Source organism: Ranitomeya imitator, chromosome 2 (assembly GCF_032444005.1).
Source record: "Ranitomeya imitator isolate aRanImi1 chromosome 2, aRanImi1.pri, whole genome shotgun sequence".
Lineage (NCBI taxonomy): Eukaryota > Metazoa > Chordata > Amphibia > Anura > Dendrobatidae > Ranitomeya > Ranitomeya imitator.
The window spans coordinates 645,007,939-645,152,117 of NC_091283.1; the positions used below are offsets into that span (position 1 = coordinate 645,007,939).

Genomic DNA, 144,179 nt, shown 5'->3' on the forward strand with positions numbered 1-144,179 from the left:
CCGTTTACTTGCAGAGCAAGCTCAATCCATGTGCTAACGTCCCTGTGACGCTAACAGGGTATAGTACTTAGCATTGTTAGTGCAGTACCTCTCTGTGAAGTAACCGAGCTTGGTACTCAGTGTTCTGATCACTCTGTGTGGCGCTAGCACAGTGTGTTTAAGGTATCGCTCACTGTTTTGTTCCATCATTGTTCACACTAGCAGCAGGTTCATCTCTGCACGGTGGACCCCGGATTGCGATTGCATTTTATTTTATATTTTATTTAGTGCAATCCGCCAACCCTAACAGTAGGTGGCAGTGTTGTACAGATTACATTATGTATAGCTGCTAGCGTTCTAGTCACCAGTAGGTGGCAGTGTTGTACAGATTACATGGCCATACTGCTGATGGCTTCTGGGCATTGGATATAACTGCTGATTCACTATTATGCAAATTGCCACTTCAGAGAAAAAGAGGACTTGAACTCTATAGCACCATCTGTTGGAAGTATCAATCCTACAAGTCACAATCAACTCTTTAACAAGTCTTGCAATATGACTTAGGATAAAAGCCAAATCAGTATCTCAATTTGCAGACATGGTGTTTCGGGCTGTCCTCAGTGGAAAGAATGAGAACTGATTTGGCTAGGTGAGAGGCTCTGGACTGAGGTCTAAGGGGTAAGGTTTCTCCTTGTGGAGAGTGACATACCAGCTCTGGCTTGTCAAGGTAAGGAGGTTTATTCGCCGTGCAATGCTCCTCTGGGAAATAGCTACTTCCAACTGGGTGGCGCTATAGAGTTCAAGTCCTCTTTGAAGAGGCAATTTGCATATAAAATTTCCCAGAGGAGCATTGCACGGCGAATAAGCCTCTTTACCTTGAAAAGCCAGAGCTGGTATGTCACTCTCCACAAGGAGAAACCTTACCCCTTAGATTCAATATTAGTATTGCATTATACACTGCTCAAAAAAATAAAGGGAACACTAAAATCCCACATCCTAGATATCACTGAATGAAATATTCCAGTTGTAAATCTTTATTCATTACACAGTGGAATGTGTTGAGAACAATAAAACCTAAAAATTATCAATGTAAATCACAACTAATATCCCACGGAGGTCTGGAGTTGGAATGATGCTCAAAATCAAAGTGGAAAATGAAGTTACAGGCTGATCCAACTTCAGTGGAAATACCTCAAGACAATGAAATGATGCTCAGTAGTGTGTGTGGTCTCCAGGTGCCTGTATGATCTCCCTAAAATGCCTGGGCATACTCCTGATGAGGCAGTGGATGGTCTCCTGAGGGATCTCCTCCCAGACCTGGACTAAAGCATGCACCAACTCCTGGACAGTCTGTGGTGCAACGTGACGCTGGTGGATGGTGCGAGATATGTCCCAGATGTGTTCAGTCGGATTCAGGTCTGGGGAATGGGCGGGCCAGTCCATAGCCTCAATGCCTTCATCTTGAGGGATCTGCTGACACACTCCAGCCACATGAGGTCTGGCATTGTCCTGCATTAGGAGGAACCCAAGGCCAACCGCCCCAGCATATGGTCTCACAAGGGGTCTGAGGATCTGATCTCGGTACCTAATGGCAGTCAGGCTACCTCTGGCGAGCACATGGAGGGCTGTGTGGCCCTCCAAAGAAATGCCACCACACACCATTACTGACACACTGCCAAACCGGTCATGCTGAATGATGTTGCAGGCAGCAGATCGCTCTCCAAGGCGTCTCCAGACTCTGTCACGTCTGTCACATGTGCTCAGTATGAACCTACTTTGATCTGTGAAGAGCACAGGGCACCAGTGGCGAATATGCCAATCCTAGTGTTCTGTGGCAAATGCCAATTGTCCTGCATGGTGTTGGGCTGTGAGCACAACCCCCATCTGTGGACGTCGGGCACTCAGACAATCCTCATGGAGTCGGTTTCTAACCATTTATGCAGACACATGCACATTTGTTGCCTGCTAGAGGTCATTTTGCAGGGCTCTGGCAGTGCTCCTCCTGTTCCTCCTTCCACAAAGGCTGAGATAGCGGTCTTGCTGCTGGGTTATTGCCCTCCTACGGCCCCGTCCATGTCTCCTGGTGTACTGGCCTGTCTCCTGGTAGCGCCTCCAGCCTCTGGACACTACGCTGACAGACACAGCAAACCTTCTTGCCACAGCTCGCATTGATGTGCCATCCTGGAAGAGCTGCACTACCTGAGCCACTTGTGTGGGTTGTAGAGTCCTTCTCATGCTACCAAGAGTGTGAAAGCACAACCAATATTCAAAAGTGACCAAAATATCAGCCAGAAAGCATTGGTACTGAGATGTAGTCTGTGGTCCCCACCTGCAGAACCACTCCTTTATTGAGTGTGTCTTGATAATTGCTAATAATTTCCATCTGTTGTCTATTCCATTTGCACAACAGCATGTGAAATTGATTCAGTGTTGCTTCCTGAGTGGACAGTTTGATTTCACAGAAGTTTGATTTACTTGGAGTTATATTCTGTCGTGTGTTCCCTTTATTTTTTTGAGCAGTGCAAATTCCTTTCCTTTGTGGTGGAGTGCCATCTACTGGCTTTCACATTATTATTTTTCTTTTTCTGGACTAATAAATATCTTTGTACATTTTTAACATTTGTATTTAATAAATATTTACTCATTTTATTGTTCATCACACATTGTTTTTCTTTTTCTTGCAGAACCTTATTTCGCTGCAGCATTAGATGGTGTACTACATGATTAATAGATCGTCACTGATTATATATACTTTTTGTACCCTGACCAATTGTTTCTATTGGTGTCTGTTCTGTTCACCAGTTTGTGGCATTGGGTGTTATGGCTGGCAATCAGGCAACACAGCGTGCAGTAATCAGCGCACATACAGAGATCTGGCAATAACCAAAAACAATAGGACGAGCTCTGAGACGTGGAATCTCTGTAGACTGCAGTACCTGATCTATCCTCACACAACTATAAGCAGCAGTGGATTGCGCCTAACAACTACCTATGCAACTCGGCACTGCCTGAGGAGCTGACTAGCCTGAAGATAGAAATACAAGCCTGACTTACCTCAGAGAAATACCCCAAAGGAATAGGCAGCCCCCCACATATAATGACTGTTAGCAAGATGAAAAGACAAACGTAGGAATGAAATAGATTCAGCAAAGTGAGGCCCGATATTCTAGACAGAGCGAGGATAGCAAAGAGAACTATGCAGTCTACAAAAAACCCTAAAACGAAAACCACGCAAAGGGGCAAAAGACCCACCGTGCCGAACTAACAGCACGGCGGTGCACCCCTCTGCTTCTCAGAGCTTCCAGCAAAAGACAATAGCAAGCTGGACAGAAAAAACAGAAAACAAACTAGAAGCACTTATCTAGCAGAGCAGCAGGCCCAAGGAAAGATGCAGTAGCTCAGATCCAACACTGGAACATTGACAAGGAGCAAGGAAGACAGACTCAGGTGGAGCTAAATAGCAAGGCAGCCAACGAGCTCACCAAAACACCTGAGGGAGGAAGCCCAGAGACTGCAATACCACTTGTGACCACAGAAGTGAACTCAGCCACAGAATTCACAACAGTACCCCCCCCTTGAGGAGGGGTCACCGAACCCTCACCAGAACCCCCAGGCCGACCAGGATGAGCCACATGAAAGGCACGAACAAGATCTGGGGCATGGACATCAGAGGCAAAAACCCAGGAATTATCTTCCTGAGCATAACCCTTCCATTTGACCAGATACTGGAGTTTCCGTCTAGAGACACAAGAATCCAAAATCTTCTCCACAATATACTCCAATTCCCCCTCCACCAAAACAGGGGCAGGAGGCTCCACAGATGGAACCATAGGTGCCACGTATCTCCTCAACAACGACCTATGGAATACATTATGTATGGAAAAGGAGTCTGGGAGGGTCAGACGAAAAGACACCGGATTGAGAATCTCAGAAATCCTATACGGACCAATAAAACGAGGTTTAAATTTAGGAGAGGAAACCTTCATAGGAATATGACGAGAAGATAACCAAACCAGATCCCCAACACGAAGTCGGGGTCCCACACGGCGTCTGCGATTAGCGAAAAGCTGAGCCTTCTCCTGGGACAAGGTCAAATTGTCCACCACCTGAGTCCAGATCTGCTGCAACCTGTCCACCACAGAATCCACACCAGGACAGTCCGAAGACTCAACCTGTCCTGAAGAGAAACGAGGATGGAACCCAGAATTGCAGAAAAATGGAGAGACCAAGGTAGCCGAGCTGGCCCGATTATTAAGGGCGAACTCAGCCAACGGCAAAAATGACACCCAATCATCCTGGTCAGCGGAAACAAAACATCTCAGATATGTTTCCAAGGTCTGATTGGTTCGTTCGGTCTGGCCATTAGTCTGAGGATGGAAGGCCGAGGAGAAAGATAGGTCAATGCCCATCCTACCACAAAAGGCTCGCCAGAACCTCGAGACAAACTGGGAACCTCTGTCAGAAACAATATTCTCAGGAATGCCATGTAAACGAACCACATGCTGGAAGAACAAAGGCACCAAATCAGAGGAGGAAGGCAATTTAACCAAGGGCACCAGATGGACCATTTTAGAAAAGCGATCACAGACCACCCAAATGACCGACATTTTTTGAGAAACGGGAAGGTCAGAAATGAAATCCATCGAAATATGTGTCCAAGGCCTCTTCGGGACCGGCAAGGGCAAAAGCAACCCACTGGCACGTGAACAGCAGGGCTTAGCCCTAGCACAAATTCCACAGGACTGCACAAAAGCACGCACATCCCGTGACAGAGATGGCCACCAGAAGGATCTAGCAACCAACTCCCTGGTACCAAAGATTCCTGGATGACCGGCCAGCACCGAACAATGAAGTTCAGAGATAACTTTACTAGTCCACCTATCAGGGACGAACAGTTTCTCGGCCGGACAACGATCAGGTTTATTAGCCTGAAATTTCTGCAACACTCTCCGCAAATCAGGGGAGATGGCAGACACAATGACTCCTTCCTTGAGGATACTCGCCGGCTCAGATAGCCCCGGAGAGTCGGGAACAAAACTCCTAGACAGAGCATCCGCCTTCACATTTTTAGAGCCCGGAAGGTATGAAATCACAAAATCAAAACGAGCAAAAAATAACGACCAACGGGCCTGTCTAGGATTCAAGCGCTTGGCAGACTCAAGATAAGTAAGGTTCTTATGATCAGTCAAAACCACCACGCGATGCTTAGCACCCTCAAGCCAATGACGCCACTCCTCGAATGCCCACTTCATGGCCAGCAACTCTCGGTTGCCCACATCATAATTACGCTCAGCAGCAGAAAATTTCCTGGAAAAGAAAGCACATGGTTTGAACACTGAGCAACCAGAACCTCTCTGTGACAAAACCGCCCCTGCACCAATCTCAGAAGCATCAACCTCGACCTGGAACGGAAGAGAAACATCAGGTTGACACAACACAGGGGCACAGCAAAAACGACGCTTCAACTCCTGAAAAGCTTCCACGGCAGCAGAAGACCAATTAACCAAATCAGCACCCTTCTTGGTCAAATCGGTCAATGGTCTGGCAATGCTAGAAAAATTACAGATGAAGCGACGATAAAAATTAGCAAAGCCCAGGAATTTCTGCAGACTTTTTAGAGATGTCGGCTGAGTCCAATCCTGGATGGCCTGAACCTTAACCGGATCCATCTCGATAGTAGAAGGGGAAAAGATGAACCCCAAAAATGAAACTTTCTGCACACCGAAGAGACACTTTGATCCCTTCACGAACAAGGAATTAGCACGCAGTACCTGGAAAACCATTCTGACTTGCTTCACATGAGACTCCCAATCATCTGAGAAGATCAAAATGTCATCCAAGTAAACAATCAAGAATTTATCCAGATACTCACGGAAAATGTCATGCATAAAAGACTGAAAAACAGATGGAGCATTGGCAAGTCCGAACGGCATCACCAGATACTCAAAATGACCCTCGGGCGTATTAAATGCCGTTTTCCATTCATCTCCCTGCCTGATTCTCACCAGATTATACGCACCACGAAGATCTATCTTGGTGAACCAACTAGCCCCCTTAATCCGAGCAAACAAGTCAGAAATCAATGGCAAGGGATACTGAAACTTAACAGTGATCTTATTAAGAAGGCGGTAATCAATACACGGTCTTAGCGAACCATCCTTCTTGGCTACAAAAAAGAACCCTGCTCCCAATGGTGACGACGATGGGCGAATATGTCCCTTCTCCAGGGACTCCTTCACATAACTGCGCATAGCGGTGTGTTCAGGTACGGACAAATTAAATAAACGACCCTTAGGGAATTTACTACCAGGAATCAAATCGATAGCACAATCACAATTCCTATGCGGAGGTAGGGCATCAGACTTGGACTCTTCAAATACATCCTGAAAGTCCGACAAGAACTCTGGGATGTCAGAAGGAATGGATGACGAAATAGACAAAAATGGAACATCACCATGTACTCCCTGACAACCCCAGCTGGTTACCGACATAGAGTTCCAATCCAATACTGGATTATGGGTTTGTAGCCATGGCAACCCCAACACGACCACATCATGCAAATTATGCAGTACCAGAAAGCGAATAACTTCCTGATGTGCAGGAGCCATGCACATGGTCAGCTGGGCCCAGTACTGAGGCTTATTCTTGGCCAAAGGTGTAGCATCAATTCCTCTCAACGGAATAGGACACCGCAAAGGCTCCAAGAAAAATCCACAACGTTTAGCATAATCCAAATCCATCAGATTCAGGGCAGCGCCTGAATCCACAAATGCCATGACAGAATACGATGACAAAGAGCACATTAAGGTAATGGACAAAAGGAATTTGGACTGTACAGTACCAATAACGGCAGAGCTATCGAACCGCCTAGTGCGTTTAGGACAATTAGAAATAGCATGAGTAGAATCACCACAATAGAAACACAGTCTGTTCAGACGTCTGTGTTCTTGCCGTTCTACTTTAGTCATAGTCCTGTCGCACTGCATAGGCTCAGGTTTACTCTCAGACAATACCGCCAGATGGTGCACAGATTTACGCTCGCGCAAGCGACGACCGATCTGAATGGCCAAGGACATAGACTCATTCAAACCAGCAGGCATAGGAAATCCCACCATTACATCCTTAAGAGCTTCAGAGAGACCCTTTCTGAACAAAGCCGCTAGTGCAGATTCATTCCACAGAGTGAGTACTGACCACTTTCTAAATTTCTGACAATATACTTCTACATCATCCTGACCCTGGCATAAAGCCAGCAGATTTTTCTCAGCCTGATCCACTGAATTAGGCTCATCGTAAAGCAATCCCAGCGCCTGGAAAAATGCATCAACATTACTCAATGCAGAATCTCCTGGTGCAAGAGAAAACGCCCAGTCCTGTGGGTCGCCGCGCAAAAAAGAAATAATAATCAAAACCTGTTGAATAGGATTACCAGAAGAATGAGGTTTCAAGGCCAAAAATAGCTTACAATTATTTCTGAAGCTCAGGAACTTAGTTCTGTCACCAAAAAACAAATCAGGAATCGGAATTCTTGGTTCTAGCATCGATTTCTGATCAATAGTATCTTGAATCTTTTGTACATTTACAACGAGATTATCCATTGAGGAGCACAGAGCCTGAATATCCATGTCCACAGCTGTGTCCTGAAGCACTCTAATGTCTAGGGGAAAAAAAAGACTGAAGACAGAGCTAAGAAAAAAAAATGATGTCAGGATTTCTTTTTTCCCTCTATTGGGAATCATTGGTGTGGCTCCTTGTACTGTTATGGCTGGCAATCAGGCAACACAGCGTGCAGTAATCAGCGCACATACAGATATCTGGCAATAACCAAAAACAATAGGACGAGCTCTGAGACGTGGAATCTCTGTAGACTGCAGTACCTGATCTATCCTCACACAACTATAAGCAGCAGTGGATTGCGCCTATAACTACCTATGCAACTCGGCACTGCCTGAGGAGCTGACTAGCCTGAAGATAGAAATACAAGCCTGACTTACCTCAGAGAAATACCCCAAAGGAATAGGCAGCCCCCCACATATAATGACTGTTAGCAAGATGAAAAGACAAACGTAGGAATGAAATAGATTCAGCAAAGTGAGGCCCGATATTCTAGACAGAGCGAGGATAGCAAAGAGAACTATGCAGTCTACAAAAAACCCTAAAACGAAAACCACGCAAAGGGGCAAAAGACCCACCGTGCCGAACTAACAGCACGGCGGTGCACCCCTTTGCTTCTCAGAGCTTCCAGCAAAAGTTAATAGCAAGCTGGACAGAAAAAACAGAAAACAAACTAGAAGCACTTATCTAGCAGAGCAGCAGGCCCAAGGAAAGATGCAGTAGCTCAGATCCAACACTGGAACATTGACAAGGAGCAAGGAAGACAGACTCAGGTGGAGCTAAATAGCAAGGCAGCCAACGAGCTCACCAAAACACCTGAGGGAGGAAGCCCAGAGACTGCAATACCACTTGTGACCACAGAAGTGAACTCAGCCACAGAATTCACAACAATTGGGGTCAGGACAAGGTATTTTGGTGCCCTAGGCAGATGAGGGGAATGGCACCCTCCAAGGAAAGGAATGGGTCAGAAAGTTAACAGGACCCAAAAGGCATCTCCTCCAGATGCATCGGGTAACAAGCTCTGACGACCACATCCACTGTTAGGGCTAGCGGAACGCACCGAGAAAATAGAGATGTTTATTATAAATGGTGCGTTCGCAGCCCGGGGTCCACCGTGCAGGAGGAACCTGCTGCTAGGGAATGGTGGCACTGTTTGGCGGTATAGACTAGCTCTGTTACTCCACAGAGCAGCCGTGAGAGGAAAGCACTGCGCCCTGTTAGCGTCACAGGAGCACAAGCTTACTGCCAAGCTGATAGCAGTCAGTGGTTATGTATTCTAGGGGCTTATTTCAGCCGGGTCCCTGAACACACTCATACAATCTCTTCACCGGAGGTGCCGGTATTCTAGGGGCTTATTTCAGCCGGGTCCCTGAACACACTCATACAATCTCCTCACCGGAGGTGCCGGTATTCTAGGGGCTTATTTCAGCCGGGTCCCTGAAAACACTCATGCATAACCACACTGGCGCAAAGCACATATATGAATTGATACTAGCGCATGGCCGTGCGGCCATGCGAGCCTTATATAGCTTCAGCAAGTAAAAGACCTTCCTAGAAGGACCAATGAGAGACTGCCATACCTGAGCATGTGACCCTAAATCTCCACTGAGAGATCTTGCCTTGGGCTTGCTCAGTGTGTGCAAAGCAGAACTTAGTCCTAGCACTTAAAGGACCTTCCCGAAAGGACCAATGGACTTAGCTGCAGTATCTGACCATGTGACCCTCGATCTCCACTGAGAGATCTTACTCAGGGCATGCTCAGAACGAGAAAAGCAGGACTTAGTCCCAGAAGCGTCTGCTCGCCGCTGCCCAGCACTGACTTCAATGGCAGAAGCAGGAAAAGCAGCAGTAACGCTTTGTACAGAGTGGGACTGAGCAAGACACTGGGACCAACGTCTCCGCTGAGCAGGCTCCACTGTGGCAGGAGAAGAATGGGAGACTGCAGCGGAGATGGCCCGAGATTCCCCCTGTGCAGAAGCGGGAACTCGACCCCTAACATTCACTAGAATGGTTTCCTTTTTCACCAATAATACCAGAAAAAACATAAGAGTGGAGTACTTTTGGGGTGAGGTTTAATGGGGGTGCAATTTTTCAGCTAGATATTGGAATCGCTCATTGCTTGTGGACCATTTAGATAATAGCAATATTCATTCTTGACATCCTATATTTTAAATGTCAAACTCAAGGAAGGACAGTTATGGAGTCTAATATAGCTGAACTATAATGGGAGCCATTTGGTTTTAATCACAGACTCTGGGATTTTATTAATACCCTAATGGAAACCAAACAGACCCCATTATAAAGGGAAACATCTCATGGCACTTGACAGCTTGTGACAAAACTGATGATGGTTGTTTTCCAGAATTCCTGTACTGATTGAGGTTCAGGTGACATACAGTGGGGCAAAAAAGTATTTAGTCAGTCAGCAATAGTGCAAGTTCCACCACTTAAAAAGATGAGAGGCGTCTGTAATTTACATCATAGGTAGACCTCAACTATGGGAGACAAACTGAGAAAAAAAAATCCAGAAAATCACATTGTCTGTTTTTTTAACATTTTATTTGCATATTATGGTGGAAAATAAGTATTTGGTCAGAAACAAACAATCAAGATTTCTGGCTCTCACAGACCTGTAACTTCTTCTTTAAGAGTCTCCTCTTTCCTCCACTCATTACCTGTAGTAATGGCACCTGTTTAAACTTGTTATCAGTATAAAAAGACACCTGTGCACACCCTCAAACAGTCTGACTCCAAACTCCACTATGGTGAAGACCAAAGAGCTGTCAAAGGACACCAGAAACAAAATTGTAGCCCTGCACCAGGCTGGGAAGACTGAATCTGAAATAGCCAACCAGCTTGGAGTGAAGAAATCAACAGTGGGAGCAATAATTAGAAAATGGAAGACATACAAGACCACTGATAATCTCCCTCGATCTGGGGCTCCACGCAAAATCCCACCCCGTGGGGTCAGAATGATCACAAGAACGGTGAGCAAAAATCCTAGAACCACGCGGGGGGACCTAGTGAATGAACTGCAGAGAGCTGGGACCAATGTAACAAGGCCTACCATAAGTAACACACTATGCCACCATGGACTCAGATCCTGCAGTGCCAGACGTGTCCCACTGCTTAAGCCAGTACATGTCCGGGCCCATCTGAAGTTTGCTAGACAGCATTTGGATGATCCAGAGGAGTTTGGGAGAATGTCCTATGGTCTGATGAAACCAAACTGGAACTGTTTGGTAGAAACACAACTTGTCGTGTTTGGAGGAAAAAGAATACTGAGTTGCATCCATCAAACACCATACCTACTGTAAAGCATGGTGGTGGAAACATCATGTTTTGGGGCTGTTTCTCTGCAAAGGGGCCTGGACGACTGATCCGGGTACATGAAAGAATGAATGGGGCCATGTATCGTGAGATTTTGAGTGCAAACCTCCTTCCATCAGCAAGGGCATTGAAGATGAAACGTGGCTGGGTCTTTCAACATGACAATGATCCAAAGCACACCGCCAGGGCAACGAAGGAGTGGCTTCGTAAGAAGCATTTCAAGGTCCTGGAGTGGCCTAGCCAGTCTCCAGATCTCAACCCTATAGAAAACCTTTGGAGGGAGTTGAAAGTCCGTGTTGCCAAGCGAAAAGCCAAAAACATCACTGCTCTAGAGGAGATCTGCATGGAGGAATGGGCCAACATACCAACAACAGTGTGTGGCAACCTTGTGAAGACTTACAGAAAACGTTTGACCTCTGTCATTGCCAACAAAGGATATATTACAAAGTATTGAGATGAAATTTTGTTTCTGACCAAATACTTATTTTCCACCATAATATGCAAATAAAATGTTAAAAAAACAGACAATGTGATTTTCTGGATTTTTTTTTCTCAGTTTGTCTCCATAGTTGAGGTCTACCTATGATGTAAATTACAGACGCCTCTCATCTTTTTAAGTGGTGGAACTTGCACTATTGCTGACTGACTAAATACTTTTTTGCCCCACTGTAGTCATGTACTGATGATGTTTCTGGTGATGTATTCCTGTACTGTTGGTGGTTCTGGTGGAGTATTCAGAACCACCATAAGTACGTAACTACAAGAACAAAGCACGTCAATCAATTGTAGTGTCAGGTCAGCCACAGATACAATTGTATCACATGAGCCTACAACTCCTGGTATGTCCTTAACAATGGTAAGGAGATACTGGGAGTTGTTGTTGCCAGCTATACAGGAACCACTGTACTGATGAGACCCAGGCATTTCCACAAATTTATTATTCATTATGCTTTGTATATATAGCACTATCCCATCATGCAGCACTTTATGTACATTTTTATTGCTGTCCTCAATGGGACTGACAGACAATCTAGATTCCTTATCAGTATGTCTTTGGAGAGTGGGAATAAACTGAAGAACCCGGAGGAAACCCACGCAAAGATGGGAAGAACATACTGTACAAACTCTTTGCAGATTTTGTTCTTAGTGGGATTGAACTCAGGAACACAGCCCCCCTGTAGCACTATATTCCCCACTGTCTTCATTCAGTATAATGTCCACCACAGCCCCAATGCAGTAGAATATTCACCACAGCCCCAATACACAGTATGATGTCCACCACAGCTGCTTCTATGCAGTACGATGTTCACTATAGCCACCCACACAGTGTGATGGCCCCCACACTCCCCATACAGTATTATGGCCCCCACAGTCACCTATACATTATGATGTCCACCACCGCCCTGCATACGCTATGATCTTCATAGCCCCAATTTAATGTCCCGTGCAGCCCCCATACATTATGGTCACCATAGCCCCCAATATAAGATCCCCAACAACCTCCAATACAGTATGGCCACCTCACCCCTCCTTAAAAGGTCCCTAACAGTCCCAATACAGTGTGGTCCGCTCAGACCCCAATATATGTCCCCTAACAGCCCACAATACAGTATGGTCACCACAGCCCCCAATATAAAGTCTCCAATAGCTTCCTATACAATATGCTCATTACAGCCCTCAGTATAATGCTCCCCATATAATATGGTGTCCCCACAGCCCCTTATAATGTCCCCAATGTAATATGATGTTCCCACAGCCCCCATAGAAAGGCCAAATAATATAAGAAAAATTAAAAAAAAAAAAAACCTCATACTCATCTAATCCAGGCTCCCTGACCATCGCAGCCTCCATCTCATCTTGTATCATGACTAGCAGTAGGCACTGGGTGGCGCTATGTAGTGATGCCATCGCACCGCCTGACGTTCCCTGCATGGTGCCGCTGCACGCCAGCAGTAGCCTGTGTCCGGCTGGCGTTAGGATCTGATTAGCGCTCACATTAATGTTGTTTGTAGGTTAACCCCTTTACCCCCAAGGGTGGTTTGAACGTTAATGACCGGGCCAATTTTTACAATTCTGACCACTGTCCCTTTATGAGGTTATAACTCTGGAACCCTTCAACGGATCCCAGTGATTCTGACATTGTTCTCTCGTGACATATTGTACTTCATGATAGTGGCAAAAATTCTATGATAGTACCTGCGTTTATTTGTGAAAAAAAAGGAAATTTGGCGAAAATTATGAAAATTTCGCAATTTTCCAAATTTGAATTTTTATGCAATTAAATCACAGAGATATGTCACACAAAATACTTAATAAGTAACATTTCTCACATGTCTACTTTATATCAGCACAATTTTGGAACCAACATTTTTTTTGTTAGGGAGTTATAAGGGTTAAAAGTTGACCAGCAATTTCTCATTTTTACAACACCATTTTTTTTTAGGGACCACATCTCATTTGAAGTCATTTTGAGGGGTCTATATGATAGAAAATACCCAAGTGTGACACCATTCTAAAAACTGCACCCCTCATGGTGCTCAAAACCATATTCAAGAAGTTTATTAACCCTTCTGGTGCTTCACAGGAATTTTTGGAATGTTTAAATAAAAATGAACATTTAACCTTTTTCACAAAAAATGTATTTCAGCTCCAATTTGTTTTATTTTACCAAGGGTAACAGGAGAAAATGGACCCCAAAAGTTGTTGTACAATTTGTCCTGAGTACGGTGATACCCCATATGTGGGGGTAAACCACTGTTTGGGCACATGGGAGAGCTCGGAAGGGAAGGAGCGCCGTTTGACTTTTCAATGCAAAATTGACAGGAATTGAGATGGGACGCCATGTTGCGTTTGGAGAGCCACTGATGTGCCTAAACATTGAAACCCCCCACAAGTGACACCATTTTGGAAAGTAGACCCCCTAAGGAACTTATTTAGATGGGTTTTGAGCGCTTTGACCCACCAAGGTCTTCACAGAAGTTTATAATGCAGAGCCGTAAAAATAAAACAAAAATTTTTCCCACAAAAATTATTTTTTTATCCCCAAGTTTTGTATTTTCCTGAGGGTAACAGGAGAAATTGGACCCCAAAATTTGTTGCCCAATTTGTCCTGAGTGCGCTGATACTCCATAAGTGGGGGGGAACTACTGTTTGGGAGCATGGCAGGGCTCGGAAGGGAAGGAGCTCCATTTGGAATGCAGACTTAGATGGAATGGTCTGCAGGTGTCACATTGCGTTTGCAGAGCCCCTAATGTACCTGAACAGTAGAAACCCCGCACAAGTGACACCATATTGGAAACTAGACCCCCCAGGGAACTCATCTAGATGTGTTGTGAGAACTTTGAACCCCCAAGTGTTTCACTACAGTTTGTAACGCAGAGCCGTGAAAATAAAAAATCTTTTTTTTTCCCACAAAAATTATTTTTTAGCCCCCAGTTTTGTATTTTCCCAAGGGTAACAGGAGAAATTAGACCCCAAAAGTTGTTGTCCTGTTTGTCCTGAGTACGCTGATACCCCATATGTTGGGGTAAACCCTTGTTTGGGCACACGGGAGAGCTCGGAAGAGAAGAAGCACTGTTTTACTTTTTCAACGCAGAATTGGCTGGAATTGAGATCGGACGCCATGTCGTGTTTGGAGAGCCCCTGATGTGCCTAAACAGTGGAAACCCCCCCAATTATAACTGAAACCCTAATCCAAACATACCCCTAACCCTAATCCCAACGGTAACCCTAACCACACCTCTAACCCTGACACACCCCTAACCCCAACCCTATTCCCAACTGTAAATGTAATCTAAACCCCAACCCTAACTTTAGCCCCAACCCTAACTGTAGCCCCAACCCTAACCCTAGCCCTAGCCCTAACCCTAACCCTAACCGTAGCCCTAACCCTAGCCCTATAACCTAGCCCTAACCCTAGCCCTAAGGGGAAAATGGAAATAAATACATTTTTTTTAATTTTTCCCTAACTAAGGGGGTGATGAAGGGGGGTTTGATTTACTTTTATAGTGGGTTTTTAGCGGATTTTTATGATTGGCAGCCGTCACACACTGAAAGACGCTTTTTATTGCAAAAAATATTTTTTGCGTTACCACATTTTGAGAGCTATAATTTTTCCATATTTTGGTCCACAGAGTCATGTGAGGTCTTGTTTTTTGTGGGACGAGTTGACGTTTTTATTGGTAACATTTTTGGGCACGTGACATTTTTTGATCGCTTTTTATTCCAATTTTTGTGAGGAAGAATGACCAAAAACCAGCTATTCATGAATTTCTTTTGGGGGAGGCGTTTATACCGTTCCGCATTTAGTAAAATAGATAAAGCAGTTTTATTCTTCGGGTCAGTACGATTACAGCGATACCTCATTTATATCATTTTTTTATGTTTTGGCGCTTTTATGCGATAAAAACTATTTTACAGAAAAAATAATTATTTTTGCATCGTTTTATTCTCAGGACTATAACTTTTTTATTTTTTTGCTGATGATGCTGTTTGGTGGCTCGTTTTTTGCGGGACAAGATGACGTTTTCAGCGGTACCAAGGTTATTGATATCTGTCGTTTTGATCGCGTGTTATTCCACTTTTTGTTCGTCGGTATGATAATAAAACGTTTTTTGCGGGGTTTTTTTTTTCTTACGGTGTTTACTGAAGGGGTTAACTAGTGGGCCAGTTTTATAGGTCGGGTCGTTACGGACGCGGCGATACTAAATATATGTACTTTTATTGTTTTTTTTTTTTTATTTAGATGAAGAAATGTATTTATGGGAATAATATTTTTTTTTTTTCATTATTTAGGAATATTTTTTTAATTTTTTTTTTTTACACATTTGGAAAAATTTTTTTTTACTTTTTTATTTTGTCCCGGGGGGGACATCACAGATCGATGATCTGACAGTTTGCACAGCACTCTGTCAGATCACCGATCTGACATGCAGCACTGCAGGCTTCACAGTGCCTGCTCTGAGCAGGCTCTGTGAAGCCACCTCCCTCCCTGCAGGACCCGGATCCGTGGCCATCTTGGATCCGGGGCTGGAGCAGGCAGGGAGGGAGGTAAGAGACATCGCGTTGCTGCGGGGGGGGGCTCAGGGAAGCCCGCAGGGAGCCCCCTCCCTGCGCGATGCTTCCCTGTACCGCCGGCACATCGCGATCATCTTTGATCGCGGTGTGCCGGGGGTTAATGTGCCGGGGGTGGTCCGTGACCGCTCCTGGCACATAGTGCCGGATGTCAGCTGCGATAGGTAGCTGACACCCGGCCGCGATCGGCGGCGCTCCCCCAGTGAGCGCTGCCGATTGCATATGACGTACTATCTCGTCGGTGGTCATAGGGGCCCACCCCACCTCGACGGGATAGTACGTCTAATGTCAGAAAGGGGTTAAAGATTAGTGATGAGCGATTATACTCGTTGCTCGGGGGGTCTCTGAGTATTTGTTAGTGCTTAGAGATTTAGTTTTTGTTGATGCAGCTGCATGATTTACGGCTGCTAGACAGACTGAATATATGTGGGGATTCTCTAACAACCAGGCAACCCCCACATGTACTCAGGCTGGCAAGCAGCCGTAAATCATGCAGCTGAGGCCAACAAAAACTAAATCTCCGAGCAGTCACAAATACTTGGAGATCACACGAGCGTGCTTGGGGAAACCCCGAGCAATGAGTATATTCGCTCATCACTATTAAAGATGCAAATTCAATTGAGTGCAAAGAGGGAATGACAGCCGCTGCGGCCTGCTCGCCTGTGCCTGCACCCTGGCCATCTGTGTGCTGAATGCCAGCGGCCGGAGGAAGGTGCCAGGTGAACGCCTGCACAACACTGCCAGTGATTTTTTTTTTTTACCTGCCAGTCAGTTGAGTCTTATGCAGCTGTCTACCCTCCCCATCGTCATTGCCCTGGGTGACAACGTTGTAAGGATTACATTGCATATACTTGCTGATGTTCTGCTCACCAGTAGGTGGCAGTGTTGTACAGATTACATTGAATATAACTGCAAATGTTTTGTTCACCAGTAGGTGGCAGCGTTGTGCAATGGATGAGGTGACCTTGATCGAAGTACCGCTCCGTGACGTCACATCCGGGGAAGATGGAGGCGTGCTTGTGACTAGAGTGCCGTTTCCTCTCAGCTCCCAGACTGACCGACTATGGCGCTGTCTCTCTGGAGTCGGATGGCCGGGCACTGTCGCCTCCTGCTGACAGGTGGGTATCACCGGTACATACATTTCACCCTGTGCATTTTCAGCCTTGTACATGGGGATATACGCGGCTGTCGGTAAAGCTGGTTTGTCACTAGAGGCCTACCTGTGCCGTGCTGCGTGTCCTCAGAACGCTGCCCCAGCTCCCCTGGCGGCCATTTTCTCGGAGACAGATGTAACGTTGTCGGTATGTAGTGTAGCTCTGACATAATGGCGCCTGTGTATGGGACGTCACATTGTGTGGCACGTTATGTGGTATATCCTGCCTTGGTACTGATAATGCTGATAGCACATTATATGAAGGGTTAGGGGACATTTTACATCTCTGCATAAAGGAAGATATGAGCTGTGACTAATGGTGTGCTGTGTGTTAGATTGTCAGTAGTTCTCAAAGGGTATGGACAAGAGTCAGGGGGGTATGAGGGTGGGAAAGCTGACAAACTGTGCTCTTCTATGCCACAGAAGTCCAGGATAAGCCCAGCAGCCACATATAGCACCGAGCACAGGGCGGGCACTCCTGATTAGCCACATATAGCATGGAGCACTGGCGGGCACTTCTGATTAGCCGCATATAGCGTGGAGCACAGGGCGGGCACTTCTGATTAGCCGCATATAGCGTGGAGCACAGGGCGGGCACTTCTGATTAGCCGCATATAGCGTGGAGCACAGGGCGGGCACTTCTGATTAGCCGCATATAGCGTGGAGCACAGGGCGGGCACTTCTGATTAGCCGCATATGGCACGGAGCACAGGGCCGGCACTTCTGATTAGCCACATATAGCGTGGAGCACAGGGCCGGCACTTCTGAATAGCCACATATAGCACGGGGCACTGGCAAACATTTCTGAGTAGCTACACAACACGGGGCACTGGCGGGCACTTCTGGAAAGCCACACGCAATACAGGGAAGAAGCTATGGGCATATGGTGGGTCACCGCCCCAGTTGTGGGCAGCGTTGCACAGTCTTGTCCCAGATCACGTCAGCGCCGGCTGTGGGCTCCTGCTCTCGCGACCTTCAGGCATGCATACAGTGATCTATCCCTATTTGTGATTCTGTCACAAGAGCCCAGATCTGAGACTAATCTTATACCAGACACTGGTGACATGACCTGAAGTTTCTTCTTTCAATAGTTAATGAGGTTCTGCAGCAGGTTAGGTGTGTGATAAACATATGTTTCCATAGATCCTCATACCAATTGTGTGATTGTTAGTGGTAGGTCCCCTTCATCTGGAGTTGGGGGCCCTGTCAGATAGGCACTAGTATATGTGGTGCGGCGGAGTAGACAGTGTCATGTTTAAAATACCAGCGTGGAGAAGAAGGTCTAACGTGTAATACAGGGGTGGGCCACATCGGCTGCTCTCACAGGTCATGGGCAGGGTTGGCTTTGGCACCACTATCCCTTTAATGTACTTTTTCTTGAGAGCCCCCCCATTTTGTGTTACTGATCACACATTTCTGTGGCTGACTAGTGATTTGTGCAGTATGTGTATCTTTTGTGTTGCACTAATTGATCCTGTGTTGTTTCCTTCCCCCTCTACAGGTTGTGTGTCGAGTCCATATAAGAGTGGTACGGCTGGACTCCGCTCCTATGAGCCTCCCCCAGACTTTAGCAGTGAGTACAGTGTACTAAGGACTGTGTGAAGCTGAGCCTGCTCTATACATGGCAGGTGCCAGCTGTGTTGTGCAGCAGTGATCCGAGCCAATTCATTGATGCGGTTCTGTCCCTGTGTGGAGTATAGGCGCTCTCCATATAAATACACACATGACAGATGTAGTAATTCACAGACTTGCTTGTTTCCATGTTCTCAGGTATCAGTATGAAGGAACGACCCAAACTGCGCTTTATGAATAAAGTCCCAGATATCGTTAAAGTCGTGAAGGTTCCAAGGAGTTTAAAGGACATTCGTGGTCCAGCCTTGGTGGGGAGGGAGTTCAAGGAAGGACAGTATGGCATTTTGGTGAGAAAATCTTATCTGTATTTCAAAGTAATGAATAATCTTAATCTATGACCAGCTCTTATGTTGGTAACATGAATTATTGCTCTGCTCTGTGTTTCTTGTTTAAAGGGGTTGACAGAGGATCATGTGACCAAGATCTGTCCGTCATCCGCCTTCTCACTTGTCCATGAGACTTCAGTTGATAAGCAGTGTGTATTTCATACTGTATGTCGGTAGCTGTTACGGGATATGGGCAAGTGTTAAAGAAGTATGGAAGGTCCTGGATGCTGACAAAACTCTGACTTCTGTAGTCCAAGACGAGCCCAGTGGGCTCTTCTGAGTAGCCACTCAGTACAGGGCACCAGCAGGCTGGGAAGAGCCTATATACCAGGACAGGACTTTGAGTCATTAGACCGGTTGACACCTTCTTGTCTTGCTTGCAGATCTCTTCACACTGACCACGGGTTCCTGATGGTGCAAAGTTGAGGCTTCAGTATAGTAATACCCTGTAATATTGTGAATACCACCAAACCCTGATATAAAAAAAAAATAAATGTAAACTTTGGGTCTGTTCCTGCTGTGGCTGAATCTTAGAGTTTTGTAATAAAACCATAAATATTGTATTTTTTTCTGACTGTAAGACACACTTTTCTTCCTCCAAAAATGTGGAGGAAAATTTGAGTACCTGTTTGGCTGTGGTGGGGGAGCAGCAGAGTAGCGGGTCACAGGAGGCAGGAGCTGTCTGCTGCAGCTAACTCCTGTGCCCGCTACTAAAGAGAACCGAATATTCACTGCATTCCACACCCATGGGCAATTTAGGGCAGTGAATATTCATTTCTTTTTAATAGTGGACACGCTGTTAGCCACAGCCGCTGGCTTCTTGAAGCTTCCAGGCTTTTGCGTGTGCCCGCTACTTAAGGCAATGAATATTCACTGCTCTCCACTCCCATAGGCGTGGAATGCAACGAATAGTCATTCCCTTTAGTAGCTGCACAGGTGAACGCCCTGCAGCTGCGGTTAACAATGTGCTCGCTATTAAAGAGCAATGAATACTCACTGCTCTCCATGCACATAGTCTCGGCGTGGGGAGCAGTGACTACTCCGGCAGCTGTCCTCGGCTTGTAAGCAGCGCATGATGTCCCTGCCAATCGCTGCTTACAAGCATAAATTAGCTGCTGGCATCTGAACAAGACGCTGCGAGGGAGCGCAGGAAGGAAAGTATAATGGTTTTTGTTTTTTTATGTTTTTCTGATGGAGGTCATGCATAAAAGGATGGGGCCAATCATACCAGAACACGGAGATGGGGGTCCTGCATACCAGGCTAGAGATGAGGGTGACCGTGCCTACCAGGCAGAGGATGAGGGGGGCCGTGCACACCAGGATGGGGATGAGGGGGGGAGGGCCGTGCACACCAGGATGGGGATGTGGGGGGGGGAGGGCTGTGCACACCAGGATGGGGAGGGGGGGGCGTGCACGCCCGGCTGGAGGGTATTAACTACAGAATTGACCACATTTTTTGCTTCAATTTTTTTCTTATTTCCGTCTCTAAAACCTAGGAGCGTCTTATAGTCTGAAAAATGCGGTAATGGCTGTTTCATGTGGTCCACATGACATCATTGATTTGCGCTCCTCTATTGTGAATCTTAAAGCTCTCATACTAGGTCTTTACGGTGACCTCCGGACATACTACTCTCTGCTACTAACCTGGATACTTATTTTTAACAATTGTGTTGATTTTGGTCTGTTTTTTTACTTTTGTACAGGCTTTGGGAGGAGGATACTTACATTGGGGTCACTTTGAAATGATGCGTTTGACTTTAAATCGTAAATTTGACCCCCGCACAACTTTCAGCAGCTGGTTGATAGAAGCTCCTCACAAACCCATCACACGCAAAGGACTTGGCCAACGCATGGGGGGTGGAAAAGGTGCAGTGGACCATTATGTCACCCCAGTGAAAGCAGAGCAGCTCATTTTGGAGGTGGGAGGACGCTGTGAATTTGCGGAGGTTTTGCCTGTACTAACGCAAGTAGCCAAGAAGCTTCCATTCAAAGCGATGGCCGTTAGCCGTGAATCCTTGAAACAGCTGCAGGAAGAACTGGAGGAGCGGCAGAGAAACAACCAGAACCCATGGACTTTTGAGCGTCTGGTGACTCGTAACATGATGGGTTGTCGGAAATATCTTAGTCCTTATGACCTGCATTACAAGGGCCGATATTGGGGCAAGTTCTTGCTGAAGGACCGTGTGTAAGAGGATGGTTCACATCATACCAGTTCTGTGGGCCACAGCATTTTTTTTAAAGAAATGTTCTAAACCAGAAAGAAAAGCTGCGTAAAACCCTGCCATAGTTTCTCATGTTATCATGCCATCCTAAAATAAATTTCTTTTCTCCAATATCCAATGGTGCCTGCCTTGTTTAACACATTGTATATACTGAGAAGAACTGATATTGTTTTGAAGACACAAAGGGCAGTGACACAAAATATTGATTTGTTTTTTGTTCTTTCACTTAATTGATAAAAATAAAGTAGCAAAATACACTCTATTTCAAGGGTGTTTTAAAGCATTCTTAATTTGCAGCATTTTCTCCACCTGCTTATTTTGGTTTGCATTAAAGGAATTTCTTTTGTTTTTCTTTGTTTTTGTTTTTAAAGATTATTCTTTGTCTAATAAAATTGCTTGCCAGGCCGTACTGTTACACTGCGGTATGTCCTTACAAATGCCTTTGCTTTTTGGGAAATGGTGTCATATGCCCTGCTTCTTGAAGGTTTAGTATAGGTTTTCTCCAGGATAAGCTGCCACCTTCGGATTGTATACGAAAATGTAGTGTGTCCACTTTCGTAACCTAGAGAGCCGCTTTGGACATATCTTATTTAAAGTTTGGCTGGTTCTGCCCTTGTTCAGGCTTATTCACACATGGGAAACATTGGCCATGTTTGAATCCTGTGTTCTATGTAAGAAAGTTCAGTTTTTCATCATTCACTTAGCGCCCATTGGGCTCACAGGCTTCTACAGATATAGTCCTTGTAGGGACAAGGAATGTTTCTCTGTGCAGTATTGGCATCTTTTATCTTAATATGTTTCTGTATGTGTGTCCTACCTCTTTCTGAATAGCAGATTTTGACATGGCAGGAAAACTAAGAGACCCCAAGAAAGACTAAATCATTCCTCCTTATATCCTAAAATAGGTACAGCTCAGTCACCCCTGTTCTGAGCTTACCAGGTAGAACCTGTATGTATGCTGCTCTAATAAAATGAAAGCATCAAATTGAAAATCTTTACCGATACATTTTGTTCTTAAGAGAGCTGGATTCCAGAACGCGCACCTCTCTCCCCCCCTCCCAAAAAAAAAAAAAAAATTACAGCAGAATCTAATTTGGGTGAACATCATGATAATTTGACTTGATTCAGTGTGTTTGGCACCCACGTGTCTGTATGTACTCCCGACCATTTGTGGGAGAGTAAAGTGCTCCCTGTGTGAATTGGCAACCGCATAAGGACAAGATCCATGTATTGCTCACCTTCAATCATAGGGCTGGACAGGCAGAAGATTGCTGTAGGCTACAAAATGGAGGATTCTTCTGATCAGCTGCCGCACTGTCCATCACCAGGCAGGAGCTGCATCGCTGTACTGAGCAAGCACACTTTTGGAGGAGGTATATGATGGTTGTTTTCCCCGATCAGCTGCTGCACCAACCACTTGCTCCACATCCTCCTTGGCAGGAGTGGGAGAAACCTTTCAGAAGGAAAAAGAAGAGGGCAGATATGTTCTGGACGCTGCGATGGAGACCAGTCTATTCACCAGTTCCATTAATGATGCAATTAAACGTATCCTCTTACAAATAGGCTTGTCTCCTCCATTGCGGCCCCCCAGAATATATCTGCCCCCTTCTTTTTCCTCCCATTAATTTCTGGACATTTTCATGGTGTGATGATGTATGGCGTCCTTGTCGGTCTCCTCCCAGTCCTAGATCAGGGCATTGGTGAGATCCTGGACAGTCAGTGATGCTACTTGGTTGTGTCAGATGCTCCGATACAAAATGTCACAGAGGTTATCGACTGATTTCTTATCTGATGAATGTAAACAGCATCAATGCCTTTTATCATAAAAAAATGGGTACACTCTCTGGCCTCATAAGGCCTGGCATTGGCCAGGACATCGTCTGTTACATGGAAGCTTTGTACAGCCCTTCAGAGAGATGATTCTTGAGACCACCACAGACCCAACAACAAATGGTCATGCTGAATGTTGTTGCAGTTTAGCGTTCACTATGGTGTCTCCAGACTTTCACATGCCCGGTATAAATCTGCCCTCATCTGTGAAGGGAATAAAGTGCCAATGGTTGACCTGCCAATTCTGGTGTTCTCTGACGAATGCCTATTGAGTTGCACAGTGATGACTGTAAGTACAAGTCCCACTACACGACGTCAGACCCTCACGCCACCCTCCTGGAATTTATTCTGACAGATTAGTCAGAAACACACACAAGTAGGCCTAGGGTTCTAGCAGTACTATTTTTCTGCGCATGAAGGAGCAGATATAGGTTAAGCTGCATAGTTGATACTCTTCTCCAGGTCTCCTAGAGTGATGGCTCCTGTCCTGGCATCTGCTCCATGCTTTTGAGATTGAAAGACAAAGCAAATGTTGTCATGGCATATGCCATCCTGAAGAAGCTGGACAACCTGTGCCACCTAAATGGGTTACAGGTAGCACCTTGTACTACTAGTAATGACAAGAAAACTAGTAAAACCCCTAACGGTAGAAGAAATGGTTAGAAACGATAAGGAAAGTAATTGTCCGTGGCCACACTTGCAAAACCATTCACTTTTTGGGGGTTGTCTTTTTGTTGCCTCCCCATTTGCATAAAAGCAGGTAACACACTCATGTTTCATACCTAGACTGATATCCGTGAAGTGTAATTGTTTTGGCATTGTTCTGTGATGTGTGAATGTTTACTTAATTAGTGTAATTTGTTCATTCACTGATCTAATTATAATTGCAGTATCTCAAGCCTACGTCCTCCACATTTCCTGCACTGGTCCTATGTGAATGTCTAGCAGAAAGGAACCAGAGTTAGGGGAGATTCAAGCATCTGAATTTCACGGTCCAGATCCTTAGGCTGCCATCACACTAGCAGTATTTGGTCAGTATTTTACATCAGTATTTGTAAGCCAAAACCAGGAGTGGAACAAATAGAGGAAAAGTATAATAGAAACACTTCACCACTTCTGTATTTATCACCCACTCCTGGTTTTGGCTTACAAATACTGATGTAAAATACTGACCAAACACTGCTAGTGTGACGGCAGCCTTACTGTGATATGTGAACAGGCCACGGGTCTCCAGACCCAAACTGCAGCTCTATAGGCATATACATATATCATGGCTGAAAGTGTTGGCACCCTTGAAATTGTTCCAGAACATGAAGTATTTCTCCCAGAAAGTTATAGCAAATACACGTGTTTGGTTATACAAATGTTTATTTCCTATGTGTGCATTGGAACAACAGAAAAAAACTGAGAAAGGCAAATTGGACATAATTTTAAACAAGCCCCAAAAATGGACTGGACAAAATTGTTGGCTCCCTCATCATATTAATATTTGGTTGTATACCCTTTGGAAGAAATAACTGCAGTTAATCACTTCCTGTAATGATTAACAAGCTTCCATTTCATATTTGAAGGGTGCCTTCTCCCAACACCAATTTTAAGATCTCTTTACAGGTGTCCAATGGATTTAGATCTGGACTTATTGCTGGCCACTTCAGAACTTTCCAACACATTGTTTCCATCCATTTCTGGGTTAAAGTATGTCTGTGGTCATTGTCCTGCTGGAAGACCCATGACCTAGGACCAAACCCAGCTTTCTGGTGACTTGCACACAGTAAAGGCACCCAGTGCCAGAGGCAGTAAATAAACAAACATCTTTGAATCTTTGCCATGTTTGACTGTAGGTACTGTGTTCTTTTCTTTGTAGGCCTTATTCTGTTTTTGGTGGACAGTACAATGATGCGCTTTACCAAAATTCCTATTTCTCTATCCCCATGATGGCACCACGGAGAGAGGGGTCCGCCCCCAGGGACAGGAAACCTACAGATGAAAAAGGGCGTACCTCTCTCCCACATCAGTTGGTTTCCTGTCCCTGACGGGGAACCTACAGCACGTACCTGAAGGATTCTTCGTGGGATTCCAGGGAGCTGGCCGGTCGGTTCCTGACAGGGGGCGCCCTGTCACGGCTGGGTCCAGCAGGTTTTCTCCCCCCTTTTCTTCCGACCCTGAAGCACCACCGCTGGGGTCGGCGGGCCCTATGGGTGAGTGTAGCAGGGGGAGGCAGTGAAGAGGATCGAGCCTGCCTTCCCCGTGGGGGAAAAAAAAAAAAAAGGGAGGAAAGAGGCAGGTGATGGCGGTCACCGATACAGCCTCTGTACCGCTAATCGGTACATGGAGGTAGCGGCGGCTACGCTACCATGGCGGGCGCTAGAGCGCGCAAAAGCGCTCATGACACCGCTGGACACCGCCGCCCAAACCGGAAGTGCGGGGGCAGCAGGACGGGGGCGGAACGATAGAACGCGCGCACAGGCGTCCCCGATAATATCCTCCCTATAGGGCGCCTGTGCCGTGAACCGGAAGTGACGCGCGCGCATGCGCAGATGGCCGCTTCTGCCGGCGGCAAGTTTAAAAACAGCGTTTCCTGAGGGGGAAGCCTGGAAAACCCTCTCTTTACTGAAAACGCAGAGCGGACCCACTATGAGTGGTAAAGAGCAGCAAGAGGTACAGGAGTGCACAATCGTCACCTGAGCAAGTACTGCGGTACCCGCGCTCACAGCATCAGCGCAAGGAAAACGCTTCCAGCAGCGCAGCAGCAGCGGACGCTCAGGGTCACAACGCAGCCGAGTCTCTGGGAAAAATACGCGGCCGGCGACAAATCCAGTGGATACAGTCCCGAGGCCAGAGACGGTATCTCTTAGTCGTAAGGGGTGAGTGATCTACGTGAAAGTAATAATGTAATACGAGACTACTTTTTCTCCTAGGGAAGAAAATGCACAGGCAAATCAAAGCACAAAGTGTGTGCGATATGTTCGGAAGAACTTCCTTCCTCATGGGAAAAAAAGCTATGCGGGTCCTGCATAGAAAAAACCATTCAGGAGGAATCTCCGGCGTTCGCATCAGAGCTGAAAACACTAATAAAAAATCAAGTGGAGAGTGCCCTCAAAGGCATTAAAATTCCGAGGCAGAAACATAGATCAAGTCATAAGTCTCCCGAGTCTAGTATAGACGAATCAGAAAATGAAACATCTGACTTTAACGATTCATCGACATCCGAGACCTCTTCACTATCGTCAGAGGGGGGACGCAGTTGTTTCCCCATCGAAGAGACAGACGCACTGGTAAAGGCCATCAGAACAACCATGGGTCTGGTAGACGAACGTCCTAAAAGAACAGCACAGGACATAATGTTCAGCGGACTAGAACAAAAGAAAAGAAGAGTATTTCCAATAAACGAGAAAATTCATTCTTTGATCAAGAAAGAATGGAAGAAACCGGATAAAAAAGTTCTCTTGACTCCCAAGAGAAAGTACCCGTTCGACGACCCAGCCTGCTCATCCTGGAGCAAGGCACCCAAACTGGATATGGCCATAGCAAAGGCCTCTAAAAAATTCACCCTGCCCTTCGAGGACATGGGCACTCTAAAGGATCCGATGGACAAAAAAGCAGACACTTTCTTAAAAAACTCCTGGGAAGCAGCAGGAGGTGGTCTAAAACCAGCCATCGCAGCCACCTGCACGGCCCATGCTTTAATGGTGTGGCTTGAGCATTTGGATTCCCAACTAAAGGAGAAAGTTTCAAGAGAAACAATACAAAAGTCAGTGTCCATGATGAAAGGGGCGGCAGCCTTTTTCGCAGACGCTTCGGTGGACTCAGCGAGATTAGCAGCCAGGTCGGCTTCTTTCTCAAACGCCGCAAGACGTGCCCTGTGGCTAAAGTGCTGGCCGGGGGACCTGCAAACAAAGACCAAGCTATGCTCAATACCTTGCGAAGGGGAATTTCTGTTTGGATCAACATTGGACGACTGTTGTGAATTCTGTGGCAGAGCTCCCTCCTGTGGTCACAAGTGGTACTGCGGCTTCTGAGTTTCCTTCCTCAGGTGAGTGGTGAAGTCGTTAGGTGCTGCTCTATTTAACTCCACCTAGTGCTTTGCTCCTGGCCTCCAGTCAATGTTCTAGTATTGGTCTTGCTTCCTGCTGAATCGTTCCTGTGGCCTGTCTTCCTGCATAAGCTAAGTTTTGCTTGTGTTATTTTTGTTTGCTATTTTTTCTGTCCAGCTTGCTTAATTGGTTTTTCTTGCTTGCTGGAAGCTCTGGGACGCAGAGGGAGCACCTCCGTACCGTTAGTCGGTGCGGATGGTCTTTTTGCCCCTCTGCGTGGTTGTTTGTAGGGTTTTGTGTTGACCGCAAAGCAATCTTTTCTATCCTTGGTCTGTTCAGTAAGTTGGGCCTCACTTTGCTAAATGTATTTCATCTCTGCGTTTGTATTTTCATCTCAACTCACAGTCATTATATGTGGGGGGCTGCCTTTTCCTTTGGGGTATTTCTCTGAGGCAAGGTTGGCTTATTTTTCCTTCTTAGGCCTAGCTAGTTTCTCAGGCTGTGCCGAGTTGCATAGGGAGCGTTAGGCGCAATCCACGGCTGCCTCTAGTGTGGTTGGATAGGATTAGGAATTGCGGTCAGCAGAGTTCCCACGTCTCAGAGCTCGTCCTATGTCTTTTGGTTATTGTCATGTCACTTTGTGTGCTCTGAACTTCAAGGTCCATTGTGGTTCTGAATTACCTATTCATAACAGTACTGGAGGCCCAAAGTACTAATGCTTCTCAATAGAGGGAAAAAAGAAGTTCTGAGACCATTTTTTTTTCTTTGCACTGTGTTTTGCCTTTTTTTTCCCCTAGACATTTGGGTGGTTCAGGACACAGGTGTAGTGATGGACATTAAAGGTCTGTCTTCTTGTGTGGATAATCTCACTGCAAGAGTACAAAAAATTCAAGACATTATGGTTCAGAAATCTATGTTAGAACCTAGAATTCCTATTCCTGATTTGTTTTCTGGAGATAGAACTAAGTTTCTGAATTTCAAAAATAATTGCAAACTGTTTCTGGCTTTGAAACCTCGCTCCTCTGGTGACCCAGTTCAACAAGTTAGGATTATTATTTCTTTATTACGTGGCGACCTTCAAGACTGGGCATTTTCCCTTGCGCCAGGAGATCCTGCATTATGTAATATTGATGCGTTTTTCCTGGCGCTCGGATTGCTGTACGATGAACCTAATTCGGTGGATCAGGCAGAGAAAAATTTGCTGGCTCTGTGTCAGGGTCAGGATGAGATAGAGATTTATTGTCAGAAGTTTAGAAAGTGGTCCGTGCTCACTCAATGGAATGAAGGTGCGCCGGCAGCTATTTTCAGAAAGGGTCTCTCTGAAGCCCTTAAGGATGTCATGGTGGGATTTCCTATGCCTGCTGGTCTGAATGAGTCTATGTCTTTGGCCATTCAGATCGGTCGACGCTTGTGTGAGCGTAAATCTGTGCACCATTTGGCGGTATTATCCGAGCATAAACCTGAGCCTATGCAGTGCGATAGGACTTTGACCAGAGTTGAACGGCAAGAACACAGACGTCAGAATGGGCTGTGTTTCTACTGTGGTGATTCCACTCATGCTATCTCCGATTGTCCTAAGCGCACTAAGCGGTTCACTAGGTCTGCCACCATTGGTACGGTACAGTCAAAATTTCTTTTGTCCGTTACTTTGATCTGCTCTTTGTCATCTTATTCTGTCATGGCATTTGTGGATTCAGGCGCTGCCCTGAATTTGATGGACTTGGAGTATGCTAGGCGTTGTGGGTTTTTCTTGGAGCCCTTGCAGTGTCCTATTCCATTGAGAGGAATTGATGCTACGCCTTTGGCCAAGAATAAGCCTCAGTACTGGACCCAGCTGACCATGTGCATGGCTCCTGCGCATCAGGAGGATATTCGCTTTCTGGTGTTCCATAATCTGCATGATGTGGTCGTGTTGGGGTTGCCATGGCTACAAGTCCATAACCCAGTATTAGATTGGAAATCAATGTCTGTGTCCAGCTGGGGTTGTCAGGGGGTACATGGTGATTTCCCATTTCTGTCTATTTCGTCATCCACCCCTTCTGAGGTCCCAGAGTTCTTGTCTGATTACCGGGATGTATTTGATGAGCCCAAGTCCAATGCCCTACCTCCGCATAGGGATTGTGATTGTGCTATCGATTTGATTCCTGGTAGTAAGTTTCCTAAGGGTCGACTGTTTAATTTATCTGTGCCTGAGCACGCCGCTATGCGGAGTTACGTGAAGGAGTCCTTGGAGAAGGGTCATATTCGCCCGTCATCGTCGCCATTGGGAGCGGGGTTCTTTTTTGTGGCCAAGAAGGATGGTTCGCTGAGACCTTGTATAGATTACCGCCTTCTAAATAAAATCACGGTCAAATTTCAGTACCCCTTGCCGCTATTATCTGATTTGTTTGCTCGGATCAAGGGGGCTAGTTGGTTCACCAAGATAGATCTTCGTGGTGCGTGTAATCTTGTGCGTATTAAGCGGGGCGATGAATGGAAAACAGCATTTAATACGCCCGAGGGCCATTTTGAGTACCTAGTTATGCCATTCGGACTTGCCAATGCTCCATCGGTGTTTCAGTCCTTTATGCATGACATCTTCCGAGAGTACCTGGATAAATTCCTGATTGTATACTTGGATGATATTTTGGTCTTCTCGGATGATTGGGAGTCTCATGTAAAGCAGGTCAGAATGGTGTTCCAGGTCCTGCGTGCTAATTCTTTGTTTGTGAAGGGATCAAAGTGTCTCTTTGGTGTTCAGAAGGTTTCATTTTTGGGGTTCATTTTTTCCCCTTCTACTATCGAGATGGACCCTGTTAAGGTCCAGGCCATCTATGATTGGACTCAGCCGACATCTCTGAAGAGTCTGCAAAAGTTCCTGGACTTTGCTAATTTTTATCGTCGTTTCATCTATAATTTTTCTAGTATTGCTAAACCATTGACCGATTTGACCAAGAAGGGTGCTGATGTGGTCAATTGGTCTTCTGCTGCTGTGGAAGCTTTTCAAGAGTTAAAGCGTCGTTTTTCTTCTGCCCCTGTGTTGTGTCAACCAGATGTTTCGCTTCCGTTCCAGGTCGAGGTTGATGCTTCTGAAATTGGAGCGGGGGGCTGTTTTGTCGCAAAGAGGTTCTGATTGCTCGGTGATGAAACCATGCGCCTTCTTTTCCAGGAAGTTTTCGCCTGCTGAGCGAAATTATGATGTTGGCAATCGAGAGTTGCTGGCCATGAAGTGGGCATTCGAGGAGTGGCGTCATTGGCTTGAAGGAGCTAAGCATCGCGTGGTGGTCTTGACTGATCACAAGAATTTAACTTATCTCGAGTCTGCCAAACGGTTGAATCCTAGACAGGCTCGTTGGTTGCTGTTTTTCTCCCGTTTTGACTTTGTGGTTTCGTACCTTCCGGGCTCTAAAAATGTGAAGGCGGATGCCCTGTCTAGGAGTTTTGTGCCCGACTCTCCGGGTTTGTCTGAGCCGGCGGGTATTCTCAAAGAGGGAGTAATTTTGTCTGCCATCTCCCCTGATTTGCGGCGGGTGCTGCAAAAATTTCAGGCTAATAAACCTGATCGTTGCCCAGCGGAGAAACTGTTTGTCCCTGATAGGTGGACGAATAAAGTTATCTCTGAGGTTCATTGTTCGGTGTTGGCTGGTCATCCTGGAATCTTTGGTACCAGAGAATTAGTGGCTAGATCCTTTTGGTGGCCATCTCTGTCGCGGGATGTGCGTTCTTTTGTGCAGTCCTGTGGGATTTGTGCTCGGGCTAAGCCCTGCTGTTCTCGTGCCAGTGGGTTGCTTTTGCCCTTGCCGGTCCCGAAGAGGCCTTGGACACATATCTCTATGGATTTTATTTCGGATCTCCCCGTTTCTCAAAAAATGTCGGTCATTTGGGTGGTTTGTGATCGCTTCTCTAAGATGGTCCATTTGGTACCCTTGTCTAAATTACCTTCCTCCTCTGATTTGGTGCCATTGTTCTTCCAGCATGTGGTTCGTTTACATGGCATTCCAGAGAACATCGTTTCTGACAGAGGTTCCCAGTTTGTTTCGAGGTTTTGGCGAGCCTTTTGTGCTAGGATGGGCATTGATTTGTCTTTTTCCTCGGCTTTCCATCCTCAGACAAATGGCCAGACCGAACGAACCAATCAGACCTTGGAAACATATCTGAGATGCTTTGTTTCTGCTGATCAGGATGATTGGGTGTCCTTCTTGCCTTTGGCGGAGTTCACCCTTAATAATCGGGCCAGCTCGGCTACCTTGGTTTCGCCGTTTTTCTGCAATTCTGAGTTCCATCCTCGTTTCTCTTCAGGGCAGGTTGAGTCTTCGGACTGTCCTGGTGTGGATACTGTGGTGGACAGGTTACAGCAGATTTGGACTCATGTAGTGGACAATTTGACCTTGTCCCAGGAGAAGGCTCAACGTTTTGCCAATCGCAGACGCTGTGTGGGTCCCCGACTTCGTGTTGGGGATTTGGTTTGGTTGTCATCTCGTCATATTCCTATGAAGGTTTCCTCTCCTAAGTTTAAGCCTCGTTTCATTAGTCCATATAGGATTTCTGAGGTTCTTAATCCTGTGTCTTTTCGTTTGACCCTTCCAGATTCTTTTTTCATCCATAACGTATTCCATAGGTCATTGTTGCGGAGATACATGGCACCTATGGTTCCATCTGTTGATCCTCCTGCCCTGGTTTTGGTGGAGGGGGAGTTGGAGTATATTGTAGAGAAGATTTTGGATTCTCGTGTTTCGAGACGGAAACTCCAGTATCTGATTAAGTGGAAGGGTTATGGTCAGGAAGATAATTCCTGGGTCTTTGCCTCTGATGTTCATGCTGCCGATCTTGTTCGTGCCTTTCATATGGCTCATCCTGGTCGGCCTGGGGGCTCTGGTGAGGGTTCGGTGACCCCTCCTCAAGGGGGGGGTACTGTTGTGAATTCTGTGGCAGAGCTCCCTCCTGTGGTCACAAGTGGTACTGCGGCTTCTGAGTTTACTTCCTCAGGTGATGTGGTGAAGTCGTTAGGTGCTGCTCTATTTAACTCCACCTAGTGCTTTGCTCCTGGCCTCCAGTCAATGTTCTAGTATTGGTCTTGCTTCCTCCTGGATCGTTCCTGTGGCCTGTCTTCCTGCATAAGCTAAGTTTTGCTTGTGTTATTTTTGTTTGTTATTTTTTCTGTCCAGCTTGCTTAATTGGTTTTTCTTGCTTGCTGGAAGCTCTGGGACGCAGAGGGAGCACCTCCGTACCGTTAGTCGGTGCGGAGGGTCTTTTTGCCCCTCTGCGTGGTTGTTTGTAGGGTTTTGTGTTGACCGCAAAGCAATCTTTTCTATCCTCGGTCTGTTCAGTAAGTTGGGCCTCACTTTGCTAAATGTATTTCATCTCTGCGTTTGTATTTTCATCTCAACTCACAGTCATTATATGTGGGGGGCTGCCTTTTCCTTTGGGGTATTTCTCTGAGGCAAGGTTGGCTTATTTTTCCTTCTTAGGCCTAGCTAGTTTCTCAGGCTGTGCCGAGTTGCATAGGGAGCGTTAGGCGCAATCCACGGCTGCCTCTAGTGTGGTTGGATAGGATTAGGAATTGCGGTCAGCAGAGTTCCCACGTCTCAGAACTATGTCTTTTGGTTATTGTCAGGTCACTTTGTGTGCTCTGAACTTCAAGGTCCATTGTGGTTCTGAATTACCTATTCATAACAGACGACATCCTCGACAAAGCGGGAGATAAAAAGAAATCTTTCCCCGGGTTCCCCAACCAGTCATATAGGCGCTCCTTTCGGAACAGAAAGTTCATGCGGAGAAGACCCCCAAAAGGAAATAAAGATGGATGGGAAGACAGAAGAAACAAAAACAGGGGCTTCTTGTTCAACAAACCCCCCCCCCCCTCCAGATAATAAAAAATCTCAATGAAGGTACTCCCCAGGTCGGAGGGAGACTAGCCGAGTTTCTTCCAGCCTGGGAAAGAATTTCAAACAGTCCTTGGATTCTAGGTATTATACGAGAAGGCCTCAAATTCAAATTTCGTATCCCTCCCGGCATCTCCTTCATGATAACGCCTCAAAAACAATCACACGAACAGTCAGCTCTCCAGAAAGAGATTCTGAACCTAATTCAGAAAGGTGTATTGCAAGAAGTCTCATAACAGGAAAGAGGCAGGGGTTTCTATTCTCCTCTCTTCCTCCGCAAGAAACCGGACGGATCGTACAGAACGATCATAAATCTCAAAAAATTAAACAGTTTCCTGGAGATACAACATTTCAAAATGGAGACAATAAAATCTTGCGTGAGAATACTCTTTCCCTTGTGTTTCATGACTGTTCTAGATTTACGAGACGCATATTACCATGTGCCCATCCACAGAGATTATCAAAAATATCTCAGACTGGCAGTGAATATCCAGGGGGAAGTAAAACACTTCCAATTCCGGGCTCTCCCCTTCGGGATAGCCATCGCTCCTCGGGTATTCACGAAAATAATGTCAGAGGTAATGGCCCACATACGGGAACAGAATATCCTAATAGTTCCCTATCTAGACGACCTCCTCGTGGTAGGGAACTCATTTCAACACTGCGAACAACAGTTGAATCTGGTCATGGCTTCACTGTCGAGTCTAGGGTGGCTGCTAAACATACCCAAGTCCAAAATGGTGCCGTCCCAGGTACAAGAGTACTTAGGGATAGTCCTAGACTCGATCACGCAGACATGCTATCTTCCTCAGGAGAAGATTCAAAAAATGACACAGGCAGTGTTACAGCTAACGGTATCCCCAGTCACTACTCTGAGGAAAGCAATGTCCCTGCTGGGCTCTATGACTGCCTGTATCCCGGCAGTACAGTGGGCACAATGTCATTCCCGGGATCTACAATGGGAGACTTTAAATTCAGGCATATCTCTGCACGGAAATTTAGATGGGCAGTTAAGTATATCACCAAATACGATACACTCCCTAGTATGGTGGACAGACCCAGGGAATTTAACCAAAGGGGTTCCTTGGGCGCTACCGACAGAAAAGATTCTAACGACAGATGCAAGCCCCTGGGGTCGGGGAGCACATATAGGCGATCAAATGGCACAGGGGAATTGGAACAAAAGTCAACAGCTAGACTCTTCCAACATGAAAGAACTGTTAGCGGTAAAACTGGCCCTAACACACTTTCTATATCTCCTTCACGGCCATCATGTAAAAGTCTTCAGACAACCAGGTAGTGGTTGCATATCTAAACCACCAAGGGGGAACCAGGTGTCGAGCACTGATGGAGGTAACTCAATCCATCTTCCATATAGCGGAACACAGTCTAAAATCCTTGACAGATCTCCACTTAAAGGGCTCAGAAAACCAAACTGCAGACTTCCTGAGCAGAACATGCTTAAAGCAGGGGGAGTGGGAGCTAAACCAGACGGTCTTCGATCAAATCGTGAATCTCTGGGGCCTACCAGAAATAGACCTATTCGCGAACAGCCAGAACCGCAAAGTAAAAACATTCTGCTCAATCGACCCCCGGGGGAACCCTGTAGCTCTAGACACACTGACAATTCCTTAGAACTATCACCTTGCCTATGCGTTCCCCCCAATGTCACTCATCCCCTTAGTGTTGAGGAAAATTCGGGAGGAGGGAGCTACAGTGATAGTAATAGCGCCATTCTGGCCCCGCAGAATATGGTTTTCTTGGCTAAGAAAAATGTCCATATCAAGTCCATGGGTTCTACCAGACACTCCGAAGCTTCTGTCCCAGGGTCCAGTATTTCACCCCAATGTAAAGAATTTACACATCACAGCATGGCTTTTGAAAGGAGGTTGCTAAGGGATAAAGGGTTCTCTCCTAACTTGGTGTCCACTCTCCTACAGAGTAGAAAACCCGTAACCACTAAAATATATGGGAAAGTTTGGAAAAAATTTATGTCGGTATCAGGGGCAGACCCGTCCGGGGAAATTCCTATAGGGAAAAGTCTCCTATAGGGAGTTTTTACAGAAAGGTCGGGAAAGAGGTTTGGCTACAAGTACTCTAAAGGTTCAGGTAGCAGCCTTGGGAGCACTGTATAATTATGATTTGGCCAGAAATCGGTGGGTCATGCGATTTATTAAAGCCTCATCTAGGTCCAGACCCATTCCCCTTCACAACTCTCCTCCATGGGATCTAAACCTCATACTAAACGCTCTAACCAAACCTCCCTTTGAGCCCCTGACAGAAGTTCCGTTAAAGATCTTATCTTTAAAAACCACACTCCTAGTGGCCTTAACCTCGGCTCGTCGTGTCAGCGATATACAAGCGTTATCTTCATGCCCGCCCTTTACTCAGATACTTGATGACAGAGTCATTTTAAAAACTGACCCGGCTTACCTCCCTAAAATAGCGTCACAGTTTCATAAAACGCAAGAAATTTCTTTACCCTCCTTTTGTCCCAACCCTAAAAATGAGGGGGAAAAAACACTACATACTCTAGACGTAAAAAGATGTCTGGTCCAATATCTATCAGCCACTAGGGAGTGCAGGAAGGATAGGGCTCTGTTTGTCTGCTTCCAGGGTCCACGCAAGGGACAAAAAGCATCAAAAGCCACGTTGGCACGATGGGACAGCCATCCCAGAGAACATAAAAGCTCATTCGACCAGAGCAGTGGCATCATCCTGGGCGGAGAGAGCTGGCGCTTCAATACAACAGATATGTAGAGCAGCCACTTGGTCTTCCCAGTCTACATTTTTCAAGCATTACCGCTTAGACTTGACCTCCTCTGATCCTACCTTTGGGCGAAGGGTTCTAGAGGCAGTGGTCCCTCCCTAAGAGTTCTATCTATTCAAATCTCTCCGTGGTGCCATCATGGGGATAGAGAAAATGGTAGTTACCTGCCGATAACGGTATTTCTCTGATCCCATGATGGCACCCGTATATTCCCTCCCTTTTCACACACAGGTGTGCACTTGGTAATGTACTAGTAATTAATTTTAGTCACGGTGCCTCTGTTAAGTTAAATAGGTTAAGTTTAATTTGTGCAAATATTGAGTTGCAGCTGAAGTTCTGTATAAGGCTCTGTAATCCAACTGATGTGGGAGAGAGGTACGCCCTTTTTCATCTGTAGGTTTCCTGTCCCTGGGGGCGGACCCCTCTCTCCGTGGTGCCATCATGGGATCAGAGAAATACCGTTATCGGCAAGTAACTACCATTTTCTTGGTTTAGTTTGTCCACAAGACACTTTCCCAGAATGATTTTGGCTTACTCACTTTCTGGCAAACTTCACTCTACATTTTTTATGTCTGTGTCAGCAGTGGGGTCGTCTCCTGCCATAGCGTTTCATTCAATTGTCGACAGATAGTCCACTCTGACAATGATGCACCTTGAGCTTGCAGGATGGCTTGAATTTCTGTGGAACTTGATTGGGGCTGCTTATCCACCATCCAGACTATCCTGCGTGACAACCTTTAATCCATTTTTCTCTGCTGTCCACGTCCAGGGAGATTAGCTACAGTTCCATGGGTTGTAAACTTCTTGATTATGTTGCGCACCATGGACAAAGGAACAGCACGATCTCTGGAGATGGACTTGTAACCTTCAGATTGTCGATATACGAGTATTTCAACAAGTTTGGTTTCTCAGACAGTCCTCTTCACTTTAATTTCTCTATGCTTAGTATGAAACACCCAGGTCCATAATGTAAAGATTATTGAGTCTGCCTCTCACCTTTTTATCTGGTTTCAGTTGTGCTGATTATATTACCCACACCTGTTACTTGCTGCAGGTGAGTTTAAATGAGCATCACATGCTTGAAACAAAGTTATTTACACAAAGTTTTGGAAAGGTGCCAATAATTTTTTTCTGGGCCATTTAGGGGTTTTATTTCTCTCTTTTTTTTGTCTTGTAATGCAAACAAAGGAAATAAACGTGTATAACAATATATGTGTCATTCCAATACTTTTTTTGAGAGAAATGCCTAATTTTCTCAAACAATTTCAAGTGTGCCAATCAGTAGTGTAGCTACCGTTGGGGTTAGAGGGGGCCATCGCCCCGGGCCCTGCGCTCTGAGGGGGCCCACCCGGAGCTACGCTACTGAAATTATCGGCGTGTGCATAGTGCGCCGATACAGTTACATTCTGCGGCAGAGCAGGGAGAATTGATCTCCCTGCACTGCCGCCCAGCTGCTATGGGGCCCCTGAGCAGGCAGGAGGGCCTGGTCCCAGCAATGGGCCCCCTGCTTGTCATCGCAGGTTCAGCTGTGTCGGCATCTAGCTGATACAGCTGACCGCATTGATGAGAGTAGGAGTGTTACGCTCCCTCTCCCATCATCTCCCTCTCAGCGTCAGACACTGACAGTGATGACATCACTACTCGGCGCCCACTGTCCGGAGATGTGCAGGCGCTCGGAGCAGCGGAGGAAGAGGTGAGCATCTATTTTTAGGGGGGCTGCCTTATTCTACAGAGTCTACCTATGGGGGGAGGTCTGCCTATGGGGGAGTCTGCCTTATACTACAGTCTGCCTATGGGGGCAGGGCCGGCTCCAGGATTTTGTGGGCCCCGGGCAAAAGAGTCTCAGTGGGCCCACATACCACGATTCATGATGCACAGATACGGCGGAGAAATAAAGATATACTACATAGGGCCTAGCCTTCCCCCTCATCCTTTACATAGGCAGATATGCACACACACAATACGCAGACATACACACACATCTACAGTGCGCAGACATGTGCACTTACACACACACACTACGCAGACATGCACACACACAACACGTAGACATGTACACACAATATGCAGACATGCACACACACAATACGCAGACATGCACACACACACAATACGCAGACATGCACACACACACAATACGCAGACATGCACACACACACACAATACGCAGACATGCACACATACACACAATACGCAGACATGCACACACATACAATACACAGACATGCACGCATACAATACGCAGATATGCACGCATAAAATACGCAGATATTTACATACATATATTTGAAGACAAATTCACAAAAATACATAAATATGTACAGTCAAACACACTGATATACACAGATCTGCGCATCATACAGGCATACACAGACATACAGACAGACACGAGCCTCACTCACCTCTCCCAGGCTTGTCACCCATCAGGCTCCTCTGGCATGTGGCTGAGGAGGGAGCGCTGCTTGATCGATGGCCGTCACTTAAACAGACATGGCCACCCACAGTGCACGCTGCAGCTGTGTCTGCTGCTAATGATGCGGTCAGGCAGACACTGTGCCTTTAACTTTGCTTGTGTGTCCGCCCGGCCGCGTCATTACAAGCAGAGACATCGCTGCAGAGTGCACTGTGTGCGGCCATGTTTATTTAAGTGACGGCTGAGCTCAAATAGTGCTGAAGCTGCTGTGGGAGCGGCCCGGGCCCCCTGGTATCCCGGCCACGAGTGGGCCCCCCATTTGTTCAGGGCCCCGGCATTTGCCCCGGTACGCCGGGTGCTGACGCCGGCCCTGTATGGGGGGTCTGTCTTATACTACAGTCTGCCTATGGGGGACTGCATTATTACAGAGTCTGCCTTATACTACAGAGTCTGCCTATGGGGGGGTCCACCTTATACTACAGTCTGCCTATGGGGGCTGACTTATTACAGAGTCTGCCTTATACCGCAGAGTTGGCCTATGGAGGGTCTGCCTTATACCACAGAGTCCGCCTATGGGGGGCTGCCTTATTACAGAGTCTGCCTATGGGGGTTTGCCTTATACTACAGAGTCAGCCTATGGGGAGGCTGCCTTATACTACAGAGTCCGCCTATGGGGGCTGCCTTATTTCAGAGTCTGCCTACGGGGGTCTGCTTTATTACAGAGTCTGCCTATGGGCGCCCCCCGAGGAAGCACAATTGCGAAATGCACATTGGAATCCTTCTCCCACGTCCATTCCAGGTCGGTTTATGTTTATGGCATTCTATTGTAGCTGTTTATACCTGTTACTTCAGCACATATTTGTACAATGCCCTTATAGCAGACTGTGGCATATTTTATGTCTGATATAGCAGTGATTTTTTTTATTCTTTGTATTTAGGGATTTCTCTATTATAATTATTATGCACTTGGCACTTTATGGGATGTGATTGGGGTCCCTTATATTTATTAATTTTTTGCTGCTATATATACATATATCTTGCTTGCTGCTATACGTCATATGCACTTCTTGCCAATTTTGTACTAAATTCATATAGGCAATATTATTCATTATTGTAGTTTGCCTACACTGTGTTGATACATTTCAACCTTCTGCTTTGGACGTGGCACTCAGGAGTAAATTTTTTGCCCCTTTTTTTGATTATATGTTTGTGCATCATGACTTTTTCTACAAAAAAATTTATGTATTTGTCTAAATAAAAACTTGTTGTGATTTTTAACTTAATATTGCTCTGTGGTCCATATATTTGCTTGTTTGATGAGCTTGACTATGGGGGCTGCCTTATGCTATAGAGTCTGCCTATGGGGGTGTATTATACAATATAGAGTAGGCCTATGGGGAGTGCGTTATAATATATGGAGTCCTATGGGGAGTGCATTCTACTATATTGAGGACTATCTGGTGCATTATACTGTATGGAGGCTATCTAGGGGGCCATCATACAGTGTGGAGATTACAGTGAGGAGGGCATCTTACAGTGTTGGAGCCATCAAACAGTTTGGGGGCTACTAAGAGGTCAGTATACTGTGTGGGTGGTACTATACAGTGAGGGGGCATTATACTGTGTACAAGCGAGCATCATACTGTGTATAGGGGAGCTGTACAGGGGGAGACTCGGGACATTATTAAATGTAAAGTGGGCACTTATTATTACAGGGGAACTCAGGTTGACTATCAAAGGGGCACACACTGGGCATTATTACTTTCTAGGGGGCAAAATATGGGCACTGTTTTCTAGGGTACTTGTGCCCGGTATTACTATATTATAGAGGGGTGTTTTAGAATTTAGAAGGCACAGAGAACCACACAGCAGGAGCAGTAATAGGGACACATATGGCAGCAGCGGCTCAGTATTGGGGCATCAGGTGCAGCAATAGGGACACATACGGCAGCAGCGGCTCAGTATTGGGGTATCAGGGGCAGTAATAGGGACACATATGGCAGCAGCGGCTCAGTATTGGTATCAGGTGCAGTAATAGGGACACATACGGTAGCAGCGGCTCAGTATTGGGGTATCAGGTGCAGCAATAGGGACACATACGGCAGCTGCGGCTCAATATTGGGGTATCAGGTGCAGCAATAGGGACACACAGCAGCAGAGGCTCAGTATTGGGGTATCAGGTGTAGTAATAGGGACACATACGGCAGCAGCGGCTCAGTATTGGGGTATCAGGGGCAGTAATAGGGACACATACGCCAGCAGCGGCTCAGTATTGGGGTATCAGTTGCAGTAATAGGGACACATACCCCAATACTGAGCCGCTGCTGGCGTATGTGTCCCTAGTACTGCCCCTGATACCCCAATACTGAGCCGCTGCTGGCGTATGTGTCCCTATTACTGCACCTGATACCTCAATACTGAGCCGCTGCTGGCGTATGTGTCCCTATTACTGCCCCTGATACCCCAATACTGAGCAGCTGCTGCCGTATCAGGGGCAGTAATAGGGACACATACGGCAGCAGTGGCTCAGTATTGGGGTATCAGGTGCAGTAATAGGGACACATACGGCAGCAGCGGCTCAGTATTGGGGTATCAGGGGCAGTAATAGGGACACATACGGCAGCAGCGGCTCAGTATTGGGGTATCAGGTGCAGTAATAGGGACACATACGGCAGCAGCGGCTCAGTATTGGGGTATCAGGTGCAGTAATAGGGTCACATACGGCAGCAGAGGCTCGTTATTGGGGTATCGGGTGCAGTAATAGGGACACATACAGCAGCAGTGGAGTGGCTCAGTATTGGGGTATCAGGTGCAGTAATAGGGACACATACGGCAGCAGCGGCTCAGTATTGGGGTATCAGGTGCAGTAATAGGGACACATACGGCAGCAGTGGCTCAGTATTGGGGTATCAGGTGCAGTAATAGGGTCACATACGGCAGCAGAGGCTCGTTATTGGGGTATCAGGTGCAGTAATAGGGACACATATGGCAGCAGCGGCTCAGTATTGGGATATCAGGTGCAGTAATAGGGACACATACGGCAGCAGCGGCTCAGTATTGGGGTATCAGGGGCAGTAATAGGGACACATGGTAGCAGCGGCTCAGTATTGGGGTATCAGGGGCAGTAATAGGGACACATGGTAGCAGCGGCTCAGTATTGGGATATCAGGGGCAGTAATAGGGACACATGGTAGCAGCGGCTCAGTATTGGGGTATCAGCAGGATGAGGAGTTTGTGCAGGTTGGGAATAGATGGTGATGGCTGGAATATGAGAAGTGAAATGTGTCTTTGTTGTATTCTCTGCAGACGAGTCGTGGCTGGAAGAAGTTGTCATGTCGGTCTGGGCCAGATGGAAAAGATGTGAAAAATGAACGATCCCATCAGAAAGAACGTCAGCGGTAAGTCATTATCTGTAACTGTGCTGTGATCTCTCATACGTTCTGTAGGGCTGGTATTTACCACTGACCATATGGCGGTAATATTCATGTTGCTCTTTATATAGAGATTAATTTCAGTAACAGCACGGTCATCTGCTGAGGTTCTCCTCCACTATTAGGGTGCGTCACCCAGTTGTAATCAAGGTTACCTGGTTAGGGGCCCAATGAGAAGTTTCGCCCCCACTGAACCAAAACCCTAGCTACGCCTCTGGTGCCAACACTATCAGCCATGACTGTAGGAGGCATTGAGTTCAGGCCAGGAGACTCGTTGCCAGTCAGCACATTTTTTTCCGTACTTCACACCATGAAAAACAGATGTGTGAATCCGGCTCTACGATCAGGAGCTATAAGACAATCCAAGGCTGATTAATCTGTCTTTAGCACACTGATGAAGAGTCTTCTAGAGTAAAATGCGCAAAGTGTCTTAAGAAATGAATGGTCTTAATGAATTTGGCACATCTTTCAGTTTCCCTGCGACAGTGAAAGAAATGTACTGCAATATATTTTTTTTGCTATAATTTACGCCAACTTCTGGCATAAATTTTATATTGAATTTGTTGGGCAATTCAAGGCCACACCCCTCAGACTAAGTCCCACCCACTTTTCAAAAAGTTGGCAGAAACGGTATAAGAATGACTTTGTATAGTGTTGATGCTGCTTAATATAATAACTCGCCACACACAGCACACTGATGCTTTCACAAATTCTTTATTAATCAATATCCAGCACAGTCTCTTTAAATTCAGTATCCGACATCTTAATCTTGATAACATGTCCCTGCAGGTTTGGGCAGCATGCATCACCCGTCAGGTTCCCTTTAAAGAACAACTAGTAGAAGTTAAAATGCAGCTTTAGAAGTCAATAGAGAAAAAGCTGTAATTCCACTCAAGCTCTTAGAAGAGCAAAGTATTTTTACTTAAAAGGGAATCTGTTAGCAGGTTCAATCTGAGAGCAATGTAGGGGCAGAGACCCTGATGCCAGGGATGTGTAACTTGCTCACAGCTTGCTACATCTGCAGCAGCGAAAATGGGGATTCGAACAAAGCGGCATCATGTAGTCCAGCAAGTGACCCACCACTGGAATCCGGGTTTCTCCCCCTACATCATGCTGCTCTGAGATTCCATAGCAATAACTTGGTGATAGATTCCCTTTAACACCATTATATATAGGTGTCAAGAGTCAAAACCAGGTCAAAAGTGGGCATTATATTCTCACTGCTCCCTTAAGTATATAGTTTTGTCTGTTTATGTTTAAATAAAGGTCCAGAGATGGGGTCCTTTTTATTTAGTGCTAATGTTTATGTTCTTTACCAAGGGGGAGTGGCTATTCAGAGCCTAAATACAATCTTGTCTGCCACACTTCCTTGGTAAAGACCAATAAAATGTGCACTAAATAAAAACGCTCATATCTTTGGAACCGTATGATGGATTTAAAAATAAGAAATACGCAGAACTAAGGAGAGCAGCTGGAATAAATAAGGGAAAACGGCCCATTTTTAACCTGGTGATAGGTGTTCTTTAACCTGTAAAGGAACACTTTAACCAACCAAAGTCCATGTAACATAGATTTTCACCGTTTACAGTATCGGCAATGCAGCTGTAGCGACGTCCGCTAGCCCATAATACATAGTCCCAGAGGTGACAATCAGAAATAACTTAATATGTACACATCTACATAAATAGTTAACAGCGATACGTTCTACCCCAGCGCCCTCACCTCAGCCAAAGATTCCTCCGATTGTGGAAGCTGCGATAATGATGAGGATCACACAGCAAATCAGAATCATGATCTTCTTCTGCAGCATGGGAAACGTCAGAAAAGGCAAAGCTCAGAATAAAGGGACAGCGAAGTTTATGTCCGCGGTGGCATGACACTCGTCCACACAGGCAGTTTCAGGTTTTAGCGTCCCCACGCGGACAGCGCACTGACCTATGCGAATCAGTTTGCTAGTTCATGCGAATGATTTCCTACACATGAACCGATATTACAGACCCGTAAATTACCACCGTTTATATATATATATATATATATATATATATATATATATATATATATATATATATATATATAAACTTGAAAACCTGAAAATTGCTGTGTGGACGAAAACATGAAGAATAACTAATTAAAGGGGGTGTCCATTTTGATTTCCATGGCAAAAATGAAAGGGATTGTACCAACTTTGGTAGTAACTTTCCAATCACTGGGGTTTGACCACTGGGATTCAAAGAACCATGATTTGCTAGAGCTCCATGTCCTGGAGTGGTGTTCCATCATGAACACCTTGCTCTATTAATTCTTAGTGGGAGTGCAGAAGAGCAGCCAAAAAAGCTATGCTCAGCGGTCTCCGGCAATCCCTTGGAGAATGAACAGAGGTGCGCCTTATTGACCATGGCTCCATTCTCGCAGAGCTCTTCAGAGCCCTGGTTCTCGGGACCGGTGGGGGTCACAGATCGGGAAGTTGCTCCCTATTCTATATATGGGGGATAACTTCCAAACTCGGCACAACCCCTTTAACAACATGCTATAATCTCCTGTGAGGGTTTGTCTATAGTAGTTTATTGTATCGGAGCAGGCCCAGATAATTTAATCACTGCCATGTTAGTGAAAGACACACAAGATTAACATCCCCTTTAAAGAGAACATAGGTTTTAACACCCACATACTGAGCTGAGAAAAAAAGGTAATCTTTTTTTCTCCAGAACAATGCCACTTTTGCACATGAGGTATGCATAATATTGTAACTGTCAGACTGTAACACCAGGTACAACCTATAGGCAAGAGTGGCGCTCTTTCTGAAAATAAGCAGAGCCTATTCCTAGTCTACAAAGACAGGATTACACACGATGTAAGAGGAGGGGAGAGGTCTTGTTCCTTCATTTAGTATATGTTTTTATATTCTACAATATATACAAATGTACAAAAACGTGACGAGCATGGGCTGTACTGATGGGGGAAGGGAGAAATAGACGACAGATAAATAAGCTTCTCTTAATAGATATAGTCAAAAATGGGTTAAAGCGTGTCCGGTATGAATGTGTGCTTACATGACTGCCTAATCTATTGCCCAGACTTTCCTGACTACTAAAATAAGGTTCTACTTGCCTTCAAGACATCTTTTTGCCCTTAAACTATAAATCACCAGAGGGTGACACTTGAGCCAAGATAGAGCTTTTCCCTACCCATCACCAGATATATACAGTATCCCTGCACAGTGAACACTTTGTAAGTCAGGGTGCGTTAGGCGGGACTACATAGAAACATGTTATGTAGCCAAAGACAATAGTATGACTCTTCATAGGTGCAATTTGGTTTCATAAATCACAGATATGTTGCTGGTTCATTTTACAAGGTAGTTCTGGAGGCACAACAGGACCTTATTGGCGATCATAAGATGCAATGTTTGAGAGTCACATATAGCTGTGTCACTGTACTAATGTAGATGTATGGCTGTTACATTTAAAGAAAGCTTGTCACTTGCCCCCAAAAGTTGAGTTAAATTCCTAGTGACACTCCCTGAACTCTTTTCCGTTTTGCAAGGAGTCACTCCATTGCAGAGCTATTCATATCTATTCTGGATGGCAGTATGTGAAATCTCTCGTTTGCAGTCCAACTTTGCATTTCTTCAGAGTCTTCTCTGTGCTTTCACCTCTCCCTCTCAGATGCTGCCAATCACAGCTTAGCAGCCTTTGAGGCTGGTAGACTGCTACCTCAGCAAGTTAAACTGTGATGAGTAGTGGCTGGGAGGGAATAGTTAAAGCTCACGCCCCCAGAGAAGACTCTGAAGAAATGCAAAGTTGGACAACAAACCAGAGATTTCACATGCTGCGCTCTACAAGAAACAAGCCTGAATATCTCTGCAATGGAGTGACAGCACAAAACGGAAAAGAGAAGCAGAATCTGAGGAGCTCAGGGATTTTTGTAAGGTATTTAACTCAGTTTCTTTGAGCAAGCGACATATCTTCTTTAAACCTTCTGCTTATGGATTAAGAGAGTAAAACTAACAGACATTAGGAAGATCTTTCCCGGTAATAGACTTCTTTAATGTAGGAGAAGCCCAGTGTCATGCAGCGCCCCTCAGACCCTGCATCAGGCATGGACAGTGCAGACTAGGTGCTCCTTTCAAGTCGTCTTTATTTAAATACAAGGTGGCACTGTCTGTTGTTGCTGAGACATTCTACGCCTTATGTAATTGCCTCAGTATATGAAAACACAGAACCGACCTTGTTTATGTGTAATCTATTGTGTCCTTTGTTATCCATTGACACAGCTTAACTACGACTTACGGTATATCTGTGATTATTATTACACATAATACTTCACAATCACCAGCAGGGCTGTGAGGGTATAAAAACTCAGTTATTTCTCATTGTAGGACACACTTACACCTCAAACAGCACACCAGTGGCCACAATATTCCAGTCACGTGCCTACAGTACACAAATACGGCTTTGCTTTATGTGTATCTTATTTCCATTTAATTACTGGACGGGAAGGTCAAGTAGGAGTTCGGGCTTCATCAACTTACCAATAATGCCGGTTATGTCAATAACACCCCATGTACGAGAGCAGAATGTACCACATACCACATCTCCCTGCGTGATGTGAAAGATTAGGAATGTTCCCAATAACTGCTTTTATTGTCTGTTACCCTCTAACCCACCAAACCTAAAATACAGGTTATACTAGTCTAAAAATGTACTTAACATTCCTTCATATTTCCAATAAAATACTTAAGTCACAAACAAATCAGAAAGATTGTACACTGTTTGTTATATTACTAGGAATAATTATACTTCTTCCCTTACTAATGCCTGACAACAATACTGTGAACATGTCTTGTTTGCTTGTCAGGTTTTTTACATGTGAGATAAGAAGGAGACAGCTACATTTAATGTGGTCTCAAAGCGTTGTCGTCTTTATCCGTTCTTCTAAAAAAACAGGAGCTTCACTAGTGGTCATAACTGGTCATTTCCTCAAGGGGTTACAAAAATGGCCACTATGACATATTACAAGCTGCAACCCATCCTAGACACGTATCAGGATGGGATGCTGACTGAATAAAAACAGTTTGAGTCGTGTCTAAACTGTCAGAGGAGCAGCATCATGAGCTTATCGACTCACTCAGCTGTGGAGCAGAAATCTAAAAAGAGAAAAGATAATCTTGGAGGACTGACACTGGAGAAAAATAGCCTGTTCTGCAGGACAAGTTTACGTTCTATCTTGCTACAGTTCTGCTTCATGGCTGAGAGAGCAGACCAGGTCGCGATGCTGCTCCTGTGACAGTTGAGACATGTATTTAACTGTGGTGCTTCAGACTAGCCCATTCTGATATGTGACAAGGATGGGTTGCAGTTTGAAATATGTCACAGTGGCCATTTTTATTACATTCTGAGAGAAACCCATTTAATGTTTAAGAACAAGTAGGAAAAAGTTCTAAGCCGCGCTACTAGCATCAATAAATAATACATGAACCATTAATGAATGTTTCACAAATCTTCTCATTTGAATGGTTATTCCCATTTATGCCCTTCATGGCCGACTTAGGAATAATTGCTTCAAAGTCTACTCCACCAGAGTTACAGAGCTGCCAACTTCACTTTTTTTTTTTTTTTTTAAGACTGCTTATCAAAAAATCACAGACAGACAATATTTTTTACGGAAACATTGGAAAACAATAATAAATCATTACGATTATAAGTGATCCATGTCTACAGCCCAAAATTCTGATCTGTAGATATCAGCTGCATTCACTATATACTGTTAAAATGATGAAAAGTACAGCCAAAATAATGTGTATAAGTTTTTACAGCTTCAAAATAATCACGGATGCCTTCAATTTTTATGGACAGGGCAAAAAAGCTCCCTATTTATACGGACTGCCCTAGAATTTCTGGACGGCCACAACCCAGCAGAGGTGGCTCTACAGTCTTTGTGTAGCTCCAATAGAAATTAACAAGTGTGCTTAGCTTATAGGAAAGCAAATATCCTTTTTGCAGTCCACTTTCATCTTCCATAATCCACCCATTACCACTCATTATATAACACCCATCATGTTCCACTTTCTTATCTATTTTGCCAGTGGTGCCGGCAAACACCATAATGAGGTCACTCTTGGACATTTGAAGTCATCAGTGGAATAAAAGACGTTTATCACAGCCATTTCCCTAACTGCGAAGGATTGTCAAAATTAATATATTTCATTGCCTTTATTGAGTGTAATGAGAAAGACGCGTTTTGTGTTTAGGTTAGAACTTTCGACTTCTTAAAGTATGTATACCATGAGTGATGTATTTTTCTGACCCAGAAACACGTGATTCTGATTACACCCAATAAATAGAATTACATTTTAGTTTTGATGATCCCTCACTACTTGGAAGAACTGATGAAGCTCTTGAATTTTTCATTGATGACTTCTGTGAGAACTGATCGCCCTTCACAACATTTCGAGGCTCTAACAGAGAACTTAAATAGGTGAGTGTATTTCCTTGCCCCAACCTTTTTATACAAATTTTAAAAAGAACGCAAGTGATGATTCGAGATGTAAATTTACAAAGTGACTTTTCTTTTTTGTCTGTTAGTATTCGTTGTCTTTTTATGTACCAAATCCTTCAAAATGGCGAATCTTGGTTGTCAAATTTTGCACAAAATCCAAGATACGCTTGACCTTTTGTGAGTGCAAATGTAACATGATCCTTTAAAATTATTAACATTAGCGCAAAAAATAAAATCTGACAGATTATACTCCAGTAGGGTACTGGAGCACAATTGCTCAAATATTTGTGTCATTTCTAAAAAGTTGCAAAAAATGAGTAGACTTACACATTTGGATTAGGAAAACTGCGGCTATGTTGGCGAATAAAAATAGCCAAAACCAAGTGAAATTATCTTTTAAGGTACAAATTAAATAATGAATATGGTCAAAGATAAAAATCACTAATAGGGCTCATGCAGACATCCATGCAACACAGTCTGAGAATGGACCACAATGAACTAACTAGCGGTGGGATTTCTGACCTGAGCATGACAGTTTTGTATATTTCTATGAGGCTTCCACGCTCAGATGAGGAGACCTGCAGCCAGTCTGTGCATTGCAGTCCATGCTTGGACCGTGTTGCATGGTCGTCCGTATGACCCTTAGAACTATTTCCACTCCAGAATAAAGCGCAAAGAATTGGATGAATTGGGACCACAGTCTTGTCCTATGTAGCAGGGACTCTAAAAAAGATACCAAGCTATTTTCCCCTTCCCAGATTAGTCAGCACATTGCCAGTCCAGCTCCAAGCTGTTATGTCTGTCAGGGTGGTTGGTAGGAGAAAATCACCTAACAACCACAGTTTTTACATTGCAGCTGTCTTATAGTGCATCCATAGAGGTTAGTCTGTCTCAGGTTACTCAGGTCTTTGGCTTAAGGCAGATTTATCGCTGAACTGAAAGCAGAGAAGTGCCTTGAGAGGACATAAACCTAAAGAAATCACGAGTAGTCTATGGTTAAAAAAAAGTCACCTCTTTTCAGGTAACTGATAAGGCTCAAAATATTGAAATTGATCAAACTTATTAATAATTTAACATTTTTGGTTAAAGTTACAACTTAAGTCTTCACAACATCTATCACTAAAATCCCAAGAGTCAATGTACAACATAAGAAGTTTGGCACATGCCTACATAGTTTTCACAACATGGCCTTAATAATTCAGCACCTCGTTGTTCAGTGTGTCTTTGTATAATATACAGAAATAATGTGAGGTTCAATGTTCTATTGTCCTATCCTTCTCCCGGTTTAGAATTCTGGACAGTAGAGAACTAAGATGCCACAAACACAAGGAGAAAGCATGGGTCCACAAGTTCCAGGTAGGAGGGAGGTTTCGCGAAGGTTGGAGCATGGATCCTTCTACTGGTGGTGAAAAATAGGTAAACCTGGGTGGTGAAGCAGGTGAAGTTTAGGAGCAAGTTAGGATCAGGAGCATTGGAATGATTGGGTTCATGAATGGAGTGCTACACTAGGGATAAAGGAAAAAAATATGTTACAAGACACTATGAGATGTTTCAATTTGTCATCTAAGATCCATAACCTTTAAAGACCAAAACATTCTCAGGTATCTGCCTTCATGGGTCTATAAACATTACCACACATCATTATGATCTGTTCTAAAATTGCAAAGAATCTGTACACACAAAGATTGGATTACACATGACCCGTTATTAGCATCCCGATTTCAGAAAGATCCACCCTTTTTTTGTCGGGGGCTAAATTTGAAAGATATGAACCAGGTGGAGACAAACCCCCAATCAGGGGACAATCAGGTCAAGTCTAGGCCACGTTGTAGCTATTCTTGCCCAACCTTATGATGTTTCCCATAGTGCACAATATAATCCAACCATTCAGTGCTCAGAGTAATATTGCTCTAGAATTCCTATATAACTAGGACATGTGGTCGCATTCATTCCAGTTATAATTTTAAGGGGGAAAAAAACTACAAAATGGAAGCGACTACGCTGCAATATAATTTGTTCAATACATTGTGTTAAGCCATAGTGCACATTAACATCAAAGAGGAATATTAAGAGAAGAATGTATGATACAGGAACAAATGTTCGGTTGTACACCATTAAACCAGGAGATCCACCATTTTGAAGATGTTAGTACATGTAAAACCCAAGTATAGGATCATAAGTGAATCCACCAGATCAATACAATAACAATGTGAGGTCTATAAATAATGTAAATAAAGCTAAAAATAATCATCTAAGCATTCAAATAAATCCAAGTAGTGTAGACAAAATTTTAATTGGAACGTGTCTGGAAAATTTACTCTCACATTTGGGTGTGAGGATACACTTGTAGCTTCTCAGGCTCACACAGTATTCACTACCTAGCGGCATCTTCTCCTGGCTGATTGACAGGTCATTTACTCTGGTACATGGCTATGGACTTTTCAAGCAACCTGTCAATCAGCCATGGGAGGGTACTGCTAGGGAATACAGCGTGAGGCTGAGAAGCATGAAGTGCATTCACCTCCAGACACAACTCCAAATGTGACTTCTCGCTGCTGGAGCAATGCTTGGAAGTCATAAAGGAATTGACCAATTTTTTAAAGGGCTACACAGTCGTATTAACAGTTTGAGGGGAGAAAGTTTCTGACAGGTTCCCTTTCAAAGGCAGCGACTGAAGGTAACCGGCAAGTATAAAGAAAATAAGATCACATAATACCAGGAATAAGGTGCACAACCAAGACCACCCTCCTTGACTCTACATTAGTCATAGACCACAGCATTGTTATATTATTCATCTTGAGGATCCCTATTATTGGGCTTTACAAGCACTAGCACCTATATAATAGTGGATCTCCAGTTTTATAGTGCACAACTGGACATTATTTACCATATCATACAAACTCATTTTAATCCCCTTCCCGACATAAGAAGTAATAGTTAATGTCATGTATAGTCCCTGTGTATGGAGCGGCCTCAGAAGGTGAGCCCGTACTACACCAGGTAGATGACAGCTGTAACACAGAGAATTATATAGCCAGGTAATTTTTATTGCACAATGAACGCCATAAAGACAAAACCAAACCAATTGCAGAATTGCACTTTTTGTGCAGCTTCACCGCACCTGTTTTTCATGATGTCATTGAAAACTACAACTTGTCCTGTAGAAAAACAAGTTCACATACTTCTATGTGGATGGAAAAATAAAAAGGTTCTGGCTCTTAGAAGAAGAAGAAGTGGAAGAAAAAACAAAAGTACAAAAACTAGAAAATTGAAATAGTCAGAAAGAGGTTAATATTCCTCATTAATTTTAAACAAGTTTATCGAACACGTATTGCAGTATAATCTCCTCCATTTTCGAGGTTGTTGTCTTGTTTTTCGCCTGGGCTGGTTTACAGTTTTAATGATTTGGGCATTGAGTAGTTGAGTGATTTGGGGTCAGCCAATCTGTGGTGAATGTCCCCCGGAGTATATGCCACTTCTCTTGAGAACAATCATACTGCCCTCATCCTCATACAGGGTATTGCCTTGAAGTAATTTGAGTAGGGGTACTAAGCTTAAATTTCGAGAAATATTGCCCTGTACTGTACCAACTATTTTAAGGCATTGCCATATCCGGATTGTCACGTTCCAGTTTTCCCCAAATCCCCCAAAAGTTCTCTACTTACAATTGGGTTTGCGTTTCCCCCAACATCACGGTGATACTCTCACTTCTTCAGTCCCACAGATAAGCCGATAATCAAGGCAATAATTGCTAGTAGAATAATTACCACCACAATAATTATGATCATTTTCTGGAGGGAGGCAATATCATAAGAGGGATAAGTAATTGATGACAAAGATATGACTTACAGCCATAGTCGGGTTTGAGTGTCAGCCCCAATTGTACAGTAGAAAAGTGTTGTGTATCGGGCTGCCACTCATAGTGCAAACGGTTAAAACATTTTCATTATTAGAATTTTCATCACAATTTTTGTGGAACTTTTTTGATCTTTATAAAGCAAATACCATTCAACCCTATGAGTGTAGCCACAATAATAAATTGTACTAAGGTATATCTACTCAAGTTTTCAACTAGAAGTATGAAAGTCAATTATCTTAGTGGACGCTAGTATAAATTATCGGTGTGCCTACAGACAGTCAGAGTCTTATATACAAGGGCATGGCCTGAATCATGTATAGTCACGGCATTCCTCACTTACGTTCACAAACCTGGTCTAACATGTATGTGGATAGCAGAAAAAAGTGATGGTCCAAGAAGTGCTGTATTTGCCATAGATATGATAGAGAAAAGAAAACAATAGACAAAAGAAAACAACATACAAAATGAAGGACCGACGGATGGAAGAACAAGCACTGCAAAGTATTTTTCCATCTAAGAAACACATCTAGGATCTGAACCCGGACATCAGGTTAACCACATTGCAATGTGATGTCCTACTGACAAAACAAGTTGTCAAACTAGATACTAAGGGTGTGGAGGATGTTGCTTCAGGGGAATTCTCACCCGCCTGGCCTCACTCTGGTATTTTACTGCTTTCTTTGTGTCAGCCACTGCTCGTTCCACAAAACCCACCGACTCATCCATGTTATTTTCTATGCGGTCTATAAGAGCACCCTTCATGAAGGAAAGTAGGGAAAAAAGAATAGGCGGACAGAAGCAGGAGGAGAGAGGTGTACAGGAGTATGATAGAAGGATGTTGGGTACAAAACATGTGGTAGACAAGCATTGATTAGGATAGGTAGGAAATAGTATGGAGACGTGGAAGATCCAAGGCGGTGAGCATGTGTAGATAACACGGGTAAGGTGCAGGAGCAGGATGTAGAAAGTTAGAAGTGCACAGATACATAATTATGATGAGATATTGTACAAGGTACTGTCAATGGTCTTCTATATGGACCTTCCCTGAGTCTCAGAACCCTTAGTTGTCGTAAATATATTGTAATACTATTTTGTCAGTCATCTGGTGTCTACTCTTCTCACCTTTCGTGCTTTATTCTGGTATTTTACAGCTTTTGTGGTTTCAACACGCGCTTTCTCTACATGATCCACTGACTTCATGACGTTGATCTCTATATTATCTGTCACTTCCCCCTGTAATGAACAGAATGCTTTAATAAATGCAGCTGGAGAATCTTCGCTCATGAGAAGCAATGCAGCGAGCGACAGAAAATGTAGTTACCTGAGCTGTGTCGAGCCTCAGTCTCCAAGCAGAGCATTAAAGATAGAAAACAGGACACAACTGAGACATCCAACGATACATGTGACTTTCTAAAGGACCTTTTAGAAACTATATGTCCTCATATAGACCATCAAGAAGTATATATAACTTCACCCCATATGTCATCTACATTCTCATGGTCTCTGTCCTTGTACATTAACGCATTAACCCATATGGTTTACCTGGTTCTCAACCAACATGGCGATGTCCAGGAACATATCATGAAGTTCTTTCAAGCTGCTCTCCAACCGTACAATATCATTATGCCGGGATTCAATCTCACTTAACGCCTGACGGGATATCTGTGAGTCATTAATTATCTGAAAATTACAGAAATAACCTTTATATTAATATCTGCAACCATGATCACAGAGTGATATATTCCAAATAGAAGGTAATTCAAATTCTTTTTACAATTTTTAATACCTAGGAAAATATATTATGATTTTTCTAGTTCTCATAAGGGATTTGTTTTATCTCTTGATCTATTTCTTGCAATACTTTATGTTTAGAACATCTGGAAAAATTATTGTCCAAGGAAGGAAAGGTAAACACTGCCATAAGTCCTGTGTTATGCCGACAGTAAAGCATCTTGAGTCCATTCATGTGACGGGGCGTTTCATCCGTGGAGTGGGCTCACTCACAATTTTGTGCAAGAACACTATGAATAAAGAATGATATTTAAACATCCTCCAAAAGCAACTTCTCCCAACGATCCAGGAGTAATTTGGTGATGAACAATGCTTTTTCCAAAATGATGGAGACCACATCACCAGGCAAAAATGATAACTAAGTCGTTCGTACTTCACTAACCATAGAAACATCCAACTAAAAGATCGAAGAACTCTGAGGCAGCAGCAACTGTGAAAAAAAGTGTGTCAGCCTCAGAACTTTTGGCCATGGCTGTACTGTGAATGTCAAGAAGGGGTTAGGGGACGATCTGAAGAGGGCCGCCTATGCATGACTGCCACATTAGAAAGATGTTTTCTTAAACTGTGAAAAGTTAGTGAAATAACTGGTCATACTGGTTATTGTTCGACACGTCATCTGTTCTGCAAGCTGCAGAAATTTATGTGATCGATGTGTTTCTATGAAACTGGCCACCTCAACAGGTATGTGTATGGTAAGCCACCCAAACCATGCAGTGGTATTTAGTCTATGTACTGAATAACCTGTCAGGGAATGTATGTAAACTGTTACAATGACTTAAAGGGGTATTTCCATATCAAAGATCCTATCTCAAAATGTAGTAGGTGTAATAATAGCAAATACCTCCAATTAGAAATGGGGCATAATACTCCAGATAACCTATGTCGCTTACCCTATGTGCAGGGCATTGCATTAACTTAGGTATCCATGGTTACGAACTTACGACCACTTGTATAGTGACAGTTTGTTAATTGCTAGTGGTCGCAACCATGGATATCTAAGCTACTGCAATGGCCTGCACATGGTGTAAGTGACATAGTGAATCAGAAGAGCTATACTACATTTATCATTGGAGGTATTTGCTAATATTATTATAACACCTACTACATACTGAGATCGGATCTTGGGAAATAGGAAGACCATTTTAAGCATTCTCTGTGCTTTTAATGTATATTGCAAGAGATGGTTCTGTAGACTAGCAGAGGTCAGAGGTCACATGTGGGGGGGACAGCACACAAGCTTGGTCTACAAAACAAACAGTGACTGACCACACCTCGTGGCCAGTTGGAAGTAGTTAGACCAGTTACATCAGTACGACTATGTTAATACTGAGGGCCTGATTCTTTATTGCTTTTGTGCCTTTTTTGTCTAGTTTTTGGAGTTTTTAGTGTTTGTGATCAATTTTTTATTTGTGCTAAATTTTTGCTTTTTTTAAATCTTTTTTTATATTTGTTTTTTTTTTTGTATGTTCGAAAAACTTGGCTTTTTTTCCCCCTTGCTTTCCAGATGTTTGCGGGCAAATCATCAATTCCAACTTTTCTAACAAGTCACAATTTTTTGTACTCTATTTCCCCTCTGCGGAATATGTTGGCGCTATATAAATAAAGATTATTATTATTATTATGTACAAGCAACACTTTTTTCATAAATTTTTACAATACTTTAGTGAAATAGACCTCTTGTTCTACAATAAGAAAGGTAAAAAAAATACAAAAATAAAGAGCATTAAGAAGAAAAGTCAACGAATAACACACGATAAAGAAAAGATGGCAAACAAAAAAAAACAAAAAATTGCAAATCATGATTTGGGAAACTACTTCAGGAAACTCCTTTTTTTAGGAAGTTTTTGGAGTAGCTTTTTGTTTCCTGAAAGCAGTTTTGAAGAGGTTTTTTTTTCTGAAGCAGTTTTGCAAACTTTTGATTGTGCTTAGTGCACATATGCTATGAAGTAATGAGGCTGGAGATGAGCTGAGACCACCACTTTAGATGCCCTGAGGACTGCACTAGTCTAGACAGCTCATCTATAGAAGAGTGGCCCTAAAAGTGATGAATGGTTATGGGACACTCCCAGATCTGAAAGGATGATCCAGGATACAAAGTAGACTTGATGAGGCTTTATTATCAACACATTTCAAAGTCTTCATCTTCAACGCGTTTCATAATTACTTCGAAACGCGTTGAAGAAAACTGCATCAAATCTACTTTGTATCCTGGACCATTCTTTCGGATCTCCATCAGCAGTGCAGACGATCCACCTATTGTTTCTCTTCTAGCATTTCAACATTGTTTTAGCCCATGGGACGGCAGCAGCTGACAGATTTAAGCTTGGTCCTTGTTGTGTGATACACATCTGTACCATGTGAGCAATTCCCTGCATTTTATTGTCCATTATCATCAGATAAGACCATATTGCAGTTTTTGCTACATGTTTCAAAAATAGCTGTTTTGTTTTTGTAATTTCTGGTATTTGGCTTTGACAATTCTTCATAGATACAACCATGTGCAGATTACAGCGGAAATGCACTAAAACACATATGAGTTTATCTGGATCTAACGCAATTCTATGGTGAAAATCCGCACATAAAACTCAGCATAGCCTCAAGAGAAATTGACATGTTGCGAATTTCAAACACGCGCTGCAGGTCAGTTTCCGCGGAGTAAAAAATAAGCACGGTGGACGTGAGATTTCTATAAATCCCATCTACACTGCTGGAACTGTAAGAAGCAGTGAAAATGCGTAGCATCAAAAGTTCATCACACACTCATAATGGGAAGATAACTTTAAAGTCAATATCGACCCTTTAACGTTCTGTGCCACATAAATTAGGATAAAAAGCCAAGCCAGACACTCCATTTACAGACACAGGTTTTATTTAGGATTAGTATCCCCACTAGGTGGCGCTAAAGTTCTAGTCTTTTTCCTCTCTGAGCAGGATATTTGCATATTTAATTTTCCAGAGGACAGTTGCATGACCTATAAGTCTCCTTACGCCGATTTGGCACTCTCCACAAAGAGAAATGTTCCCGCTTAGACCTCGCCTATTAGAGACTTCTCAGTTAGACAAATCTGATCTCCTGCTTTGCACTGCTGAGGGGTAAATACCCCAAAACATGTGATTGAAAATGAAGTGTCTGGTTTGGCTTATCCTACGTTATGTAGGGAAGTTTGTTAAAGGGTTAATATTGACTTTTAGGATTGCTACCCCAATAGGTGTTATAGGAGTTCAAGTCTAATGAGGAGATATTTGCACTATTAAAGGGTGTGGGAGAAAGGGTCACTGATGGTCACTGAGAGTGCGACGGTTGCGTCGTGTTGTGGCGGACCGTCGGCACCAAAAAATGTTGCATGTAACGTTTTTTGGTGCGTTGTGTCCGCCATTTCCGACCGCGCATGCGCTGCCGGAAATCCGCCCCCTCCTCCCCCTCCTCCCCGCAGCTCAAAATGGGGCAGCGGATGCATTGGAAAAATGCATCCGCTGCCCCCGTTGTGCGGCGCTTCCACAGTATGCGTCGGTACGTCGGCCCAACGCACTGCGACGGGCCGAGTACGACGCTAGTGTGAAAGTAGCCTTACTCTTAAACATTGTGGTGTAACAGAATGAAAAGCTGTTTGGTGACTATGTGTCTCAACTAACTACTCCGAGGCAGGTCCGTAGCCAGTATTTCCCAGCACCGATCCTTTTGACTGACAGGTCTGTTCCATTATACATGGCAAGATATAAATATCACTTTTCTGTGACTTCTGTAAAACCTCTACAGGCGATTATCAGTCCCAGCAATAAAAAAAAAATGAAAGTACAGTATATTCTGAAGTGTGCCATGCTTTCTACAGTATATGGGGAAAAACTAGTAAACCTGCCCAAGAGATACTGAAACACAATCTGTTATAGACACGAGTCAATGTGAACCTGAGATTGTTCCTCCCCTTTAAATGATCTTAGCTCTGCTCTTTAATTCCAGAGTCTCACCCCAGATGTAAAAATGTTTGGATTTCCACTTTCAAGCATTTCTTCCAGTTCATCATCTGTTGTATTTTTGCCAGCTAGAAAACAAGACATAATTATAATGACATTACACTATACATTCATATACACTATGCATTCTATTATTTCCAGAAATGTCATATTTACATTGACAGTGTTGGATCAGAAGAGACATGACCTTTTAGGTTATCTCATCCACATTTTGGGCATATGGTTATAATGCAATACAAGGTCACTATGGAGAGGATTTATCTCACTGGTTTCCATATTTCATGGTAGAATTATAAGTTGAATATATATATATACATATATACATATATATATATATATATATACTAGATGGTGGCCCGATTCTAACGCATCGGGTATTCTAGAATATGTATTTATGTATGTATATAGCAGCCACATAGTATATAGCACAGGCCACGTAGTATATAGGAGCCATGTAGTATATAGCAGACAAATACTACGTGGCCTGTGCTATATACTATGTGGCTGCTAGATACATACATATTGTAGAATACCCGATGTGTTAATACAGGCCACGCAATGTATAACAGTGGCCACGCAGTATATAACACAGCCATGTACTGTATAACACAGCCCACGCAGTATATAGCAGCCACGCAATATATAACACAGGCGACGTAGTATATAACACAGGACACGCAGTATATAACACTGGCCACGTAATATATAGCACAGCCCACGCAGTATATAGCAGCCACGTAGTATATAACACTGCCCACGCAGTATATAGCAGCCACGTAGTATATAACACTGCCCACGCAGTATATAGCAGCCACGTAGTATATAACACAGCCCACACAGTATATAGCAGCCACGCAGTATATAACACAGGTGACGTAGTATATAACACAGGCCACATAGTATATAACACTGGCCACGTAATATATAGCACAGCCCACGCAGTATATAGCAGCCACGTAGTATATAACACTGCCCACGCAGTATATAATAGTGGCCACGTAATATATAGCACAGCCCATGCAGTATATAACACTGCCTATGTAGTATATAGCAGCCATGCAGTATCTAACACAGCCCACGTAGTATACAGCAGTGTGGGCACCATATCCCTGTTAAAAAAATAATTAAAATTAAAAATAGTTATATACTCACCCCTGGGATCCAGCAAAGCCCAGGCAATACGCGCGCGGCTGCCGCCATCTTCCGTTCCCAGGATGCATTGCGAAATTACCCAGATGACTTAGCGGTCTCGCGAGACCACTAAGTCTTCTGGGTAATTTCGCAATGCATCGCCGGGAAAGGAAGATGGCGGTGAGCGCGTGCGGCTCGGCGGACTACGGAGGGTGAGAATAGCAGGTTTTTTGTTTTTTTTATTATTTTTAACATTACATGATGCCGCAAAGGCAGCATCAATAGTAAAAAGTTGGGGACACACAGGGATAATAGCAGCGGTTACGGAGTGCGTTACCCGCGGCATAACGCGGTCCATTACTGCCGGCATTAACCCTGTGTGAACGGTGACTGGAGGGGAGTATGCGGGCGCTGGGCACTGACTGCAGGGAGTAAGGAGCGGCCATTTTCTTCCGGACTGTGCCCGTCACTGATTGGTCGTGGCTGTTTTGCCGCAACCAATCAGCGACTTGGATTTCCATGACAGATAGAGGCCGCGACCAATGAATATCCGTGACAGACAGACAGAAAGACAGACAGAAAGACGGAAGTGACCCTTAGACAATTATATAGTAGATTTTTGATAGGCAGATGTACTACCATGGACTGCAGCGTCTCTGAACTTGTCTTCCATCAAACACGTCTGGTATGTCATTGGTCGGCAATTGCAAAGGCAGGTGCCAGCAGTGGATCTTGATTCCATGCCAAAGTGCATTCAGCATAGCCTAACATATCTCATAAATCCATTAATAATATAATCTCACTGATAGCATGTGAAGGTGTGTGTGTATATCTTCATGTGGGTAATGAAGAAGTAGTACATGCCCCAGTGAAAGATCTCTTAAACTTAATGAAAATTAACTCACTAGGTGCCAAATACTTTGATTGCTAGTATCTCTGCAATGGAGATGGGAAATTTAACAAAAAAAATGTTTTATTCTGCACTGCAGCCCCTATTATATTGTGTCAAGCTCAAAATTAAAAATTTGGTGAAAAGTCCTGTTTAATGACATTGGCTGTATGTCTGGGGTCTTTGTACTGCTGCAGAAAACATTTTGAGCCAATCAGAGTACAACCTGATCTTATTCCCTGATGGGTAAGTATCTGCCTGTATTGCTGTGCATTAAAGACACTATAAATGGTGACCAGATCTCTAAATTCATTTGCTAAAATGTATCCCTGAAATTGCAAGGAACCTCCACCATGCTTCACTGGAGCCTCCAGATACTTTTTATTGTACCACTTTGCAGCCCATCGGCAAACAAGATCTGTGGTTAGTTCTCTTTGGAACAAGCTCCCTGCCGAGTTCCTTCCAGAACAAGTACAAGTGTACCTAGAAGAATTGATGCTGATTTGAAGACAAAGGGTGGTCAGACGAAATGTTGATTTGACTAATATTTCCCTTGTGTTCATTCCCTTTGCATTTTGTTAATTGATAATATTTCCCTTGTGTTCATTCCCTTTGCATTTTGTTAATTGATAAAAATAAACTATTAATACCTCTGTTTTTTAAATCATTCTTACTTTGTTGCATTTTTCTACACCTGCATGTGTAATTAGCTCTACATTTAGTATATTAGATATAAGCAAACCTGTAAGAGTCTATTACAGAAAAAGTAGCCAAAACATATGGGCAACTCACTGATTTCCAGCTGTCTTTGGATCCGTCCTTTGCTTCGCTCCCTGAAATCAACCTGAGCTTCATTGTACTTTGTCATGACATCCACAAATTTCCGGGCGAGAACAGAATGCTGTAGAGAAGACAGGCAATCAAAGTTAAACAACTAACTGCTGTGTGATGACCAAAGGGTGAAACCATAGTGGTTCCACCAGGGGTTGCAGTCATACTCGGTTCCTGGAGCCTAGTGGGACCCAAAAGGTCCCCTTGACCCATATAAGTATCAGTGTTCTATTAAACACCTGTGATAGTTGGGGCTCTGATGGATATTTTGCAAGTTATGTCACTGCAGAGAATCCCTCAGTGAACTTGCACTGGCTAATGCAACAATGTAGCAAAGATCCAGCAGTGAGCTACCTAATGTGGAGCCAATCAAACAGTTGAAATTCTTACAGAAAATGTAATCAATAATATCTAATAGATTATTTGCAAATTTTCCTATGTGTGCAACACAATCACCAAAATATACAATAGAATTGTAGGCATGTAATGTATAGATGGAGGATTGTCTCTTGAATTGATTTCCACACCAGTCTGATGATGAACCCATAGATATACCAGTGGGCCACCTCATTATTGACAAATCTAACAATTACACCAATGGACATGCGCAAGGTGGCATCATTGTGTAAGCCTTTATCTGGTCCCATTGTGGAGCTTTTCGGCTGTAAGCATCCGTGTATATGCAGGCCTGTTGGTTATGACCAAGGGTTAATTCAAAGTAAGGCTACGGTAGATTGGGTAGATTGCAGAATGTATGGCATTCTCTCCTTTTCAAGGACCAAAAACACTTTGACTCCAAAGCCAATGCTACACATAGGAGGAGATGTAGGAAAAGAGAACTAAAAATATAGGGGGCATTAATGACGCCTCATATTTTAAAAAAAAAATAAGTGCTAGATTTAGGGATGTAATGTGAGTGATGTAGACAACTCTGACCTTGTTTGATCAACACATACTCTGGTTTATACCACAATAACCTGACATTAGATCAGTTTGCATTTAGGTAAACTATACTGAATTACACCACGTTCCAGAATCATTCTGTGTTCGCCATACCTGCGATTTCCGTATTCGGAGGTCGGCAGAGGATTGTATGGAGTCCTGTTCTATGGACTGTTCCATTGCTAGAAAGTGAAGATAAGAGCTTTGATTAGGCTTCAGTCCTAAAGAGGAGAACAATAAATCTATATACTGTACCTCCAAGAATCAGTCTCAGCAAGATACCATTAAAAGGACACTACAGATTAGTCACTACCATATATTGTAGACGACGGGACGTTGGCGATAATGGTCATTGTATACACAGAGCACTCACACTTTAAACGTGACCTGACGCTGTTTGCAGCTTTCTTGATCTCTACTGTCAAGTTCTCCAATTCATCCTTCGTTTCTTCAAGAGGAAGAAAATATCAAGTTATTAATATCAAGTAGCAGGTTGTAGGACAGTATCAAAAAAATCCAAAACTGACACTCAGGTTTCTGCCTCAGATTTGTCAATAAATGTCACATCATTTTTTTTTGTCCAGTGTAGAGTTTAAGTCTTTGGGCGCAATCAGACGGCCGTATAACACCGATAACGGACGTATAACATGGATGCCGGTCGCATCGCAATGGTGGCGGCTCTCCTGATCTAAGCATCACAGCTGAATAGAAATACATGCTGTCATGCTCCGGTCAGGAAAGCCAACGTCCAGTCCATGACTTGTGATGCCAACGTCGTACTGTGCCCTTCGGCGGAAAAATCCACATCATGTGACCCAAAGTGCAGAGTTCCACTGAAAACAATAGATGTTTTCACAGATTTTAGCCAAGATTATGACTGTATTAATATAGAATATACTATATAAAAGTCTTTCCAAACTAGTAAACTGTCAGAGGTCAGGTTTTGGAGCATGTAGAATCTGCTGATACAGTCCTATATACAATGGTATTACACACTCTGTTCAGGTAGCGGAGCTGAGAGGATCACACTGTGCAGTCTCTTGGTCTCATTAACACTCTCAGAGATCTTCTCGATGTTCTGCCGAGTTTCCTCAATCTAAAATTAGTGAATGAAGAGAAAATAACAGATTTAGTGGGAAAAATAGAAAAAAATTGTAACCAGAAAAATGATAGTAAATTATAAAGTCCTATATAAACCATTACACGAGGACATGCTGTGTATGTATATGAACAGAGAGTATTTCTCACCTGAGCAAAGAAGTCGTCCATAAAGGCCGCATTGTCGATGGAGATGTCAACTTCATCTGTGTCGTCTGTGTCTTGAGTCTGCAAGGCAAAAAACTGCAGTGTTATATACATGCCCAACACTTTACATGTAATGATGACAAGTGTGAAAGGACAAGAGCTATATGTGCCATAGGTAACTGGGCTGAGAGCTAGACAGATTTGAGATAGATAGATAGGATAGATAGATAGATAGATAGATAGATAGATAGATAGATAGATAGATAGATAGATAGATAGATATTGGATTTACAGCCAACATTAGGGGTATGTGATCAGTGTAGGACGCCTCAGCAAATCTTGGTGAAAGGGGCATGATTGTGTCACTTATTGTATCACCTCTATTGATTACCGACAATTGGTGATAACTTGTGCTCCTCGGGCTATATATGAAGTAACCTCAGTCCTGTGATGTTTTCAGCCCAGTCACAGGCACTCGTTCCATGACTCATGGCAGGAGTCTCGTGATCAGGGTAAATCTCCTCGTCATCCTGACGGGTTCTGACAGTATCAGATGTGTGGTGTTACTCTAACTAGTAGCCAGTTCTTGACTGTTCCCCTGCCTTGCAGGTCGCAGTTCATTAGAAGCCTCTGCTTTGGGCCAGATGGTCAGTGGATAATCCCCCTAATACCTATAACATGTTATTAAGGTTTTTACTGTTTGGCGGGGGAAGGGATAGCATTGGAGCTTTCAACAAAGACAGGGAACCTACATGATATAAAGAGACAAAGCTAATCATGGTATCACTCAAGCTACAAATCTTTGACTACAGTCTATTACAGGGCCACAAAATGCAGAAAAACCAGTATAGATAAATAGGCAAGAACAGAAGGGACAACCACAGGGATTCATTTAACTTCTATCCAACAAGCAATGAGATGTAGAGCAAACAAATGCCATGCATGCAAGGATGTGATGACCCACTCCCATATTTACTGGGCCAACTCTACTACAGACCATGTCATATGTACAGTACAAGTTCCCGAAAAAAAAAAGAACTGGAATTAAGAGCATCAAATATTTTAAGATTTTATCAAAATTTTTATTTTTCTATTGCCAAAGCTGATGTTTTGCAAAGTACAACTTCCACTCAATTTTATCGTCATTACTTGGGAGTTCTGCATTGCCGAATCCAGCAGAGGAAAATTTGTGAGGATCAGGGCAGTGCTTCCAAGTAATATGCTCCATGACAATTATCTACCTTTCAGTTTCCTAGTAAATAAGGTTTTGGCAATAGGTGATCACTGTTCATTATTCATTCATTGCAAATGATTTCAAATAGTTCATTGTATGAAACACATATAAATGCTGTGCACGGGTCATACCGAAGAACCCAAAAAACTCAAGGCATCAATAGAATTTCCATAAGGAGCTCATTCTCCTGGCACTACTCATGGCATCAGTAACATTGAGACCTTCATGAAGTGATCTTGATCATGCTTATATTCAGTACCTCTCTACATATACAAAGAAAATACAGATAGATGGACATTGTAACATGTGGAAAGAGGTATTTGGGAACCAGAGAACTATTTTAGAGAAAGGTTTAAATATAGGATCTGAAGAAGTCAGAGCTGAGGTGTTAGCGTGCTCCCCAAGTGAACAATGTGTGTATATCACTGAAGTTTGGCATCAAATTTATTTATTCGCAGGACCCCATCCATCGACCACATCAGTAGTCTGTGGCTGCTGGTAGGGAATCCTTCAACCACCTATCTCCAAACGCCTGGAGCTCTTCTTTTGATTATCTGGATAGTCGCAATATTATTGTTGTGGTGTGACGCCCATGTGATGTTGCGCTAGGATGGCTAATCGAAAGAAGAGATAAAAATTTCATCAGGTAAATGGTTGTACTTTTCACCACTCCTGCACAAGACCAGAAGTGGCCGATGGACTAGATCCTATGAATCAATTTTCACCAACTCCAGTGGTGACAATAGAGATTCTCCTGTGGTAGAGCTGAGAAGAGACTTGACAGAATAAGAGCAGAGCAAGTGGGAGGACAGGCACAGTCTCTTTGCTCAACCACAATATCGCATACCCCGTAACAACTTCATGGTGGCTCTGATTAAGTGTTGTGTGGCTGGGACTAATTGTTGTATCTCACAGATATCCACTCTATTTTAAAATGTAAACCTTTATTAAATCTTAATAAATATAATTATAAACAACACACCAAACACCACAAGAAAGAAAACAACCAGGGGCGTGCCTGCCCCTACACTGGCCTAGCTGACCTTGCCTATTTGCGGAGGTTGGCACCCTAAAAACCTCAAAAACCAAAAAGAAAAAAGCAATCAGAAGTCCAATTATATGCAAATTAACAAAACATCTTTATTTAGAAAAATACAGGTGAACAAACAGCAGGGAATGGATTCCCCATAGTAGCCTCAACACGTATTGATAGGGCACAGATAGGTGTGCAAAGAAGTGCCCGGTACAAGGGACAATATACCACCCTTTAAAAGCATATATAGCGGTCAAGTGACATAAATCACAATAAAACATAAATATGTGGATGGTACATACCCGTAGCAGGAAATAAGGGTCACTCAGCACTCCCTATCGCGCCCACCCCGACGCGCGTTTCGGCAGGTGCCTTTTTCAAGGGGTACCAATTTGTACTTGCGGATTTCATTTATAGTCCCAGACAATCCCAATCTCAATGTATAGCGAATTATGTATGTCAACTGTAATATATGTGAAAAATCTTTTTCCGTGGTCTGTATAATATGTTTATATGCATATATGTTCCCTCTTTTTAGTGTCCCTTTATGGTATATGTATATGTGTTTATATGTTGTTTTAGTTGTGTGTTCCACAATGTATGATGCAGCTTTAATATGTACTTAATATATGTCCCAGATATACTCTATAATTTCCCCCTCTTGATCGATCTAACAACGGTAGGATATGTTTAATCTAGTGGGTGGGAGATTATTATATGCGCCAATGGTCCATCTATATCGTTATTTTGGTAAGGGCTGTCACTTGCCGTGCATGATGGTTCGGTATATGACAGGATCCCCGTACTTCTCTAAGATGGCTGTGATATACAGCCTCCTGTACCAATATGGCGTTGGTTTTGCGCTGTGCGCAGGCGTGTCTGCCTCACTTCCGGTTTCGGATGCTGGGGACCGATGTCCTCACTGGAGCCGGATGGCTGTATGTTACAGCCCACGTTACCTACATGGCGCCGACTCTTTAATGTGTGCATGCGCGTACGTCATCTCCGGCCTCGGACGCTGCAGGGCTGGTGACCCTGGATCACATGGGCCCATGTGTTTCCGGTGTCGCCGCACTGGTGCGCCGGTGTCCGGAACTGATGATGTTACAGGAAGGGGCTGTTTTTGGCGCAAAATGGGATTGTCTGGGACTATAAATGAAATCCGCAAGTACAAGTTGGTACCCCTTGAAAAAGGCACCCGCCGAAACGCGCGTCGGGGTGGGCGCGATAGGGAGTGCTGAGTGACCCTTATTTCCTGCTACGGGTATGTACCATCCACATATTTATGTTTTATTGTGATTTATGTCACTTGACCGCTATATATGCTTTTAAAGGGTGGTATATTGTCCCTTGTACCGGGCATGTCTTTGCACACCTATCTGTGCCCTATCAATACGTGTTGAGGCTACTATGGGGAATCCATTCCCTGCTGTTTGTTCACCTGTATTTTTCTAAATAAAGATGTTTTGTTAATTTGCATATAATTGGACTTCTGATTGTTTTTTTCTTTTTGGTTTTTGATATTATATTGAGTTGCAGTCTGTCCACTATAGTCTTATTCAGTGCGAGGTTTTACTATTATTTACGCAATATGATTCATGATAACTCTTACGTGTTATAGTAGGTGCTGGTATGTTTTCTTTTGTTTATTATTGGTTTACCCTAAAAACCTGCGCAGTGGCGCCCCCGCTCCTAAGATAAACTTATATATATATATATACCAAATGAAAAAAAACAAAAAACACACAAACCACCATATATATGTATATGGGCAATATGCCCTGGAAGTCGACAGTGGACTTAAATATTGGACAAAGGACATAATGGTTATCTCAAGTTGCCATATGACCAAGACTGTTTAATACTGGAGTAATTAACTCTAACCTGGTACGATTAATCTATTTGAAATTGGTACAGAATGTATATGGGCAATATGCCCTGGAAGTCGACAGTGGACTTAAATATTGGACAAAGGACATAATGGTTATCTCAAGTTGCCATATGACCAAGACTGTTTAATACTGTTTTTAGGGTGGTTGGTGTGTTTTTGTTTTTTTTTCATTTGGTATATATATATATATATATATATATATATATATATATATATATAAGTTTATCTTCCTGGCCTATGCATATATAGCAATATCACTTAGAGTGAGGTATATTTAGATTAACAGAGTGCACGTCTCTTGCCTTTGTTTGCATATTGTGGACACACGAAGATCTGTAGAAATATCACTTTATAAGCTTATCCCCATGTGGAGAAATATTGACAATATATAGCTATAGATAGCTACAATTGTAGTTTAAGGGTGTCATCAGAATATTAGTTTAGCCACTGCAGCAATTTACATCAGCGAAGCCCATAAAGTATACTGCAATCATTATTTAGCATATTCATCAAAGGGTCGAGTTATCTATTGCAATAAGTCATTTTAGCTATACCTATTGAGGACAACTGCAAATAGGGTCTAGCATCTCCACTATAGGGCCAAGTTGACGATTGCATGTAGTAAGATCAATCTAGACATTTATATATTACATACATACCTCTTTTCTTTCTCACCTGCCTATTCACCATCTTCTCCACCCCCTGCCACTATAGGGCCCTATAGGGTGAGCAGGGCGAGCCGTCGAGGAGCGGGGGCGCCACTGCGCAGGTTTTTAGGGTGCCAACCTCCGCAAATAGGCAAGGTCAGCTAGGCCAGTGTAGGGGCAGGCACGCCCCTGGTTGTTTTCTTTCTTGTGGTGTTTGGTGTGTTGTTTATAATTATATTTATTAAGATTTAATAAAGGTTTACATTTTAAAATAGAGTGGATATCTGTGAGATATTTGTATATAATCCCTCTGATAATCAAATACGAGTTGTTTAAATTGACTAATTGTTGTACTTTGAGATATCTTGCTGGGCAGAACAAGAAGAGGAAAGACAGGCCAGGAAGGACAAGCCCTGGCAGAAGAACCTGAGGGCTCCTGGTGTACCAAGGACACGACTACAGACAGACTGTATTGTACCACTAGATATTCAAAATTATTCCACTATCACAAATGTTGGAAATCCAGTTACCTTTGTTATTAGAGACTGATAAGTATATAGATTTCCGCCACTTCTGATAGTTACCAAAGACAGATATATAGCTCTATTCTGAGAAATTCTGACTATTGCTAAGTGACTTTCTAGTTTTTTTTTTTAATCCAATAATCTGACATCATCCTTATAAACTGAGTAAGGCTATGTGCCTAAAGAGATAACAGACATTACAGCACAGGATTGCAAATGATTATTTCTTTGAATTAAACATTGTTTAAAAACAGGCAGGGAAATGTTTTACCTCACAGAAACACCTCACAGAAATAATCATCTGTGATCCCGTGCTGTCAAGTCATGTCTGTATACTCTTTTACTTACTCCCCTGCCCGGGGGATGTAGTATGATCAGACCACAACACATCAGTAACAACACATGCATGGTGAGAGCCTGTTTTTTGGGCGCTGCGGCGCTGAACAGCTGATGGGCCGGCGCAATCCAGGTATCCGGGCTCCCTCTGCAGCTTATTCGGTAAGCGCTATAGCTTGCTAAATAAGCGGGAACCCGAACATATTCGCTCAACTCTAGTCCTGATGTTTGCCTCGGTCGGCAGTTCATGGTCAAATAATGGCATTAGAGTCTGTCCGCTATAGCAGCTTGTTCAGAAGTTAGCAAAATGTAAGTGATAAAAAATGAACTTTTTCATTCCTTTCAAGCCACTTTGTATTATTTCCTGAAAAGCATTGTTAAGGAACTACCTGAAAGCAATTTTGATTATGTTGGGGGTAGCAGTTTTTAAAATGGTGTCACTTTTGGTGGTTTCCAATATATAGGACTTACAAAGTCTCTTCAAAATTTAACAAGTCACTATAAAAATAAGTTTAGTAAATTTCCTTAAAAAAATGAAAAAAATACTGCTACATTCTTAAACCTGACAAAATCCTAACAAAATAAAACAACATTATACAAATTGCGCTGAAATAAGGCAGACATAATGTAAATGTTATTTATTAATGTTTTTGTGTGGTATGACTATCTGGATTAATGGGATAATCATTCAAAGTTTGAAAATTGCACACTTTTTAAACTTTTTGGCAAATTTCTGATATTTTTATAAATAAACACAAAACATATCAACCTAAATTTACCAGTATCATAAAGTACAGGGTGGAGAGCGGTAATTTGCTTTTTTGCACTGCATGCTGTGGCGGCACTGTCGGTCGAAGAGAGGGGAGAGTGGGTGTGGCTTACAGTGGCTGATGGGAGATTTGTATTCCTCTGCCTTTCAGTTGCCATCATGCAGTGGACACGTGAGGAGAGGTCATTTTGTGTTGAAGCGTATTTTTCAAATGCCCACTCGATCATTGCAGTGCAGCGTGCTTTTCGTTTACAATTCGCTGTTCCTCCACGCGGACGTGTTCCTGGACGGCAATCAATTGTAAATTGGGTGAATGCATTCAGAACAGCAGGGAATGTGTCATGTGTACGAAGGGGACCTGAGAGAAGGATTACAACACCACAAAACATCGAGAGAGTTAGAGCAGCAGTACTGCAATCTCCGAAACGCTCTGCTCGGAAGCAATCATTTGCTCTTGGCATTTCAAGACGTTCTCTCCACCGGATTCTTCATGATGAACTGAATTTTCACCCGTATAAAATGTGCGTGGTCCAACATTTGTCAGCATGGGACTATTTGACACGGCGGACCTCTTGTGAAGACATGTTAGCAACGATACCCCGTGACGCAATTGTGTTTTTTTCTGATGAGGCACATTTTCACCTCAGTGGGTGTGTAAACAAACAAAATATGCGTTACTGGAGTGAAACAAACCCCAGAGAAGTTCACGAGAGACCTCTGCATTCGGACCGCGTCACTGTGTGGTGCGCCATATCACGAGTAGGCATCATTGGTCCTTACTTTTTTCAGGATAATGGTCATGCCATAACTGTGAACTCCGAACGGTACTTGTCTATGATACAGGATTATTTTCAGCCGGCTCTTGAGGCAATGGAACTAGAGGATACATGGTTCCAACAGGATGGTGCCACTGCACACACAGCGAGGGTTACCATGAATTGTTTGAGGCAAATGTTTCCTGGACGGCTTATCTCTTTGAGGGGAGATGTGAACTGGCCAGCACGCTCACCAGATTTAGCCCCATGCGATTTTTTCCTTTGGGGTTACCTGAAGTCTAAGGTGTATATCAACCGTCCCAACACCTTGGAAGACCTAAGGAACAATATTGAAGCTGAAATTGGCAGAATACCAGTGGACATGCTTGTTAGAGTTCATGAAAACTTCAGAAAACGTATGCAGCAGTGTGTGGATAGCGAAGGTCGACATTTGCCAGATACACTATTTAAAACCATGTAATTTAAAAATTCCATTACTGTTCAGTATAATTAAAATATAAAATACATTTTTCTAATGATCATAATTTCATTCCCAAATCAGCAAATTACCGCGCTCCACCCTGTATAATATATCACAAAAAACATTCTCAAAATCGATGGGATATGTTGAAGCATTCCAGAGTTATTACTATATAAAGTCACACAGCTCAGATTTAAAAAAATGGCCTGGTCACTAAGAGGTTAAAATTAACTTTTGTTTGTGGGAAAACCCCTTTCAAACACCCGAAAACTCCGCCCATATGACCCAAAACCGTTCCGCCAAATTCAGGTGACAGGTTCCCTTTAAGTTATCCCATATGCCCTATCCTATAGATCTGGGAAAGCTTAACAATTTACAATAATCCTTAACCCCTTAAGCCCCAAGGGTGGTTTGCACGTTAAAGGGAACCTGTCACCTGAATTTGGCAGGTCCTTTTTTGGGTCATTTGGGCGGTGTTTTCGGGTCTTTTATTAACCCCTTTTTTCCCGCTGGCCACACGCTGGTCGCAAAATTGACTTGCCGTTGATTCACTTTCCTCCCTAGTTAACGCGTGCGCAAAGCAATCTTGCCTTGCGCACACGCAGTATGCTTTGCCCAACTGCAAGCAAAGCCAAAAACCATAAATAAAAGGAAGCTCTTTTTTGTTCAAATACTGAGTGCCAAGTTTATTATTAACTTTCCCTACAGACTATCAGTTATATATAAATATGGGGAGTCACCTAATAAATAGGATCAAAAGCTCCCCCTGGTGGCCTGGAGTATGAATGTGTTGCATGTTTGTGGTACCTGGATACAGTTATCCTTCCTTGCCTCTGAACGTAGCATCACTCTCCCCTGGAGGAAAGCAATACCACTGTGACGACCAGGACCCTGGGGCGCCACATATTCAGGAGGAGATAACACACAGGTATATACTACTGTATATACAGGAGGAGATGACATACAGGTACATACTATATTCAGGAGCAGATGACATACAAGTATATACTATATACAGGAGGAGATGGCATACTGCTATATACTATATACAGGAGGAGATGACATACAGATATATACTATATACAGGAGGAGATGACATACAGGTATATACTATATACAGGAGCAGATGACATATAGGTACATACTATATACAGGAGCAGATGACATACAGCTATATACTATATACAGGAGGAGAGGACATGCAGGTATATACTATATACAGGAGGAGATGACATACGGGTACATACTATATACTGGAGGAGATGGTAAAGCAGCGGCCATTTCGCTGCCAGACTATGGCCGTCGCTGATTGGTCATGGCAATGCTCGTGGGCATTTTGCCACGACCAATCAGCGACTTGGATATATTTCCATGACAGACAGAGGCCGTGACCAATGAATATCCGTGACAGATAGACAGAAGGACAGACAGAAAGACGGAAGTGACCCTTAGACAATTATAAAGTAGATACAGGAGCAGATGACATACAAGTACATACTATATACATGAACAGATGCCATAGAGTTATATACTATATACAGAAGGAGATGACATACAGGTACATACTATATACAGGGGAGATGACACACAGGTATATACTATATACAGGGGAGATGACATACAGGTATATACAGTTAGGTCCATATATATTTGGACAGACAAAACATTTTTCTAATTTTGGTTATAGACATTACCACAATGAATTTTAAACAAAACAATTCAGATGCAAGTTGACGTTCAGACTTTCAGCTTTCATTTGATGGTATCCACATTAAAATTGGATGAAGGGTTTAGGAGTTTCAGCTCCTTAACATGTGCCACCCTGTTTTTAAAGGGACCAAAAGTAATTGGACAATTGACTCCAAGGCTATTTCATGGGCAGGTGTGGGCAATCCCTTCTTTATATCATTCTCAATTAAGCAGATAAAAGGCCTGGAGTTGATTTGAGGTGTGGTGCTTGCATTTGGAAGGTTTTGCTGTGAAGTAAACATGCGGTCAAAGGAGCTCTCTATGCAGTTGAAACAAGCTATCCTTAAGCTGCGAAAAAAGAAAAAACCCATCCGAGAAATTGCTACAATATTAGGAGTGGCAAAATATACAGTTTGGTACATCCTGAGAAAGAAAGAAAGCACTGGTGAACTCATCAATGCAAAAAGACCTGGACGGAAGACAACAGTGGTGGATGATCGCAGAATAATCTCCATGGTGAAGAGAAACCCCTTCACATCAGCCAACCAAGTGAACAACACTCTCCTGAAAGTAAATACAGAGGGGCCGGGCGGCACGGTGGCTCAGTGGTTAGCACAGCAGCCTTGCAGCACTGAGGTCCTGGGTTCTAATCCCACCCAGGACAACATCTGCAAAGAGTTTGTATGTTCTCTCCGTGATTGCGTGGGTTTCCTCCCACATTCCAAAGACATACTGATAGGGATTCTAGATTGTGAGCCCTATCGGGGACAATGATGATAATGTGTGCAAAACTGTAAAGCGCTGCGGAATATGTTAGCGCTATATAAAAATAAAGATTAAATAAAGATTAAGATTAATGCATGGTGCAAGCCACTCATAAGCATCAAGAATAAAAAGACTAGACTGGACTTTGCTAAAAAACATCTAAAAAAGCCAGCACAGTTCTGGAATAACATTCTTTGGACAGATAAAACCAAGATCAACCTCTACCAGAATGATGGAAAGAGAAAGGTATGGTGAAGGCGTGGTACAGCTCAAAGTATACCACATCATCTGTAAAACACGGCGGAGGCAGTGTGATGGCTTGGGCATGCATGGTTGCCAGTGGCACTGGGTCACTAGTGTTTATTGATGATGTGACGCAGGACAGAAGCAGATGAATGAATTCTGAGGTATTCAGAGCCATACTGTGTGCTCAGATCCAGCCAAATGCAGCCAAACTGATTGGTCGTCGTTTCATACTACAGATGGACAATGACCCAAAACATAAAGCCAAAGCAACCCAGGAGTTTATTAAAGCAAAGAAGTGGAATATTCTTGAATGGCCAAGTCAGTCACCTGATCTCAACCCAATTGAGCATGCATTTCACTTGTTAAAGACTAAACTTCAGACAGAAAGGCCCACAAATAAACAGCAACTGAAAACCACCTGGCCTGGCAGAGCATCAAACGGAGGAAACACAGCGTCTGGTGATGTCCATGAGTTCAAGACTTCAGGCAGTCATTGCCTACAAAGGGTTTTCAACCAAGTACTATTTAAAATTATTGAACCTGTCCAATTTCTTTTGGTCGATTTAAAAACAGGGTGGCACATGTTAAGGAGCTGAAACTCCTAAACCCTTCGTTCAATTTTAATGTGGATACCCTCAAATGAAAGCTGAAAGTCTGAACTTCAACTGTATCTGAATAGTTTTGTTTAAAATTCATTGTGGTAATGTCTATAACGAAAATTAGATAAATGTTTTGTCTGTCCAAATATATATGGACCTAACTGTACTATATACAGGAGAAGATGGCATACAGCTATATACTATATATAAACCTATTAAGCAACATGTGGCTAAGGGACAGTAATAAATGTCCAAAGGATCTAGTTATATAATAATTAGAAATAAACTATAACCAGAAATCTACGCCAGCAAATAGAGGTATCAAAAAAGATTAATATAATTTATTGGGGTATCAGATACATATCAACAATAGTACATATATAACATTCACAGACACATAATGGTGAGTGGAGAGCAACAAAAAAAGAGCCTCCAGTATAAGCAGATGGTAAAAGGTAATACTGGAACAGGACACAGGTAAATCCGAAAAAAGAGCCCTGCTGAAACAGCACGCTGGCAGGTGTTATATAATCATGATGGATTTCATCATTGCTGAGTATAACTAGTTTAGGCAAGAGGGTGCATGGTAAAATGCATAATCAATCCATAAGGGTTTGGTCAGTAAGTAAGAAATGAAACGCTAAGTCTTTAGCCAGAGAAGACCAAACACATATAACAAGCCCAAGCAGCTGTAATGAATGTGTGCGCCATTAAAGTAATCCTAAGTTACCTTGGGACATGTTGCTATGAGATGCCGGCGTGCTACACAGCGGGAGAGGCCTCGACGCGCGTTTCGTCGTCGTGGCTTTGTCAGGAAGCGTGGCTAATAAGAAGGGGGGCTGGGTATATATAAGGGTCAGCGCTCGCAGGCAAATCAGCGCACATGTCCACCATGATGTATGTGCCCGAAGCGGCAGAGGCAGCCGCGTGTCATGGGGTATGGGCGGGAGGACGTGCGTCATCACCACCCATCCCCACGGCAACGCGGCCAACTCACAGCGCCGCCAGGGTGTGTGGTGTGGCCAGGAGGCTCACAGGGAGAATCTGTCAGTGCATATGTGAAGACGTAATCAACAGGGGTCATATATCTGTGTAAATAGTGTGCATACCATGTGTTCTAAATACAAAAAGGATTTAACCAACTATGCTAATGCGGCCATAACTCAGTAGTATGACATATATAGCCCATGTAATATGGAATCCGCAAACACAGGGTCAGGATGAAAGGCAATGAATACAAAAAATATATAATAATATACATCACAAGTGGATATGTATGAATTATAAAAACACCATTTAACCCCTTTCTGACACATGACGTACTATCCCGTCGAGGTGGGGTGGGCCTGTATGCCCACCGACGGGATAGTACGGCATACGTGATCGGCTGCGCTCACGGGGGGAGCACGGCCGATCGCGGCCGGGTGTCAGCTGCCTATCGTAGCTGACATCCGGCACTGTGTGTCAGGAGTGGTCACGGACCGCCCCAGCACATTAACCCCCGGCACACCGCGATCAAACATGATTGCGGTGTGCCGGCGGTATAGGGAAGCATCGCGCAGGGAGGCGGCTCCCTGCGTGCTTCCCTGAGACCCCCGCAGCAACGAGATGTGATCGCGCTACTTCGAGGGTCTCCTACCTTCCTCCCTGCAGCAAGGCCCGAATCCAAAATGGCCGCGGCATCCGGGTCCTGCAGGGAGGGAGGTGGCTTACCAAGTGCCTGCTCAGAGCAGGCACTTGGTAAGCCTGCAGTGCTCTAAGTCAGATCGCTGATCTGACAGAGTGCTGTGCAAACTGTCAGATCAGCAATCTGTGATGTCCCCCCTGGGACAAAGTAAAAACCTAAAAAAAATTTTTTCCACATCTGTAAAAAAAAAAAAAAATTCCTAAATAATGAAAAAAAAATATATATATTATTCCCATAAATACATTTCTTTATCTAAATAAAAAGACAAACAATAAAAGTACACATATTTAGTATCGCCGCGTCCGTAACGATCCAACCTATAAAACTGTCCCACTAGTTAACCCCTTCAGTAAACACCGTAAGAAAAAAAACCAAAAAAGAGGCAAAAAACAACGCTTTATTATCATACCGCCAAACAAAAAGTGGAATAACACGTGATCAAAAAGACAGATATAAATAACCATGGTACCGCTGAAAACGTCATCTTGTCCTGCAAAAAACGAGCCATGATACAGCATCATCAGCAAAAAAATAAAAAAGTTATAGTCCTCAGAATAAAGTTATGCAAAAATAATTTTTTCTATAAAATAGTTTTTATCGTATAAAGGCACCAAAACATAAAAAAAATGATATAAATGAGGTATTGCTGTAATCGTACTGACCTGAAGAATAAAACTGCTTTATGAATTTTACCAAACGCGGAACGGTATAAACGCCTCCCCCAAAAGAAATTCATAAATAGCTGTTTTTTGGTCATTCTGCCTCACAAAAATCGGAATAAAAAGCGATCAAAAAATGTCACGTGCCTGAAAATGTTACCAAAAAAAAACGTTAACTCGTCCCGCAAAAAACAAGACCACACATGACTCTGTGGACTCAAATATGCAAAAATTATAGCTCTCAAAATGTGGTAACACAAAAAATACTTTTTGCAATAAAAAGCGTCTTTCAGTGTGTGACGGCTGCCAATCATAAAAATCCGCTAAAAAACCCGCTATAAAAGTAAATCAAACCCCCCTTCATCACCCCCTTAGTTAGGGAAAAATTAAAAAAATGTATTTATTTCCGTTTTAACATTAGGGCTAGGGTTAGGTTTAGGGCTAAGGTTAGGGCTAGGGTTAGGGCTAGGGTTAGGGTTGGGGCTAGGGTTAAGGCTACAGTTAGGGTTGGGGCTAAAGTTAGGGATAAGGTTGGGGCTAAAGTTACGGTTAGGGTTTAGATTACATTTACGGTTGGGAATAGGGTTGGGATTAGGGTTAGGGGTGTGTTTGGATTAGGGTTTCAGTTATTATTGGGGAGTTTCCACTGTTTAGGCACATCAGGGGCTCTCCAAACACGACATGGCGTCCGATCTCAATTCCAGCCAATTCTGCGTTGAAAAAGTAAAACAGTGCTCCTTCCCTTCCGAGCTCTCCTGTGTGCCCAAACAGGGGTTTACCCCAACATATGGGGTATCAGCGTACTCAGGACAAAAAGAACAACAACTTTTGGGGTCCAATTTCTCCTGTTACCCTTGGGAAAATACAAACCTGGGGGCTAAAAAATAATTTTTGTGGGGAAAAAAAAGATTTTTTATTTTCACGGCTCTGCATTATAAACTGTAGTGAAACACTTGGGGGCTCAAAGTTCTCACAACACATCTAGATAAGTTCTTTGGGGGGTCTAGTTTCCAATATGGAGTCACTTGTGGGGGGTTTCTACTGTTTAGGTACATTAGGGGCTCTGCAAAAGCAATGTGACGACTGCAGACCATTCCATCTAAGTCTGCATTCCAAATGGCGCTTCTTCCCTTCCGAGCCCTCCCATGCGCGCGCCCAAACGGTGGTTCCCCCCACATATGGGGTATCAGCGCACTCAGGACAAACTGGACAACAACTTTTGGGGTCCAATTTCTCCTGTTACTCTTGGGAAAATACAAAACTGGGGGCTGAAAAATAATTTTTGTGAAAAAATATGATTTTTTATTTTTACGGTTCTGCATTATAAACTTCTGTAAAGCACTTGGTGGGTCAAAGTACTCACCACACCTCTAGATAAGTTCCTTAGGGGGTCTACTTTCCAAAATGGTGTCACTTGTGGGGGGTTTCAATGTTTAGGCTCATCAGGGGCTCTCCAAACGAAACATGGCGTCCCATCTCAATTCCAGTCAATTTTGCATTGAAAAGTCAAATGGCGCTCCTTCGCTTCCGAGCTCTGCCATGCGCCCAAACAGTGGTTTACCCCCACATGTGGGGTATTGGCGTTCTCAGGACAAATTGTACAACAATATTTGGTGTCCATTTTCTCCTGTTACCCTTGGTAAAATAAAACAAATTGGAGCTGAAGTAAATTGTTAAATGTTCATTTTTATTTAAACATTCCAAAAATTCCTGTGAAACACTTGAAGGGTTAATAAACTTCTTGAATGTGGTTTTCAGCACCTTGAGGGGTGCAGTTTTTAGAATGGTGTCACACTTGGGTATTTTCTATCATATAGACCCCTCAAAATGACTTCAAATGAGATGTGGTCCCTAAAAAAATGGTGTTGTAAAAATGAGAAATTGCTGGTCAATTTTTAACCATTATAACTCCCAAACATAAAAAAATTTTGGTTCCAAAATTGTGCTGATGTAAAGTAGACATGTGGAAAATGTTACTTATTAAGTATTTTGTGTGACATATCTCTGTGATTTAATTGCATAAAAATTCAAAGTTGGAAAATTGCAAAATTTTCAACATTTTCGCCAAATTTCCATTTTTTTCACAAATAAACGCAGGTAATATCAAAGAAATTTTACCACTGTCATGAAGTACAATATGTCATGAGAAAACATTGTCAGAATCACTGGGATCCGTTAAAGCGTTCCAGAGTTATAACCTCATAAATGGACAGTGGTCAGAATTGTAAAAATTAGCCTGGTCATTAACGTGCAAACCACCCTTGGGGGTAAAGGGGTTAAGGATAAATATATCTATAGAATACAAAGGGTAAACCACCATAACATAGTGTATTATCCTGGCCAGAGTAGTAAGGGGGGTCATCCCCCAATATAATAGACAACGTACCCCTGATTGAACCAGGGGTAAGTAGTCATACATAGAATTGGCCAGAATGATCCCATATATCAGAGAGATGGGGAATAGCAAAAAAAAACAAACACACACACAATGACAACACTAAATGCAACGATAGTCAGAAATGCTGTGATCCCTGTGGATGCTGAACTATACTATATACAGGAGGAGATGACATACAGGTACATACTATATACAGGGAAGATGACACACAGGTATCTATAATATAACGCTGGGAGCGTCACTCTGTCCGAAGCCTCTATAGACTGCGCAAGCGCAAGCGCCGGCGCAGTCTGGGCCTCACAGAGCGACGCTCCCGGGAGATCGCGGTGTGCGTTCACACTGAACACACACCGCGATCTCTACCGCAGAAGCAGGGACCGCCAGGAGGGTGAGTATCGGCCTATATTCACCTGGCCCCGTTCCATCGCTGAGCGGCGCCATCTTCCCGGTCTTCGGTCTGTGGCCTTCAGTTCAGAGGGCGCGATGACGCGCTTAATGCGCGCCGGCGCCGCCCTCTGACTGAACAGTCACAGCCAGGAGACCGGGAAGATGGCGGCGCGCAGCGATGGAACGCCGGACAGGTGAGTATAGTAAGTGCTGGGGGGCCTGAGCTGGCGGCGATACCGGCACCTGACCGCCACAGCGCGCCGGTGTCCCCGCCTGCTCAGGCCCCCCAGCACTCGGCGCCGAGCGGGTCAGAGGCAGTATGGGGACGCAGGATGGAGCAGCACATAAGGATGGGGACGCAGGATGCAGCAGCACATAAGGATGGGGACGCAGGATGGAGCAGCACATAAGGATGGGGACGCAGGATGGAGCAGCACATAAGGATGGGGACGCAGGATGGAGCAGCACATAAGGATGGGGACACAGGATGGAGCAGCACATAAGGATGGGGACGCAGGATGGAGCAGCACATAAGGATGGGGACGCAGGATGGGAGCAGCACATAAGGATGGGGACGCAGGATGGAGCAGCACATAAGGATGGGGACGCAGGATGGAGCAGCACATAAGGATGGGGACGCAGGATGGAGCAGCACATAAGGATGGGGACGCAGGATGGAGCAGCACATAAGGATGGGGACGCAGGATGGAGCAGCACATAAGGATGGGGACGCAGGATGGAGCAGCACATAAGGATGGGGACGCAGGATGGAGCAGCACATAAGGATGGGGACGCAGGATGCAGCAGCACATAAGGATGGGGACGCAGGATGGAGCAGCACATAAAAATGGGGACACAGGATGGAGCAGCACATAAGGATGGGGACGCAGGATGCAGCAGCACATAAGGATGGGGACGCAGGATGGAGCAGCACATAAGGATGGGGACGCAGGATGCAGCAGCACATAAGGATGGGGATGCAGGATGGAGCAGCACATAAAAATGGGGACAGAGGATGGAGCAGCACATAAGGATGGGGACGCAGGATGCAGCAGCACATAAGGATGGGGACGCAGGATGGAGCAGCACATAAAAATGGGGACACAGGATGGAGCAGCACATAAGGATGGGGACGCAGGATGCAGCAGCACATAAGGATGGGGACGCAGGATGGAGCAGCACATAAGGATGGGGACGCAGGATGCAGCAGCACATAAGGATGGGGACGCAGGATGGAGCAGCACATAACAGTATGGGGACGCAGGATGGAGCAGGACATAAGGATGGGGACGCAGGATGGAGCAGCACATAAGGATGGGGACGCAGGATGGAGCAGCACATAAGGATGGGGACGCAGGATGGAGCAGCACATAAGGATGGGGACGCAGGATGCAGCAGCACATAAGGATGGGGACGCAGGATGCAGCAGCACATAAGGATGGGGACGCAGGATGCAGCAGCACATAAGGATGGGGACGCAGGATGCAGCAGCACATAAGGATGGGGACGCAGGATGCAGCAGCACATAAGGATGGGGACGCAGGATGCAGCAGCACATAAGGATGGGGACGCAGGATGCAGCAGCGCATGACAGGATGGGGATGCAGGATGGAGCAGCGCATCACAGTATGGGGACGCAGGATGGGAGCAGCGCATCACAGGATGGGAGCAGCGCATCACAGGATGGGGACGCAGAATGGGAGCAGCGCATGACAGGATGGGGACGCAGGATGGGAGCAGCGCATGACAGGAAAGGGAACGCAGGATGGAGCAGCGCATGACAGGATGGGGACGCAGGATGGAGCAGCACATGACAGGATGGGGACGCAGGATGGAGCAGCGCATGACAGGATGGGGACGCAGGATGGAGCAGCACATACCATGATGGAGACAATATACCAATATAAATGCTCGCCACCCGGGCGTAGAACGGGTTCAATAGCTAGTATACTATATACATGGGAGATTACATACAGGTATATACTGAGGGGAAAATGAGAGGTGTGAGGTGAAAATGAAGCGTGAAGTGAAAATGAGAGGAGTGAGGGGAAATAGCGGAGTGATCAGAAAATAACGGGTTAGGGGGGAAAATGAGAGGCTCGAAGGGGAAAATGAGTGGTGTGAGGGGAAAATGAGAGGAGGGGGAAAAATGAGAGGAGTGAGGGGGAAATATGAGAGGTGTGAGGGGAAAAAGAGATGTGAGGGGGAAAATTAGTGGTGTGAGGGGGAAAATGAGAGATGTGAGGAGGAAAATGAGAGGTGTGAGGGGGAAAATGAGAGATGTGAGGGGGAAAATGAGAGGCGTAATGGGCAAATGAGAAATATGAGGGGGAAAATGAGAAATGTGAGGCGGAAAATGAGAGATGTGAGGGGGAAAATGAGAGAAGTGAGGTTTTATAACTAACCACAGTTAGTTGCTATAACGCTGGGCTCTTCAGAGCTAGTACTGTTATGAAAGGCAATTCAGTACTACAATGGACATAGCGGTCAGAGCACATACAGTGATCTGACAATAACCCAAAATCATAGAACGAGCTCTGAGACGTGGGAACTCTGCAGACCGCAATCCCTAATCCTCTCCAAACAACACTAGAGGCAGCCGTGGATTGCGCCTAACGTTCCCTATGCAACATGGCACAGCCTGAGAAACTAACTAGCCTGAAGATAGAAAATAAGCCTACCTTGCCTCAGAGAAATACCCCAAAGGAAAAGGCAGCCCCCCACATATAATGACTGTGAGTTAAGATGAAAAGACAAACGTAGAGATGAAATAGATTCAGCAAAGTGAGGCCCGACTTTCTTAACAGATCGAGGATAGAAAAGGTAACTTTGCGGTCTACACAAAACCCTAAAGAAAACTACGCAAAGGGGGCAAAAAGACCCTCCGTACCGAACTAACGGCACGGAGGTACACCCTTTGCGTCCCAGAGCTTCCAGCAACAAATTAGACAAGCTGGACAGAAAAAATAGCAAACAAATAGCAAAGAAGAACTTAGCTATGCAGAGCAGCAGGCCACAGGAACGATCCAGGGAAAAGCAAGTCCAACACTGGAACATTGACAGAAAGCCAGGATCAAAGCATTAGGTGGAGTTAAGTAGAGAAGCACCTAACGACCTCACCAGATCACCTGAGGGAGGAAACTCAGAAGCCGCAGTACCACTTCCCTCCACCAACAGAAGCTCACAGAGAGAATCAGCCGAAGTACCACTTGTGACCACAGGAGGGAGCTCTGCCACAGAATTCACAACAGTACCCCCCCCTTGAGGAGGGGTCACCGAACCCTCACCAGAGCCCCCAGGCCGACCAGGATGAGCCACATGAAAGGCATGAACAAGATCGGGAGCATGGACATCAGAGGCAAAAACCCAGGAATTATCTTCCTGAGCATAACCCTTCCATTTAACCAGATACTCGAGTTTCCGTCTAGAAACACGAGAATCCAAAATCTTCTCCACAATATACTCCAATTCCCCCTCCACCAAAACCGGGGCAGGAGGATCAACAGATGGAACCATAGGTGCCACGTATCTCCGCAACAACGACCTATGGAATACGTGATGTATGGAAAAAGAATCTGGAAGGGTCAGACGAAAAGACACAGGATTAAGAACCTCAGAAATCCTATACGGACCAATAAAACGAGGTTTAAACTTAGGAGAGGAAACCTTCATAGGAATATGACGAGAAGATAACCAAACCAGATCCCCAACACGAAGTCGGGGACCCACACGGCGTCTGCTATTAGCGAAACGTTGAGCCTTGTCCTGGGACAAGGTCAAATTGTCCACTCCATGAGTCCAAATCTGCTGCAACCTGTCCACCACAGTATCCACACCAGGACAGTCCGAAGACTCAACCTGTCCTGAAGAGAAACGAGGATGGAACCCAGAATTGCAGAAAAATGGCGAAACCAAGGTAGCCGAGCTGGCCCGATTATTAAGGGCAAACTCAGCCAAAGGCAAAAAGGACACCCAGTCATCCTGATCGGCAGAAACAAAGCATCTCAGATATGTTTCCAAGGTCTGATTGGTTCGTTCGGTCTGGCCATTAGTCTGAGGATGGAAAGCCGAGGAAAAAGACAAGTCAATGCCCATCCTACCACAAAAGGCTCGCCAAAACCTTGAAACAAACTGGGAACCTCTGTCAGAAACGATATTCTCTGGAATGCCATGTAAACGAACCACATGCTGGAAGAACAATGGCACCAAATCAGAGGAGGAAGGCAATTTAGACAAGGGTACCAGATGGACCATCTTAGAAAAGCGATCACAGACCACCCAAATGACTGACATCTTTTGAGAAACGGGAAGATCAGAAATAAAATCCATAGAGATATGTGTCCAAGGCCTCTTCGGGACCGGCAAGGGCAAAAGCAACCCACTGGAACAGCAGGGCTTAGCCTGAGCACAAATCCCACAGGAACTGCACAAAAACACGCACATCCCGCGACAGAGACGGCCACCAAAAGGATCTAGCCACCAACTCTCTGGCACCAAAGATTCCAGGATGACCAGCCAACACCGAACAATGAACCTCAGAAATAACTTTATTGGTCCACCTATCAGGGACAAACAGTCTCTCCGCTGGACAACGATCAGGTTTATTAGCCTGAAATTTTTGCAGCACCCGCCGCAAATCAGGGGAGATGGCAGACACAATTACTCCTTCCTTGAGGATACCCGCCGGCTCAGACAAACCCGGAGAGTCGGGCACAAAACTCCTAGACAGAGCATCCGCCTTCACATTTTTAGAGCCCGGAAGGTACGAAACCACAAAGTCAAAACGGGCAAAAAACAGCGACCAACGAGCCTGTCTAGGATTCAACCGCTTAGCAGACTCAAGATAAGTCAAGTTCTTATGATCAGTCAATACCACCACGCGATGCTTAGCTCCTTCAAGCCAATGACGCCACTCCTCGAATGCCCACTTCATGGCCAGCAACTCTCGGTTGCCCACATCATAATTTCGCTCAGCAGGCGAAAACTTCCTGGAAAAAAAAGCGCATGGTTTCATCACTGAGCAATCAGAACCTCTCTGCGACAAAACAGCCCCTGCTCCAATCTCAGAAGCATCAACCTCGACCTGGAACGGAAGAGAAACATCTGGTTGACACAACACAGGGGCAGAAGAAAAACGACGCTTCAAGTCTTGAAAAGCTTCCACAGCAGCAGAAGACCAATTAACCAAATCAGCACCCTTCTTGGTCAAATCGGTCAATGGTTTGGTAATACTAGAAAAATTGCAGATGAAGCGACGATAAAAATTAGCAAAGCCCAGGAACTTTTGCAGACTTTTCAGAGATGTCGGCTGAGTCCAATCATGGATGGCTTGGACCTTAACAGGATCCATCTCGATAGTAGAAGGGGAAAAGATGAACCCCAAAAATGAAACCTTCTGCACACCAAAGAGACACTTTGATCCCTTCACAAACAAAGAATTAGCACGCAGGACCTGAAAAACTGTTCTGACCTGCTTCACATGAGACTCCCAATCATCCGAGAAGATCAAAATGTCATCCAAGTACACAATCAGGAATTTATCCAGGTACTCTCGGAAGATGTCATGCATAAAGGACTGAAACACTGATGGAGCATTGGCAAGTCCGAATGGCATCACTAGATACTCAAAATGACCCTCGGGCATATTAAATGCAGTTTTCCATTCATCTCCTCGCCTGATTCTCACCAGATTATACGCACCACGAAGATCTATCTTGGTGAACCAACTAGCCCCCTTAATCCGAGCAAACAAATCAGATAACAATGGCAAGGGGTACTGAAATTTAACCGTGATCTTATTTAGAAGGCGGTAATCTATACAAGGTCTCAGCGAACCATCCTTCTTGGCTACAAAAAAGAACCCTGCTCCTAATGGTGACGATGACGGGCGAATATGCCCCTTCTCCAGGGATTCCTTCACATAACTCCGCATAGCGGCGTGCTCAGGCACGGATAAATTAAACAGTCGACCTTTTGGGAATTTACTACCAGGAATCAAATTGATAGCACAATCACAATCCCTATGCGGAGGTAGGGCATCGGACTTGGGCTCATCAAATACATCCCGGTAATCAGACAAGAACTCTGGAACCTCAGAAGGGGTGGATGACGAAATAGTCAAAAATGGGACATCACCATGTACCCCCTGACAACCCCAGCTGGACACCGACATGGATTTCCAATCTAATACTGGATTATGGGCTTGTAGCCATGGCAACCCCAACACGACCACATCATGCAGATTATGCAACACCAGAAAGCGAATAACCTCCTGATGTGCAGGAGCCATGCACATGGTCAGCTGGGTCCAGTATTGAGGCTTATTCTTGGCCAAAGGCGTGGCATCAATTCCTCTCAATGGAATAGGACACTGCAAGGGCTCTAAGAGAAACCCACAACGCTTAGCATACTCCAAGTCCATCAAATTCAGGGCAGCGCCTGAATCCACAAATGCCATGACAGAATACGATGACAAAGAGCAGATCAAGGTAACAGACAGAAGAAATTTTGACTGTACCGTACCAATGGTGGCAGACCTAGTGAACCGCTTAGTGCGCTTAGGACAATCAGAGATAGCATGAGTGGAATCACCACAGTAGAAACACAGCCCATTCAGACGTCTGTGTTCTTGCCGTTTAACTCTGGTCAAAGTCCTATCGCACTGCATAGGCTCAGGTTTAAGCTCAGGTAGTACCGCCAAATGGTGCACAGATTTACGCTCACGCAAGCGTCGACCGATCTGAATGGCCAAAGACATAGACTCATTCAAACCAGCAGGCATAGGAAATCCCACCATGATATCCTTAAGGGCTTCAGAGAGACCCTTTCTGAACATAGCTGCCAGCGCAGATTCATTCCATTGAGTGAGCACGGACCACTTCCTAAATTTCTGACAATATACCTCTATCTCATCCTGACCCTGACAAAGAGTCAGCAAATTTTTCTCTGCCTGATCCACTGAATTAGGTTCATCGTACAGCAATCCGAGCGCCAGGAAAAACGCATCGATATTACTCAATGCAGGATCTCCTGGCACAAGAGAAAATGCCCAGTCCTGAGGGTCGCCGCGCAAAAAAGAAATAACAATCAAAACCTGTTGAGCTGGATCACCAGAGGAGCGAGGTTTCAAGGCCAGAAATAATTTACAATTATTTTTGAAACTCAGAAACTTAGTTCTATCTCCAAAAAACAAATCAGGAATAGGAATTCTTGGTTCTAACATAGCTTTCTGATGAATAGTGTCTTGAATCTTTTGTACTCTTGCCGAGAGCTGATCTACAAATGAAGACAGACTTCTAATGTCCATCGCTACACCTGTGTACTGAACCACCCAAATGTCTAGGGGGAAAAAAAGGCAAAACACAGTGCAAAGAAAAAAAAATGGTCTCAGAACTTCTTTTTTCCCTCTATTGAGAATCATTAGTACTTTTGGCTTCCTGTACTGTTATGAAAGGCAATTCAGTACTACAATGGACATAGCGGTCAGAGCACATACAGTGATCTGACAATAACCCAAAATCATAGAACGAGCTCTGAGACGTGGGAACTCTGCAGACCGCAATCCCTAATCCTCTCCAAACAACACTAGAGGCAGCCGTGGATTGCGCCTAACGTTCCCTATGCAACTCGGCACAGCCTGAGAAACTAACTAGCCTGAAGATAGAAAATAAGCCTACCTTGCCTCAGAGAAATACCCCAAAGCAAAAGGCAGCCCCCCACATATAATGACTGTGAGTTAAGATGAAAAGACAAACGTAGAGATGAAATAGATTCAGCAAAGTGAGGCCCGACTTTCTTAACAGATCGAGGATAGAAAAGGTAACTTTGCGGTCTACACAAAACCCTAAAGAAAACTACGCAAAGGGGGCAAAAAGACCCTCCGTACCGAACTAACGGCACGGAGGTACACCCTTTGCGTCCCAGAGCTTCCAGCAACAAATTAGACAAGCTGGACAGAAAAAATAGCAAACAAATAGCAAAGAAGAACTTAGCTATGCAGAGCAGCAGGCCACAGGAACGATCCAGGGAAAAGCAAGTCCAACACTGGAACATTGACAGGAAGCCAGGATCAAAGCATTAGGTGGAGTTAAGTAGAGAAGCACCTAACGACCTCACCAGATCACCTGAGGGAGGAAACTCAGAAGCCGCAGTACCACTTCCCTCCATCAACAGAAGCTCACAGAGAGAATCAGCCGAAGTACCACTTGTGACCACAGGAGGGAGCTCTGCCACAGAATTCACAACATAGTGTATATATATATATATATATATATATATATATTGTCATCTTTAACTTTAGGCTTTTTAGAGATCATTTCATGTTCAGCTTGCTTAACTGTTCACAATAACAGTTACTTTGACCAGGGGTGCCGAAACTTTTACATGCCACTTTTTATAAATAAAACATATACCGATATTCAACTAGAAACTTTGCAAGAACATTAATGCATATGTATAGCTCTTTTGAAAGGAGCGATTTTACAAATTTCTAAATACTAGATTCCTAGATACCTTGGCTCATTGCTGCTTTCTCAAAATGTCAACAATTGAGATACCCAGGGCCGCCATCAGGGCATTACTGCCCTGACTGGCATATGGGGCTCGGTGGGCAGAGGGGGCCCGCATCGGGCCCCGTCTCTTCTGCTCATCGGGCCCGGGCCCCAGCGGCAGGAGGCTTCTATCAGTAACTGCATCCGAGACGCAGGTTCAGTTTGCCTGTACACTGATGCTATACACTGTACACTATATTCAGTGGTCCTGTGTACAATGTCACCAGTGATCACTGAATTGCCTTTAAATTATACACTATATACAGAGCACCAGTGTATAATGTCACCGGTGATCACTGTATTACCTGTACACAGACACTGCATACTAAGTACAGATCTCCTGTGACTACTGGCACTTATGGTGATATTAGTATTGTGTTTTTTTTTATTACTGATCAGTATTGTAGTATTCAGTCACTATGTGGTGGTAATATGTTGTCCGGCCATGTGTGGCGGTATTTGTTCCTTATATGTGCTATTATTTGGTCACTATGTGGTGGTAATATGTGGTCTGGTCATGGTGCGGTGGTATTTGTCCCCTGTATGTGGTATTATTGGTGATCATATGGTGGTAATATGTGGTCTGGTCATGGTGCGGTGGTATTTGACCCCTGTATGTGGTATTGGTCATTTTAAAAATTGAAAAATAAATAAAAATATACCTAAATTGTATTGGATACTTTAACAAATGTTTAATAGGCTAGAGTAGCGTAGGGCCTGACCCTGTCGTGATGGTGGCTTTAAAAATCTTTTGACTGTGGACAGTTCAGGGGGTGGAGGGGGGGCTGGGGTGGAGCCTGGGTGGAGTCTCAAGGGGGCCCGGAATTCCTAGTGGCAGTCCTGGAAATACCTCGAATGGTTAAGGAGCTCAAATATGAACACAAGTTTCACAGATTCTGGACTCTTCTTTGCTGAAGTCCAGAAGTAGCTCTTTCATGGATTGTAGAACACCAGAAGAGACATTTGCTAGATTATGATTTTGATGCACCTTCTTAAATGTAGGCGTTCATGTTAGACAACTGCCGCGCCCCCACTTCAGTTCACTCAGCTGGGATGTCACGGTGGCCCGACCCGGACCGTGGCCCTATGAGGGGCACCCAAATTAAATAGGGGGAAATAGTTTGTAGATAACGGTAGTGTTCGTGACGCTACCTGTGGTATTCGGTCAGGGTGACCGACACTGCTTAGGGGTCCGCTGGGGTGATGGAATGGCAGCTAGATGGAATACCTTCCCACAGGTGAAGTATATCCCCAGGGCTTCCCAGAAGTGTAGATGTTGATGGTGGATGGTGCAAGGCGCGGTGAATAACGAGGACACAATGGGTGCAGTCTCTTTACCTTTACTGAAGGCTTCAGCATCCACAGTCCAGAGTGCCGCATGACAGGGTAGGCAGAGTCCGGCCGGTCTGATGGCAACTCCAGAGTCCCCTTATCCAGGTGGAAATCAGTAGCCTTCCCCTTGCGCACAGTAACGTAGTAGGTCCCTACTGCATTAGCTTTCATAGGGTCCTCTCTCTTGTTACTCTTCTCTCTGCCCCCCAGATGGATAGGACAAACCCGTATGACGGTGGTGGCCTGAGGCTATTTTATAGGGACCCTAGCGTCGCCCCTCCTCCGCGTTGCCACCTTGTCTGCTTAGGTTCTTAGGTCGGGCAGCCAACTTGGAATCGACTGTCCTGCCGATCTCTGAAGTAAAGCGTAGAGTCTATTACTCCCTCGGTGTTCCGGCTACCGGATCTGCGCTCAGTGGGAGGCAGCCTGCTTCTAGCTGGTCTCCCACTGATGTTTTACTCCTGTTGCTACGACTTCTGTGCTCACTCACTACGGCACACTTCCTTTCTTGTCCTTAGGAGGCTGCCGCATGGGTTGCAGGCGCAGCTCCGTGTCCTTCTTTCCTTCCTGGGCCGAGCCCAGTCTCCTTCTCTCCTCTCCTACTGACTATCTCCTTCTCCCTCCAGTCAGCTTCTCCCGACTCCAACTCACTCACTTCCTAACCAACCCCCAGTTTGACACCCCTGCTCTAAGGGTATACTATCATTAACCCTTAATGTGCAATTTTAACCTTTTCTTTAGTCTTCTTCTTAACATGCAGGACTATCTGTCTACCCCTACGGGCCTACTGCATTTTTCTTCCTAAAACCTTACTTTTATCTAAAGTATGTCATTAACATTCTATCACTATCTAGATACATATTATCAGCTACGTAAACATTATTAAGGTGCAACAACCGAACATTCCCTTTAAGAGAGAAACCAGTCTTTTCTGAGGTAGTGCAAACAATCAACAAGTCACCTATAAACTTTTAAGACAATAGAAACTTTCACGTCGTCATCAGGAACAGTTTCTTCGCAAAGTCTTCTTGCTTGTAAAACCAGTCAATAGAGAGCACCTTTAAGAAGGTGCAAACTATTTACAGAGGACAGTTCGTGAACCATTCACCATGATTCCAATGTTCCTTTATAACCATGATGAACTTTTGTGCAAAACTGGAACAAAATAGGGATCCCGGGTAAACTAAGGGATCCCTTTAAGAATTAACCCTGGACAGGTTTAAAGCAGCAAAGAAAGAACAGTTAACCATGTACAGGTTTTCAGGTTTTCGAGGTTTATTCAGTTGACGGTAGCGGTTTTACCTTACACACTACCCCTCTCGGCCGAGAAAGGGTAGAACTGAGGATCCTCACCGTGTGGTCGTGAGCAGCGGAAGTCACAGTCGTGGTTCCCACAACGGGTTTAGTTTGCTGATCCGTAGGTGCCGCTAGGAGAGCTGCACACCGCTGAACGTCTTGAGCCCACCAGGCATTTCCTCGTTGCCACTGGGTATAGGTCACAGCATCCCCGGGCCGCAGATCCCGCTCTGCATCATCCTCTCTTCAGCAGGGCTCCACATCGCCCCGAGCGACATGCACCCGGAGTGGTAATCCAATTTCCTGGATGGACCCCCTCCCCTCCTGGGGACTTAAGGTCACGACAACACCCCATTTCAATGGGGGGTCGTCCGACGGAGTGATCAGGATCTCACCCTCATCATCCTTCCTCCATTCCGCTGTCCGATACCTCCGATATTCCATCCATGGAAGGACCCGAAGGTCCGGCCCCCGCGCCCCCTGACCAGGTAGCAGGGTGGTCGGGTCTCCCGCAGCCACAGCAGGAGACTGGGCGGATGCCGGATGCAGGCGAATCCCCGCAGTACGGCCAGGGCTGGTATCCGCTTGAGGGTAAGCTCCCCCATAGTCGGTCTTATTTGCACAGGGGAAGACCGTAGCCGACAGCGACGTGGGTCGCGCCCCTCTCTGAGCGCGTCTCCAGCAGGAGACCAGCCGTCGGACCTCGGCCATGTTCAATCCGCTGCCCAGGGGTTGAACATCGGGCCCCTCTTGCGACAGTGGGCCTGGTGGGCCTGGATCTTCTCCCTCCACTGAGGACTCGCGCTGGGCCGGAGTGTTCCCACGTGGACGCCTGGGGGCCGCCATGTCAGTGACTTCCTCCTCTTCATCTTTTTCTCGCGTCCTCTTCCGGGGGCGGCCCCGTCTCCCTGACCTCCGCCCTCCATAGATGATCAGGAGGCGGACCTCGGCTGCTGACGGGCACGTCCTCAGGACACAGAAATATTTAGACTGGGCGGCCATTGCTTTTCGTGCTTCTCAGTTCATTCACACCCACAACTCCATGCCCTTCTTCTTCTCCAGTGCTCCTCGTGGCGCGGAAATGGCGGCGATTTTGGCGGGAATTTTTGCGGTAACCAGCATTACACAGTCCTTGCAATAAATCACAGTTCCAATACGATTCTAACACAGTTCCTAGGCGCACATGACCCAAATTCTCAGGCTTAAGTAAATCCTGTTCGTGATGCCAAGAATTTGCCGCGCCCCCACGTAAGGGCAATGGGGTACTCGGTACCGGGTCCTTCAGTTCCCTCAGCTGGGATGTCACGGTGGCCCGACCTGGACCATGGCCCTATGAAGGGCGCCCAAATTAAATAGGGGGAAATAGTTTGTAGATAACGGTAGTGTTCGTGACGCCACCTGTGGTATTCGGTCAGTCAGGGTGACCGACGCTGCTTAGGGGTCCGCTGGGGTGATGGAATGGCAGCTAGATGGAATACCTTCCCACAGGTGATGTATATTCCCAGGGATTGCCAGAAGTGTAGATGTTGATGGTGGATGGTGCAAGGCGTGGTGAATAACGAGGACACAATGGGTGCAGTCTCTTTGCCTTTACTGAAGGCTTCAGCATCCACAGTACAGAGTGCCGGATGACAGGGTAGGCAGAGTCCGGCCGGTCTGATGGCAACTCCAGAGTCCCCTTATCCAGGTGGAAATCAGTAGCCTTCCCCTTGCGCACAGTAACGTAGTAGGTCCCTACGTGCATTAGCTCCCATAGGGTCCTCACTCTTGTTACTCTTCTCTCTGTCCCCCAGATGGATAGGACAAACCCGTATGATGGTGGTGGCCTGAGGCTATTTTATAGGGACCCTAGCGTCGCCCCTCCTCCGCGTTGCCACCTTGTCTGCTTAGGTTCTTAGGTCGGGCAGCCAACTTGGAATCGACTGTCCTGCCGGTCTCTGAAGTAAAGCGTAGAGTCTATTACTCCCTCGGTGTTCCGGCTACCGGATCTGTGCTCAGTGGGAGGCAGCTTGCTTCTAGCTGGTCTCCCACTGATGTTTTACTCCTGTTGCTACGACTTCTGTGCTCACTCACTACGGCACACTTCCTTTCTTGTCCTTTCTTAAGAGGTTGCCGCATGGGTTGCAGGCACAGCCCCGTGTCCTTCTTTCCTTCCTGGGCCGAGCCCAGTCTTCTTCTCTCCTCTCCTACTGACTATCTCCTTCTCCCTCCAGTCAGCTTCTCCTGACTCCAACTCACTCACTTCCTAACCAACCCCCAGTTTCACCCAAGTGTGAGGAGTGGCCTAATAGATAGAACCCTTAGCTCCCACTGGTGGCCGGCGTGTGAAGTGTGTGTGGCTGTGATACCTGGCAGGGTGAACTCCTTTGGTGCCATCAGACGTAACATCGCTCCCCCTGGTGGAAGAACGACATTACTGCAACGACCAGGACTCTGGGGCGCTGCACAACCTCAATTGCGGAGAATGTTTAATTGCCATAGAATGTTTTCAAGACATTTGTTCTTTTTGGCCGATTATATCAGAAGTAAACATTTGTATTGAGTCTCTGATCCGTCTATATTTTCCAGCTCCAGCTCTGCTCCAAAGTAAATAATTGATAAGTTCAGTCTCCAGGTATGCAGAGTTGAAGAACAAGCGAATAAGCTCACACAATCAGTCCTGTATGAGCTCACAAGCTTCTCATTCAGGCATTTAATCAGCAGGTTTACATATCAGTCATCAAAGTTCAAACAGTAGGAATCAATGGAAAGACATAGGTCATTCATTATACCAATCATCAGGTTCTAGTAATCAATACACAAGTGGTTTAGTGTCTCGCTATAATAAGACTTCATGCTAGCTAAATCACTATTTTTGGGAAAACCATGGGATGTTTGAAACAAAAATTTGAACTGTGACTACAAGAACGCCAATCTGAGCACAGCTAGTGCACAATAGTAGCAGACAATTTCCTAAGTACAAGTTACTTGGTTTTAACATTTCTGCAGCCTCAGAGTGTAATATTGGGGATATCATGCTTCATTATGAGTGATGTGAACAAATTTGTCTTATGAACCATGTACTGCTGTAGTATCTGACCCTATATTATATATAGGATCTTTATTTTCTTGGGGATATCTTGGCCATCTGGTATTTTTCCATCTTAACTCACACATGGGAAATCCTGCTCCTGTGTGATTGTGACGTGTCTGCAGACATGGCATTGAGTGGGTATGAAAAGTATTCAGACCCCTTTAAATTTTTCACTCTTTGTTTGATTGCAGCCATTTGGTAAATTCAAAAAAGTTATTTTTTTCTCATTAATGTACACTCTGCACCCCATCTTCACTGAAAGACTGAAAAAAACATAAATGTAGAATTCTTTGCAAAGAAAAACTGAAATATCACATGGTCATAAGTTTTCAGACCTTTTGCTCAGACACTCATATTTAAGTCACATGCTGTCCATTTCCTTGTGATCCTCCTTGAGATGGTTCTACTCCTTCATTAGAGTCCAGCTATGTTTTATTAAACTGATAGGACTTGATTTGGAAAGACACACACCTGTCTTTATAAGACCTCACAGTGCATGTCAGATCAAATGAGAATCATGAGGTCAAAGGAACTGGCCATGGAGCTCAGAGACAGAATTGTGGCAAGGCACAGATCTGGCCAAGGTTACAGCAGAATTTCTGCAGTATTCAAGGTTCCTAAGAGCACAGTGGCCTCCATTATCCTTAAATGGAAGAAGTTTGTGACCACCAGAAGTCTTGCTAGACCTGTCCGTCCTGCCAAACTAAGCAATCGTGGGAGAAGAGCCTTGGTGAGAGGGGTAAAGAAGAACCCCAAGATCACTGTGGCTGAGCTCCAGAGATTCAGTAGGGAGATGAGAGAAAGTTCCACAAAGTCAACTATCACTGCAGCCCTCCACCAGTCTTGCCTTCATGGCAGAATGGCCCAAATGAAGCCTCTCCTCAGTGCAAAACGTATGAAAGCCTGCATATAGTTTGGTAGAAAACACATGAAGGACTCCCACACTATGAGAAATAAAATTCTCTGGTCTGAAAAGATGAAGACAGACCTTTTTGGTGATAATTCTAAGCAGTGTGTGTGGAGAAAACCAGGCACTGCTAATCACCTGTCCAATACAATCCCAACAAGGAAACATGATGGTGGCAGCATCATGCCATGGGGGTGTTTTTCAACTGTAGGGACAGGATGACTGGTTGCCATTGAAGGAAACATGAATGCGGCCAAGTACAGAGATATCCTGGATGAAAACCTCTTCCAGAGTGTTCTGGACCTCAGACTTGGCCGAAGGTTCACCTTCCAACAAGACAATGACCCTAAGCACATAGCAAAAATAACAAAAGAGTGGCTTCAGAACAACTCTGTGACTATTCTTGACTGGCCCAGCCAGAGCCCTGACCTAAACCCAATTGAGCATCTCTGGAGAGACATGAAAATGGCTGTCCACCAATGTTCACCATCCAACCTGACGGAACTGGAGAGGATCTGCAAGGAAGAATGGCAGAGAATCCCCAAATCCAGGTGTGAAAAACTTGTTGCATCATTCCCAAATAGACTCATGGCTGTACTAGCTCAAAAGGGGGCTTCTACTCAATACTGAGCAAAGGGTCTGCATACTTATGACCATGTGATATTTCTGCTTTACTTTTTTAATAAATTTACAAAAATTACATTTCTGTTTTTTTCAGCCAAGATGGGGTGCAGAGTGTACATTAATGAAAAAAAAAACTTTTTTTATTTTATAAAATGGCTACAATGAAACAGAGTGAAACATTTAAAGCGGCCTGAATACTTTCTGTACCCACTGTATATATTTATAATATAGACTAGATGGCAGCCCGATTCTAAAGAATCGGGAGTCTAGAATCCATATATACTTTATTTATTCAAATGTAAGAATAATACAATTAATAAATAATAGTAAGAAAGAACAAAAATAATAGGCAGTATATGGAGAAAACACCAAACAAAAGTTCAAAATTGGTGTGAAAATGTCACTGAACCACTTCACAACTAAATATATATAGTTTTGGTAAATGGTATTATCATTTTTTTGACGAAATTCGGTAGGAGCTTGAAGAGCAACGTCACTGGGCCCGCCTCCACGCAGTAGAAACTTGCTGTGAGGTAAAAATTCAAAAATCACACCAAAATGGCGGGCGGAGTGTGTCACAGTACGGCACGTTTCTGATTGGTCGCTCGCAGCAGGCGGCAACCAATCAGACACTGGACACTGTTGACGTCACTTATCTCCGGACATTAGCTCCGGACATTAGCTCCGGACATTAGCTCCGGAAGTTGGCACAAATTGCAGGAAGTAGTATTCTAGGCAATTAATCTCCGGACATTAGCTCCGGACATTAGCTCCGGACATTAGCTCCGGACATTAGCTCCGGACAAAGCCACGGAAGTTGGCACAAATTGCAGGAAGTAGTATTCTAGGCAATTATATATTAGACTAGATGGCAGCCCGATTCTAAAGAATCGGGAGTCTAGAATCCATATATACTTTATTTATTCAAATGTAAGAATAATACAATTAATAAATAATAGTAAGAAAGAACAAAAATAATAGGCAGTATATGGAGAAAACACCAAACAAAAGTTCAAAATTGGTGTGAAAATGTCACTGAACCACTTCACAACTAAATATATATAGTTTTGGTAAATGGTATTATCATTTTTTTGACGAAATTCGGCAGGAGCTTGAAGAGCAACGTCACTGGGCCCGCCTCCACGCAGTAGAAACTTGCTGTGAGGTAAAAATTCAAAAATCACACCAAAATGGCGGGCGGAGTGTGTCACAGTACGGCACGTTTCTGATTGGTCGCTCGCAGCAGGCGGCAACCAATCAGACATTGGACACTGTTGACGTCACTTATCTCCGGACATTAGCTCCGGACATTAGCTCCGGACATTAGCTCCGGACAGGAAGTTGGCACAAATTGCAGAAAGTAGTATTCTAGGCAATTATATATTAGATAATGCTGTTATATATGTACTACATGGTTTACATGCCATGGATTACTGTCCTATTATTCATAGCGGATGTGTACAGTTGTGGCGAAAAGTATTGACACCCCTGCAATTCTGTCAGATAACACTCATTTTCTTCCTGAAAATGATTGCAATTACAAATTCTTTGGTATTATTATCTTCATTTAATTTGTCTTAAATGTGCATTGTCTGTGCTGCACCCGATAAGCAGAGCCATGAACGCAACAGTGTCAATCATTACTGAGGGCGGCATAGCCATGGACAAGAGTGTCGGCCATTACTGATCTGTGTCCTTATCCTATATCTATTCCCATGATATAAATAATAAAATGGTCCAGTCCCTGGGAGTGAGAAATACAGTAGGTTTATTGCTGTTTAATTGTAATGTCCAGATCTGATAAATGTTAAAGGGAACCTGTCACCTGAATTTGGCGGGACTGGTTTTGGGTCATATGGGCGGAGTTTTCGGGTGTTTGATTCACCCTTTCCTCACCTGCTGGCTGCATGCTGGCTGCAATATTGGATTGAAGTTCATTCTCTGTCCTCCGTAGTACACACCTGCGCAAAGTAATCTTACCTTGCGCAGGTGTGTACTATGGAGGACAGAGAATGAACTTCAATCCAATATTTCGGCCAGCATGCAGCCAGCAGGTAAGGAAAGGGTGAATCAAACACCTGAAAACTCCGCCCATATGACCCAAAACCAGTCCCGCCAAATTCAGGTGACAGGTTCCCTTTAATTCATAGCGGCTTTTTATGCTCATGTTATAATTATATTGCTTCTTCTCTTTATACCTATTCTTCTCTTCTTGCCAGGTAGCAGTAAGTGTAGAATATATAGCTGTGGAAACAAATCTTTCCCAGTGAACTAGGAACAGGTGCATCTCACAAAATTAGAATATCATCAAAAAGTTTATTTATTTTAGTTCTTCAATGCAAAAAGTGAAACTCATATACAATGCTCAAAAAAATAAAGGGAACACTAAAATGCCACATCCTAGATATCTCTGAATTAAATATTCCAGTTGCAAATTTTTATTCATTGCATAGTGGAATATGTTCAGAACAATACAACATAACAATTATCAATGTAAATCAAAATGAATATCCTATGGAGGTCTGAATTAGGAATGATACTCAAAATCAAAGTGGAAAATCAAATTACAGGCTGATCCAACTTCAGTGGAAATGCCTCATGACAAGGAAAAGATGCTCAGTATTGTGTGTGGCCTCCACGTGCCTGTATGACCTCAATACTGTACAACTCCTGGGCATGCTCCTGATGAGGCGGCGGATGGTCTCCTGAGGGATCACCTCCCAGACCAGGACTAAAGCATCTGCCAACTCCTGGACAGTCTGTGGTGCAACGTGACATTGGTGGATGGAGCGAGACATGATGTCCCAGATGTGCTCAATTGGATTCAGGTCTGGAGAACAGGCTGGCCAATCCATAGCTTCAATGCCTTCATCTTGCAGGAACTGCTGACATACTCCAGCCACATGAGGTCTGGCATTGTCCTGCATTAGGAGGAACCCAGGGCCAACCACACCAGCATATGGTCTCACAAGGGGTCTGAGGATGCCACCTCACACCATTACTGACCCACTGCCAAACTGGCCATGCTGAAGGTTGTTGCAGGCAGCAGATCGCTCTCCATGGCATCTCCAGACTCTGTCACATGTGCTGAGTGTGAACCTGCTTTCATCTGTGAAGACCACAGGGCGCCAGTGGAGAATTTACCAATACTGGTGTTCTGTGGCAAATGCCAAGCATCCTGCACGGTGTTGAGCTCGCATTGATGTGCCATCCTGGATGAGCTGCACTACCTGATCCACTTGTGTGGGTTGTAGAGTCCGTCTCATGCTACCACTAGTATGAAAGTACACCCAACATTCAAGAGTGACCAAAACATCAGCCAGAAAGCATTGGTATTGAGATGTGGTCTGTGGTCCCCACCTGCAGAACCACTCCTTTATTGAGTGTGTTTTGATAATAGCAATAATTTCCAGCTGTTGTCTATTCCATTTGCACAACAGCATGTGAAATTGATTATCAATCAGTGTTGCTTCCTAAGTGGACAGTTTGATTTCACAGAAGTTTTATTTACTTGGAGTTATATTCTGTTGTTTAAGTGTTCCCTTTATTTTTTTGAGCAGTGCAAATTCGAGAAGGGTATTATATAAAGTCATTACAAACAGTGTGAAGAACTGAAATAAATTAGCTTCCTTTTTGATGATATTCTAATTTTGTGAGATGCACCTGTACATAATACTGAGTATTTAAAGTCTGAGATTGGCTACATTTATGTTGTGTAGTAATTCCATAGCGGTATCTCTGGGGTCTCCATCTTTATTATGGTGTATTTCTCATACAGGAATCTCGGGTGTCGGCCCTTTATTATTATGTATTTCCCATACAGGAATCCCGGGGGTCGCCCTTTTATTATTATTATTTTTTTTTCCATACAGGAATCCCGGGGGTTGCCCCCTTTACTATGGTGAATTTTCCCATACGGGAATATCTGGGGTCGCCATCTTTATTATTGTGTATTTCCCATACAGGAACCTCTGGGGTTGTCCCTCATTATGGTGTATTTCCCATACAGGAATCCCGGGGGTTGCCCCTTATTATTGTGTATTTCCCATACAGGAATCCCGGGGGTCGCCCCTTATTATGGTGTATTTCCCATACAGGAATCCCGGGGGTCGCCCCTTATTATGGTGTATCTTCCCATACAAGAGTCCCGGGGGTCGTCCCTTATTATGGTGTATTTCCCATACAGGAATCCCAGGGGTCGCCCCTTATTATGGTGTATTTCCCATACAGGAATCCCGGGGGTCGGCCCTTATTATGGTGTATTTCCCATGCAGGAACCTCTGGGGTCGGCCCTTATTATGGTGTATTTCCCATACAGGAATCCCGGTCGCCCCTTATTATGGTGCATTTCCCATACAGGAATCTCTGGGGGTCGCCCCTTATTATGGTGTATTTCCCATACAGGAATCCCTGGGGTCGTCCCTTATTATGGTGTATTTCCCATACAGGAATCCCTGGGGTCGCCCCTTATTATGGTGCATTTCCCATACAGGGATCTCTGGGGTCGCCCCGTATTATAGTGTATTTTCCATACAGGAATCCCGGTCGCCCCTTATTATGGTGCATTTCCCATACAGGAATCTCTCTGGGTCGCCCCTTATTATGGTGTATTTCCCATATGGGAATCTCTGGGGTCGTCCCTTTTTATGGTGTATTTCCCATATGGGAATCTCTGGGGTCATCCCTTATTATGGTGTATTTCCCATACAGGAATCTCTGGGGTCGCCCCTTATTATAGTGTATTTCCCATACAGGAATCCCGGGGGTCGCCCCTTATTATGGTGTATTTCCCATATGGGAATCCCGGGGGTCGCCCCTTATTATGGTGTATTTCCCATACAGGAATCTCTGGGGTCGCCCCTTATTATGGTGTATTTCCCATACAGGAATCTCTGGGGTCGCCCCTTATTATAGTGTATTTCCCATACAGGAATCCCGGGGGTCGCCCCTTATTATGGTGTATTTCCCATACTGGAATCCCGGGGTTTGCCCCTTATTATGGTGTATTTTATATACAGGAATCCCTGTGGTCGTTCCTTATTATGGTGTATTTCCCATACAGGAATCCCTGGGGTCGTTCCTTATCATGGTGTATTTCCCATACAGGAATCCCGGGGGTCGTTCCTTATTATGGTGTATTTCCCGTACAGGAATCCCGGGGGTCGTTCCTTATTATGGTGTATTTCCCATACAGGAATTTCTGGGGGTCGCCCCTTATTATGGCAAACAGCTTATCTGGGGTTCACCTTTTATTATGGAGAATTTCAGCATTTCTTATTACAGGATGGTGGTGGTCCTAGTCATGGTCTTGATACTTTATATATATAGTCTGGGTTGGTCTACTAACTAAACTGATAACTCTTCCAGTTCTCTCCCATCAAAAACCATCTTTCATAAGATGTTATTGCTCTGCTTATTTTGTAGTTTTGGGAAAATGAAGGTCTAGAAAGACATTCAAATAGAACTTTGTGAACCTGGCCTCTAATTCTGAAGTTCCTATGTTTCCAAAGATGTGCTTTTACATGAAAAAGAAGTCCACTAGCCATCTACAGTATATCAGGTGAACTTACTAGTGATTATTGAGCACTAAAATGCTCAGTACTGGAATCGAGCTGGTTGGACACTCGGACGGGCTCGACTCCAGTAACAAGTATAATGAAAGTCAATGGGAAACGCAAGCATTTTTCCTTTAAGACCTTAACAGGAGGGCTGGGGGCAGGAAAATCAATGAAATGGATAGGAACTGCACTCAAATGGAATGGGGACAGCATGGGGAAGACGCCTGGATGCATCTCTGACTCTGAGGTCACTGCTGGGAACAATTTTGTCAAAGTATTACTCCACTTTTATGGACTGACAATAAACCATACAAACCCGAAGATAAAATTGATTTTACAGGAAAAAATGTTAGGAAACATTCTTTCCTGTATAATGACTTGTATATAAGGCAAAATGAAAAAGAGAAAAAAAAATAAAAACGCCTCCTTCACAACTTAGCTAGGCCATCTCTCACCGTATTTCCAATGACTACATTAGATGACATAGCAGAGGTGGAAATAAAAATACACCCAAGTAGTCAAGTATTAGACATAAAAAGGGCCTCATACACATTCTATTAAAATTGTTAGGTATTGGGACTTCTAGATTCATAAAGCCTATGCACTAAGTGCACGGGCTACCAAAAATTAGACGGAATAGGGACTCCAATTACACCCTGTATTAGGCTACTTCCACACTAGCGTTAACTGCAATCCGTCACAATGCGTCGTTTTGCCGAAAAAACGCATCCTGCAAAAGTGCTTGCAGGATGCGTTTTTTCCCCATAGACTTGTATTGGCGACGCATTGCGACGGATTGCCACACGTCGCATCCGTCATGCGACGGATGCGTCGTGCTTTGGCGGACCGTCGGCACAAAAGAACGCTACATGTAACGTTTTTTGCTGCCGACGGACCGCTTTTTCCGACCGCGCATGCGCGGCCGGAACTCCTCCTCCACCTCCCCGCACCTCACAATGGGGCAGCGGATGCAATGAAAATCTGCATCCGCTGCACCCGTTGTGCGGCGCTTACAACGCTAGCGTCGGTAACCTCGGCCCGACGCACTGTGACGGGCCGAGCCCGACGCTAGTGTGAAAGAAGCCTTAGACATAAAGGAGGGTCTTATACACTTTCTGTTCATATTGTTACAGTAGGTAGTGGAACTCCTAGGCTCAAAAAGCCTATACCAGGGGTGTCAAACTGCATTCCTCGAGGGCCTCAAACCATGCGTGTTTTCAAGATTTCCTTTGCATTACACAAGGTGCTGGAATCATTCTCTGCAGGTGATTAAATTATCACCTGTGCAATGCAAGGAAATCCTGAAAACATGACCTGTTTGCAGCCCTCGAGGAATGCAGTTTGACACTCCTGGCCTATACCCTAAGTACAAAGGCTGTCAAAAATAAGAAGGAGGGACTGCAATACACCATGGAAGACACTTAGAGGAGGGCTTCAAAAAAGCATTTTTTTCCCATTTTCAAGGAGTCGGACTACTAGACTGGTAACATCTATGCATTACGCGCAAGGGCTGAAAAACATTTACCGCTGGGGGTATATATGTGTAAGGGTACTTTCACACTGGCGTTTTTTTTAATACGTCGCAATGCGTCTTTTAGGGGAAAAAACGCATCCTGCAAAGTCTTGCGACGGTTGCGCCGTGTTGTGGCGGACCGCCGGGAGCAAAAAACGTTAAATGTAACGTTTTTTGCAGCCGACGGACCGCTTTTTCCGACCGCGGAACTCCGCCCCCACCTCCCCGCATCTCACAATGGGGCAGCGGATGCGCCGGAGAAATGCATCCACTGCACTCGTTGTGCGGCACAACAAACGCTAGAGTCGGAATCTCGGCCCGAAGCAATGCGACGGGCCGAATCCGACGCTAGTGTGAAAGTAGCCCAAGAGACTTGTAGAGGTAGGTCTCATACACATCATGTAAAAATTATGAAGGATGGCATGATGCATACCCTGGAAAAATTATAAAGATTTTGAGTGAGAGCTGCCGATGACCCTCTAAAGATTTTTAATGAGGGCCGCCTGATGATCCTATAAAGATTTTGAGTAAGAGCCGCTTGATGACCCTATAAAGATTTTGAGTGAGGGACGCTTAATGACCCTCTAAAGATTTTGAGTGAGGTCTGCCTGATGATCCTGTGTTTGTATTGGCCCTTTGTTTCCCTGTTGTCATCCGATGGGGTTGAGAAGCCTGGGTCAACCCAGGCTTCATTTATTTTGATAAGAGTCAGCATTTTCAGTTGACAGGCCGATGCACCTATTAGTTATTATGCCCCCAGCAGAACTAAAAACCTACTCTGAACAAAATGCTAGAGGCAGCACCTCCAATGTGAAGAGAGACAGTTCATGCCACTTGTCCAGCTTGGATACCCAATAGTTGTATGGCACAGAGGATTCACAGAGGATGCTCCTACGGTTGGTTAAGTACTCCTTCAGCATTTTCAAAAACTATTTCCTCTTTGTCAGACTACCGCCACATATCAGGGCCTGGGCACTGGGAGGGTTTCATTAAACTGTCCCAGATCTTTGACAGATTTCCCCTACCTCTGTTGGACCTGGCGTGTATCTCCCTCGTCTCTCCTCTGAACCACTAGGTTGAGCTCATTGGCCAGGCATGGCACATGTGCGAGTTTACAAAGCTTCAGAGCCACCATCAGGTTAAGCCATTATCACAGACGACCATGCCTGATTGTAGGTTTAGCCACAGATCTGTCTGGTCTGTTATACCTTTCAGCAACTTTCAGCATCTAAACAAATTAGTCTTAACAGAGCCTGTTGCCGCTTCACTGAGGCAGTGCTGCAGTGCTTCCAGCTTTCGCCTGATATTGAGGATAACAAACTCTGAGATGACAATTCGGAGAGGGAGGTGAAGGTGCAGGAACTGGTGAAGGAGTTGGAGGAAACACTGATGCAAGTAGGGCATGCAATCCTAAGAATCAGTAGTGCATGTGCCATCCCAGTATCTGAGTTTGCCACAGGCACTTCTGCACGTGTCAGTCATTAAGTGGACCTGGTCAGTAACTGCATTAGTCAGGGCATGGGTGATGTTCTGGAACACATGCTAGAGTAAGGCGGGGATGGCACTCCAGGAAAAATGGGGTTAGCTTGGGACTTAGTACCGAGGAATGGCCACGAGGTTGTGGAAAGCCTCAGTGTCCACAAGCCTAAATTGCAACATTTCCAGGGCAAGCAGTCTATAGATGTGCCTGTTTAGTGTTTGGTCCGTGGGTGGCTGGGTATTTTCGCTTCCGTTCCAAGGCCTGGGGTAGGATGCGCTGGGACAAGGAGTTGCACGTGGTTACTAATGGTGCTTGCGAATGTGCAATGACAGAAGCAGGGAGGGAGACATCTGCACCTGCATCTTGGATAGGGGATTGGCAAGCATGAATCACAAAGGAAGAAGAAGTGATGTCACTCTCAGATACTGATTGTTGACCCAGGTATTCGGCCCACCTAGTCGGCTGGAAAGATTACGTGTGCCTGACCATGCTGGTGGTGGTCAGGCTGATAGTGGTGAGGACTCTGCTCATCTTGGTATGGCACAAGTTGCAAAGGACTGTTCTTTTATCATTCGCATTTTCTTAAAAAAGTGCCGAGAAACACCTTACCCTTGGCCTGGAAACTTGCCTTGTGTGGGTGCCCTGGGAACAGTTTCCTTCCTTCTTCCCATGGCCACCATACTGCCTGCCTGGCCACCCCACTGACTGCTGCAGATCCCTCCCCCTTTGTGGTACGGTCCTCGCTCTGCATTGCACCTTTCCAGGTTGGGTCAGTGACTTCATCATCCACCACCTCATCTTCCACTTCCACACTCTGGTCCTCCAGACTTGCTGACAACATCACTTGTTGGCATCTGTGTCTCATGATCTACCTCTTGAGATACTTGTTGCCTTTCCTCACCGTAGCCTTCTTCCACTTCCACACTCTGGTCCTCCTGACTTGTTAACTTAACAACATGACTTGTTGGCAACTGTGTCTCATCATCTACCTCTTGAGACACTAGGTGCCTTTCCTCACCGTAGCCTTCTTCTGACCGTGGCTGCTCAAATATTTGGGCATCACTACACATGATCTCCTCATGTCCCTTTTGAAACATGCAGAGCGAGAAGCTAGGATCTATAAATAGAAATGTAACTCCTTGGAGTGTCTGAGTGTGGGATCACTTGTCATCTGGGACTAGCCATGGTGGGAGGAACGAGGATCATAGTGAGGATTAGGTGATCCAGACTCTTGGCTAGTGAGACTGGACCATGTGGAAGACAGGGTGGTGCTGCAAAACATACTGGAAGCAGTATGTTCCATCCAACCAACCACCCGTTTGCACTGTTCTGACTTCAAGAGTGGAATCTTTTGCCCCCCTGAAAAGTGGGACATGAAGTTAGGTCTCGTGGATGAGCGTGTTTGCACCGTGTGGGCACCATTTCACCTGGACCGCTAGCATACAATCAGCAGCCCGTCCACTTCCCCATCCCTTACAGCACACCTTACACATTTTAAATTAGGTATACAATATATGCCAGGGAACAATGGTTGTACTATGGAAAAAGAAAATATGCAGCCCTGAAAAGGACAGTTGTTTTTAGGTTTCATCAGCAGTATAGCTATAGGACTGTAATAAACATTGACTATAGTACTTCTCTAATCTAAGCTCTTCCTCATATAACAACTCTCCCTGAGCTGCTTCCTGAGGACAGTGTGCCTACCACTGTGTTACCAGGTCTTATGCAAGACTCCATTACGCGATGCGGCGGTCCAATCACAGACATCTCTTTCTAAATAACCAAATAAAATTGGCTCAGATATGATGAAACCTGAAACTTTCATTTTCCCACAGACTTGTATTGGCTCTTAGCAAAGCAGGATGGAATGACATAAAAGCTACTAAATAAACCATTTTCAACCACTGTAAACACGGAAGTGACTGTTGGCCGAGAATCGAGCTGTTCATACAAGCCAGACAATAGACTGTTTTTATGTTGACCATGATAAGTCTGTTGCTTGTATTATGGGTAATTGACATGAGTTAAGGTTTTGAATACCGTATGTTTGTTTTCAGTGCCATTTTTTATTTTATTATACATTTTGTAGAACATTAGAATTAATCTTTGACAATCTTTTCAACCCTTACCAAAAGGAACATAAGTAATGCTAGAAATGTAGCTAAAAAATGTGGCAACAGGCCAAAGTATAGGTGTGGTCTGTAAGGTAGTCAAATGGGACTACTAAAATTCTGGTGTAAAAACAGATATGCACAGTGAAATGTTTATATTGTTATATTTTTTTCTACAATATGTTTAAAACAAAATTCAACACCCTTTCTAAGAATGATGTAATAAGAAATTCTATATAGGCACAAGACAAAAAAGAAAAGCCAGCACCTGCAATAAGGCTCTGTATTAGTGTGGCATGTATTGATGTAAAATTTGAATAGTAAAACTGATGTGCAAAAAAAATAGTTTGCACACACTTTGTAAAGCAGATAGTTGCAGTTGCTTCTGCATTCAGTTGCATTAAGAAGGCAAAATAAATGTGTAATTTCAATTCAAATTCAGCAGGACAGATGCCAACCTCATCATATCACTTATCAATCACTGTTACTGCTGATGCTAGCAGATCTCCTATCTCTCTATCCCCCTATATATTGAATCTCTATATTATTCTCAGACTACTATACTAATCTGCAGCGTGCTGTTGTACAACATATTAGTGTCTTGAGTAATTGTCCGATGCTTTTGCAGCGCCCCAGGGTCCTGGTCGTTGCAGTAATATCATTCTCCTCTAGGGGAGAGTGATGTTACGTTTGAAGGCAATAAAGGAGATCACTTTACCAGGTATCACAAACCATGCAACACACTTCACACTCCAGCCCACCAGGGGGAGCCATGTTCCTATTTATTAGGGCACTCTTCACAATTAGGTAAAACTGGTGGTCTGGAAAGGAAGTTAGGCAGAAGCTGACTGGGCTTCGCCCAGGCAGTACCTGTCAGGCAGACAGAGGGAAAGGAGGGACATCTAGCAGTTGCTGACAGAGTGGTCCCTGACAGGGGTGGGATCCTGTCAGAGGCCTAGACAGAAGGACACGGAGCTGCGACTGCCTACCGATGCGGCAGCATCCTAAGGAAGGACACGACAGAGAATTGTATTGTAGAGGGTGAGAAACGAAGTCATAGCAAAAGGAGAGGAAACCAGAAGGAGTTCTGCCGTATACAGGCTGCCTCCTTCTGAGGCACAGGATCCGGTAGCCGAGGGAGCAATCGAGGGAGCACCGAGGGAGCAATCGTCTCCATGTCTTGCTCCAGAGACCGGCAGGACAGTTAATTGCACATTGCTGATCCGCACCTATAACCAGGAAGCACGGTGGCAACTTGTGGGGGCCGGGGCATGTTAGAGTCACTGTAAAAAGCCTCAGGCCATCAGTCATACAGGTTTGTTCCTATCCATCTGAGGGACAGAGAGAGAGACATAACATCTAGAACATCTACAACAGTTGTGAGGACCTTACGAGAGGCTCAGCAGTAAGGTACTACAACATCCAGGCGCTAGAGGAAGGCTACTGATTCCTACCTGTATAAGGGGACTCTGGATTTGCCTTCAAACCGGCCGGACTCTGCCTGCCCTGTGATCTGGTGCTCTGGACTGTGGATGCTGAAGCCTCCTTGTTCTTCACTGCGCCTCACACCATCCACCATCTACACTCTGGGAAGCCCTGGGGACACACTTCACCTGTGGGAAGGTATACCATTTAGCTGCCATAACATCACCCCAGCAGACCCCTAAGCAGCGTCGGTCACCCTGACCGAATACCACAGGAGGAACATTTCCCCTTTAAAGACCTTTCCCCCATTTTCAACGGACATCCCGAGGACCACTGACCGGGTCAGCCACTGTGACATCCCCCTTGAGAACCGAAGGACCCGGTATTGAGTACCCCTAGCCCTACGGGGGCGATCCAACTTCTCTTCCTATCTCTATTGTGTCAAGCGGTGGTCTCGTCATCCTCTCACTATCCTAAATAACCTTAAAGTAGCTGATTTCCTCCTGATCGACTGTGCTATACCATGTGTTATAATAACTGCAAGGAATTATGGTGAAGCCTATATGGTGGCACCTATAATCATGTCAGGCACATATGACTGATGCAGTCTTCTGCAATGGGTAAAATTGAAGCGGTATCAAATTGCAATCCATTTGAATTTGCCAGGACTTGCAAATTTCGTAAAATGAATCACAAATTTGATTAGCTAATCTCTAAGAGATACCTGCCCAACTTCATGGCATGGCTTTGACATCTTCGTAAGCTACAATTAGTCCTAATCATGAGTAGACGCACATAAGTCTTATTGCAGCAGTGGAGCAAAGCCAAATCAGGTTAAACAGTGAACAGTCCCTTAAAATTTACAATGGAAGACTGTATGTTTTAGTTACACCCATGTTTGCATATATATATATGCAGGCAGCTTTGTGTATTCAGTCAGCTATAACTGCAAACCCTCCATGTGGAATCACATATTTCATGTGGTCAACTACATCAAGTAAACCAAACAATACCTTAAAGGGAACTTGTCAGCTGATTTTTGTTACTCAAACCACTGGCAGCATGAATCCATTTCCTGCAATCTAAGCATCTATGCTGAAAAAGTTCCAGCATTTTAAAGAAAAACATAGTTGAAAGCGTGTCCGGAAATAAGATGACTAGTGCAAGAAGTACATCTCCTTTGACTTCTTTCCGCACAAGAATCAATTGATAGTAAAACATATACAGTTCCTTGAAACAGTGCCTCGAAAAAGTTTTCATAACCAATGATCCTTTTAAATTTTTTTTACATAAAACCCAAAAGCTTAAATGTATTTTTAATTTGGCCTCAAAAGTTCTAATTTGGTCTCATCTCACCTAAGCATCTTCTTCCACATGCCATTTAGGGGACACAGCAAGCATGTGGAAGAAGGTGCTCTGGTAAAAAGTAGAACTTTTTGGGCTAATTAAAAAAACGCTATGTTTGAATCAAAACTAACACTGCACATCAATCTGAAACACCGTCCCCACCGTCAAACATGGTGGTGGCAGCATCATGCTGTGGGGATGCTTTTCTTCAGCAGGAAAAGGTGATCTGCTCAGAATTGCAGTGAAGGGTGGTCCTACTAAGTATTAACTCAGGAGGGCTGAATGCAAATCCACATCACAATTTATAGATTTATATATCTAAAATCATTAGAAAATCATATAGAATTTCCTCACAATTTACAAATACTTAGTACTTATTATTTATTATATAACATAAAATCCCAAGAAAAGACATTTAAATTTGTGGGTGTATGAATACTTTTTTATGGTACTGTTAGTATAGAATGCAAGGGGAGGACTTTGATTCATGTTGTCCGTGGGTCCATGCACTGCTATTTACTTCAGGAGGCCACAAGTTGTCTTAGGAAAGTGTCTTGTCAGGGATCCGGGGCACACTCTGGATGTCAAGCAGCATGGTATTGTTATTTCTTGACACTGCCTGCACCAGGAACAGGAAGAAAGAATACATCCTGCTGTGTGTGCCCAATGCATGTGACAAGTTAAAGAGATGTCACCAAGCTTCCTGTGCTGGGCGCAGACTGCAGGTAGCACGAAGATCACAGAGATCTAAACTGGTTATTTTTTTATTTAGTTTTTTAAAAATGTGCACAAACAGGTCATAAAAGGACCGTTAATTTAAGTTAAAACACAGCATGTAAGCCAAATGTACAAAATAAGCCATCTACCGTATATACTCGAGTATAAGCCGAGATTTTCAGCCCAAATTTTTGGGCTGAAAGTGCCCCCCTCGGCTTATACTCGAGTCACGGTAGTGGTGGGGTCGGCGGGTGAGGGGGAGAGGGTGCTGAGGTATACTTACCTAGTCCCAGCGATCCTCGCGCTCAGTGGCGTAACTACAAAGTTAGGGGCCCCGGTGCGAACTTCCAAATGGCCCCCCCCCCCCCCCTGCAGCCCTGCCATACAACTCAATGTAACCCCCATAGAATAATGGCCACACATGATGCTCAATACTGTATAACGGCCACCACACATGATGCTCCATACTGTATAATGGCCACACATGATGCTGCATACTGTATAATGGCCACACATGATGCTGCATACTGTATAATGACCACACATGATGCTCCATACTGTATAATGGCCACACATGATGCTGCATACTGTATAATGGCCACACATGATGCTCCATACTGTATAATGGCCACACATGATGCTCCATAGTGTATAATGGCCACACATGATGCTCCATAGTGTATAATGGCCACACATTGCTCCATACTGTATAATGGCCAGACAGTGCTCCATACTGTATAATGACCACCCACACATAGTGCTCCATAGTGTATAACGGCCACACAGTTCTCCATACTGTATAATGATCCCACATAATGCTCAATACTGTATAATGACCACAAATGATGCTCCATACTGTATAACGGCCACACATGATGCTCAATACTGTATAATGACCCCCCTCCTGTATGCATGGCTTATCTCCCTCCTATCCCATATACATAGCTCATATTACCCCTCCTGCATGCATGACTCATATCTCCCCATGTATGCATGGCTCATATTCCGCCCCTGTATGCATGGCTTATATTCCCCCCTGTATGCATGGCTCATATTCCCCCCCCCCCCCCCCTGTATGCATGGCTTATATTCCCCCCTGCATGGCTTATATTCCCCCCTGCATGGCTTATATTCCCCCCTGCATGGCTTATATTCCCCCCTGCATGGCTCATATTCCCCCCTGCATGGCTCATATTCCCCCCTGCATGGCTTATATTCCCCCCTGCATGGCTTATATTCCCCCCTGCATGGCTCATATCCCCCCCTGCATGGCTCATATCCCCCCCTGCATGGCTCATATCCCCCCCTGCATGGCTCATATCCCCCCCTGCATGGCTCATATTCCCCCCTGCATGGCTCATATCCCCCCCTGCATGGCTCATATTCCCCCCTGCATGGCTTATATTCCCCCCTGCATGGCTCATATTACCCCTCCTGTATGCATGGCTCATATTCCCCCCTGCATGACTTATATTCCCCCCTGCATGGCTCATATTTCCCCCTGCATGGCTCATATTCCCCCCTGCATGGCTCATATTCCCCCCTGCATGGCTTATATTCCCCCCTGCATGGCTCATATTCCCCCCTGCATGGCTTATATTCCCCCCTGCATGGCTTATATTCCCCCCTGCATGGCTCATATTCCCCCCTGCATGGCTCATATTCCCCCCCCTGTATGCATGGCTTATATTCCCCCCTGCATGGCTCATATTCCCCCCTGCATGGCTCATATTCCCCCCTGCATGGCTCATATTCCCCCCTGCATGGCTCATATTCCCCCCTGCATGGCTCATATTCCCCCCTGCATGGCTCATATCCCCCCCTGCATGGCTTATATTCCCCCCTGCATGGCTTATATTCCCCCCTGCATGGCTCATATTCCCCCCTGCATGGCTCATATCCCCCCCTGCATGGCTCATATTCCCCCCTGCATGGCTTATATTCCCCCCTGCATGGCTCATATTACCCCTCCTGTATGCATGGCTCATATTCCCCCCTGCATGACTCATATTCCCCCCTGCATGGCTCATATTCCCCCCTGCATGGCTTATATTCCCCCCTGCATGGCTTATATTCCCCCCTGCATGGCTCATATTCCCCCCTGCATGGCTCATATCCCCCCCTGCATGGCTCATATTCCCCCCTGCATGGCTCATATCCCCCCCTGCATGGCTTATATTCCCCCCTGCATGGCTCATATCCCCCCCTGCATGGCTCATATTCCCCCCTGCATGGCTCATATCCCCCCCTGCATGGCTTATATTCCCCCCTGCATGGCTTATATTCCCCCCTGTATGCAGGCTTATCTCACCGCTCCTGCTCGGCGCGCCGGCTTATGTCCTCCTTCATCCCCCGTCCCCCCGGCCCTCATACTCACCTGTCCCACTGCACGGCCGTGCCGACATCCCTCGCGCTCTGTCCCGACTCCAGGCGGCGGCGCAGCACCTTCTTCCTGCTTGAGCGGTCACGTGACACCGTTCATTAAGATCATGAATATGCGCATATTCATGATCTTAATGAGCGGTGTCACGTGACCGCTCAAGCAGGAACGAGCTGCAGTGCAGACGCCGAGACCATCGCTGGAGCAGGGTGAGTATTCAAGGCGGCGGCGGCGGCGGCGGGGCCCTGGAGCGGGGGGAGGCCCTGGAGCAGGGGGAGGCCCTGGAGCAGGGGGAGGCACTGCCAGTCCGAGCCTGCCTGCCGGGCCCCTGACCTGCCGGGCCCGGTCGCACTGGCGACCGCTGCGACCGCGGTAGTTACGCCACTGCTCGCGCTGTCCCTGCCTTCCTCCCCGTCTTCTGTGCTGCAGCGTCTTCCCCTCTTCAGCGGTCACGTGGGACCGCTCATTAGAGATATGAATAAGCGGCTCCACCTCCCATAGGGGCGGAGCCGCCTATTCATTTCTCTAATCAGCGGTGCCGGTGACCGCTGACAGGAAGATGCTGCAGCACAGAAGACGGGGAGGAAGGCAGGGACAGCGCGAGGATCGCTGGGACTAGGTAAGTATGTTATATTCACCTGTCCGCGTTCCAGCCGCCGGGCGTCGCTCCATCTTCCCGGCGCCTCCATCTTCCCGGCGTCTGCGCTCTGACTGTTCAGGCAGAGGGCGCGATGACGCATATAGTGTGCGCGGCGCCCTCTGCCTGATCAGTCAGAGCAGAGACGCCGGGAAGATGGAGGCGCCGGGACCGGACGCTGGGAGCTGCAATCAAGGGAGGTGAGTATGTGGTTTGTTTTTTTTATTGCAGCAGCAGCAGCGGCAGCACAGATTTATGTGCAGCATCTATGGGGGCAGTATGAACGGCACACAGCACTATATGGGGGCAGTATGAACGGCACACAGCACTATATGGGGGCAGTATGAACGGCACACAGCACTATATGGGGGCAGTATGAACGGCACACAGCACTATATGGGGGCAGTATGAACGGCACACAGCACTATATGGGGGCAGTATGAACGGCACACAGCACTATATGGGGGCAGTATGAACGGCACACAGCACTATATGAGGCATCTGTGCAGCATCTATGGGGGCAGTATGAACGGCACACAGCACTATATGGGGCATCTGTGCAGCATCTATGAGGCAGTATGAACGGCACACAGCACTATATGGGGCATCTGTGCAGCATCTATGGGGGCAGTATGAACGGCACACAGCACTATATGGGGCATCTGTGCAGCATCTATGGGGCAGTATGAACGGCACACAGCACTATATGGGGCATCTGTGCAGCATCTATGGGGCAATATGAACGGTGCAGAGCACTATATGGCACAGCTATGGGGAAATAATGATCTATTTTTATTTTTGAAATTCACCGGTAAATGCTACATTTCCACCCTAGGCTTATACTCGAGTCAATAAGTTTTCCCAGTTTTTTGTGGCAAAATTAGGGGGGTCGGCTTATACTCGAGTATATACGGTACTATATAATTGTCTAAGGGTCACTTCCGTCTGTCTGTCTATCCTTCTGTCACGGTTATTCATTTGCTGATTGGTCTCGGCAGCTGCCTGTCATGGCTGCCGCGACCAATCAGCGACGGGCACAGTCCGGAAGAAAATGGCCGCTCCTTACTCCCCGCAGTCAGTGCCTGTCGCCCGCATACTCCCCTCCGGTCACCGCTAACACAGGGTTATTGCTGGCAGTAACGGACCGCGTTATGCCGCGGGTAACGCACTCCATTACCACCGCTATTAACCCTGTGTGTCCCCAACTTTTTACTATTGATGCTGCGTATGCAGCATCAATAGTAAAACGATCTAATGTTAAAAATAATAATAATAAAATAAAAAAAACCTTATTCTCACCTTCCGCTGTCGCGTCCTCTCCTCGGCACTGCAAGCGGCAGGTTCCGCTTCCAAAGATGCTATGGGAGAATGACCTTCCATAACGTCACGGTCATGTGACCGTGACGTCATGGAAGGTTCTGCGCTCATACCAATCCTGGGACCGGACACCGCACACAAGTGCCGGAACTCTTCAGATGGTGAGTATGTTTATTTTGTTATTTTTTAACCTGTTATATAAGTGACTGTGCAATATACTACGTGGCTGGGCAATATACTACGTGTCTGTGCTGTATACTACGTGACTGGGCAATATACTACGTGTCTGTGCTGTATACTACGTGACTGGGCAATATACTACGTGACTGGGCAATATACTACGTGGCTGGGCAATATTCTACGTGGCTGGGCAATATTCTACGTGGCTTGCCAATATACTACGTGGCTGGCCAATATACTACGTGGCTGGGCAATATACTACGTGGCTGGGCAATATACTACGTGGCTGGGCAATATACTACGTGACTGGGCAATATACTACAAGGCCATGCATATTCTAGAATACCCGATGCGTAGAATCGGGCCACCATCTAGTTAATAATAAGCACATAATCAAGCATTTGAGGTTTATAAATGGTGGGTCAGATAGAAATAGAAGGCTGCTGAATAAGCACCACATTGAAGCTTTGTCTCCCTCCTGTGGGCCTGAGGATATGAGCTTCGGCTAGTCCCATCTCTTCCCTCTGAAAACCTCTATGTATAATCAATCAACGTTGGAAAGATGGTTAGGGGAGTAATGTCCCCCTTCTCTAAACAAAAGGATTGGATGGAGGTGGTGTCTGCCAAGATGGAGGGCTGTAATGACAAGACCAACACCATCAGGTGAGGTGGTCCGATTGTAATTTCTGGAGCCTCCTTTTGCTTTTTGCACTGTTATTCAATAATTTGTCGTTACTACACCATTTATAGTTTCCCTCACTATGAAAATCTAGTTTATAATCAACTAATCTAGAACAGCAGGGTCCTCAGGCTTTTCTCATCACATGACCACTCTGATCCAGGAGGTGGTCCGAGATCCCCTTTATCCAGTTCACTCTTGTAGATTAAATTGATTAGTAGGTCAGCTGGCCATGTGTAATGCTGTCCTCCGATACGTCATGCTCATTCTTACAAATCCTAACAAAGTTAACCACCAACAAGCCAGATATGTTTATGACTTTCATGACTTTTAACATTTCATTTTTTATTCCTTTATGTAATTTTTATATAGGACTAAATACAAATTATATACTGTTTTTCGCTAACATGATGTGATCAATGTTATCGCCACATAAAATCCTCAAAGAGCTACTTTTCACATCACATCCACTGAAAGGTCACGTATAACCACACATAGACCCTTATTTTTTTCATATTGGTCATCTCACACCAATCATGACGTCACAGCTGTGCTTTACGGCCGGCGCTGACACAGTCAGTGCGGGAAGCTGACGGCGGGGGACGAGACAGACATTGGAATGTAAGTATGTAGTGTTTTGTTTTTTGTACTTTTACAATGGTAACCAGGGTAAACATCGGGTTACTAAGCGCGGCCCTGCGCTTAGTAACCCGATGTTTACCCTGGTTACCCGGGGACTTTGGCATCGTTGGTCGCTGGAGAACTGTCTGTGTGACAGCTCCCCAGCGACCACACAACAACTTACCAACAATCACGGCCAGGTCGTATCGCTGGTCGTGATCGTTGGTAAGTCGTTTATTGTAACGGTACCCTAAGGCCATGTTCACACAGTGCGTTTTTTACTGCGGAACCGCAGCGGTTTTGCCGCTGCGGTTCCGCAGCTGTTTTCCATGCAGGGTACATAACAATGTAACCCTATGGAAAACAGTCACTGCTGTGCACATGATCCGGAATTTCGTTTAAAAAGCCGCGCAGAATAGCTGCGGCAAAAAAGGAGCATGTCACTTCTTTTTCCTGAACCGCAGCGGTTCTGCACCCATAGACCTCCATTGTGAGGTCAAAACCGCAGTAAAACCCGCAGATCAAAAATATATCTGCGGGTTTTACTGCGATTTGATGTGCAGAACCGCTGCAGCAGGAAGTGCGGGGGAGCGGGCGGAAGTGCGTGGGCGGAGTGTGGCTGCCCCCCCGTGCTCCGATCCCGCCCCCCGTGCTCCGATGCCGCTCCCCCCGTGCTCCGATGCCCCCCCCAGTGCTCCGATGCCCCCCCCGTGCCCTAATCTCCCCCCCTTATACTTACCCGGCGTCCCGGTGTTCGTCCGGCCGTCTTCTCCCTGGGCGCCGCCATCTTGCAAAATGGCGGGCGCATGCGCAGTGCGCCCGCCGAATCTGCCGGCCGGCAGATTCGCTCCAAAGTGCATTTTGATCACTGAGATATAACCTATCTCAGTGATCAAAATAAAAAAATAGTAAATGACACCCCCCCCACTTTGTCACCCCCATTGGTAGGGACAATAAAAAAATTAAGAATTTTTTTTTTTTTTTCACTAAGGTTAGAATAGGGGTAGGGGTAGGGTTAGGGTTAGGGGTAGGGTTAGGGGTAGGGTTAGGGGTAAGGTTAGAAAACTGCATAAAAAAAAAGGATCAAAAAACGCATCAAAAAACGCATCAAAAAAGGACCAAAAAAAGGACCTGCGTTTTCTGCCAAGAGCTGCAGTTTTTTAAAAAAACAGTCCTGAAAAAAAAAGGATGGAAATCCTGAACGTGTGAACATACCCTAAGTTAAACACTGATTGACAGATTTCCTTACAGATTACACCAATGTTGGAAGTCCCAGCAACAGGACACCTTGGTATAAACTTACCACTAGGGCATCTAAATAGTTGAACATATTTCTATGAATCATAACATAAACAGTTCCAGAGTAAATGTCACATCCCTATTCTAATACGTGGAAATGATTCTTGCATCGGTAGTGAGTGACATTCTGCACACCAAGCCCTGGATGGTGACGTAATGGAGTGCCACACATTGCCACTCATATCTTATCCAGAAGAACCCATGGATCCATTTCAAGTCAAAGTAACATCTCTAGATGCTGCTGACTTTTTAATAGTCACCCTGCAATAGAAATCATTCATCTTTGTACAAAATGAAGACTTAGGCAAAGCAAGAACTTGAGAAGCGATGACCCAAAATCAGCCATCTACAGGTTTAGTGGACGCATCATACACGATTAATAATTATGCTACTCTGCCTGGCTGAAGTCATCAAGTTCCATAGTCCTATGATTAAATGGCGGACCTTGACTTGTGCAAAATTATGACTTTAAAAGACCTAACAAATGTATAACTCAGATATAAAGGGGACATGGAATAATATTCGGCGTGCGTTTTTAACCCATTCTCTGACATAGTTTCCATGAATCTACAACCCGAAGCTCCGATACTACTTTTAATGGGCGATTATGTGGGTAGAATTGTGGTATTTTATATTTGGGTGGAGTGTGAGGTTCAGGACAGGGTGGTGTAGTAGTGTCACATATTGTCACTGACCCTGGGATGTCACGGTAGCAGAACTTGTCCGACTAGTTCCCGACTGATCACCATCAACTCCCATTCTGAGACCAGTCCATGTGTCACTCACCGCTTTTAGCTGCTCCAGCCGATCCTTCATGGTGCTGGAGGTCTCTAGTTGGTCACTAGTTGTCTCTCTGATTTATTATATCCAGGGACTGTCCAGGCTCAAGACTTGAATGAGATGATCTGTACTCTCGGCTCCTCTATACCTCCCATTCTTCTTGACCTCTTGAAGGACCAGTCAAGATCCAATCATACAGTGTCTCTCTAGGTTTCGTCGTCTCTCGCTTTCTATCTCTTTTCAGTCTTGTTGTCTTGAGTGTCGTTAATTCCCTTGCAGTCTCTGTGTTGCACTGATCCGGTCTGTCACATACGCTCCACTCCTCCCTAATCCTACCAGGAAGAGATCTAGGAGGGAGGGTGCTGGTGCCCTGAGACTGGGAGAGATGACCTCACCTCTTACCTGGGCAGGTGTGTAGGTGCGTGACCGCCCACATCCAGCCACGCAGCTCGCTCCGAGCTAATAATATCACTCTTGGGAAATTGGATCAGATCTTTCAGAAAGGTTACAATTGATAACTACTAGTAATAATAATCTTTATTTTTATATAGCGCTAACATATTCCGCAGCGCTTTACAGTTTGCACACATTATCATCGCTGTCCCTGACAGGGCTCACAATCTAAATTCCCTATCAGTATGTCTTTGGAACGTGAACACTCATATTCTCCTTCAAGACACCACAATTCTTCATGACAAATGACGTAATCAAGGGTTTAACATTTATCAAAAAGAATGGCAAATTAAAGTACCAGGTAAGCACATTAGAGATTTCCTTCCCGTGTATTGGAACAACACGAAAAACATTTTTTATTGTATAGTTCCAATACAAGCGAAGAAAATAAACGTGTATAACAGAACATTTCTAATTGCAAAAATTTTCTAGGAGAAATACTTCATTTTCTGTAACAATTTCAAGGGTGTCAACACTTTCAGCCATGACTGTATCTCTCTCTCTCTATATATATATACGGTATATATATGTGTCCATATATATCTATATATATATATAAATGAGTGTGTGTGAGTTTATCTGTGTGTATTTATCGGCAACCAATCACTAAGCATCTTTCATTTCACCAGAGCTGTTTATAAGAAGCTGAGCTGTGATTGGTTTTCCTTGTAGACAGTTGTGGTAACTGAGGCCTATTCATTTCTATGGTGTTATAGTCTTCTGTAAAGCTGGAAATAACATATATTATTACCGTGCCGACACAGACCACCCTCTGACACAGACTGCAGGGAGAGCCCAGTATCACACAAGATAGGATTAGATACACAGCTCAGCAGACTGTATCACAAAGGATAGGATTAGATACACAGCTCAGCAGACAGTATCACACAGGATAGGATTAGATACACGGCTCAGCAGACAGTATCACACAGGATAGGATTAGATACACGGCTCAGCAGACAGTATCACACGGGATAGGATTAGATACACAGCTCAGCAGACAGTATCACACAGGATAGGATTAGATACACGGCTCAGCAGACAGTATCACACAGGATAGGATTAGATACACGGCTCAGCAGACAGTATCACACGGGATAGGATTAGATACACAGCTCAGCAGACAGTATCACACAGGATAGGATTAGATACACGGCTCAGCAGACAGTATCACACAGGAGAGGATTAGATACACAGCTCAGCAGACAGTATCACACAGGATAGGATTAGATACACGGCTCAGCAGACAGTATCACACAGGAGAGGATTAGATACACAGCTCAGCAGACAGTATCACACAGGATAGGATTAGATACACAGCCCAGTACCACACAGGATAGGAATAGATACACGGCTCAGCAGACAGTATCACACGGGATAGGATTAGATACACAGCTCAGCAGACAGTATCACACAGGATAGGATTAGATACACGGCTCAGCAGACAGTATCACACAGGAGAGGATTAGATACACAGCTCAGCAGACAGTATCACACAGGATAGGATTAGATACACAGCCCAGTACCACACAGGATAGGAATAGATACACGGCTCAGCAGACAGTATCACACGGGATAGGATTAGATACACAGCTCAGCAGACAGTATCACACAGGATAGGATTAGATACACGGCTCAGCAGACAGTATCACACAGGAGAGGATTAGATACACAGCTCAGCAGACAGTATCACACAGGATAGGATTAGATACACAGCTCAGCAGACAGTATCACACAGGAGAGGATTAGATACACAGCTCAGCAGACAGTATCACACAGGATAGGATTAGATACACAGCCCAGTACCACACAGGATAGGAATAGATACACGGCTCAGCAGACAGTATCACACGGGATAGGATTAGATACACAGCTCAGCAGACAGTATCACACAGGATAGGATTAGATACACGGCTCAGCAGACAGTATCACACAGGAGAGGATTAGATACACAGCTCAGCAGACAGTATCACACAGGATAGGATTAGATACACAGCCCAGTACCACACAGGATAGGAATAGATACACGGCTCAGCAGACAGTATCACACGGGATAGGATTAGATACACAGCTCAGCAGACAGTATCACACAGGATAGGATTAGATACACGGCTCAGCAGACAGTATCACACAGGAGAGGATTAGATACACAGCTCAGCAGACAGTATCACACAGGATAGGATTAGATACACAGCCCAGTACCACACAGGATAGGAATAGATACACGGCTCAGCAGACAGTATCACACGGGATAGGATTAGATACACAGCTCAGCAGACAGTATCACACAGGATAGGATTAGATACACGGCTCAGCAGACAGTATCACACAGGAGAGGATTAGATACACAGCTCAGCAGACAGTATCACACAGGATAGGATTAGATACACAGCCCAGTACCACACAGGATAGGAATAGATACACGGCTCAGCAGACAGTATCACACGGGATAGGATTAGATACACAGCTCAGCAGACAGTATCACACAGGATAGGATTAGATACACGGCTCAGCAGACAGTATCACACAGGAGAGGATTAGATACACAGCTCAGCAGACAGTATCACACAGGATAGGATTAGATACACGGCTCAGCAGACAGTATCACACAGGAGAGGATTAGATACACAGCTCAGCAGACAGTATCACACAGGATAGGATTAGATACACAGCCCAGTACCACACAGGATAGGAATAGATACACGGCTCAGCAGACAGTATCACACGGGATAGGATTAGATACACAGCTCAGCAGACAGTATCACACAGGATAGGATTAGATACACGGCTCAGCAGACAGTATCACACAGGAGAGGATTAGATACACAGCTCAGCAGACAGTATCACACAGGATAGGATTAGATACACAGCCCAGTACCACACAGGATAGGAATAGATACACGGCTCAGCAGACAGTATCACACGGGATAGGATTAGATACACAGCTCAGCAGACTGTATCACAAAGGATAGGATTGGATACACAGCCCAGTACCACACAGGATAGGAATAGATACACGGCTCAGCAGACAGTATCACACAGGATAGGATTAGATACACAGCTCAGCAGACAGTATCACACGGGATAGGATTAGATACACAGCTCAGCAGACAGTATCACACAGGATAGGATTAGATACACAGCTCAGCAGACAGTATCACACGGGATAGGATTAGATACACGGCTCAGCAGTCAGTATCACACAGGATAGGATTAGATACACAGCTCAGTACCACACAGGATAGGAATAGATACACGGCTCAGCAGACAGGATAGAATTAGATACACAGCTCGGCAGACTCACACAGGATTGGATTAGATACACAGCTCGGCACGCAGTATCACACAGGATAGGACTAGATGCACAGCTCAGCAGTCAGTAACACAGGATAGGATTAGATACACGGCTCAGGAGATAGTATCACACAAGATAGGATTAGATACACAGCTCAGCACACAGTATCATACAGTCTGCTGAGCTGTGTGTCTAATACTCTCCTGTGTGATACTGTGTGCTGAGTTGTGTATCTAATCCTATTCTGTATGTTAGGAGAGGATTAGACACAGCTCAGCAGACTAACACACAGAATAGGATTAGATACACAGCTCAGCAGACTGTATCACACAGGAGAGGATTAGATACACAGCTCAGCAGACTGTATCACACAGGAGAGGATTAGATACACGGCTCAGCAGACTGTATCACACAGGATAGGATTAGATACACGGCTCAGCAGACTGTATCACACAGGAGAGGATTAGATACACGGCTCAGCAGACTGTATCACACAGGATAGGATTAGATACACGGCTCAGCAGACTGTATCACACAGGAGAGGATTAGATACACGGCTCAGCAGACTGTATCACACAGGAGAGGATTAGATACATAGCTCAGCAGACTGTATCACACAGGAGAGGATTAGATACACGGCTCAGCAGACAATATCACACAGGATAGGATTAGATACACGGCTCAGCAGACTGTATCACACAGGTGAGGATTAGATACACAGCTCAGCAGACTGTATCACACAGGAGAGGATTAGATACACGGCTCAGCAGACTGTATCACACAGGAGAGGATTAGATACACAGCTCAGCAGACTGTATCACACAGGAGAGGATTAGATACACAGCTCAGCAGACTGTATCACACAGGAGAGGATTAGATACACGGCTCAGCAGACTGTATCACACAGGAGAGGATTAGATACACAGCTCAGCAGACAATATCACACAGGATAGGATTAGATACACAGCTCAGCAGACTGTATCACACAGGAGAGGATTAGATACACGGCTCAGCAGACTGTATCACACAGGAGAGGATTAGATACACGGCTCAGCAGACTGTATCACACAGGAGAGGATTAGATACACGGCTCAGCAGACTGTATCACACAGGAGAGGATTAGATACACAGCTCAGCAGACTGTATCACACAGGAGAGGATTAGATACACGGCTCAGCAGACTGTATCACACAGGAGAGGATTAGATACACAGCTCAGCAGACTGTATCACACAGGAGAGGATTAGATACACGGCTCGGCAGACTGTATCACACAGGATAAGATTAGATACACGGCTCAGCAGACTGTATCACACAGGATAGGATTAGATACACGGCTCAGCAGACTGTATCACACAGGAGAGGATTAGATACACAGCTCAGCAGACAATATCACACAGGATAGGATTAGATACACGGCTCAGCAGACTGTATCACACAGGAGAGGATTAGATACACAGCTCAGCAGACTATCACACAGGAGAGGATTAGATACACGGCTCAGCAGACTGTATCACACAGGAGAGGATTAGATACACAGCTCAGGAGACTGTATCACACAGGAGAGGATTAGATACACGGCTCAGCAGACTGTATCACACAGGAGAGGATTAGATACACGGCTCAGCAGACTGTATCACACAGGAGAGGATTAGATACACGGCTCAGCAGACTGTATCACACAGGATAGGATTCGATACACAGCTCAGCAGACTGTATCACACAGGAGAGGATTAGATACACAGCCCAGTACCACACAGGATAGGAATAGATACACGGCTCAGCAGACAGTATCACACGGGATAGGATTAGATACACAGCTCAGCAGACAGTATCACACGGGATAGGATTAGATACACAGCTCAGCAGACAGTATCACACGGGATAGGATTAGATACACAGCTCAGCAGACAGTATCACACGGGATAGGATTAGATACACAGCTCAGCAGACAGTATCACACGGGATAGGATTAGATACACAGCCCAGTACCACACAGGATAGGAATAGATACACGGCTCAGCAGACTGTATCACACAGGATAGGATTAGATACACAGCTCAGCAGACAGTATCACACGGGATAGGGTTAGATACACAGCCCAGTACCACACAGGATAGGAATAGATACACGGCTCAGCAGACAGGATAGAATTAGATACACAGCTCGGCAGACTCACACAGGATTGGATTAGATACACAGCTCGGCACGCAGTATCACACAGGATAGGACTAGATGCACAGCTCAGCAGTCAGTAACACAGGATAGGATTAGATACACGGCCCAGGAGATAGTATCACACAAGATAGGATTAGATACACAGCTCAGCACACAGTATCATACAGTCTGCTGAGCTGTGTGTCTAATACTCTCCTGTGTGATACTGTGTGCTGAGTTGTGTATCTAATCCTATTCTGTATGTTAGGAGAGGATTAGACACAGCTCAGCAGACTAACACACAGAATAGGATTAGATACACGGCTCAGCAGACTGTATCACACAGGAGAGGATTAGATACACAGCTCAGCAGACTGTATCACACAGGAGAGGATTAGATACACAGCTCAGCAGACTGTATCACACAGGATAGGATTAGATACACGGCTCAGCAGACTGTATCACACAGGAGAGGATTAGATACACGGCTCAGCAGACTGTATCACACAGGATAGGATTAGATACACGGCTCAGCAGACTGTATCACACAGGATAGGATTAGATACACGGCTCAGCAGACTGTATCACACAGGAGAGGATTAGATACATAGCTCAGCAGACTGTATCACACAGGAGAGGATTAGATACACGGCTCAGCAGACAATATCACACAGGATAGGATTAGATACACGGCTCAGCAGACTGTATCACACAGGAGAGGATTAGATACACAGCTCAGCAGACTGTATCACACAGGAGAGGATTAGATACACGGCTCAGCAGACTGTATCACACAGGAGAGGATTAGCTACACAGCTCAGCAGACTGTATCACACATGAGAGGATTAGATACACGGCTCAGCAGACTGTATCACACAGGAGAGGATTAGATACACAGCTCAGCAGACTGTATCACACAGGAGAGGATTAGATACACGGCTCGGCAGACTGTATCACACAGGATAAGATTAGATACACGGCTCAGCAGACTGTATCACACAGGACAGGATTAGATACACGGCTCAGCAGACTGTATCACACAGGAGAGGATTAGATACACGGCTCAGCAGACTGTATCACACAGGAGAGGATTAGATACACGGCTCAGCAGACAATATCACACAGGATAGGATTAAATACACGGCTCAGCAGACTGTATCACACAGGAGAGGATTAGATACACAGCTCAGCAGACTGTATCACACAGGAGAGGATTAGATACACGGCTCAGCAGACTGTATCACACAGGAAAGGATTAGATACACAGCTCAGCAGACAATATCACACAGGATAGGATTAGATACACAGCTCAGCAGACTGTATCACACAGGAGAGGATTAGATACACGGCTCAGCAGACTGTATCACACAGGAGAGGATTAGATACACGGCTCAGCAGACTGTATCACGCAGGAGAGGATTAGATACACGGCTCAGCAGACTGTATCACGCAGGAGAGGATTAGATACACAGCTCAGCAGACTGTATCACACAGGAGAGGATTAGATACACGGCTCAGCAGACTGTATCACACAGGAGAGGATTAGATACACAGCTCAGCAGACTGTATCACACAGGAGAGGATTAGATACACGGCTCGGCAGACTGTATCACACAGGATAAGATTAGATACACGGCTCAGCAGACTGTATCACACAGGATAGGATTAGATACACGGCTCAGCAGACTGTATCACACAGGAGAGGATTAGATACACAGCTCAGCAGACAATATCACACAGGATAGGATTAGATACACGGCTCAGCAGACTGTATCACACAGGAGAGGATTAGATACACAGCTCAGCAGACTGTATCACACAGGAGAGGATTAGATACACGGCTCAGCAGACTGTATCACACAGGAGAGGATTAGATACACAGCTCAGGAGACTGTATCACACAGGAGAGGATTAGATACACAGCTCAGCAGACTGTATCACACAGGAGAGGATTAGATACACGGCTCGGCAGACTGTATCACACAGGATAAGATTAGATACACGGCTCAGCAGACTGTATCACACAGGATAGGATTAGATACACGGCTCAGCAGACTGTATCACACAGGAGAGGATTAGATACACGGCTCAGCAGACTGTATCACACAGGAGAGGATTAGATACACAGCTCAGCAGACAATATCACACAGGATAGGATTAGATACACGGCTCAGCAGACTGTATCACACAGGAGAGGATTAGATACACAGCTCAGCAGACTGTATCACACAGGAGAGGATTAGATACACGGCTCAGCAGACTGTATCACACAGGAGAGGATTAGATGCACGGCTCAGCAGACTGTATCACACAGGAGAGGATTAGATACACAGCTCAGCAGACTGTATCACACAGGAGAGGATTAGATACACGGCTCGGCAGACTGTATCAAACAGCATAAGATTAGATACACGGCTCAGCAGACTGTATCACACAGGAGAGGATTAGATACACAGCTCAGCAGACTGTATCACACAGGAGAGGATTAGATACACAGCTCAGCAGACTGTATCACACAGGATAGGATTAGATACACGGCTCAGCAGACTGTATCACACAGGAGAGGATTAGATACACGGCTCAGCAGACAGCATCACACAGGAGAGGATTAGATTCACGGCTCAGCAGACAATATCACACAGGATAGGACTAGATACACGGCTCAGCAGACTGTATCACACAGGATAGGATTAGATACACAGCTCAGCAGACTGTATCACACAGGACAGGATTAGATACACGGCTCAGCAGACTGTATCACACAGGAGAGGATTAGATACACGGCTCAGCAGACTGTATCACACAGGATAAGATTAGATACACGGCTCAGCAGACAGCATCACACAGGAGAGGATTAGATTCACGGCTCAGCAGACAATATCACACAGGATAGGACTAGATACATGGCTCAGCAGACTGTATCACACAGGATAGGATTAGATACACGGCTCAGCAGACTGTATCACACAGGAGAGGATTAGATTCACGGCTCAGCAGACAATATCACACAGGATAGGATTAGATACACGGCTCAGCAGACTGTATCACACAGGATAGGATTAGATACACGGCTGAGCAGACAGTATCACACAGGAGAGGATTAGATACACGGCTCAGCAGACAATATCACACAGGATAGGATTAGATACACGACTCAGCAGACTGTATCACATAGGATAGGATTAGATACACGGCTCAGCAGACTGTATCACACAGGAGAGGATTAGATACACGGCTCAGCAGACTGTATCACACAGGAGAGGATTAGATACACGGCTCAGCAGACTGTATCACACAGGAGAGGATTAGATACACGGCTCAGCAGACTGTATCACACAGGAGAGGATTAGATACACGGCTCAGCAGACAGCATCACACAGGAGAGGATTAGATACACGGCTCAGCAGACAATATCACACAGGATAGGATTAGATACACAGCTCAGCAGACTGTATCACACAGGAGAGGATTAGATACACGGCTCAGCAGACAGCATCACACAGGAGAGGATTAGATACACGGCTCAGCAGACAGCATCACACAGGAGAGGATTAGATACACGGCTCAGCAGACAGCATCACACAGGAGAGGATTAGATTCACGCCTCAGCAGACAAAATCACACAGGATAGGAATAGATACACGGCTCACCAGACTGTATCACACAGGATAGGATTAGATACACGGCTCAGCAGACTGTATCACACAGGATAGGATTAGATACACAGCTCAGCAGACTGTATCACACAGGATAGGATTAGATTCACGGCTCAGCAGACAATATCACACAGGATAGGACTAGATACACGGCTCAGCAGACTGTATCACACAGGATAGGATTAGATACACAGCTCAGCAGACTATCACACAGGATAGGATTAGATACACGGCTCAGCAGACTGTATCACACAGGAGAGGATTAGATTCACGGCTCAGCAGACAGTATAGGATTAGATACACGGCTCAGCAGACAGTATCACACAGGATAGGATTAGATACACGGCTCAGCAGACAGCATCACAAAGGAGAGGATTAGATACACGGCTCAGCAGACAGTATCACACAGGAGAGGATTAGATACACGGCTCAGCAGACAGCATCACAAAGGAGAGGATTAGATACACGGCTCAGCAGACAATATCACACAGGATAGGATTAGATATACAGCTCAGCAGACTGTATCACACAGGAGAGGATTAGATACACGGCTCAGCAGACAGCATCACACAGAAGAGGATTAGACACACGGCTCAGCAGGCAATATCACACAGGATAGGATTAGATACACAGCTCAGCAGACAATATCACACAGGATAGGATTACATACACGGCTCAGCAGACTGTATCACACAGGAGAGGATTAGATACACAGCTCAGCAGACTGTATCACACAGGAGAGGATTAGATACACGGCTCAGCAGACTGTATCACACAGGAGAGGATTAGATACACAGCTCAGCAGACTGTATCACACAGGAGAGGATTAGATACACGGCTCAGCAGACTGTATCACACAGGAGAGGATTAGATGCACGGCTCAGCAGACTGTATCACACAGGAGAGGATTAGATACACAGCTCAGCAGACTGTATCACACAGGAGAGGATTAGATACACGGCTCGGCAGACTGTATCACACAGCATAAGATTAGATACACGGCTCAGCAGACTGTATGACACAGGATAGGATTAGATACACGGCTCAGCAGACTGTATCACACAGGAGAGGATTAGATACACGGCTCAGCAGACTGTATCACGCAGGATAAGATTAGATACACGGCTCAGCAGACAGCATCACACAGGAGAGGATTAGATTCACGGCTCAGCAGACAATATCACACAGGATAGGACTAGATACACGGCTCAGCAGACTGTATCACACAGGACAGGATTAGATACACGGCTCAGCAGACTGTATCACACAGGAGAGGATTAGATTCACGGCTCAGCAGACTGTATCACACAGGATAGGATTAGATACACGGCTCAGCAGACTGTATCACACAGGATAGGATTAGATAAACGGCTGAGCAGACAGTATCACACAGGAGAGGATTAGATACACGGCTCAGCAGACAATATCACACAGGATAGGATTAGATACACGACTCAGCAGACTGTATCACATAGGATAGGATTAGATACACGGCTCAGCAGACTGTATCACACAGGAGAGGATTAGATACACGGCTCAGCAGACTGTATCACACAGGAGAGGATTAGATACACGGCTCAGCAGACTGTATCACACAGGAGAGGATTAGATACACGGCTCAGCAGACTGTATCACACAGGAGAGGATTAGATACACGGCTCAGCAGACAGCATCACACAGGAGAGGATTAGATACACGGCTCAGCAGACAATATCACACAGGATAGCATTAGATACACAGCTCAGCAGACTGTATCACACAGGAGAGGATTAGATACACGGCTCAGCAGACAGCATCACACAGGAGAGGATTAGATACACGGCTCAGCAGACAGCATCACACAGGAGAGGATTAGATTCACACCTCAGCAGACAAAATCACACAGGATAGGATTAGATACACGGCTCAGCAGACTGTATCACACAGGATAGGATTAGATACACGGCTCAGCAGACTGTATCACACAGGATAGGATTAGATACACAGCTCAGCAGACTGTATCACACAGGATAGGATTAGATTCACGGCTCAGCAGACAGTATCACACAGGATAGGATTAGATACACGGCTCAGCAGACTGTATCACACAGGATAGGATTAGATACACGGCTCAGCAGACTGTATCACACAGGATAGGACTAGATACATGGCTCAGCAGACTGTATCACACAGGATAGGATTAGATACACAGCTCAACAGACTGTATCACACAGGATAGGATTAGATACACGGCTAAGCAGACTGTATCACACAGGAGAGGATTAGATTCACGGCTCAGCAGACAATATCACACAGGATAGGATTAGATACACGGCTCAGCAGACTGTATCACACAGGATAGGATTAGATACACGGCTCAGCAGACTGTATCACACAGGAGAGGATTAGATACACGGCTCAGCAGACTGTATCATACAGGAGAGGATTAGATACACGGCTCAGCAGACTGTATCACACAGGACAGGATTAGATACACGGCTCAGCAGACTGTATCACACAGGAGAGGATTAGATACACGGCTCAGCAGACAATATCACACAGGATAGGATTAGATACACAGCTCAGCAGACTATATCACGCAGGAGAGGATTAGATACACGGCTCAGCAGACAGCATCACACAGGAGAGGATTAGATACACGGCTCAGCAGACAGCATCACACAGGAGAGGATTAGATACACGGCTCAGCAGACAGCATCACACAGGAGAGGATTAGATTCACGCCTCAGCAGACAAAATCACACAGGATAGGATTAGATACACGGCTCAGCAGACTGTATCACACAGGATAGGATTAGATACACAGCTCAGCAGACTGTATCACACAGGATAGGATTAGATACACGGCTCAGCAGACTGTATCACACAGGAGAGGATTAGATACACGGCTCAGCAGACTGTATCACACAGGAGAGGATTAGATACACGGCTCAGCAGACTGTATCACACAGGAGAGGATTAGATACACGGCTCAGCAGACAGCATCACAAAGGAGAGGATTAGATACACGGCTCAGCAGACAATATCACACAGGATAGGATTAGATACACAGCTCAGCAGACTGTATCACACAGGAGAGGATTAGATACACGGCTCAGCAGACAGCATCACACAGGAGAGGATTAGATACACGGCTCAGCAGACAATATCACACAGGATAGGATTAGATACACAGCTCAGCAGACTGTATCACACAGGATAGGATTACATACACGGCTCAGCAGACTGTATCACACAGGATCGGACTAGATGCACAGGTCAGCAGTCAGTAACACAGGATAGGATTAGATACACGGCCCAGGAGATAGTATCACACAAGATAGGATTAGATACACAGCTCAGCACACAGTATCATACAGTCTGCTGAGCTGTGTGTCTAATACTCTCCTGTGTGATACTGTGTGCTGAGTTGTGTATCTAATCCTATTCTGTATGTTAGGAGAGGATTAGACACAGCTCAGCAGACTAACACACAGAATAGGATTAGATACACGGCTCAGCAGACTGTATCACACAGGAGAGGATTAGATACACAGCTCAGCAGACTGTATCACACAGGAGAGGATTAGATACACGGCTCAGCAGACTGTATCACACAGGATAGGATTAGATACACGGCTCAGCAGACTGTATCACACAGGAGAGGATTAGATACACGGCTCAGCAGACAATATCACACAGGATAGGATTAGATACACGGCTCAGCAGACTGTATCACACAGGAGAGGATTAGATACACAGCTCAGCAGACTGTATCACACAGGAGAGGATTAGATACACGGCTCAGCAGACTGTATCACACAGGAGAGGATTAGATACACAGCTCAGCAGACTGTATCACACATGAGAGGATTAGATACACGGCTCAGCAGACTGTATCACACAGGAGAGGATTAGATACACAGCTCAGCAGACTGTATCACACAGGAGAGGATTAGATACACGGCTCGGCAGACTGTATCACACAGGATAAGATTAGATACACGGCTCAGCAGACTGTATCACACAGGATAGGATTAGATACACGGCTCAGCAGACTGTATCACACAGGAGAGGATTAGATACACGGCTCAGCAGACTGTATCACACAGGAGAGGATTAGATACACGGCTCAGCAGACAATATCACACAGGATAGGATTAGATACACGGCTCAGCAGACTGTATCACACAGGAGAGGATTAGATACACAGCTCAGCAGACTGTATCACACAGGAGAGGATTAGATACACGGCTCAGCAGACTGTATCACACAGGAAAGGATTAGATACACAGCTCAGCAGACAATATCACACAGGATAGGATTAGATACACAGCTCAGCAGACTGTATCACACAGGAGAAGATTAGATACACGGCTCAGCAGACTGTATCACACAGGAGAGGATTAGATACACGGCTCAGCAGACTATATCACACAGGAGAGGATTAGATACACGGCTCAGCAGACTGTATCACGCAGGAGAGGATTAGATACACGGCTCAGCAGACTGTATCACACAGGAGAGGATTAGATACACGGCTCAGCAGACTGTATCACACAGGAGAGGATTAGATACACAGCTCAGCAGACTGTATCACACAGGAGAGGATTAGATACACGGCTCGGCAGACTGTATCACACAGGATAAGATTAGATACACGGCTCAGCAGACTGTATCACACAGGATAGGATTAGATACACGGCTCAGCAGACTGTATCACACAGGAGAGGATTAGATACACAGCTCAGCAGACAATATCACACAGGATAGGATTAGATACACGGCTCAGCAGACTGTATCACACAGGAGAGGATTAGATACACAGCTCAGCAGACTGTATCACACAGGAGAGGATTAGATACACGGCTCAGCAGACTGTATCACACAGGAGAGGATTAGATACACAGCTCAGGAGACTGTATCACACAGGAGAGGATTAGATACACGGCTCGGCAGACTGTATCACACAGGAGAGGATTAGATACACAGCTCAGCAGACTGTATCACACAGGAGAGGATTAGATACACGGCTCGGCAGACTATCACACAGGATAAGATTAGATACACGGCTCAGCAGACTGTATCACACAGGATAGGATTAGATACACGGCTCAGCAGACTGTATCACACAGGAGAGGATTAGATACACGGCTCAGCAGACTGTATCACACAGGAGAGGATTAGATACACAGCTCAGCAGACAATATCACACAGGATAGGATTAGATACACGGCTCAGCAGACTGTATCACACAGGAGAGGATTAGATACACAGCTCAGCAGACTGTATCACACAGGAGAGGATTAGATACACGGCTCAGTAGACTGTATCACACAGGAGAGGATTAGATGCACGGCTCAGCAGACTGTATCACACAGGAGAGGATTAGATACACAGCTCAGCAGACTGTATCACACAGGAGAGGATTAGATACACGGCTCGGCAGACTGTATCACACAGCATAAGATTAGATACACGGCTCAGCAGACTGTATCACACAGGAGAGGATTAGATACACAGCTCAGCAGACTGTATCACACAGGAGAGGATTAGATGCACGGCTCAGCAGACTGTATCACACAGGAGAGGATTAGATACACAGCTCAGCACACAGTATCATACAGTCTGCTGAGCTGTGTGTCTAATACTCTCCTGTGTGATACTGTGTGCTGAGTTGTGTATCTAATCCTATTCTGTATGTTAGGAGAGGATTAGACACAGCTCAGCAGACTAACACACAGAATAGGATTAGATACACGGCTCAGCAGACTGTATCACACAGGAGAGGATTAGATACACAGCTCAGCAGACTGTATCACACAGGAGAGGATTAGATACACGGCTCAGCAGACTGTATCACACAGGATAGGATTAGATACACGGCTCAGCAGACTGTATCACACAGGAGAGGATTAGATACACGGCTCAGCAGACTGTATCACACAGGATAGGATTAGATACACGGCTCAGCAGACTGTATCACACAGGATAGGATTAGATACACGGCTCAGCAGACTGTATCACACAGGAGAGGGTTAGATACATAGCTCAGCAGACTGTATCACACAGGAGAGGATTAGATACACGGCTCAGCAGACAATATCACACAGGATAGGATTAGATACACGGCTCAGCAGACTGTATCACACAGGAGAGGATTAGATACACAGCTCAGCAGACTGTATCACACAGGAGAGGATTAGATACACGGCTCAGCAGACTGTATCACACAGGAGAGGATTAGATACACAGCTCAGCAGACTGTATCACACATGAGAGGATTAGATACACGGCTCAGCAGACTGTATCACACAGGATAGGATTAGATACACAGCTCAGCAGACTGTATCACACAGGAGAGGATTAGATACACGGCTCGGCAGACTGTATCACACAGGATAAGATTAGATACACGGCTCAGCAGACTGTATCACACAGGATAGGATTAGATACACGGCTCAGCAGACTGTATCACACAGGAGAGGATTAGATACACGGCTCAGCAGACTGTATCACACAGGAGAGGATTAGATACACGGCTCAGCAGACAATATCACACAGGATAGGATTAGATACACGGCTCAGCAGACTGTATCACACAGGAGAGGATTAGATACACAGCTCAGCAGACTGTATCACACAGGAGAGGATTAGATACACGGCTCAGCAGACTGTATCACACAGGAAAGGATTAGATACACAGCTCAGCAGACAATATCACACAGGATAGGATTAGATACACAGCTCAGCAGACTGTATCACACAGGAGAGGATTAGATACACGGCTCAGCAGACTGTATCACACAGGAGAGGATTAGATACACGGCTCAGCAGACTATATCACACAGGAGAGGATTAGATACACGGCTCAGCAGACTGTATCACGCAGGAGAGGATTAGATACACGGCTCAGCAGACTGTATCACACAGGAGAGGATTAGATACACGGCTCAGCAGACTGTATCACACAGGATAGGATTAGATACACGGCTCAGCAGACTGTATCACACAGGAGAGGATTAGATACACGGCTCAGCAGACTGTATCACACAGGATAGGATTAGATACACGGCTCAGCAGACTGTATCACACAGGATAGGATTAGATACACGGCTCAGCAGACTGTATCACACAGGAGAGGGTTAGATACATAGCTCAGCAGACTGTATCACACAGGAGAGGATTAGATACACGGCTCAGCAGACAATATCACACAGGATAGGATTAGATACACGGCTCAGCAGACTGTATCACACAGGAGAGGATTAGATACACAGCTCAGCAGACTGTATCACACAGGAGAGGATTAGATACACGGCTCAGCAGACTGTATCACACAGGAGAGGATTAGATACACAGCTCAGCAGACTATCACACATGAGAGGATTAGATACACGGCTCAGCAGACTGTATCACACAGGATAGGATTAGATACACAGCTCAGCAGACTGTATCACACAGGAGAGGATTAGATACACGGCTCGGCAGACTGTATCACACAGGATAAGATTAGATACACGGCTCAGCAGACTGTATCACACAGGATAGGATTAGATACACGGCTCAGCAGACTGTATCACACAGGAGAGGATTAGATACACGGCTCAGCAGACTGTATCACACAGGAGAGGATTAGATACACGGCTCAGCAGACAATATCACACAGGATAGGATTAGATACACGGCTCAGCAGACTGTATCACACAGGAGAGGATTAGATACACAGCTCAGCAGACTGTATCACACAGGAGAGGATTAGATACACGGCTCAGCAGACTGTATCACACAGGAAAGGATTAGATACACAGCTCAGCAGACAATATCACACAGGATAGGATTAGATACACAGCTCAGCAGACTGTATCACACAGGAGAGGATTAGATACACGGCTCAGCAGACTGTATCACACAGGAGAGGATTAGATACACGGCTCAGCAGACTATATCACACAGGAGAGGATTAGATACACGGCTCAGCAGACTGTATCACGCAGGAGAGGATTAGATACACGGCTCAGCAGACTGTATCACACAGGAGAGGATTAGATACACGGCTCAGCAGACTGTATCACACAGGAGAGGATTAGATACACAGCTCAGCAGACTGTATCACACAGGAGAGGATTAGATACACGGCTCGGCAGACTGTATCACACAGGATAAGATTAGATACACGGCTCAGCAGACTGTATCACACAGGATAGGATTAGATACACGGCTCAGCAGACTGTATCACACAGGAGAGGATTAGATACACAGCTCAGCAGACAATATCACACAGGATAGGATTAGATACACGGCTCAGCAGACTGTATCACACAGGAGAGGATTAGATACACAGCTCAGCAGACTGTATCACACAGGAGAGGATTAGATACACGGCTCAGCAGACTGTATCACACAGGAGAGGATTAGATACACAGCTCAGGAGACTGTATCACACAGGAGAGGATTAGATACACGGCTCGGCAGACTGTATCACACAGGAGAGGATTAGATACACAGCTCAGCAGACTGTATCACACAGGAGAGGATTAGATACACGGCTCGGCAGACTATCACACAGGATAAGATTAGATACACGGCTCAGCAGACTGTATCACACAGGATAGGATTAGATACACGGCTCAGCAGACTGTATCACACAGGAGAGGATTAGATACACGGCTCAGCAGACTGTATCACACAGGAGAGGATTAGATACACAGCTCAGCAGACAATATCACACAGGATAGGATTAGATACACGGCTCAGCAGACTGTATCACACAGGAGAGGATTAGATACACAGCTCAGCAGACTGTATCACACAGGAGAGGATTAGATACACGGCTCAGTAGACTGTATCACACAGGAGAGGATTAGATGCACGGCTCAGCAGACTGTATCACACAGGAGAGGATTAGATACACAGCTCAGCAGACTGTATCACACAGGAGAGGATTAGATACACGGCTCGGCAGACTGTATCACACAGCATAAGATTAGATACACGGCTCAGCAGACTGTATCACACAGGAGAGGATTAGATACACAGCTCAGCAGACTGTATCACACAGGAGAGGATTAGATGCACGGCTCAGCAGACTGTATCACACAGGAGAGGATTAGATACACAGCTCAGCACACAGTATCATACAGTCTGCTGAGCTGTGTGTCTAATACTCTCCTGTGTGATACTGTGTGCTGAGTTGTGTATCTAATCCTATTCTGTATGTTAGGAGAGGATTAGACACAGCTCAGCAGACTAACACACAGAATAGGATTAGATACACGGCTCAGCAGACTGTATCACACAGGAGAGGATTAGATACACAGCTCAGCAGACTGTATCACACAGGAGAGGATTAGATACACGGCTCAGCAGACTGTATCACACAGGATAGGATTAGATACACGGCTCAGCAGACTGTATCACACAGGAGAGGATTAGATACACGGCTCAGCAGACTGTATCACACAGGATAGGATTAGATACACGGCTCAGCAGACTGTATCACACAGGATAGGATTAGATACACGGCTCAGCAGACTGTATCACACAGGAGAGGGTTAGATACATAGCTCAGCAGACTGTATCACACAGGAGAGGATTAGATACACGGCTCAGCAGACTGTATCACACAGGATAGGATTAGATACACGGCTCAGCAGACTGTATCACACAGGAGAGGATTAGATACACAGCTCAGCAGACTGTATCACACAGGAGAGGATTAGATACACGGCTCAGCAGACTGTATCACACAGGAGAGGATTAGATACACAGCTCAGCAGACTATCACACATGAGAGGATTAGATACACGGCTCAGCAGACTGTATCACACAGGATAGGATTAGATACACAGCTCAGCAGACTGTATCACACAGGAGAGGATTAGATACACGGCTCGGCAGACTGTATCACACAGGATAAGATTAGATACACGGCTCAGCAGACTGTATCACACAGGATAGGATTAGATACACGGCTCAGCAGACTGTATCACACAGGAGAGGATTAGATACACGGCTCAGCAGACTGTATCACACAGGAGAGGATTAGATACACGGCTCAGCAGACAATATCACACAGGATAGGATTAGATACACGGCTCAGCAGACTGTATCACACAGGAGAGGATTAGATACACAGCTCAGCAGACTGTATCACACAGGAGAGGATTAGATACACGGCTCAGCAGACTGTATCACACAGGAAAGGATTAGATACACAGCTCAGCAGACAATATCACACAGGATAGGATTAGATACACAGCTCAGCAGACTGTATCACACAGGAGAGGATTAGATACACGGCTCAGCAGACTGTATCACACAGGAGAGGATTAGATACACGGCTCAGCAGACTATATCACACAGGAGAGGATTAGATACACGGCTCAGCAGACTGTATCACGCAGGAGAGGATTAGATACACGGCTCAGCAGACTGTATCACACAGGAGAGGATTAGATACACGGCTCAGCAGACTGTATCACACAGGAGAGGATTAGATACACAGCTCAGCAGACTGTATCACACAGGAGAGGATTAGATACACGGCTCGGCAGACTGTATCACACAGGATAAGATTAGATACACGGCTCAGCAGACTGTATCACACAGGATAGGATTAGATACACGGCTCAGCAGACTGTATCACACAGGAGAGGATTAGATACACAGCTCAGCAGACAATATCACACAGGATAGGATTAGATACACGGCTCAGCAGACTGTATCACACAGGAGAGGATTAGATACACAGCTCAGCAGACTGTATCACACAGGAGAGGATTAGATACACGGCTCGGCAGACTATCACACAGGATAAGATTAGATACACGGCTCAGCAGACTGTATCACACAGGATAGGATTAGATACACGGCTCAGCAGACTGTATCACACAGGAGAGGATTAGATACACGGCTCAGCAGACTGTATCACACAGGAGAGGATTAGATACACAGCTCAGCAGACAATATCACACAGGATAGGATTAGATACACGGCTCAGCAGACTGTATCACACAGGAGAGGATTAGATACACAGCTCAGCAGACTGTATCACACAGGAGAGGATTAGATACACGGCTCAGCAGACTGTATCACACAGGAGAGGATTAGATGCACGGCTCAGCAGACTGTATCACACAGGAGAGGATTAGATACACAGCTCAGCAGACTGTATCACACAGGAGAGGATTAGATACACGGCTCGGCAGACTGTATCACACAGCATAAGATTAGATACACGGCTCAGCAGACTGTATCACACAGGAGAGGATTAGATACACAGCTCAGCAGACTGTATCACACAGGAGAGGATTAGATGCACGGCTCAGCAGACTGTATCACACAGGAGAGGATTAGATACACAGCTCAGCAGACTGTATCACACAGGAGAGGATTAGATACACGGCTCAGCAGACTGTATCACACAGGAGAGGATTAGATACACGGCTCAGCAGACTGTATCACACAGGAGAGGATTAGATACACGGCTCAGGAGACAGCATCACACAGGAGAGGATTAGATACACGGCTCAGCAGACAATATCACACAGGATAGCATTAGATACACAGCTCAGCAGACTGTATCACACAGGAGAGGATTAGATACACGGCTCAGCAGACAGCATCACACAGGAGAGGATTAGATACACGGCTCAGCAGACAGCATCACACAGGAGAGGATTAGATTCACACCTCAGCAGACAAAATCACACAGGATAGGATTAGATACACGGCTCAGCAGACTGTATCACACAGGATAGGATTAGATACACGGCTCAGCAGACTGTATCACACAGGATAGGATTAGATACACAGCTCAGCAGACTGTATCACACAGGATAGGATTAGATTCACGGCTCAGCAGACAATATCACACAGGATAGGACTAGATACACGGCTCAGCAGACTGTATCACACAGGATAGGATTAGATACACAGCTCAGCAGACTGTATCACACAGGATAGGATTAGATACACGGCTCAGCAGACTGTATCACACAGGAGAGGATTAGATACACGGCTCAGCAGACAGCATCACACAGGAGAGGATTAGATTCACGCCTCAGCAGACAAAATCACACAGGATAGGATTAGATACACGGCTCAGCAGACTGTATCACACAGGATAGGATTAGATACACAGCTCAGCAGACTGTATCACACAGGATAGGATTAGATACACGGCTCAGCAGACTGTATCACACAGGAGAGGATTAGATACACGGCTCAGCAGACTGTATCACACAGGAGAGGATTAGATACACGGCTCAGCAGACAATATCACACAGGATAGGATTAGATACACAGCTCAGCAGACTGTATCACACAGGAGAGGATTAGATACACGGCTCAGCAGACAGCATCACACAGGAGAGGATTAGATACACGGCTCAGCAGACAATATCACACAGGATAGGATTAGATACACAGCTCAGCAGACTGTATCACACAGGAGAGGATTAGATACACGGCTCAGCAGACTGTATCACACAGGATAGGATTAGATACACAGCTCAGCAGACTGTATCACACAGGATAGGATTAGATACATGGCTCAGCAGACAGTATCACACAGGAGAGGATTAGATGCATGGCTCAGCAGATTGTATCACACAGGATAGGATTAGATACACGGCTCAGCAGTCAGTATCACACAGGAGAGGATTAGATACACAGCTCAGCAGACAGTATTACACAGGATAGGATTAGATACACAGCCCAGTACCACACAGGATAGGAATAGATACACGGCTCAGCAGACAGTATCACACGGGATAGGATTAGATACACAGCTCAGCAGACAGTATCACACAGGATAGGATTAGATACACGGCTCAGCAGACAGTATCACACAGGAGAGGATTAGATACACAGCTCAGCAGACAGTATCACACAGGATAGGATTAGATACACAGCCCAGTACCACACAGGATAGGAATAGATACACGGCTCAGCAGACAGTATCACACGGGATAGGATTAGATACACAGCTCAGCAGACAGTATCACACAGGATAGGATTAGATACACGGCTCAGCAGACAGTATCACACAGGAGAGGATTAGATACACAGCTCAGCAGACAGTATCACACAGGATAGGATTAGATACACAGCCCAGTACCACACAGGATAGGAATAGATACACGGCTCAGCAGACAGTATCACACGGGATAGGATTAGATACACAGCTCAGCAGACTGTATCACAAAGGATAGGATTAGATACACAGCCCAGTACCACACAGGATAGGAATAGATACACGGCTCAGCAGACAGTATCACACGGGATAGGATTAGATACACAGCTCAGCAGACAGTATCACACAGGATAGGATTAGATACACAGCTCAGCAGACAGTATCACACGGGATAGGATTAGATACACAGCCCAGTACCACACAGGATAGGAATAGATACACGGCTCAGCAGACTGTATCACACAGGATAGGATTAGATACACAGCTCAGCAGACAGTATCACACGGGATAGGATTAGATACACGGCTCAGCAGTCAGTATCACACAGGATAGGATTAGATACACAGCTCAGTACCACACAGGATAGGAATAGATACACGGCTCAGCAGACAGGATAGAATTAGATACACAGCTCGGCAGACTCACACAGGATTGGATTAGATACACAGCTCGGCACGCAGTATCACACAGGATAGGACTAGATGCACAGCTCAGCAGTCAGTAACACAGGATAGGATTAGATACACGGCTCAGGAGATAGTATCACACAAGATAGGATTAGATACACAGCTCAGCACACAGTATCATACAGTCTGCTGAGCTGTGTGTCTAATACTCTCCTGTGTGATACTGTGTGCTGAGTTGTGTATCTAATCCTATTCTGTATGTTAGGAGAGGATTAGACACAGCTCAGCAGACTAACACACAGAATAGGATTAGATACACAGCTCAGCAGACTGTATCACACAGGAGAGGATTAGATACACAGCTCAGCAGACTGTATCACACAGGAGAGGATTAGATACACGGCTCAGCAGACTGTATCACACAGGATAGGATTAGATACACGGCTCAGCAGACTGTATCACACAGGAGAGGATTAGATACACGGCTCAGCAGACTGTATCACACAGGATAGGATTAGATACACGGCTCAGCAGACTGTATCACACAGGAGAGGATTAGATACACGGCTCAGCAGACTGTATCACACAGGAGAGGATTAGATACATAGCTCAGCAGACTGTATCACACAGGAGAGGATTAGATACACGGCTCAGCAGACAATATCACACAGGATAGGATTAGATACACGGCTCAGCAGACTGTATCACACAGGTGAGGATTAGATACACAGCTCAGCAGACTGTAACACACAGGAGAGGATTAGATACACGGCTCAGCAGACTGTATCACACAGGAGAGGATTAGATACACAGCTCAGCAGACTGTATCACACAGGAGAGGATTAGATACACAGCTCAGCAGACTGTATCACACAGGAGAGGATTAGATACATGGCTCAGCAGACTGTATCACACAGGAGAGGATTAGATACACAGCTCAGCAGACAATATCACACAGGATAGGATTAGATACACAGTTCAGCAGACTGTATCACACAGGAGAGGATTAGATACACGGCTCAGCAGACTGTATCACACAGGAGAGGATTAGATACACGGCTCAGCAGACTGTATCACACAGGAGAGGATTAGATACACAGCTCAGCAGACTGTATCACACAGGAGAGGATTAGATACACGGCTCAGCAGACTGTATCACACAGGAGAGGATTAGATACACAGCTCAGCAGACTGTATCACACAGGAGAGGATTAGATACACGGCTCAGCAGACTGTATCACACAGGAGAGGATTAGATACACAGCTCAGCAGACTGTATCACACAGGAGAGGATTAGATACACGGCTCGGCAGACTGTATCACACAGGATAAGATTAGATACACGGCTCAGCAGACTGTATCACACAGGATAGGATTAGATACACGGCTCAGCAGACTGTATCACACAGGAGAGGATTAGATACACAGCTCAGCAGACAATATCACACAGGATAGGATTAGATACACGGCTCAGCAGACTGTATCACACAGGAGAGGATTAGATACACAGCTCAGCAGACTATCACACAGGAGAGGATTAGATACACGGCTCAGCAGACTGTATCACACAGGAGAGGATTAGATACACAGCTCAGGAGACTGTATCACACAGGAGAGGATTAGATACACGGCTCAGCAGACTGTATCACACAGGAGAGGATTAGATACACGGCTCAGCAGACTGTATCACACAGGAGAGGATTAGATACACGGCTCAGCAGACTGTATCACACAGGGTAGGATTCGATACACAGCTCAGCAGACTGTATCACACTGGAGAGGATTAGATACACAGCCCAGTACCACACAGGATAGGAATAGATACACGGCTCAGCAGACAGTATCACACGGGATAGGATTAGATACACAGCTCAGCAGACAGTATCACACGGGATAGGATTAGATACACAGCTCAGCAGACAGTATCACACGGGATAGGATTAGATACACAGCTCAGCAGACAGTATCACACGGGATAGGATTAGATACACAGCTCAGCAGACAGTATCACACGGGATAGGATTAGATACACAGCCCAGTACCACACAGGATAGGAATAGATACACGGCTCAGCAGACTGTATCACACAGGATAGGATTAGATACACAGCTCAGCAGACAGTATCACACGGGATAGGGTTAGATACACAGCCCAGTACCACACAGGATAGGAATAGATACACGGCTCAGCAGACAGGATAGAATTAGATACACAGCTCGGCAGACTCACACAGGATTGGATTAGATACACAGCTCGGCACGCAGTATCACACAGGATAGGACTAGATGCACAGCTCAGCAGTCAGTAACACAGGATAGGATTAGATACACGGCCCAGGAGATAGTATCACACAAGATAGGATTAGATACACAGCTCAGCACACAGTATCATACAGTCTGCTGAGCTGTGTGTCTAATACTCTCCTGTGTGATACTGTGTGCTGAGTTGTGTATCTAATCCTATTCTGTATGTTAGGAGAGGATTAGACACAGCTCAGCAGACTAACACACAGAATAGGATTAGATACACGGCTCAGCAGACTGTATCACACAGGAGAGGATTAGATACACAGCTCAGCAGACTGTATCACACAGGAGAGGATTAGATACACAGCTCAGCAGACTGTATCACACAGGATAGGATTAGATACACGGCTCAGCAGACTGTATCACACAGGAGAGGATTAGATACACGGCTCAGCAGACTGTATCACACAGGATAGGATTAGATACACGGCTCAGCAGACTGTATCACACAGGATAGGATTAGATACACGGCTCAGCAGACTGTATCACACAGGAGAGGATTAGATACATAGCTCAGCAGACTGTATCACACAGGAGAGGATTAGATACACGGCTCAGCAGACAATATCACACAGGATAGGATTAGATACACGGCTCAGCAGACTGTATCACACAGGAGAGGATTAGATACACAGCTCAGCAGACTGTATCACACAGGAGAGGATTAGATACACGGCTCAGCAGACTGTATCACACAGGAGAGGATTAGATACACAGCTCAGCAGACTGTATCACACATGAGAGGATTAGATACACGGCTCAGCAGACTGTATCACACAGGAGAGGATTAGATACACAGCTCAGCAGACTGTATCACACAGGAGAGGATTAGATACACGGCTCGGCAGACTGTATCACACAGGATAAGATTAGATACACGGCTCAGCAGACTGTATCACACAGGACAGGATTAGATACACGGCTCAGCAGACTGTATCACACAGGAGAGGATTAGATACACGGCTCAGCAGACTGTATCACACAGGAGAGGATTAGATACACGGCTCAGCAGACAATATCACACAGGATAGGATTAAATACACGGCTCAGCAGACTGTATCACACAGGAGAGGATTAGATACACAGCTCAGCAGACTGTATCACACAGGAGAGGATTAGATACACGGCTCAGCAGACTGTATCACACAGGAAAGGATTAGATACACAGCTCAGCAGACAATATCACACAGGATAGGATTAGATACACAGCTCAGCAGACTGTATCACACAGGAGAGGATTAGATACACGGCTCAGCAGACTGTATCACACAGGAGAGGATTAGATACACGGCTCAGCAGACTGTATCACGCAGGAGAGGATTAGATACACGGCTCAGCAGACTGTATCACGCAGGAGAGGATTAGATACACAGCTCAGCAGACTGTATCACACAGGAGAGGATTAGATACACGGCTCAGCACACTGTATCACACAGGAGAGGATTAGATACACAGCTCAGCAGACTGTATCACACAGGAGAGGATTAGATACACGGCTCGGCAGACTGTATCACACAGGATAAGATTAGATACACGGCTCAGCAGACTGTATCACACAGGATAGGATTAGATACACGGCTCAGCAGACTGTATCACACAGGAGAGGATTAGATACACAGCTCAGCAGACAATATCACACAGGATAGGATTAGATACACGGCTCAGCAGACTGTATCACACAGGAGAGGATTAGATACACAGCTCAGCAGACTGTATCACACAGGAGAGGATTAGATACACGGCTCAGCAGACTGTATCACACAGGAGAGGATTAGATACACAGCTCAGGAGACTGTATCACACAGGAGAGGATTAGATACACGGCTCGGCAGACTGTATCACACAGGAGAGGATTAGATACACAGCTCAGCAGACTGTATCACACAGGAGAGGATTAGATACACGGCTCGGCAGACTGTATCACACAGGATAAGATTAGATACACGGCTCAGCAGACTGTATCACACAGGATAGGATT

General features: G+C 45.1%; 2 protein-coding genes across 7 annotated transcripts; one reads left to right on the forward strand and one right to left on the reverse strand.

Moving 5' to 3' along the window:
- The first annotated feature begins 16,960 nt into the window (after positions 1-16,960).
- MRPL16 (mitochondrial ribosomal protein L16) lies at positions 16,961-21,442 on the forward strand. Its single transcript, XM_069752837.1, has 4 exons — positions 16,961-17,114; positions 18,651-18,722; positions 18,920-19,068; positions 20,811-21,442. Exons 1-4 carry the CDS (start codon positions 17,060-17,062, stop codon positions 21,294-21,296), a joined length of 762 nt encoding a protein of 253 aa, XP_069608938.1. The 5' UTR covers positions 16,961-17,059; the 3' UTR covers positions 21,297-21,442.
- A 20,924-nt stretch (positions 21,443-42,366) lies between these two features.
- On the reverse strand, positions 42,367-117,092 carry STX3 (syntaxin 3). Of its 6 annotated transcripts, XM_069752844.1 has the most exons (12): positions 116,758-117,092; positions 62,830-62,907; positions 62,578-62,677; positions 61,955-62,029; positions 61,696-61,763; positions 60,601-60,709; positions 57,783-57,856; positions 53,568-53,705; positions 53,148-53,258; positions 52,671-52,781; positions 51,832-51,957; positions 42,367-49,671 (listed from the first exon to the last, which is right to left on the reverse strand). In XM_069752844.1, the coding sequence occupies exons 1-11, from the start codon at positions 116,785-116,787 to the stop codon at positions 51,871-51,873; spliced, it is 981 nt and encodes a 326-aa protein (XP_069608945.1). In that variant the 5' UTR covers positions 116,788-117,092; the 3' UTR covers positions 42,367-49,671; positions 51,832-51,870. The 6 variants fall into 6 exon arrangements, with proteins under 6 accessions (XP_069608945.1, XP_069608940.1, XP_069608939.1 ...); XM_069752839.1 differs by lacking the exon at positions 52,671-52,781 and having other exon boundaries at positions 42,367-49,666; positions 116,758-117,091; XM_069752838.1 differs by lacking the exon at positions 52,671-52,781 and having other exon boundaries at positions 116,758-117,091.
- Between the last annotated feature and the right edge of the window lie 27,087 nt (positions 117,093-144,179).

Excerpts from the sequence above, each read along its gene's own strand:
- MRPL16 (XM_069752837.1), top strand. The coding sequence starts at position 17,060 with ATGGCGCTGTCTCTCTGGAGTCGGATGGCCGGGCACTGTCGCCTCCTG. Across the intron at positions 17,115-18,650 it reads CTGTCGCCTCCTGCTGACAG|GTTGTGTGTCGAGTCCATAT; the intron begins GTGGGTATCACC and ends CCCCCTCTACAG. Across the intron at positions 19,069-20,810 it reads AAGGACAGTATGGCATTTTG|GCTTTGGGAGGAGGATACTT; the intron begins GTGAGAAAATCT and ends ACTTTTGTACAG.
- STX3 (XM_069752844.1), bottom strand. The coding sequence starts at position 116,787 with ATGAAGGATCGGCTGGAGCAGCTAAAAGCG. Across the intron at positions 53,706-57,782 it reads CAAACATTTTTACATCTGGG|ATAATTAATGACTCACAGAT; the intron begins GTGAGACTCTGG and ends TGTAATTTTCAG. Across the intron at positions 52,782-53,147 it reads ACCAGAATAAAGCACGAAAG|GGTGCTCTTATAGACCGCAT; the intron begins GTGAGAAGAGTA and ends TCCTTCATGAAG.